Genomic DNA, 144,179 nt, shown 5'->3' with positions numbered 1-144,179 from the left:
AAAATAAATCACCCTTTTATGTTATTCAGTTATAAGGTCTTCAAATGACCATATTGAAAAATTATATGATATTGCTAATGACTTGACAAATTTTGATAACGAGAGAGTTGCTTTGCAATTGAAAATTGTTTCTTCTTTGAATAAATACAAGAATAAAAAATTTGATCTGTTTCCTTGTGCTTTGGATAGAAAGAACCAATTGAAAAATAAGGATGAATGGAGTAAAGAACTGGATGACCTTTTCTGCATAAGGATAAATAAAGTTGTTAATGAAAAGGGGCATGCCTGGTGGGCCCCCACGACAGAGGAATTTCTTAAAGTACAATTATTTTTTGATTCTTTGAGGCAAGAATTTTTTGGTTTTGAAAAGGATGCTGATTATATATTAAAGAAACAAGATGATATCTTGCGGTTTAGCTGGCCAGATGACATACAGTTTAACACATGGATAGTAGATATTCCTTCGGACTAGTAGTTGGAGGAAGGCAGTTCAAATAATGATAGGGAATAGGAAGATGACATGCAAGTCATTGACACATCAGCACCAGAATTGAAGGAAGAAGAAAGTGAAAAGGAAATAGTGCCTACTCAAGGTGAAAGTAGTGAAAATCCATAGGAACAAACTGATCTGAAGGCATCACAAGATCACCCCTCATTGGCTAGCCTGGCAGCCATGTATTCTGAGGATCGGAAACAATGAGAGACAAATTAGAAGTTGATAAGTACAGTAGTAATAGGAATGGGCCTACCTAAAAGAATATTTGATACACCTGGCATTCTGTTGTGACCTTTTTGTCTTTTTTGTAATGTTTTGTTCCTTGGACACCTCTCAATCACATTTTCCCTTTGCTTGTTGCAAATCATATCTATATAAATGAGTTTTCAAGGCATTGTGATGATCCGAGACTTGTGTAATTTTTTGTTTTCTTTCAAGAAGAGTACATATACAGTCGGTCCAATGGTATGCAAGGGTTTTGAGTTTTCTTCCATTGTACTTTTTGATAAGCGAATTGAAATGACAAAAATGGAAATCTATTCTCGGCATTCAATTGGTTTTGTATTGGTTATGTATTAGTCATATGAAAAGGATAATACAATAGGGTATTTACACTATATCTGTGTGCTAAAAGGAAGTATTATGTGTATGATCAAGAGTTGTATGCTATTGTTAAAGCCTTGAAGAAGTGGAGACATTATTTGATTCCTAAGGATTTTATGTGGTATATTGATCATAAAGCTTTATAGTATTTGGAAACTCAATAAAAGTTAAATCAAAGACATCTGAAGTGGGTTGAATACTTGCAGATTTTTACATTTGTGATCAAGCATAGGAGTGGAGTTACTAATTGAGTTGCTAATGCATTGAGCATAAGATGTTCTTTGATGATCGAGATGAAGGTTGAAGTTATTGGTTTTGATGAAATGAAGGAATTTTTTGATACTACCCCTATTTTTCTAAGGTGTGGAGAGAGTGTGGAGCACCAAATCTATCAGATCAAATAAGTAAGTATGATAAGTATTTCATTCAAGAAAGTATATTGTTCAAAGATAATTAGTTGTATATACCAAGAAGTCCTATGAGAGTTAATTTGATTAACAAAAAACATTATGGTGGTTTGGATGGACATTTTGGAATTGATAAGACATTGAGTTTTCTTTTGCTTAAGGATAAGTTATATCAAAAAAATATGTATAATGATGTTTAGAATTTTGTAAGGATTTGTGGAATTTGTCAAATTGCAAAAGAAGTTAGAATACTAGTTTTTATATACCTATTTTTCTTCTTGAGAAATCTTGGAGTGACATTAGTATGAATTTTGTTCTTATATTACCTAAGATAGCAAGAGGGTATGATTCCATAATTTTTGTTTTGGATAGATTTTCTAAGATGGAAAATTTCATACCATGTAAGAAGATATGAGATGTTGCGCATATTTCTAAGATTTTCTTCAAAGATATTGTTAGATTGCATGGATTCCCAAAAAGTGTTATTTCTAACAGAGACTATAAGTTTGTTGGTTACTTTTGGAGGACTTTGAGGAAGAAGATGGGTACTAAGTTGAGATTTAGTTCTACATTCCATCTACAGATAGATGGAAAGACAAAGGTTGTAAATAGAAGGTTGGGCAATTTTTTGAGATGTTTATTTGGAGATAAGCCAAGTGATTGGGATATTGTATTGGCACAAGATGAGTTTGCATATAATAATTTTGTGAATAGGAGTACAGAAAAAACATGTTTTGAGATTTTTATTAGAATGTAACCTAGAGGTATATCAAATTTGAGGGATGTTTCTAGTGAAGAGAAGAGAAAATAAGAAGAATTTTTTGATTTTATGAAGTCTTTTCATGAATAAGTGAAGTTGAACTTGGAAAAAAGTAATCAAAAGTATACAGTTAATGTTGATAAGTCTAAGAGACATCATGTTTTTGAATTTGGTGATGAGGTGATGATTCATTTTGTTAAGGTTGTAGCTTCTGTCAGATTGATTTGATGGTAAAACATCTTGAAGATAAATATCCTATATATTTTATATGTAATGTAATATATTTTTTATATAATATACATTATATATTATTATATAATAATATAATAACATATTACAAATATGCTTAAAGATGAGTTATACATATAGTTATTTATATTATTAATATAATGATGATTAACTATAGAGACATGTCTCCTCCTCTCATATTTATATGAGATCCAAATCTGCATTTTGAAATCATTAATAACATTGGCAATGTTATTACATTCATATAAAATGATCCATGTTACTCAAAATGGTATCAAAGCCTAACTATAAATGCAAGAAAATAAAAGAATACCTTGAATATTCTAAGCATCCTTTCTAGACTTCCCATCCAACTCAAAAGTGTGTGAACTCAAGGATGCTTAGGAGTTCTTCACTACAAACTACCTTAAAGGATGTTCAGTGCAATATTCTATATGAAGAACAAACCCATTTTTTTAAATATAGAGCTCTAGTAAATGGATGGACAATGAACCACTTTCTTGTTCCTCTAAGAAGAGGTTTCCTTTAATATATTTTTTAATGAATGATATTGGATCTCTACAATTGAGGTCCACAAAGGTCTATCTCCAACATTTACAAAGAGTATTGTGGCAGCGTTGGTGTGTTGCAACTTGACATTATGCATCATAATGTGGGTTAGAAACAAATGAATACTCATACCAAATGAATCCCAGTGGAAGATTGACACCAAATGGATTACAGTGAAAGACTCTCACCTAATGATCATGATGGAGTGTGAAATGAATAAGGGATTAACATATATATATATATATATATATATATATATATATATATATATATATATATATATATATATATATATATATATATATATATATATATATAATGGTTCTTTGCTAATCACACACACTGGTAGCAGATGTAGATTAGCAATATGTAGAGTGGAAAGCAATAAGAATCACTTTAAAAAATCTACAAATTTTCTCTATCCTATATTAACCAAGATGATGCCTCTACATAAAGATTATCATGCTCTCTGATTGAATACGATGCAGAAAATCTTTATTTCATGCACTCCTATCACTCATTTAGATGATTTACTAGTTCCTCCTATATTATGAGAGACACATAAGGATGAATCACTTTACTCTCTGGCTAGTTATAAAATAAGTGATGTGTCATCATTAATCTTTTTAGTAAAGACAAGGGGAGGCCTTCTAACTATAATAATTGATATTGATGGTGAAAATCAAGGCACATTAAGGCACTTGGATTGGATGCATTTAAGGGTTTGGTGTTATATTCACATCATGTATATCATTCAAGTTTTCATGTTTGACTAGTCGTTATCACCTAGAATATAAACATTCGGGAATATAAATTAAAAAAAGGTAGACCATTCTAAAAGTGACCTAAGTGTATATATGTTAGTAGAAAAGTACACTAGGTGTTTAACCAGATGGTGTGGCCATACATGAGAAGGAAATAAGTTAGACACATTAAAGGTAGGTAGGTATAAATGCATAATTTATTGCTAATGATCATTCCCATTCCTTATTTCTATTTAAATTTTTGCTAATGTCATGTGTGGGAGTATATATATTAACATATATATCTTGTGTTTAATATATTCTATATATTAATGAAAATGGAATATATGCGCATATATTCAAAGTATATATTCTTATTTATGTTTTTGGAAAGATCTTTATTATGCTAGAAATAGATAATACTGAGAGGGTGGGTGGTGAATCAATATTCTACAAACTTTTGCACACAACGGGATATTGTTAATTACTTTCTAACTTGCATATGGAAGTAAACCATAATTGTTGAATAGTAAATATAAACATGCACATAGAGAACTCATAACACCATTATTTGTTAACTAGGGAAACCCTGGCCAAGGGAAAACCTTGGTGGGGATGGTACCCACTAGATGATTCACTAAACAATAGGATCCTATTAAGGGTATTGACCCTATTAGGAGTCTATGAAGTACATATATTATTTCAAGTCCTTGATAGAGGACTAGGCCTTATTAGAAGCTTGAACCCTATTAGGAGTTCCTACAACCTTGTTAGGAGTTGGTCTAACTATTACACGCAAGAATATCTCACTGCCCTAACATGCAATTATACAATTCAATTCCTTCACAAAATAGGTATACATACAATACTTTCTTGGCTACTATAAGTCAAAATTGCTCTGATCTTACATCAGATTTCACATCACATAAAACTTGCAGATATTTCTCATAATAGTTTGCATGTCACATCTAATCACACAAGTTCCTCCTTCTCTACACAAGATAAGATCTTTACTTATACCTTTCACATTAACAAAACTCTGCACTAGCAACCTTCATGTCTTCACATGCTTGATGTAATATAAAATAACTTATGGAATAAAATCCACATAGTCAGCTCAACATAACTTAGTAATTATCTTGTAACCAAAATAATTCCTTAAGTCATACAACTTTGTTTATTGCTATGCTATGTTTTGCACTATTAAATATCCACACTTTTAATCTTACTATAACTTGTGTCATACTGTTCATACACCTCTATGCAATGGAACACATCATCATGATAGTTTCATGAAGCTTTCCTCAACTACACATAAGATAACTCTCAACGCATCATCCATACTCTTAAGATCTATTCTCTGAATTGCTGCAAACTATTTAATACTTAAACAATTTCTATCTTTAAATGCATAAATGAAATGTTGAATGTATGTTTCCATAAATGAAAACCATCAAGACATATAGCTGACCATATTTCCAATAATCTCCTCCTTTGGCATCAACGAAAACATTTGGGAAAAATTTTCTAAGTCCCAAAATGATATCATACATAACAAAAACAAATAAAAGTAACTATACAAAAATTGCCTTCAGAACATAACAATTTTAGCTCTCTCTCTCTCTCTCTCTCTCTCTCTCTCTCTCTCTCTCTCTCTCTCTCTCTCTCTCTCTCTCTCTCATAATACAAAACATTGGTTAGATAGTCCCGTGGCTACTTATTTGGCTTTCTCTTCCTATTCAGTTTATAAATCTAGCAATTGTATTCATCCTATGTCTATGGATAAATGTTAGAAAACCTTAGTACCTTTGGATTAAAGGTATATCCTATCATTAAATTTATTGCAAATATATAAATGATGGAGCTATGCCTCTTAATTTTGAGGATAGTTATCAATCAATGATAACTGATCCAACTATTAGTGTATTTTGTCTTTCATAGTTGGGCATGTTGAGTTCTCTTTTATTTTTCTATCCAAAGGACAAATCTGTTTACTAACAGGATGTAAGCATGAAGCTCACAGAATGATAAATGTAAGTGGATTCTATACAAAGGTGTAATCTAAGTCATGCCAAGCACTCCTAAGGTTACAAGTCTCCATATTTTCAAGGTTTCAAGTGTTTTGGACCAAAGTTTACAATGTCTTGACAATGTTGAAATTTTTTGACAAGTGTTTGAATAGTATCCAAGGTGTAAATTTGCAAGTTTTTCTTTATCTTGATTAATTTTTTACACACACACAAGGAAAAATAAGACAAGAATAGTTTTACATCACAACTTAGGATTTAAGACTGTATATTCCATTGAATTCCCACTTGAACCGAAGTTCATCCATGCTTATCTAGAGTGGACAACTTAGAATCATGGCATCATAGGCTCTCCCTTATAGTGAACTCACTTCTTGGGGCTACCAAGATTTGATTCCCAAGGGGTATTACTTCCCTAGGGACTATTGTCTCTATTAAGGATGTGAGAATATGGGATGTCTTCATGGGCATTAGTGACCCCTTGAGCTAGTGGGTAGAAAGGATTTTGGTCTCTAAAATAAGGTATTTAGTATGGTCATTTCATTTGGAAAGTGAATGATAAACTTCCTTAGAAGGTCTCCGAGCCCTAAGAACTAGGGTTTGATACACCACACAGATATTGGAGGAGAGCTATCACACAACAATACCATTGACATGACATTAATTGTATCAAGTCTATTATAGTGGTTGGAATGTTGAAACCTAGTTTTGGCCCATCACTACTTCAAGGTTGCTCCCTGGGGCTCACCAAGTGATGAGTCTTGTATCCAAGATAGGCCTCTCTATAGAAATTGCATAAATTTCTCTTGAACCCAAGATCTATGAATAATGAGGGGAGATGATATGTCCATGCAACTCCTAGGGTTCTAAACAATGCATAAACACCAAGTAGTATAGAAAGTTAATTTTGGTGAACCAAATAAAGTGTTATCTAATCTACAAAAACCATGCATAGAGTTTGAACAAGCACACAAGTCTTCAACAACATCCTATAAACAAGCATTAGTAGTTTTTCAATGAATGTGTTCTCCCAATGATTGCCATATATTGTAAATCGACCATTAGTAACAAAAAGTCATCTACTCTAGGTCATAACATGAAATTGAAACCCTAGATGTGAATTTTGATCAAAATAGGTGCTTTTTGTGAACCAAATGAGCTTTGATAGAGAAGATTACACCCTAAAAGACCAAAATGACTCAAGATGCCCCCAATTGAGCTTAGACAATGAATATTACATCCATGGTGTAGTTGGGGTCCTAAAGGGTGCAGTTGGTAGTTTTTAGGTGCAATTGGGAGAGTGGAAGTAGGCTATAGGGAAATGGTGTCAAATAAATACCTAGAAACTTAAATCTTGAAGCCTACCTAATTCATCAATTTTTGTCTCTAGTTTATGGGTTTGTTTACTTTGAGGTCATTTAAATAAGGTTTATTTGGCTGAATGCAGTCTAGATGGGTTGTATGCTAGTTTTATTGTTGCTTTTAATTCAAGCAATTATATAAATGCTTCAGTAAATCAGTAGGGTTTATGAGTTCATAAAAGTGATATTGCATAAGAATGGAGATGGGTGATTGCAGTTGATTAATTCTTATACAAGTTATTTGAATTAGATCTCCTGCCAATAGTCAATTTCTTGCCCAATGGATAAGGCACTGGTCCTATAAATCATAAGTAAACAAGGATGAATTCTGCTGCTGCATATCAAGTCACCTTATAAAATCAAAATTATTTCAATCCTATTCAAGAATTATAAATGCTGGTCTCAACTCATTTATATCTAATTCCTGAGTCTTAGGTAGCTATTATTTCAAGGAATATTTGTAAATTTTAGGAGAATTATGACCAGATCTATTGATAAGGGATGTGTATAAGTTTGAGAGCATTGAAGAATTGAAGTGAGCTATGTATGTATGTGAAGGTAACATATGAGAATAAGAATGAAACAAAGATAATTTCATACACAGTTGCATTAGAATTATCCCTAGGTATACCTGCCTTGGTTTAGTAGAGCTAGAAGAGTAGGAAACCATCATTTGGTTTTGTTGAAGTTGGGTTATAGTGATTCATTCATATAGTTGATATTGGGAATTGGCTAATCCCTACATTGTTTGAGTCATTTCACTGTGATATTAAGCATTTTGTTGCTTGATAGTTTCAGCAGTTTGAAATACCAACAAGATACACACTACTCCTAATCATTCAAAGCACAAGCATGAGGGAAAAAATGAATAATTATTTATAGCAGGACTATCTATGAGAGAATATAACACAGCTTCAAGAGTATGAGCTGCGTCTTTAGCCAGAGATGATAAAGCAAATTGCTTCTTTTCTTCTTCTTTTTTCTCCCACACAAGCATACCCATCTGCGCGTCATCTGCTAGAATCACTACATTGCATTTTCTATTTTGGAGAAACAGTTCCTTAAAATGGTACTTCTAGATTGCACCAGGAAAGCTTGTATAACTTATAACAATGCATCTCGTATAGTTTCCTCATAGTATTTACATTGCTGGGGCTCCAAACTCTACAATGAAGTTCTTTTGAAAACTTGGAAGCTAAGCTTCCTTTCTTCTTTAAATAAAGTACTAAAAAAGACTTCTGACTCAACAAGGCCATGTTGTGGATGCAAGCCATACAAAAAGATGAAAATAAACTACTGGAATGAAGAGGAAAGTAATGCAGATACAAATGTTCTACAATATATCAATCCTCCCAAAGATTGAGTTCTTGTTTAATGTCTTGCAAAGCAATCTATAGTAAAATGGCCACAAACCTGTGTGAATGGGTCTGGATCAAATTTTGTCAGAGGTAATGCTGCTAATTTGAGTGAAAAAGCAAATGGGAGCAACTATGGCATATTATATTCTTTGTTTTCGATCCATATTTTTCCAACACCAAGACATCTCGAGATTCCTTGCATGCAAAAGAAATACAAAAATGAATAGTGCATTATATCATAAATATAAATTTTCCACAACTTTATCCTTGCACTTAAATATATGCTAACCCTGAACCTAAACATCATCTATAATACAACTTTGTGACCTGAAAAAATTAACAGTGGCTCTGTTTTTTAAATTGTGATGAGTAGAAGAGAAAGATAAAATGTAAAAGCATTGAATAGCTTTGGAATCTGCCCTTCTGATAGATAACAAACTTGGAATGATATCTAATGACTAGATTCTTACCTCCTTTCTCCTCTCCTATTGACCCTGCACCAAAATCCTGTCCATTGCAATCACAGTGCACCCCAAAACAAAATTAACACTATCGTGACCTTTTTTCTTATGTTTTGAAGGTCAAAATTTAAACAATTTTACCATAGTCAAAATTTGGTTGAAATTTCGACCATATCAGGCCCATTTTTTGAAAAAAATGAATTTAACAACCCAAATAGGCATTTGGTCAAAAATTTTGGTCGAAAATGGGGGCCTAATGTACTAGTGTTGACTAAGAAGGTAGAAGAGCAAGAAGAAGACAACAAGTCTTTGAGAGAAAGATGAGAACAATTGGAACAGTTGTTGAGCGAGGTCCAAGACACTATAGATAAATTCAAGGAAAAGATGGAGCAAGAAGAAGAGGTGGCTAAAGGGAAAGACATTAAGTTGGAAGAAGAAACTCCAACACTAGACCCAATTTTACTAGAAGAGCCTTTCTTGAAGGCAATCAAAGCAATAAACAGTAAAGCCTTGGAAGGCATTCCTTTATTCAGTGGCAAGATGGATCCTGATTATTCATGGAATGGATTGAAGGAATGGAGAACCATTTTGAATTTTGATGGTGTCTCTGATGCTCAGAAGGTTAAGCTGGCAAGGTCAAGGTTGAGAGGCACTACTCTCACCTGGTGGAAATTTGTGTAAATAGAGAGGGAAAAAGAAGGAAAAGGTCCTATTACTTCATGGAAAGCAATGATGGCTAAAATTAAACAAGCCTACATTCCTGAAGACTATGAAATACAGCTACACATGAGGAGACAAAATCTGAGGCAAAAAGACATGGATGTGCATTCTTATATTGAAGAATTCCAAAAGCTATGCTTGAGGTCTAAAATGGTGGAAGATGAAAGTATTAGGTTGGAAAGGTATCTAAATGGACTCAAATGGTCTATTCAAGAAGAAATGAGCCTTGTCACTCCTAAAATAGTTCATCAATGCTATCAAATAGCCCTAAAGGTGGAAGAGAAAGGAAAAAGAAAATAGGACCGTACTTCAAAGAACAGAAGAAGAGGTAGAGATTCTAGAGGTGGTTCTAGTAGAGGTGGTGAATCAAGAAACCAAAGGGAAAGTAGACTCTTGGAACAAAGTTTTGAAATCAACACAAGGGGATCTTTTGGTAGAGGAAGAGGATCTCAAGGAAATAAAGGAAGAGGAGCAAGAAGGAGCAACTCCTACTTTGCCACCATAAAGTGTTATCAATATGGATAGCTTGGGCATCCTACCTACAAATATCTTGATAAACCATCAACCTCTAGTAATGAGAAGAGACTAGCTTATACTCAAGAATATGGTGGTAGCTTAACCACTAATGAAGTCAGCAAACTAGAATCGGAAATGGGTGAGAATTTAATGATTAGAAAGGTATTCATAAGGGAGCCCAATCAGACTGAACCTAAGCAAAGGAGGGTTATTTTTAGAGTTAGTTGCAAGATTCAAGGTAATGTGTGCAAGGTTATAGTGGATTCAGGTTGTATAGATAATATGATATCAAAGGAGGCATCAAAGAAGCTAAAACTTACAAAGGTTCCCCATGCAAATCCCTACAAGGTGACTTGGTTGAATCAAGAGCAAAGTGTACTTGTTAAAAAGTAGACATGGGTTGAGTTTTCTATTAGAGCCTATAAAGACAAAGTGCTTTGTGATGTCTTACCCATGGATGCATGCCATCTTCTTTTGGGAAGACCATGGAAATTTGATAGGAAGGTGCTCTATGATGGAGAAGAAAATGCCATTTCTTTCAAGAAAGATGGAAGGACTTTCAAAATTCAGTCCTTAATAGGGAATGAAGGGGAAGCTTCCAAGACACCTAGTGTGTTACTTAGAAGTGGTAAAGAGTTCTTGTAAGCTTTACAAGATGAGGAGACCATAGTCTATGAAATTATGGTCAAGCCAAGGAAGATACTAAGTTGCATCCAATACCTCTTGAAGTGTAGAAAATTCTTGATGATTTCAAGGATATTATTTCAAATGGCACACCAACAATACTACCACCTAAGAGAGAAATCAACCATCAAAATGATTTTGTACCTAGTGCTTCTTTTAATAATAAAGTAACCTATAAGCTTACTCTGGATTAGAATAAGGAAGTGGCAAGACATGTGCAAAAATTATTGGATCAAGGGCTAATTAAGAAGAGCATTAGTCCATGTGCTATCCTAGTGGTCTTAGCAGCAAAGAAAGGAGGAAAATGGAGGCTTTGTACAGATTCAAGGGCCATTAACTGGATCACTATCAAATATGGATTCCTTATTCATAGAATAGAATACTTGATGGATTGATTAGGAGGTGCTATGTACTTTACTAAGTTGGATTTAAAGAGTGGTTATCACCAAATTAGAATCAAGGAGGGGGATGAATGGAAGACTGCTTTTAAAACCATAGATGGGTTGTATAAATGGCTTGTAATGCCATTTGGGCTTACAAATGCCCTAAGCACTTTCATGAGATTAATGAATGAGGTCTTGAAGGACTCTAAAGGAAGATTTTTGGTAGTGTATCTAGATGATATACTCATCTATAGCAAGACAAAACAAGAGCACTTGGAACATGTAAGGTTGTTCCTGAAGAGACTGTAGGAAGAACAACTAGCCATCAATTTGGAAAAGTGTGTATTCATGCAGAAAGAATTGGTTTATTTGGGCTTTGTATTGTCCAAGGGTAATCTAAAAATGGACCCAAGAAAAGTGGAAGAAATCTTGGATTGGCCTACTCCTAGAATAGGGATTGAAGTGAGAAGTTTTCATGGCTTGGCACAATTTTATAGAAAGTTTGTGAGGAACTTCAATGAGATTTGTGCACCAATACTAGACACCATCAAAGGAGGGCTGAAAAAAAAGTTGAAATGGACTAAGGCAACAGAGAAAGCATTTCAAACATTGAAACAAGAGGTAGCTACAAAACCCATCTTAATCTTACCTACTTTTGATAAATTGTTCACTATTGAATGTGATGCAAGTAATGTAGCATTAGGAGGTGTATTGAGTCAAGAAGGAATACCTATATAATTTTTCAATGAGAAACACAATGAGACAAAGAAATATTCAGCTTATGACTTGGAGTTGTATGCATTAGTACAATTTCTCAAGAAGTGGAGACATTACCTCCTACCCAAAGAATTTGTTACCTTTATAGATAATTTGGCTTTGAGTTACATAAACACTCAAGAAGCTTAGTAATAGGCATTTGAAGTGGATGGAGTATCTAAAATATTTCACATTCATAATTAAGCATAAGAAGGGGTAGCTCAACAAGGTAGCAGATGCCTTGAGTAGGAAACTTTTGACTATCCAAGAAGTATAGCCACAAAGCATTGGAATAGAAGGTTTCAAAGATTTGTATGAAGAGGATGAAGAATTCTCCCAATCCTACAAGGTATGCCTAGAGTTTGGGAATAATTTTCATATTGAGTGTGCATATTATACCCTCCAAAATGGATTGTTATTTAAAGGTAATCAACTATGTGTACCTAAGGGATCCATGAGGGAAAATCTGATTCAAGAGAAGCATAATGGTAGCTTGAGTGGATATTTTGGCATAAACAATACATTGGAGTTAGTACAGAGATACTACTTTTGGCTTAAGTTAGCAAGGGATGTACAAATATATGTTGAGAAATATGGAATACACCAAAGAGATAAAGGAGGTTCAAGCAATGCAGGAGTCTATCAACCCTTGACAATTCCAAATAAGCCTTGGGGATGTGTAAGTATGGACTTTGTGGTTGGACTCCCTAAAACCAAATCAGGTATGGATAGCATTTATTTTGTAGTAGACAAGTTCTTTAAAATGAATCATTTCATTCCATGTAAAATAACTCATGATGCAAGTTATATAGCACATATCTTCTTTAAGGATATAGTTCATATTCATGGACTCCCTTTGAGTATTGTGTTTGATAGGGACAATAAGTTTATTGGTCATTTTTGGCAAATCTTATGGAAGAGGTTGGGAACTAATCTCTCTCTTAGTTTAGCATACCATCCTCATATTGATGATTAAACTAAGGTCACTAATAGGGTGCTTCGGAACTTGTTAAGATGCTTCATAAATGAGTATGGGAAGACTTGAGATCTTGTTATATCTTAGGCTGAATATTCTTATAATGATAGTGTTAATAGGACCATAGGAAGAAGTCCTTTTGAGATAGTATATGGTAGATGCCCTAGAGGAGTGAGTGAGTTAAGAGACATAAGTCCTATGGAGTTAAAGAGTGGACAAGCTGAAGATCTCACTCAAACTATCCAAGAAGTTCAAGAACAAGTGAAGAAAACTATATTAGAATCTACTCAAAGAATCAAGGCCAAAATGGATGAGAAGAGGAAAGAAGTACAGTTTTAGATTGGGGACTATGTCATGGTCCACCTTAACAAAGCAAGAATGTAGCAAGGTATGCCCACTAAGCTCCAAATGAGAAGAGTTGGCCCATGCAAGGTGTTAGCTAAATATAGAGAGAATTCTTACAAAGTGGACTTGCCATTTGACCTAGTCATCTCACTAGTGTTTAATGTTGTAGACTTGATGAGATTTAAGGGAGAAATTAGTCAGCAAAGTGCAACTTGACCAAGGGTACTACAAGACCTTGACACTAATGCAATGCCCAAGAAGAAGCTAGCCAAAGAAGAGAAAGTATTGGAATCCAAGGTGAAGAAAGCTACAAGGAATCAAGTTTATATGGAACATCTGATTAAATGGAAGGATCAACCTGAACCTAAAGCCATCTGGGTTGAGGAAGGACATTTCAAGAAGTTTGGCATTGATCCAACTCTTGTTGACCCCAAAGTTCCTTAGTTTGTGCTGAGGGGGGGTGTATGGTGCAGGAGCACCCTTCTAAGGTTCCCACCATATAATTTTTGGTGTGACGAATTTTTCTTAAGAAGTATGTGAATACAAAAAGAGCATATAGCTCATGCTTGTGTCTCTAAGCTAGGATAGGTTTTAAAGTTTCCTCCTTGGTCTTTGTTGTGAATGGTATTGCAACCTTGGTCTTTATTGGTGAAAGGATGAGTTAGGAGTCTTTATTTCATTAGGAGTCTTTATTTCATTTTAAGCATATGTGTGCATTAGAAAAAACTTCTAAGGTGGACTACTTGTTTAAAAGATCAAAGTACATAAACAATACAATGTTATGTAAAATCTGTCACCATAGGGAATAGATGTTGTCAAGAGTTTGGAGGTCTTAGGTGAAGTAAGGTGGTATTTCCAAGGATTTTTGGGGAATATCTAACATGGTCTTAAAAGGGTGAAATAAATAATTCTACCCGAGCAATAAAAATTGCTTAAAAGTTGCTAGCAACTTTTCAACTCTCTCCATTTTATTACAAAAAGACCTACTTTGTAAAATGGCTTAAAATAAAGCCTTAAACCTGTCCATACGCCAAAAGAGAGGCTACTTTAGGCTTGAAAAACCCTAAACCAAACGTGGTTATTGTCTTGATATTGCTACAGTACAGATACAATAGTCCGTGCATGATTTTTTAGCAATAATACTAATTTTTGCCTTGTTTGGAAACAATTTTACATTGTGTTTGTAATTTAGTTGGATGGTATAGTTTGTATATAGTGTATTCTCCATTATTCATGCATTAGATTAGATCTGTAATTAAGTTTTGTAGGTATTTTATAAATTTCTTTAAAGTTAACTTTGTGCTGTCCATTTTGGAGTTCTCTACAATGATAGGGTTGTAGCTCTTGTTTCCACTATGGAATTTCCATGGCCTTTTGGATTCCAAGAATAAATACCCTATTGTACATTATCATGCAAGCAGGGCCCAAAAAATGTGTGCGAAGAATTCTTTAACAAAGCCCTAGACGAGCTAGGTAATGCCCGACTAGGAGCAATCGACAGAGAAGTAGTTCTCAAGAGTAAAGCTTGAAGATTCAAACTCACTTCTAAGGGATTTAAGAGGGATGTGAGAAGGTTATTTATTGAAGAGGAGTCTTGATGAATTGGGGATAGCAGTCAGCCATATAAACCATCCAAAACCCTCATTTTCTCCATTATTCCTGTACAATCTTTTGGCATCTTGAGACCCTAAAAATCTTTAAGTATGGATCCCATGTAACAAAAGTTCTTAATTATATATATGTTTAATCTATAAGAAAAAAGAGTTATCATCCATATAAATCCAATTGGAGGCCTAATTAGGGGCTCTTCTATTAGCCCTTTTGTGAAGAAACCAAGAAATTGGGTAGGAACTCATTGCCACCATCCATTCAAGCATACTAAAATTTTTCCAATAACACCTTAAAAATAATCAAAACCATTGTTGGAATAGGGAGTACTATGGAAACCTAGTATACCTACATATTCCTTTTGGAAGAATTGCATTCCTAGGAGGATAAGTGAGTCATGAAGCAAGATTTGATCATTTCACCTGGTGGGAAAGTTAGGGCACATCAGGGGATGTTCTAAGGAGTAGGAAATCCCATGGACCAAGTTATGTGTTAGGAGAACACCAATATCCTAGTGTGGATTAGTGGCATAGACTAGTTAGTCTATCCTTAACTCTCCCCATCATAGCCAATTGTACTAATTTGATCTTTCCATTGTTCTTCTATTTGATACCACAAAATACTAATATGTTGAAATCGACAAAAAAATTAGTCATGAATGTAACATATCATCATAGTAACATTTCTACAATACTTCCCCATATGAATATCATTAATATTCATGCTTCCAATAGAATCTCTTTCAGGCATTCTATTAAAAGGTTCTCATGTTGTGCCTATGATTGTAGTTTTTGCATACATATTGACTAGGAGGGTCGATGGAATTACAATGCTTGACACAAATCTTATTTCTTATATACTTCAATGAATATACATACTATGTTCTAAAGGTTTGGATAAAAAATATTAGAGCAACAACATTATAAAATTCAAAGCTATAGAAGAATAAGTAACTATCACAATCCTAGTTATAATATGAGCAATAGATACATTGACAAGAACTGCAAAGCTTGGAAGAGAAAGACAATGTTTTAGATGTTCATGATAGTAAATATAATTAATTTAAAAGACATTTTTATAGTAACATCACAATAATGTATTTAATAGCGAGTTCACTACCTCAAATTATTAGAAAAGATAGTGGTTATGGAAAACTAGGAGAATCTCAAATAAATGAAATTTTGTATGAGTATCTGAGCAATAACAATGATACAAGGACAAATATTAAATTATAGCAATAAAATGAAGATGCATAAGCAATAATTGAAAATATTGTCACAAGTAACAACCATGAGAGGAAAAAATACTGGATGGACAACATCAAAATAATTATCAAGTTAATGGAAGTGAAAAATAATCATGTTATATGTTTCAAAATAACAAACAAGAGTGAACTACAATTGTGATAATTATGAAGTGCATACATAATAGTGGGATGGCTCTTAGGATATAGAACAATGATGTATACTATAAATGTTTTTAAAATGGACACCTTCAGTAAAGAAGTGTCAAGAAGAGATATACAACAATAGTAAATTCAAGGATATCTATTATGTGCTTGCTCTGAAAGAGATCACCATATTTCCAAGATAGTGACCTTGATATGCAAAGATGTCATAAATAAGGAACAATAATCTAAGATTGACCAAATAGAGATAGGGTCAATGTATAGTCATGACCCATCAATAATGAGAGAGTCAAAAAGAAACGAAGGAAATGTCATACAATGTTGGAGCCATCATCAAATAATATTTTAATTTCCATGATTTTTTACATGTCAAAATAGTGATGAAAAATGAATAGAAAAAATGATCCATAATGATTAAAATGAAAGGCATTTAGGTGCAAATGCAGTCCTAATGATATAAAATTCTATGAAGACCAGAGGAAAAAAATGTATCCAAGGTCTTTCTACTTATTTGAGACATTCTCTCTAGATGCACCTATTAATTTCATAGAAGATATATTGTCGATTAGTGTCAAAACACTTAGTCATAATGAAAAGATAGTTGTAGCTAAGTTACTTGTATGCAATGTTAACCAATCTCACAATGGATCCAAGAAAACAAGTTAACCTTGTAAAAAGTTTTAGTAACAACCAAGTTGTAGTGGCAATCGAGTTGATAGTTCACACTGAGCTCTAGTGTCAACCTAGTTGATTGTGTCTACCAAGCTCCATTGTGAACTAAGTTAGAAGAGAAGTATTGTTTCAAGGTAATAATTAAGATGGAAGAACAATGCAAGCTGAGTTAGAAGTTTCTATCGAGTGACCAATTTGAACTATGCACCTAACTCCTACCAAGTGCGCAAGAGCCAACCAAGGAGATAGTGGTGACTGAGTGTTTCTAGTATCGCTCAAGAATGACATTGACCCAAGTTATTGCACCAAGCCAACTTGGTGATTATTTTTGGAACTATTCTTATTATAGCCAACCTATATAACAACTATTTGGATGGATATAAGTATGAGATATTTTTTTTATCTAAAGTTTGGTAGTAGCATTATTCATTATATCATCAATCAAGCATTAGGGAATATGGAAGAGTAGATTGTCTAGAAGGCTACAAGCATCACAAGGAAAGGAAGAGACTCATCTATCACAATTAGGTGATCAGTTTACTTCAAAGGATCTTCATCAATAATCATAGTTACATTTTAGAGATCAATCTACTAATTCATCCTAATAGGTGCATCAATCCCAAATTCTTCAACCGGGTGAACCTAACAGTCCTTTTCAAAAACTCCTAACTGAGTACATACTTCACTGTATTGTATAAATCCTTTTAGAAGGTGGACCTAATAGTTCTTATGAATCCTAATAGGGTAAGATCATTAAAAGTGATCATTTGTAAGCCTTAACCAACCAAATTTATTACTGTAGTAGTGAAGCATTGTGGGTGTCATCCCCACCCCAATTTTACCTTCTACTTTGAGGGTTTCTGGGTTACCAAATATTGTGTTATGGTGTTGTTACTTTAATTATTTAATATTCCATGCATTTAAGTAGCTTAGAGAAATAGAAAAATTTGATACACGTGTCAATTTTAAGTGGTTCTTGATTCACCCCCCTCTTTGTCACCTAGTTTGTATTAGATTTCCAACAATTGGTATCAGAGCCTGGTTCTCTTATTAGAAAGTTTACCAGCTTCAGAAAAAATATCAAACACAATGGAGGTGTACAAGCTAGAGAAGGCCATTGAGAATGAAAATTTGGATCTACATGTGGCCATGGATAAAATTAAGAAACTAAAGGAGAAACTCTCTCAATCCCTAAGAAGAAGAAGAAATTTGACAACATAGATGAATGACAATCTCTACATAGAAGAGAAAATTGAAGATATTTGCAAAGAAATAAATTCAAATGAAGCAAATGTAGCTATAGAAGATCTATTCGGGAGGAACCTTATTCTTGAAAAAGAAGTCATGAAATTAAAAAGGGAACATGTAATGTCCCGCCCGGAGATCCTCGGAAACAAGGATGAAAAAAAACAAGCCAAAATTATTTTTTTTTGTAAACAAGTGTAAGTGCACAAGACAACAACATACACGGATAATACAGATCGCAACGAAAGACTAAATGACCATCCTGGCCCCCAATAGATCTCCAAACATCACCACTAACCAAAATGCAAACAAGAAACCATAAGAGATCAACCAAGCTAAAAGATCAAAATGGACTCCTGAAAATTGGCTAAGTTTGAATTCTAAAGCCCTGAAATTTCCTAGAATCTTTATCTTAGCCCATAGAGCTCTAAAATCCATCTCAAATAAATCGTCGCATATATTAAAATATATCTTAAGTATAAACTTATACTTAAACGATATATTTTAAACCCTGAAGGACAAAAATAGAAACCCGAAAACTAGATTTCAAGAAAAACCATCAGAAATCAAAATGCAACAACATAGGGTTGAAGAACACCCAAAAGGGTATTTGGATCAACTCTTAAAAAGTTTGAATCATGACGAAAAGTTCTCGCTATCCACCTGCATAGATTTTTACAAAAAACTATGTGATACTTTAATGCAGCATAGAAAAGTGTCGTGCGACATTTCTCAAGAAGTGCGACACTCTCAGGGACTGGGCGATACTTTTCCTTAAGGCATGCGACACTTTAACAATGTCGCATGACACAACTCTAAGAGGTGTACAATACTGGAAAGTGTCACGCAACACTTCTCAAAGAGGCATGCGACACTTTGCAGAATCGTATGATACATTTTGTGTGGGCGTGCGACACTTTTTAAATATCGCACATTATTGAACAAATGTCGCCCATAAAAAATAAAAACACTACCAGAACTCAAAAATAGGGAAAATTTAACAAAAGAACCTCCACACTGGGGAGTACCAGATCCACATTTCAAGGCTAGAACACTCAAACCAGAACTGAGTAACTGAAATACAGAAAATAGAATCTAACATATAACAAACAGAAAAGGAATAGTATAGAATGGAAACATCACCACAAGTGAAATAACATCGCAATGAACAAAACAACCACAAGTACGCAATTCCTCCCAACCATCAATGGCATCATAAGACCATTGTGGGCCCTAGCCATCCCTCGTGCATAACATCCCAAGCCACTGATTAGATGATCGGTGCTATCGTGATAGGGACATCACTACTAAACATGCTACAATATAAGTAAATGAAATCTAACATGCTAGTAGAAAGCAAAAGATAACCCTGTAATCAGATAACATCATCTACCATATGCTAAACATCAAAATAAGGAATGCGTAAAATCAACATCATGTAAACATGGAAAACAACATCCCAATGAAAGCATAAATCACTTGAAAGCATACTCCACAAGTCAAAGTACCAAGTGACACATCTAGCAATGATCACGCTAGAACAATAGACCATCTCTGTACACCAATCCCTAGCAGTGTTGAAAGTAGCTACACCTCCCAACCACGTGGCACCCGTAGGTCCACACCCGATGTGCTGATGGAGGTAATGATCCAACCACACACACAAAATAGCAACCATGGCTAACACACATGCCAAGCAGTATGATGATTGAATCCAAGACATAGATAATGCATAAACTACAAGTCCTAGTCAGACACCTCAATGGGATACTATGTAGGGATTGACGTCATGGAGAGTCACTTGGCATCAAAAGCCCAAGCTCGGATCTGTGTAGCTCAACTCCCTCAACGGAAGGCCAATACACAAAAGTACCATTTTATTTTCTTTAATGTTATTACCACCCAATGTCTATTTAATTATCACTTACTTAAAACTTCCTCTGCCAACCCTATGGGACTAAGGTCACCAGGCTGCAAGATAGAAGCCCCCTCCATATGCTACCCTACCCTACCCATGCTCATCCAACAATGAGTGCCCATAGGCATGCAAACTCCCAACCCAAACCCAATGATCACAACTTCTGGAAGTACCACAGAAGATTAGGCCCCACAGGTCACCTGACAATATACATGTGTGTGGCGCACCACCATCACAGAGATCATACACAAGGACGGGATGAGAATGCAAAAAAAAGTCAATTGATTGAAAACATAATTGGGATGATGGATACTACACACATCCCAATGCAAAAAAAGATGCAAAAAAAATTCGACTAGTATCCAAACAGTTCATCCAGGTCCACGAACCACAATGTGTTGAGAAAATCTGATAAAATAGGGTGGCATGCAAAACAAGGTAAAAATCTCAAATTTTGGAAAAATTCCAAAATTAAAACCCATTTGGCCTTTGGGTTCAAAAACCCCAAAAATCCAAAAATAATTGAAAACGAACATCGTATGCAAAAATAGCCAACATAACGGCCCAAAAACCCAAACCCCCATTTCAAAAATAGGTAAAACGTTCATACCTGACCAACCGGGCAGAACTAGCACACAGAAACGGAGGGGAACACTAGTTCATAGCCTCCTAACATAATGCTACAAGAAATAGAAGCAAAAATAGAGCAAAAACATTAAAACGGGAAGGCCCTACCTAACAGCAAAAAGGGCCAAAATTGAAACCCGTAGAATAAAATAAATACTTCGCTGAAACTGCTAAAATTGACGGTAAAGCAAGAACTCCTTGAGCTGAATCGAATGAGACCAACCTCACAAAGATCCCATGCTCACAGCTCCCACAATGAGCAAAACAATAATCCTTCAGAAGAGGATTTCAAAATTTGCTCTCCAAATTCAATTTTCCAAAAGTGAGAAGTGAATAATGAATTCACTTTTCTAATATTTATTCATTTTTGAGTGAATAGTTCATTATGGAAAATAGCTAGATGGAGTAGTTAAAATCCAAATCAACCCAAACAAAAATAGGTTATTATCTATAATGGAAATTCACCTAAGGAAAAGCTACTAGAAATTAAATTTAAAAAGATTTAAAACCCGAAAACCCAAAATTACAGAAAGTCACTTAACACTTTTGCGACAAATGCAAACTTCTAAATGCACAAACATGCTCACTGGTCTAATCACATAATGCAAATGAGTTCGGATTTACTAATCACTAAAAGGTTTTAATATAAAACAACTAAATAAGGATACGTCAACCATATAGGAGTGACATTGGCAAAATATGAACAGTTGGATCACTAACTCCATAGGCCACTACCAGGGATGTAATTCCTGCACACTAGAACACACGATCAAGTGCAATTGCATATAATAGAATAGTCGAAGCAATTAAAGCATTAATTTACTAATTAATCCATTTACATCACTCATGTTTGCATTAATCATAAAAGATGAGAATGAAGTAAATAACCAAAGCATAAGATCCATCACATCACAAAAACCACAGATGTGAACAATACATCATATAACTAGATAATCAGATATCGTAGATCTACTGTCGTCTCAAAATAGCATCAACATGCAAATATGATAAACTAAACAACATAGAAAAAAAGCATCTATGGTATGGAAATCAAAGTATAACATTCAACCATTAGGTTGTCTCAAGGTACAAATATAAAAAAAGAGTAACAAGTATCTCTCGAAACAAAAATAGACAAGGTACAGACTGCAAACACGAGAGGCACTACAGAACAAGAGATCCACTCGGTCAGGACATGTGAAGTTATGGAACAAAAGAAAAAAGTTGAAAATGATAAAAATAGTAGAAGAAGACAAAATATTACTTAGCATCAGGATAAAAGAAAAGGACAAATAAATCCACCAGCTTTCACTACATCATGAAGACTTGGTAAATTGGGTGGACAATTCAAATCAATAAGTCATCCATCTAAGGACAGAAATTTAAAGACTCATGAATGATCTTAGAGAAAAAAAAGAAACCAATGAAAGAATGATGAATTCACAAGAAAACATGAATTGGTTAGCTAAGATATCCCAAAAAAGACAAAAAGGTAAAGTAAGATTGGGCCATACTAAACAAGGATAGTCATCACAACAAGGAGCTCAAAGAAATAAAAGACTTGCATGCAATTATTGTGGAAAAATAGGACATACTTCAAAAAAGTGCTAGAGTAATGGAAAGTCAAATTTTAATGGAAAATGTTACAGTTGTAACAAGAATGTGCATAGAGAAAGTGAATACATAGAGAAGACCAAATTTGAAGGAAAATGTTTCTCATGCAAAAAATAGGGTCATAAACCTTGAGAGGGTAGAAACAAGAATTGAAATCCTACTGAACAACTTGCTAAAGCTATCTTTTGTTGAGATTACAACACTTGGTGTAGATGTTATTTATGTGGAAATTTTGGGTACATTGGACCAAACTACATGAAGACTCACTCCAAAAAAAGATATCCTACCAAAAGATGCTATGTATCCAAAGAAGTTAGTCATCTAACAAAGAATTGCATGAATAGAGAAAAAGTTGAAGATGAAAAGAAAGCAAAGGTTGGCACAATAAGAAAACAAATAAAGTTGTAATGGGTAAAGAAGTCTCTAGAGAATTCAAGTGAAATCATTGAGGTCATTGACACCCAAGATAATGGATTGGGTGACTCAATTATCTAGATAAATATGCAAGGAGATCACTAGAGTTGTGATAAAATTCATATTCTACATCAACTCCAGTTATCCAAGAAAAATAGTCCAGATCAACATATTAGATGCACTTGGACAAATGATAGACAAAGACAAAACCAAGTTGTTATTTCTAACTAATTTGTTAGACTTAACTGAGCATGGGTAAACTTGATTGAGTCATAGACTCAACTAAGTGTGGAAAGACTATACTGACCAAGCTTCAAGACCAAATCAAGTATTTGTTACCAACCCAAGTATGGAGCATTAAATGAGGTCCTAAATTTAGAAATATGATAAACGGTAAAGATCAAAGATTTATTTTCATCATGTTTTAAAAATTCTCTTCAAGCTCAGCATTTCTTAAGCACCCTAGAGAAATTTTAGTGCAAACTATTGAAGAAGATTCTTAGGCAAAGTCATCATTGTGAAATTCTTCCTTTGTCGATCAGTATGGTTGTATCTTCCAATTCCAAGGTCAAGAAAGGTTTAGAGATGTTGGTAAAGAGTTCAAATTACTCTCCTCCAAAATTTTGGCTCTATCTAGCAATTACAAAAGAAAAATATCCTAAAGGTACTCAGTCTTCTATTCCTCCAAAGATATTAATCATCCATGACATCGGATCATTTTATCATTATTCTATCCAAGATCTAGGAAATCTTAACCTAGATAAGGCTTATGCAACTTTGTCTCAAAATGATGTGCTTAAGCCAGATCAAAAACATCAGGAGGTCAAGGGGTTGACCCACATCATCCAAATTCCTAGGAAATATAGATAAATTGGATCAAGATCATACTAAGCCAAGTTCATGATATGTAAGTTTGGTTGGAACAGACCTACCCTATCACTAAGAAGATGATTCATAGGATAACAAGGTATCCTATGAAAGAGAAAGCCAAGACTACTAAAACCCTAGGTCAAGAAAAACTAACCAAGCTAACCCTACATAAATGGGACAATAGAGAAATGAAGCTAAATAGTGTGACAGACATGGAAATAAAGTTTGTCATCCATGACATTGCTCATAAAATCTATAGCTCAATCTATGCCAACAATGTGCCATGTGAGGTAGTGGACCTAACATACAAGATTTTAAAGAAGAATATATCATTGGACCTTGTCAAGCTTCAATACTCCTAGCTTAGCAAGAACATGGAGAGAATTTGGGTGTTAAATAAAAATCCATGTAAGTTCAATTCACTCTTATTATGTTTAATCTTTTATGTTCATTTTTTTTTTCCTTCCAAAGGAAATGTTGTTTGGAAGAAAGACATCCCTATTCTATATCAAACCAATGGATTCATAAGTGAAATGGGTGAGAAATTTGATGGCATCATGGATGCTTACTTTGAAAATTCCAAAGAAAGGATGCAAAGAAAGCTTAGGATCCTTGAGCATCTTTTCAAAGACTATGAACATGATATATTCTTCCTAGTTTACTGTAATAGAGTCCACATTCAAGTAATCAGAACTAGGATAACATGGATTAAACCTCTGGAATATGAAGTGGATATTCATAAAACAAAGGATATTATTGAGACTCTAATAAATGAGCTACTGGACCCCAAAGCCACTTATTTTGGAACTTATGAAGAAGCAACGACAAGAATTTCTCTTGAGATTCATATCCCTAAAATTTTGAAGAGAGGAAAGAAGAGGCTGGAAAAAATTGGGAAGAAACTTGCCAAATCAAACACATCTCTTATGATCACTAAAGGAAAGGGTAATGATGTAGAAGAGGAAGAAGAAGATGAAGAGGTAGATGAAAGTGATGAAGAAGATGAAGAAGAGGAACCTCCCAAGAAGAAAGAAAAGACCCCATCCAAGTCACACAAGAAAGAAACAAGATCAACACATATGATTACAAATACCAAGCCAAGGAAGGAAAGAAAACAAATAAAGCTTTAGGATGAGGATGATAAAGATGAAGACAATACCCAATCATATCCTTGAAGAAGGCACCCCCTACCTTTGAAAAACAACTAGAAAGTATAAGGGAAGGAAGGGGTATGGTAGGATTAAAATACTTCAAGCATGACTCTAGAAGCCAAGAGAAGAAGAAATAGATTGAAGATGCATTAGTTGTGAAAATGGAAAAATGGAAATATGACCCTTCTGAGCTTAAGGGCCATGCTCTTGAGAATATACTAAAGGTTGTTTCACACTATTGGGATAATGCAGCAAAAAAAAGAAGGATACTAGAGAGCAGACTCTAAGAAATCTCATGGCTAATCTCTTTGACAAAGAAATCAAGGAGGAAATATCTAAACATGTAGAAAAACATACTCCCAGATTCAAAGCTTTCAAAATCATATCAAATAAAATAGATGGTCTTGTGTAGTCCACAACAAAGACATGGAAGAATATCTTTGACATCAAGGATGAAGGAGATCTTCTAGAGATTTAGACAATTGTGGAGTCTGATACTAAGAAGAATGTAGGAAAAGTCATGACATCACTTCCCTCCACTCCACTTAATGAAACAATCAATTGAGTTGAATCCAGTTAAACCTATCAATGAAGTGAAATATATCACAAAGGAAACTAAGAAATAGGTCCCAACAGTCTTGACCATGAAACAAGCTCCATGAATCTTGAATGAGCAATAGGCTACACTAGTCTCAACTAAGCATTAGGCTCTCTCTATCTTGATTGAGCAACAATAGAAAGAACAACAGAAGGAGATGGTTGAAAAGTGAAAAGCTATTATTCCTTCTTTAGTAGCCAAAATCAAGGACAAAAAGAACATAGTTGGTGGTATTAATCTTGATGAGGAGATTGTAATCCTGAATTAAGACCAATCAAATCTATTAGATGAGGAAATGGACATTTTGGGAGAGCTATGGAAGAAAAGGGAAAAGCAAAGAATTCTAAGAATAGAGAGAGATAGGAGCCAAGTCTTGGAAGACATTGAAGAAATATTCATAGATTCTCTGTCTATAGAGGTAAATGAAAAAGCTCCCATCATTGATCAATTAATTGATATTGTACACAAGTTTAATAAGGATACTAATGGGCATGACAAAATTCTCATGAAAGATGAGATGAGATTGAGAATAAATTGCTAGATAATGTAGCACAAAAGATAGCAATTGATCAAGTAGAACTATCTACTTTGATATCTTCATTAGAATCTATTGTAAATAATGTTGTATCTTTATTTGTAAGGTTGAGTGATTCTACCAACTTTACCAAGGAAATAAAGGAAAAATTGGCCAAGATTGACAAGGAATTGAAGGATAGTAAAAATTAGTTAGCACTTCATCCAAGCTTCAGTTCTAATCATTTTACAAAATCTAGATTCTTGACATATCTACAGGCAGAATTGCTAAAGGAAGAGGCCAAAATAATGGCAACATTGATTGATATTCAAAGTATGATACATCCCTATATGGAAATTATGCAAAAAAGGATGGATCATGCAAGGACATCAATCAAGAACACAAATCTGTTAGTTACAAATCATATGTACAAGTTATCAGCAGAGATTTAGATTGATCTATATATTTTGAAAGTTCTACAAGATAACTAGGATAAGACTTTGTACATAATTTTGAATGTACATCATGATTTTCTTTCTCATTTTAACATAATCTTGTAAATATTTTTGCATTTATAACAAAAATAATGGGGACAAAATTTGTCCAAAGGGGGAAAGCATATAGAGAAAATATATGTACATATTTGTATACATGTAAGGAGAAAATATGTACAGCAACATGAAAGATATGTATAAATCTAGAAAAACAAAAATAGTTTTGAAAACCCAAAAACATAGTTTTTAGTTCTAATTGAGTTGTAGAATCTTTAGTGCAAAATGAGTTGCCAAATCAAGCATATTCCAAGGGGGAGTTTGACTAAAGAAGTTTTTTAGATCATGTGTATGGTAAGTGTTTTGTCACTAATGCCAAAGGGGGAGATTGTTAATATCATAAAAGATATATTGTCAGTTAATGTAAAAACACTTAGTCATAATAAAAAGATAGTTGCAATCGAGCTATTAGTATGCAATGTTAACCAAGCTCATAGAGGATCCAAGAAAACAAGTTAATCTTGTAGAAAGTTACAGTGTCAATCGAGTTGTAGTGGCAACTGAGTTAACAGTTCACACTGAGCTCTAGTGTTAACCGAGTTGACTATGTCTACTAAGCCCCAATGTGAACCAAGTTAGGAGATTAGTCTTGTTCCAAGGTAATAATCAAGATGGATGAACAATGCAAGCTGAGTCAAAAGCTATTGGAATTACTTCCAAGGTAATAATCAAGATGGATGAACAATGCAAGCTGAGTCAAAAGCTATTGGAATTACAATAGGAAAGGTAAACTTTTGAGGGGGGGTGTGAATCAGTAGTTTAAGTTTGGACCCGTGAAACTTTCACCACACATCTATCTCATGCATTCAATAAGAAAACTGAAATAACATATAAAGTATATACATCTAAATCATATGAATGTGTAAGAATTCACACACATAACACCAGATATGATTACCCAAAAACCTTCCAAGTTAGAAGGTAAAACTAGGGTGGGGATGACACCCACAAATCTTCACTACTGTAGCGATAAAGTGTATCCAATGAAAGCTACAATATTTTGATCATGAAACATGATCTACCTTGTGAAAGGTTTGCCTTATTAAAGGCTTACAAAGATTGTCAAGTCTCACCTTGTTAGAGGATTTCAACACCCTGTTATAAGTGTGCTTTGTTAGATGACTTCAAATTACAACTAAGTAAGCACCCTATTAAAGGACTTCATATAACCTATTAGGACTACTTTGTTAAGAGATTTGACTGCAATCACCTATTAAAATGTCTTAGCATAGATCCTACGCTTGGCACTTGCTTTTCTAATAATAGATCACCTCAAAAAATGTTTTCTTGATCCTTCTTGATCAGATGTCTCAATGTTGTACCCTTTTCTCTATCTTTTGTTCTACCCTAACTGATTCTGCAATTCACTCTTTCTTCATAACTTCTAAGTCACCATGAATGCTTTGTTTTCTCATGCAAAATTCTCTTCTTCAATCCTTCAATTCCTTACACACTCGCTATTAAGAGTTTAGGGTTTCATACTCCTCAAGAAGAATTTGGTGGCTTAGGGTTAGGTATGAATCTATAGCCGAGATTCATTCATTTTGCCATTTAATCCTTCCCATTTTCTGATTGGCTGCATGTAATTACATAGGGAATCAAACTAGAAATTTTTCCTTATCTCCAAAATATCAAAATACAATCTTAAGTCAGCTCAAAAATGGTTTACATATTTATTTGTGCCATTACAAACAAGTATGCCAAAATTGTCTTACTTGACATTTGAAGTCTCTAATGCTTAGGATGCACTGATCTTTATACTATGACTCGACACCTACATTGCTTGACATCCACTATTTACTTGGCTCCTAAATCACTCAACATGGTATATCTACTTAGAACTTGAGTGATTCAACACATGAGTGGCTTGACACTCACTATGACTCAGAACAGTCTAATATTTACATGTTGCACTCAACATGGATTACTAGTTCAGCATGAACTAAGTAAATGGTTTAAGTGTGTTGACACTCACTTGTCAAAACCTATCTGAGATCGATAATCTCCCCAAAAATACTTGAGTGTACATTATCATCCTTAATCTCTTGAGCATAACATATCCATGACTTGGCTTATATATAAAACTTTAAAATTTCAAATTTTTGCAATAACTTAGATACCTCAAAATTTGATAACTCCCCCTAAGTTGATATGTCTATACTGTATCCAAAATTTTGTTCTCTTAATGAGTAAATGTGTCTCTAGTAATACACTTTTACTTCAATGCTCTATTTTATTTCATGCTCTCCCTTAGCTAATATATCCCCATTTTGTTCTTTCTCTACATTTTTTCTCCCCCTTTTTGACACTTATGTCAAATGGGCTATACACTTATTGTGTGTTTGTCCAAAAAAAAATTTATGGAGATCTATTATTATCTTGAGGGTTGCATCCCAATTATCACATACAACATCCAATGACTTGATTTGAATGGTGAGCTTAGAAACAAGGTGAACTAGACCATCTAAAGTAGAAAGATTAGGGTCTTTCTTTAGTAGAGTTTCAGCATAGCCTAGCTCATTTTGCAATATTTCCATATGTGGGGTGAGGGTTGCTTGAATGCTTGTCAATTTTGCTCTTATGTTATCCTCATCTACTATTAATATAGCTAACTAACTCTATGTTTGAAGCAATGTCCTAAAATGCTTCTCACTCTAAGCTGGATTAGTTGGTAGTCTTGCACCTGATGCAGAAATTTGGCTTTCCAAGCTCAGAATGTGACTTTTGGTCTCTTGGGTGAAGAGTGTTGGATTACACAATTTTTTGTACAATGAGAAGATGTTCTCAAGTACCTTGTTTATATCCTTAGCCTTAGTTGCCAATGCAACTTGTGTTAGTGCTATCTCACCAGATATTTTCCCATTCACTTTTCTTTGGAACTTCTTTTCTGATCATTCTAATATTTTGGCATTAGTATCAAGGTCTTCATTACTAACCTTCTCCACTATATATGTTAGTTATTCCATTAATGTCTTGGTCTCTTTAGGAGTTGGAAGAATAATGCATCTAGAAAGATGTCCTTAATGTCTTAAAGTGCTTGCTTCTTCCTATGTTCTCTCCTAAGCATTTCATGATGCTTTTCCTTTCTAAGGCCTGCTACAATATGCCTATTTGTTCTAATGTCATAGTATCATAATAATATTTAGGTATAATAATTTCTTCATCAAGGCTTATATCTCCATAGTGAATTACCTTTTCAACCTTTGATGAACTTGGGCTTGGCACTGCGATTTGTAATGGAATAGCTTATGTGCTTGGCTTCTTAAGCATTTGTGTGGAACAAGTACTAGATGTTGGTAAAGCTACCAGAGCTTGGATGGAAACTTGCTTCTTCACCTTAGGTATTAGCTCACTCTCTTCAAGCTTTCCCTGTTCTATCACTATGACTTGACTTGCACCTTGTCCTTGTGATGTAGGTGCAGATAAGTCTATCTGACCTATTTCTTTATGTCCTGCAATGGTGGCTTGTTCTAATACTATTTTCTTCTCAACAATATCAATCTTGATGATTGTATCAACCTTGGTAGATGTATCTTCTAGTATTTGGACCAAAGGTTGTACATTAGTGACTGAAGGAATGATAGAAGGTGGTTCTTATGCATTCACCTTTTCCTTTATAACATCAGTCACTGTCTTTTGTAGTTCATCTACACTTACCAAAATTGGATTGCCACAAGGTTTGGCCTGCAATGTAGATTGTTCTAATATTTTATTCAAATCTTCTTCAATAAGAGTATTGATATTCTAAGCTAATAGATTAGAGACATCCTTGACAGTTCTTGTTTAAGTATTCTTGGTTGTGTCATCTGAAGGATTGATACTCAATAATTATGTGTCATGCACACTCTGTTCTTCTTGCTACGTAGGCTCAACTACTACCTTGTCATCTTCTCTCATTTCTATTTCTCCTCCAATAATTTTATCTTTTTCATCATCTTCTTCAACATTATCTTTGACCTTTGAAGGTTTAGGTTCTCCTTTCTTTACTACAGTTAACCCATAAATGAGTTTCCATATTTGTGTTGAATTCTTGACAACATCCTCAATATTATTTTGTAGAATACTAAAGGCTTTGTATTTAGGTGTGAACCTAACTATATATTTCTTTATAGCTTTAGCAATTTGTGCTTTAGTCAATTCAGCTATCACTTGGGCCAGTGTGGTTTCCCTAATTTGTCTTTCCAAGTTTAGATAGTAATGCCATTTTTGCTCAACTATTTCATATAGACTCTTAGGTACAGAGTTGGCAAATTATAGTGTTGTTGTCTTGAAATTTGACATCATGGAATATAGGGCCTCTTCCACTTGGTTTTTCTCCTCTTTACCCAATTTATCAAAATCAACATGACTAAATTTTGATAGATCTACATTGTTCTTAACATTTTGATATAAATTTTCAAGATTTGAGAGAGGATTGTGACTCATCATGTTAAATTGGTTGTCATCATGTAACTCTATTTTCTCTTCATCAGAATTTGGTTGTGCCACATATTTTATTCTTAGTCTCTTTTTCTTTTGACCTCCTTATTCTATTTGCTTTGTCTTTTCCTTAGCCTTTTTTTTTTGTAGCACATGTGTTGGCTCTCATTGTAGGTGTAGTGGGCTTTGGCTGATTTGACTTAACAATTTTCTTAGCCCTTGCCACAAGTTGTACCTTGGCCTTCCTCTTCTTTTGCTCCACAAGAGTAGGTGCTTCCTCAACTTCTTCTTCCTTGGCACCTTCAATTTCCTCCTCTTCTTTATCTTCTCTCATGCCCTGATTCAAATTTAGAGGTTCTTGTGCTTGAGTTCCTTCTTCCTCTTCATCCTCTTCTTCTTCTTCTTCCTTGACACCCTCTCCAAATTTGGCTTTCAATTTCTTTACTAGCTTGTCCTCCTTCTTGATAACTGAAGCAATTTTCAAATCCATGGTAATCTTGGACTTTACCATCTCATATTTTCCAAATTTTTTTGTAGTTTTATCTACCGCTTCTAGTAGTGCAGTTTTTATGGCTATTGAGGCTTCATCCACATTAGCCTAAGGGTCTCAACAATCTTACCCTTTGTGTGGTAGCTTGTACAAATTTATAATCAACATCCACAAGAAGACATACATCATTATAGTGTTTCTCAACCAATGATACTAGCATTCTTAGTCTTTCCAAATACTTCAAGAAATGGAGATAATTTATGGCAGCTATTGAGGCAATTACAACCACACATACACAATTCAAATTAGTGTTCTATATTAACATGCAATAAGGAAATACATGATGGAAATTTAGAAAGAGAAATAGGAAGTCAATAAGCTAATCTAAAGCTATGGTATTTATTTCAAAGAGTTATTTATTTGCATGATTCATGGAGGAAACATCAAAACTTTTTAGGTAAATCTAAAAAAATAAGTTTGAGGTTGTAAAATCACTATGGAGGCTTACAAGAAGTTCTTGAGGATTCCTTCATAAAGAGAAATAGGAAGTCAATAAGCTCATCTAAAGCTATGGTATTTATTTCAAGAGTTATTTATTTGCATGTTTCATGGAGGAGACATCAAAATCTACAGGTAAATCTAAAAAAATAAGTTGTAGGTTGTAAAATCACTATGGAAGCTTATAAGAAGTTCTTGAGGATTCCTTTTGAATTATTGACAAGAGTAAATAATAAGAAACCTTTGTATTTACTTTCAATTTGAGCTTTCTTTATTCTTAGATCACTCCTTTTATATCTTGGATAGTGTAAAGCATCAATAAAATAATAGAGTACCTTCCCTCTAAGTTTGATTCTTCATATCACATTCCAAATCTTGAAAATGTAATAACTATTCTTATAATTTTCATAAATAATGTTAGATTGGGTTTAGATCCTTGGTAGAGGAAGAGAAATATACATGACATTTCTTATTATCAAATTTATGCATTACTTTTATTAATAGAATTTATTAGGTTTGGAATTATTCTCCAAGGGAAAAAATAATGTCTTTTGGCCTCCCCCTTCTTTAGGCCTATGTATGGAATTTGATAATCCAAATTTCATTTCTAAATTATGTGAAACTGGGAGATCATTGGATGCAAAAAAACTCAACTTTTTTTTAGTTTCAATTGTCATTTTTGTACTCATTACTGCAAATGTTTTCATGTAATTTAGTACAATTCAAATCTATGGACCCAAAACTACATAGTGTTGTACTAGATTTAAAACAACCAACCCAAAAGTCACCAAAAAAATTTAAAAAATCATCAGAGTATTGCCTTATATTTTAAAAAGAAATCATCAAAGTATGGCAGATGGGATTAAAGAAGTGATTGGTCGTATTGAAAAACATGGAGCCATACTAAATAAGAACACTCAACCCAAAATTCACCAAAATGAAATACAATCAACAAGTATTGCCTTAGATTTTAAAAAGAAACAATCCAAGTAAAATCTAAATGATGGAACAAAGAATACAAATTTCCTACCATGAGCATAAATCCAAGTCATTTAATATGCATAACTATCCAGTCCTCCAAGTGTGGGATATGGGTAATGCCAAAAATATACCTATACTATCCAAAAAGGTAGTGTTATTTTTGGACAAAATCATACACACAAGAGAACTCCCAAGAATTTTTTTTCTTCCAAAAATGTAAGCTTTCCATGTATTAAAATTATATCATTATCAACGCTAATTTTTTTTATATCTAGTATTTTTAAATACAAGACAACAATAATCTTCTTACATTTAGTGCAAAGGAAGCTAGATTGATGATGCAGGAGCATCCTAGGTTGCCTTGTTATCCTACTCATTTTTTTTCATTTTGTGTGGATGTCGAGTTACTGTAGCTCTAGTGTTGACTAAGTGTTCATGTGTTGAGTTACCCAATGTATGCTGAGTGACTCTTCATGTGCTGAGCTACCTTGTGTATGCTGAGTGACCCTTCATGTGCTGAGTTTTCTTATTTATGTTGAGTGTCAGAATTTGGATGTGATTTCTAGGAGCCAACTTGTAGGATTTATTTTGATCACGACATTTATGTTAAGATCTTTTCTTGGGATATGTCCAAACTATTGTAGGGTCAACCTTCCTCTTACGTAATGTTCTAGAATGATCTATAAGCCATTTTGGCAAGTATATATAATGTTTAGGTTTAGAGCTAGAGCAATTTTTGGGAGGGATTCTAAAGCATAATGAAAAAGTTTGGAAGTTTGATGCATATGTATCTAGAGCTATGAATTTGATGTTGGATCTTTGATCTTGAATATATTTTGTATTTGGCCGTAACCTAGAAGGCCTTACAGTTGGGTATGTATGCTGATTATTTGATGGATCAAGAAGTGTTTTCTCTTCTTCCTCTTTTGGTTGCTATTTTGTGCATTGTGTTTTCGCTGTGTTAACTCTTGCAAGGTGGTTTGGAAGATGAGTGTTCCTTTGGCCCTAATTATTCATCCCTCCTTGCATTAGGTGGTATTAGAACTTGAGGTTCATCCTTGTGGTGATTAGATTGTGTAGAACCTTGAGTGATTTGGTTTGTAGGGTTGCAGATCTATGGATTTGACCTATAACTTGCAGAGGGTTACAATCTTCCAAGAACTTGATTTGTAAAGATGGTTTGAGGTAGAGGAAATGTTGATAATGCAATATTAGATACATTGAGACAAATTGTAGCCAAATTAGATGCTATGGAGATAGCCTAGAGGAGATGAGCACATCTTGATGATGTAAGTCATGATGAAGTAGTAACAAAAAACCCTAATCCAAAATCTAAAGAAGACCAAGATGAAGCAAGGTTTTTAAGAGTGTTGTCTAGGGGAAATTCAAAGCCTGCTATAGAAGTTGTCCCTTATGATGGAAAGTTGGATACCAATGTTGTGTTGGATTAGATCTTAGATATGGAGACGTTCTTTGAGTATGAAAACACTCCTAATAATAGGAAGGTGAATATTGTAGTTACTAGGCTGAAGGGTCATGCTTCACTATGGTGGGAGCATTTGCAAATTGATAGACAAAGGAGAGGAAAAAAGAAGATTAGAACTTGGTCGAAGATGGTGAACAAGGTAAAGAACAAATTCCTTCCTATTGATTACCAAGTTAGCTTGTTGAGAAAGATGAAAATTTTGAAACAAAAGGACATGACTGTGAAAGAGTATACCGAGGACTTCTATAGATTAGACATCAGATCTAGACATGTGGATGATGATGTTGAGAAAATTGCAAGGTACATAAATGGATTGAGATCTAGAATACAAGATGAAATAAGTTTTGTGAAGTTGGAAAGTGTGGAAGAAGCATACCAATATGCCTTGAAGGTTGAGGAGATCTTGACAAAGAAGTATGAACAAATAAAAAGAGGTAGAGGTGGTAGATTCTAGAGAGGCAGAGGTAGATCATATGGTGAAGATGGCAGATTTGACAATTTTGTACAGGATAAAGGCAAATCAGAGTGGAAGAATGATGACAAAGGAAAGACCAAATGGAAAAGTGGTAATTCTTATTGAGGAAGAGGCAATTATTATCCTAGAGGTGGTTTGTGTGGTAATTGTTTCAAATGTGGTAAAGAAGGACATAGATCTTTTGAATGTAGATCCTTTGAAAGTGGACAAGGTAACATAAATGTTGTAATTCAAGAAGATGATGAGGGTTCACCAAGTGGACTTGAGGCTAGAGAAAAATTGATGGTAAGAAGAATCTTATGTACTAAGGGAAGTGATGAGGAACCTATTTTAACGAGAAGTCTTTTCAAGACAAGATGTAAGATGGTTGTAAAATACTACAAAGTGATCATTGATAGTGAAAGTTCTACAAATTTTGCATCAAAAGAGCTAGTTACAAAGTTGCAGTTGCAAAGGCTAAACCATCCTAAACCCTATCATGTTTCATGGATCAAAGATGAGCATAGGATATTGGTAAGTGAGCAATGCCTTGTGAAGTTCAAGATTGGACATTACTTTAATGAAGTTTTGTGTGATATTATGCTTATGGATTGTTGTCATATTTTGTTGGGTAGACCTTGGCAATATGATAGATATGCTATGCATGATGGAAGATTGAATCAATATACTCTTTGGGTGAATGGGAAGAAACAAATATTGCTGCCTTTGATTGAAAGTCCATAGGAGGTCAGTTATACTGCAATAAAAGTTTGCATGGTTAATGGAAAGCAATTTGAAAAGGAAGTAAAAAAGAATCAAGTTTGTTTTGCTATAGTTCCTAGAGGACTGAGTGTTTGTAGTAATGACTTAGCAATAGAAGTTGATAATGACCGAGTGACAATAGCTATTGGTAGCCGAGTACCAGGAAAATTATAGAATTGATGAACAAGTATAAAGAGATTTTTGCTGAGGATATTCCTAATGGTTTACCTTTTGTAAGAAGTATAAGTCATTGTATGGATCTGATTCATCAAGCTAGTGTGTTGAACAAAGCACCATATAGATTGACACCTATAAAGAATGAAGAACTTAATAGACAAGTGCATGACTTGTTGCAAAAAGGTTTGATCAGAGAAAGTTTGAGTCCATCTATTGTACCTACTGTATTAGCACCTAAAAAGAATGGAGAATGAAGAATGTGTACTGATTCTAGGGTTGTTAACAAGATCACAGTGAAATATAGGTTTCCTATGCCAAGGATGGATGACATAATGGATTGTTTGACTAGAGAAAACTATTTTACAAAGATTGATTTGAAAAGTGGCTATCATCAGATCAAAATTGAAGAAAGTGATGAATGGAAGACTGCTTTCAAGACAAAAGATGGTTTGTATGAATGGTTGGTTATGCCTTTTGGTTTGACTAATGCACCTAGTACATTCATGAGGTTGATGAATGAAGTTCTGAAAAGATTCTTGGGTAAGTTTGTGATTGTGTATTTGGATGATATTCTAATATTTAGTAAGACTAAGGAAGAACATCTTGAGCATATCAGACAAGTATTATAGAGGTTGAAAGAGAAAAAGTTGTTGGTTAGTCTTAAAAAGTCTTCTTTTATGCAAAAGAAGATTGTGTATTCAGGATTTGTGATTTCAACTAATGGTTTGAGAATGGATCCAAAGAAGGCTAAAGCAATTTCAAAGTGGCCTACACCTGAGAATGTGGGTGAGGTAAGATCATTTCATGGTTTGGCTAGTTTCTATAGAAAGTTCATAAGAAATTTTAGTTCTATTTGTAATGCTATGACTGAGACAATGAGAGAAGATAAAAAGGAATTCAAGTGGAAACATGGAGATGATAAGAGTTTTGAGACTTTAAAACAAAAGGTTTCTGAATTAGCTATATTAGCTTTGCTTGATTTTAGCAAAGTATTTCAAGTTGAATGTGATGCAAGTGGTAATGCAATAGGAGCTGTATTAAGTCAAGAAGGTAAAGCTATTGCTTTCTTTAGTGAGAAGTTGAATGATACTAAAAGGAAGTATTCTATTTATGATCAAAAAATTTATGCTATTTTCAAGCATTGAAGAAGTGGAGACATTATTTGATTCCTAAGTATTTTGTGCTATATACTAATCATAAAGCTTTACAATACTTGGAAAGTCAACATAAATTGAATCAGAGACATATGAAGTGGGTTGAGTATTTGTAGAGTTTTACATTTGTCATTAAGCCTAAGAGTGGAGTTACTAACATAGTTACTGATGCATTGAGTAGAAGACATTCTTTTTTGACTAAAATGAATGTTGAAGTTCTTAGTTTTGATGAAATGAAAGAGTTGTATGATGCTTATCCTAATTTTTTTGAGGCGTGGAGAGAGTGTAGAGCACCAAATCTGATAGATCACATCAGTAAGTATGATGAATATTTTATTCAAGAAGGTATTTTGTTCAAAGATATTTAGTTGTGTATCCCTAAAAGTTCAATGAGACTTAATTTGATTAAGGCAAAACATAGTGGCGGCTTGGCTAGACATTTTGGAATTGATAAGATATTGAGTTTGCTGAAGGATAAGTATTATTGGCCATAAATGTATAAGGATGTTCAAAAATTTAGAAATATTTGTGGGGTTTGTCAAGTTGCAAAAAGAGTAAGTCAAAATATTGGTTTGTACACACCTATTATTGTTCCTGAGAAACCTTGGAGTGACATCAGTATGGATTTTCTTCTTGGATTACCCAAGATAGTGAAGGGGTACGATTCCATATTTGTTGTAATGGATAGATTTTCTAAGATGGATCATTTCATACCATGTAAGAAGACATCAAATGCAGAGCATGTTGCTAAACTTTTCTTTAAAGAGATTTTGAGATTGCATGGATTACCAAGAAGTATTATTTCTAACAAAAAGTAAGTTTTTTGGCTATTTTTGGAAGACTTTGTGGAAGAAGATGGGTACTAAGTTGAAGTTTAGTTCTACATTCCATCCATAGATAGATGGATGGATAGAGGTTGTGAATAGAAGTTTGGGTAATTTGTTGAGATGTTTAGTTGGAGATAAGCCAAGTAATTGGGAAGTAGTGTTGGCATAAGCTGAGTTTGCATATAACAATTTTGTGAATAGGAGTATAGGGAAAAAACCTTTTGAGATTGTTATTGGAATGCAACCTAAGGTATATCAGATTTGAGAAATGTTGCTGGTGAAGAAAAGAGAAGCATTGCAGGAGAAGAATTTTCTAATTTTATGGAGTCTTTGCATAAGGAAGTGAAGTTGAGGTTGGAAAAAAAATCATAAGTATAAGGAGATTGCTGACAAGTCTAGAAGATATCATGATTTTGAAATTGGTGATGAGGTGATGGTTCATTTAAAGAAAGAAAGATTTTCTGTCAGAACATATAGTAAGTTGAAGATGAAATTTTTTTGGACCTTGTAAGATCTTGAAGAAGTTTGACAGTGGTAATGCTTATGAAGTTGAGTTACCTGATGACATGGATATATCTCCTATATTCAATATTGCTGATTTGTATAAGCATCATGAGTCAAATGATGAAGTTGTTGTATCAAAATATTATCCTAAGAAGCAGATTGAAGAAGTTGAATAGATATTGGATCAGAGAGTTGGCAAGAAAATAAAAGGAAAATATTACTATGAATATTTGGTGAAGTGGAAGAACAAGCTTATTGAAGATGCCTCATTGATTTTTCAATCTGAGTTAAATTCAACTTAGATTGGGACATCTGATTTAAGATAATAATTTCTTTCAACCCTAATTGTTTGATGCAGGAGCATCTTGGGTTGCCTTGTTATCCTTCTCATTTTTGTTCATCCTGCATGGATGTCAAGTTACTGTAGCTTTGAGGGATGCCAAGTTACTATACCTCTAGTGGAAGCTAAGTTACTGTAGCAATCTAGTGTTGACCGAGTGTTCCTTCATGTGTTGAGTTATCTAGTGTATGTCGAGTTACCTAGTGTACGCCAAGTGACTTTTCATGTGCTAAGCTACCTTGTGTATCCTAAGCGACCCTTCATGTGCCAAGTTTTCCTATTTGTGTCGAGTGTCAGCATTTGGATGTAATTTCTGTGAGCTGACTTGCGAGATTTATTTTGATCATTACATTTATGTTAAGATCTTTTCTTGGGATGTATCTAGACCATTGTTGGGTTGGCCTTCCTATTATGTAATGTTCTAGAATGTTTTGTAAGACATTTTGGCAAGTATATATAGAGTGTTTAGGCTTAGAGTTAGAGTAGTTTTGGGAGGGATTCTTGAGTAGAACGTTAAATTTTTTTAAGTTTGTTGCATATATATCTGGAGCTACAAATTTGATGTTGGATCTTTGAGCTTAAATATATTTTGTATCTGGCCATAAGCCAGAAGGCCTTACAACTAGGCATGTATGTTGATTATTTGATGAATCAATAAGGTTTTTCTCTTCTTCCTCCTTTGGTTGATGTTTTGTGTGTTGTGTTTCCATTGTGTTAACTCTTGCAAGGTGGTTTGGATAGTTGGGTGTGCCTTTGGCCCTAATTATTCATACCTCCTTGCTTCAATTGATAGTTAGGAGTACTGTATACAAGAAAATCTTTACAGTTAAAGGTTTAGAATGGGTAGTAAAAGTAACACTAGGTTTAAGGGTGTGCTTGCAATTTATATGCTAAGTTTCATATTGCTCCCAAAAGTTGGTTGCATCTATTCATGATAAACTCACAATATTTCTTCAATTAGACATCCACCTCTTATTAAATGAGATAGTTAATGGAAGAAGAAAAGGTATTAATGAAAGAAAAAATATATAAGGGGAGATTAGCCTACATGACATATAATCAATATTCTTCTCCTATATTTGGCATTACCTACTACTATTGTGTTTGATTATCATTATAAATAAAAATTAATATTTTTATTAAACACGACTTATCTTTTCCCCTTTATCAAAACAAGAAATACTTCATGAACCCCCAATTCGTATTTCAAAGAACTAAAGATTCAAATCATCTAGATTAATCCACCAAGAAAAAGGACTAAAGAAAGGGAGCCTAAAAAATAGAAAGGCTTTAATGTAATAAATGGAGAATAAAAACAAAGAAATGTTGTGCCATGACACCATAAAATTAAACCTAGATTTTAACAATTGATTGTAGGTTGCCTCCAACAATTTTTATTAGTGGTAATCTAGATTTTAAATTTGGTTCTATTGAAAAGCTATTAGAATTGACTACAGACCCATAGTCCATTCCTTCAGACTTAGAGGAACACTAAAACGAATTAAATAACATAAAAGCTATATTTATTCAGAATTTTTTTCCCAATCATGTAAGCTTCATATTCTTATGGCACAAATATCTAATAAAACTTTCTAAATCCTTAAACTAGAATAGAAATTTTCATTATATATTTTTTCATCAACCATATTAAGTCATAATTGTACGAATTCCTAAATTTTGAAAAGCTAAGAAACAACTACAAAAGGAATAATCCTATATTTGTTCTTCCTCAAAACAATTACATTGTCAGGCTCAAACCTAAACAAAATTACACCTGCACTAAATTGAATATACATGATTCATGTATCAACTATGATGATCTAGTTAATTAATTAATAATGCATCACAAATATTTCTCCCATTAGAACTCACCCCCAAGTATAATTCATTTCAGATACATTGACATATTTGGATTAAACAAATATTATGATAAACTCTATTTGATATACTGTGATAACTACTTAATACCTTCACCATATCCCATTTTTCTAAGAATGCTATACATGAAAAACCTCAATAGGTCATACACTAGAACCTGCAAAATTGATCTTTCCCTTCAAGTGGTGTAATTTTCTAACCTTTGGTAATATCAAATCTCCTCTTTTGATGTTGCATACTTTTTTAATTCTACAAATCGCTCTTTATTAGAAACATCAAAACTATACACAACAACATTCACCTTGACATAGTAATCCCTTAAGACTCTCCTAGTAATCTGATGGTCACCTAGATCAAAATCCTTAAATTTGATTTTCCCAATACTAAGTTCTTCATATGTGGCATAATGTGTAGGTTGAACTAGCTACTTGTCTTTCAACATATGTAGCAAGCTAGTCTTCCCCACATTGTCAAGACCTAGGAATAATATCTTTGCCCCCTTCTACCACAACCAAAAGGTGGTTAGAATGTTATAGATCCAATCAAACAAAACCTCTTTGACCCCTTGTCCACAAAAACCCTAATAACATGGCCAAAAAATGAATTGAAATAGTGGCTCAAAACAAAAGATTGGTTTGAATTATAGCCTAATGGGTGTCCAAAATTATAATCAGAGCAGAAAACTAATGCACCACTAGATCATAATGAAAAATCCTATATTGTCTTACTTGATATGAAGATTTTCTAATAATAAGTGAAAAATGGTGGGAAATAGAAACAACTAGATCATAAAATTAATCTTACACATATCTTCTTCCCAAAACTATTGGCACATGCTGATTAATTCAATGGAAGTTCAAGTGAGTCAATGGGGTCCCCTTGATGTGCAAAATATTCTCAATGTAGCTTACAGAAGTTTATTCTAAAATATTTTTATTTTTCTTCCCAAAATTTTTACCATGCTTTTTTCAAGTGTAAATGAAAATGTAAGAAAATTTTGTGTTCAAATAAAATAATAGTAGTTCTATTTTTTGTTATAATAATTAAAGTAATAATTCAAATATATAAGTTAAAAAATTAATTACATCTTTAAAAAATATCTTAAAATACATCTTTATATAATATTAAATGAATGATTTTAAATTTGTTTATAATTCTAAAAATTAGAGCTCAAAATAAATCAAATATCAAATTAGATGATGGAAAAATGATATTACTTTAAATCAAATATCAAATGAGATGATTCAAAAATGATAGTATTTTCCAAACACACAATCTGGTAATAGAAATACAAATATCACTCATAGAATCAAAATAGAAAAAAAAATGAATTAAAATATTTTTCTTTGTTTCATATGAATGTTCTATAAACAAAATGCACAGTCACTCTTAACCTATTCTTGGTGTTGATTTTTGAACAGACAATTCACTCAAGCTTTGATAGATATTTTTTTGGTTGCATATTACTTCATTGCTCTATTTGGGAAGATTTTTCATAACAATAGTTAAAGTCCTTTCTTGATCAAGTTTGTGAAGAGTGAAAACCTATATAGCATGTTTTCTTAATACTATTATCAATGTTAAAAATTGAACTCTTGATGTGAGGAAGTCTTTGTACTAATTATGTAAGAAAATGCTTTAGTAGTTAATGATAGTAGATTAAATTGCATTGGTGGAAAGTTCTCTAACTATGAGATTTGACAACATTTATAGTGTTCATTGTAAATGCGTGATGTTTGAGACTAGAAGGTAACAAGGTTGATAATAAACTTAATGTATGCAACGACCTCACACAATGAAATTTCAGCATTTTCAATGGTTTGTTGAATTAATTAATGCAAGATAAGAGAAATAATTAATATATTTTGTTGTAAAAATATACTATGATGATTATCCAATATTAAATATATTTTATATATCATACTTTTTAAAGATATTGTTACTATAACATTATATAATTCTCTTAGTATTAGATTTATTGAGAGTGTTTATGTTAAATAATAGTTTGAGCGACTAATTTTTTAGTCACTTATTTGATCATTTATTTAATAATTTTTGTTTGGACGACTAATTATTAGTGACTTATTTTTTTATTAATCATTTATTTGGTCACTTGACCTTGTAGTTTTACCCGATCACTAAATTATCCACATATTTTGTCACCTATAATTGTAAATTGCAAAGAAAAAGTAGAATGTGATTAGTTTTAGTTATATGACTAAAACTTTTATTCACATAGTCACATATTTGCCAAAATGTACTAGTGGATGCCTCCTTAGGCATAAATATTAGAAAAGATGAGAACTATCCATAAGTTCCCAACACAGGAGTTTTCAAGGAGAGCATATTAGAATCACAAAAACTTTAACTCTGAGAAAAGGATATAAAATTAAGGATAGGTCTATGATAAATCACTTAAATACTTCTTTGTGGTAATAGAAAGATGAACTTTTCTAGGAATTTTATAAAATCTATATTTTTCTAGTACATAACTCTAGTATGGGCGAGACCTATAAAAGCACTACATAATTCAATATTCAAGATAAAGCTATACTTTTTAATATTAATGTCTCGCACCATAGGAATTACAAGATTAGTTGTGATCAATTCTAGCATGTTATATCATTATAGCTATTTAAAAACATTGATAAGTTAACACCAAAATTTATAAACACATTTCTTATGTTGATCTCTAAGCCATGTTTCCTATTTTTGTCCAACACTTAGTCATTTTATAGGTAGAGTTGGTCAGTCATCATTGTGACCAAGTAACCCAATGAATGATGAGTATTTATGGACTTGTTTATGTTTTAGTATAAGTTGAGAAAGTTTAAGGTTGTTGAGCACCCTAGTGTAGACCAAGTCATAGTATATGATGAGTAAAGTTAAAGATGTTGAGCAAAGACAAGATAGTATATGTCTAGTGAGTCAGTTACTATTGAGCATACAAGAGCCAAGGGACAATATGAATATTAGCTATGACTGAGTATAAGCATACTCAAGTGTCAAGTAAACTATTTTTTGCATATGTATTTTTGATGGCATAAACACTTATATAAACCTTTTTGGCCAACTTCTATGCAAGATTGTAGGATTGTGGAGACAACAAGGAGGATATTACATATTTTTTTAGATGACATCAATCCTTAGGAAGGTAGAGTAAGAAATTAGAAAATTAGAAGGACTAAGCAACAAAAGGGAGAACTTTGGATCATTGATCATGATCTATAACATTTTCTAGTTGTCTATTTAAGAAGGGTTTAATCCCTAAATCAAGAAAATGATCGTACATATGCGAAAAGGTCAAGGAAAAAGTGAATAATGGCTATGTTTGATGATCAGTAGTAGAGATTAGATAGAGAAACCTAACAATGAAAGTATATAGCATAGTATAACAAATAAGGAGATCAAATCAATCAAGGAAAGAGAAGATCTATAATCTAGCATAAAGTGCTAAATAAAGGATTAGGTACCGAGACATTTTATCAAGTGTATCAGGGTAAATCTCTTAATAGAGTGGTTTTAACAAACCTATTGAAATCTCTTAACATAGTGCTTACTTAGTTGTAAGTTTAAATCCTTTAATCAAGGTAGACTGAATAAGTCTTGTAAGCTCTTAATAGGTTATATCACTAGAAGTGGTCAAAGATTATAGCCTTAACATGCATAGGTGTAGTAGTGAAGATTTGTGGGTATTATTTACACCCCAATTTTACCTTCACTTTGGAGGGTTTATGGGTAACCAAATCTTTTGTGTTATGTGTTTACATTTATTTTCATGTTGATGAATGTGATGCATACTTAGATCCATTTCGGTATTATAGTTTAGGGTTGTATGGTATATGATCTAGATATGAGATGAGAAAATGGTGAATGTACTTGTTTTGTTTCAAGAAGTTAAAAGTTTTGTAGATCCTGATCCACCCACCTCTTAGTATCTTACTTATTAAGACTTCCAACATTCTTAAACATATTTTAGAATATAGAGTATTGTGGTATGACTCACAAGATATTATACCTTCTCAATCATGAATTATGAAACATGGATACATACTATATGGAATTAAGAAAATAAAGTAATACCACTTGATGAATAATCATCACCCATACTTACATAAAATTCAAGAGATAATGAGACTAAAAGTTTTAGAGAGTCATTTATTCACTAATATATTTGGGCTCAAATTGTGATGGTAGGCTATCACAATTGTGATGACCACCTGTCATAATTGTGATTACCACCCATTGCCCAAGTGAAAGTACTAGGAATTGGCTCCCATCGGATGGGCATCAGACTTTTTCTATTGCAAATTGTGATGAAAAGTGCTTGCATTGCAATTACGATGCCTATAGCCATTACAATTTGAAAGAAAGAAAGGGAAAGAGTCCACATTCACTCTGTGGATATTGTGATTCTCTACTATCATGAAAACAATGACTTACATTTTTAGTATGTTGTCACAAATGTGATGGCTATGGTGTAGAGCCAATGGGAACTCATCGGATAGGTCATTGCAATTGTGACATCTTGTGACAATAATGTTGTTGGACTGATGACTACCCATCGGACATGCCATCACAATTGAGACAACATGCGACGACAATGTTGTTGGAGCAACAACAAAAAAAAAAAAATTTTTTTGGTCAGGATGGAAAAGCTATGATCAATGTGATCATTTAAAGAGTGTGTGTAAATTATATGAGCCAATGCCTTACGATTCATATTTGCAAGGTGTTTGATAAGTTGAGGGAACAACTAATCATTCTTGTTAGATGGGAACAACTGATTGTTCATTTTATATGAGCCAATGCCTCATGATACAACATTTGTCAGAAAACTTGGGGGCCATAAGGAAAACCAAGATTGAATAGTACAAGTTTGGTTCAATACTTGTTTGTTTATTTTTCTATGTAGAAAACATTTCCTTCTTTTGGTAAAGTTTCATAGAAGACAAATAGATCTATTTCAGTACATATATGTGAATATTGAGAAAATTGGAGAAAATTTTGAGTCTATAATGACTAGATACTTTGAAGAGTTTAAGAAGTCAATGAAACAAAGACAAAGGATTTTGGTGTCACTAGTTGAGAAATGTTTCTATGATGTTTGATTTCTATAAATGATATTGACTTCACATATGTTTAGGTTGTAGTTCTAAGGGTGAGATGGCTAAATCCTTAGGTTATGAGATAAATGTGGATGAGGCATCTAAAGAAATTACTGGTTTGTTGGTAGAAGAAATAGATAAGAAAGCTACAACCTTTGGCAATTATGATGTAGCCAAGTCAAAGATAACTATGGACTTGAAGATTGCCTTTGTAATAAGGAAGAAAAAAAAAATTGTTAAGAAGCTCAAACATGTAGTATTAATGAACAACTATTTAGTATTAATGAACAACTATTTTCATCACATGGATGTGAAAGTTGCATTCCTAAATGGGATCATTAGTGAAGAAGTCTACATATAACAACCTGAAGGATTCACTATAAAGGATAAAAAGTTGTATGTATGTAAACTCAAGAAAGCACTCTATGGTCTTAAGCAAGCCCCTCAAGCCTGGTATGAAAGGATAGACAACTATCTACCCAAACTTGGATACTCAAAGAATGAAGCTAATTCAAACATATACTTCAACACCTCAAAAGATGAGATGTTAATACTTGTATTATATTTTGATGACTTACTAATAACTTGAGATGATCATTTGATTGAAAAATGCAAGCAAGAACTCATAGCTAAATTTGAGATGAAAGATCTAAGGTTACTACACTATTTTTTGGGATTAGAAGTTATTCAGAAAAAGGACCATATCTTCTTACATCAAGGGAAGTACACTGAAGATATTCTAACTAAGTTCATAATGATGGATGGTAAACCTTTACCCACTCCGATGGAAACAAACTTGCACAAGTTAAAAGAAGAAGCTATAAAATTTGAAGACATCAATCTTACTCACTTCAGACAAATTATTGGATCACTTATATGTCTTGTAAATACTAGACCAAACATATGTTGTGCTACCAATGTCCTAAGTTTTTTAATGTATAAATCTAAAAAGATTCACTTAATGACTACAAAACATGTCCTAAGATACTTACAAGGAAGACATCGGTCCTACTCACTTCAGACAGATTATTGGATCACTTATATATCTTGTAAATACTAGACTAGACATATGCTATGCTACTAATGTCCTAAGTCCTTTCATATATAAACCTAAAAAGATTCACTTAATGACTACAAAACATGTCTTGAGATACTTACAAGGAACTATTAGTTTTGGTTTAAAATATAAAAATGTTGAGATAAATCTTGAAGGATATACCAACTTAGATTGGGCAGGTTGCTCTACAAATCAAAAAAGTACTACAGGTTGTTGCTTCAGTCTTGGGTAAGCAACAAAGTAACATGAATCAGACTCGACAAGGGTAACTTGACTCATGACCTGGCTCAGACTTGGCAGTGACTTAGCCGTGACTCGGCAGTGACTGAACAAAGTGAAAAAACCTCAAAATTTTGAATTTTTTTAAGATTTAAAGAATATTCCATGCACCCATTATTGAATAAAGCTTAACGACACAATAAAATCATTAAATAGAAGATAATTTTATCACAATGCACATACTTAAAAGTCAAACATACATCGATTACATAAGTACAATACTATAAAGGTAAATTGCTAAGTACTAGTAACTAAACAATAACTAAAGCAAATATTATAAAAGTAAAACATAAAATCGTATATAAAATGATAAATCCATGCAACCCATCAAAATTTATATGTATTATGAAATCCAACACATCAATAGTCATCATCAAATGTTCTAAATTCTATCATATGTTAAGTTAAACAAAAAGTTAAAACAAGACTATAGCTATGACTCCTAGTCCTCATTGTCATCATCATCATCGTCATTGTCATCCTCATCCTTATCCTCATGCTCATCCTCATGCCTAGCCTCAACCTCAAGCTTAGTATAATCTATAAAATTCCTCTTACTAAGGCATCTAAGGTAGGTCCTAGATGACTAATTAGCCATAGCATCAGCCTGTGAGGTGCAATTGTAGTCTCTAGCTCTGCCAATGCCTCTAAGATGTCACTAGGAACAATTGGAGCTCTCTAGTCATCTGTTGCCATAGCCACAGCTTCAGCCTATCCCTCTCTATCTACCTCGTCAACCCACTATAGGTCCTCTCATCAAAGACAAGATCAATAACCTCAGTGATCCACTCAGATTCTAGATCAACCTCTTCTAGAGTAATCCAAGAGGTGTCACTATCCAAAATCTCCCTGGTCCTAATGTGCAGGTTGTAATGCACAAAGACTAGCCTATTCATTTTCTCCACAGACAACCTATTATGCCTCTTTTAGTGGATGTGCTTGAACATGCTTCAGTTGCGCTCACATCTAGAAGTGCTACTTGGCTAGCTCATTTTGCGGATGGCAATTTGCTAAAGGTTTTGGTTGAAGGCCCAAATATTTGCTACCATCTATTTGAATTTTGAAAAAAGTAAAAGAAAAAAATATTAGTCTCATTTCAAAATTTGAACTTTAAAGCTATAAATTTACAAACTAGATTGTATAAGGCTTAAGCTGCAATTTTTACCTGGCTGCAATTTTGTACGACTTTCTTTGCAAATTTGACTTTAAAAAATAGGCCCTGATACATTATTATAGGCATCCATCTCAAGCAATATATATGTGGCATTAGTGTCCATCTTTGATATCACAGTATATAGGCCACTAAGAACCTCCTCATCTACCTTGAAATTTTCACAGAAATGGTATGCCATATTGAGGTAATAGGCTACTACGTGGATGGGCTTAAGAAGTTGGTTTGGCCATCCCCTATCAATTATGTCCCAACTACGGTCATAGTTTTCCTTAACTCTTACATATTTGACCTTAATAGCCTCCTTGGCCCTATCCATGCCCTCATATATATAGCCCATAGAGGGCTTCTCCCATTAGCAACTCCTAGGAGGGCTACAAGGGGCTCAGTGATCTACAAAACAATTAAACAAAAACATAATTTAATGAATGATGAAACTTTGCAAAGTTGCACAATGAATTTTTTTTTTTAAAAATGTATGTGATAATTTAATTTATAAAATTTTAAGACTTAAGCTTTTAAAATTACCTCTACAATCTTCGAACATGGCTCCCAAAAACCTTCTTCATCATAAATGCATTTTGTTACATCTACCCCTGTAGGGGTGGTGGCAAAGGAGGAGGAATTCCATTCTGGACCAAAAAACATACACCTCAAAGCTAACCTTGAACTTAGCAATGATTTTAGTGTGATAAAATTAGAGGCAAATCTTGTGATATCGGGACAAGCCAACTCCTTTGCCTTTGAGTATTGCCTTATAATGTTGAGGACCAAGGCATGATTATAAATGAACTTACAAAGATTTTTGGCCTTAGCAACACATGATTTCACCCATTCAAACTTTCCAATATCCTTTAACATTAGGTTGAGGCAATGGGCCGCACATGGAGTCCAAAATATTCTTGCATGTTTCTCTATGAAAGGTTTTCTTGCAAAAATTTTAAACTAGTTAGTAAACAATGAATTTTTTTGATGTATTAAAAAACTTTTAATTTTCAAAATTTAATGAAAAACTAAAATAATTTTTTTAGAACTTAGAAAGTTAGAAACTTAGAAGTTAAAATTTTACATGTAGCAACATAATTAGCTACATTATCAGTCACCACTTGGACAACATTCTCTTCCCCCACCTCCCTTATGACCTCCTCAATAGCCTCACATAAGAATTTTTCATTTTTGACATGTGAGGAAGCATCTATAGACTTAAAAAACATGGTGGATCTTGAAAGTGAAAATTAGAAAAAATAATTATCATTCCAGAATCAATAGTCAATAAAAAAAAATTTTAGTTATTCAATAATACATTAAATTTTAGACTTCAAGAAGTAGAGGATGATGAATTACCTCTGCTAGAAACAAGAAAATTTAGGAGGGTCTTATTCCTCCTATCTATCCATCCATTCGTCATAATGGTACACCCTTTTTGGGTCCAAATCTTTCTATGGTCCTCCAACTCAAGTTTAATCTCCTCAACCATTTCTAGTAAGAGGGGGCCACTCAACTCATCTTCAATGGGGGCTTTAAACCCTGCACCACAAATGGAAACCACATCAATCATCCCCTGCCAATAAGGAGTCCTATTACATTTTAAAAATATTTTAATTAGCATATTTCAAAATTCAAATTTTAAACATCAAGTTAAAATTATAAAATTGAATTTAAATTTTAAAACTTAGAAGTTTAAAATGTAAAATATAAAATATAAATGAAGTTGAAGTACCTAGCTATTATAAATGGAATGTTGCAGAAAAACCAAAACTTGCAAATTGCTCTTATTCTAGCCCAAGCTCTCAAGTGAGGGTTGTGCACTAAGAGTGGAACATGGTACAAAAAAATTATCCAACCTAGATTTTCTAACTCTAGGATGAAAGGTAAAGCCAGTACTACTAGAAGGGGCAGTGGCTGCAACACCACTAGTAGTGCAAGGAATAGATGTACAAGAAGTACAACTAGCCAAAGCACTAGGAAGATAGGGGGGAAGGGAAGAACCTTCTCCAACACAACCTACTAAACCTAGCTTGGGTGTAAAACTAGACACAGAAACATTTCCAGATGAGCGTGGAATGGAATTAGAACCAATCTGAGCTAACTCTACTAATTGTTTTTGTTTTAATTCCTTTTCTTGTTCATATTTTTCTAAGGCAACATAACAAAAACGTTGAGCCTCAATAGTTGCAGCTCTAGAAGGCTTAGTATCATGACCATGTATGCTAGCAATATCGTATTTCAATCTATTTATCCCCCCACTATTAGCGACCTTACAAAATAGGCATTTTGTTTGAGTTCTACCTCTACCTGGAAAGTCTATGGTGTACTTCCAACACTCATCTTTTTTATTTCCTTTAGAGAACTTGGTTTTTTTAACCTCTAGGAGCCATTATGAGTAAAAAAAAATGTAAAAGTTGTTGCAATAAGACATTTTAGACCAAATATTACCATTTAAGCATTGTATTTTATGAAGATCTAAAGTTTTAAAAAAAGAAGAAAAAAAACCCCATAAACATACCAAAAAAATTCATCTAAAAAACCCATAAGCATAGAGAAAAAAATCATCAAAATCTAAAAAATCAACTCTTACCTCTTTGAAATGCTTTGGGAAGTGTTGAGAAGAGCTCCTATAAACTCCTTGATGATCTAAATGCAAGCTCCAATGTCACAAATGCAAGCTTTTCTCCTCTTCGTTTCAGCTGGTTATAAAACAATAACACTCTATTTCTCTTCTTCCTCTCCTTCTCTTTCTTCTTCTCACAATAGAGTGTTATGAAAACCATTTTAGGGTTATAAGAATAACAAAGAAGAAAAAATATTTAAAAAACATGATTTTTATCATATTTTAACCCAACTAAACATTTTCTTCCATGGCTAGGTCAAGTTACTCATGACTTGTGAGTCACGACATGACCCAAGTTAGGTGAATTAGGCAAGTCATGTCACCTGACCCGTCGAGATCGAGTCATAGGTCATTTGGACTCGATAGGTCATTAGTGACTCGCTGACTCGGGTGACTCGCCCAACTCGCGACGAGTCACATTACACTGGTCAGTAATGATATCTTGGTTCAATAGAAAATAACTAGTTGTTGCCTTAAGTTCTATTGCAGTGGAGTATGTAGCTACCTCCATGGGTGCACATAAAGTAGTTTGGCTCAGGAAACTATTATTCGGATTATTTGGAAAATCCCTAAAACCTGCAGTGATTCATTGTGATAATCAAAGTTGTATCAAACTTTTTGCAAATCCAATTTTCCACAACCAGTCAAAGCATATCTAGACCCCTTATCACTATATAAGAGATATGGTTGGTAGAGATGTTATTAAATTAAATTACATCAATACAAATGAGAAAAATGCTAATATTTTTACCAAACCTCTTACAAAGTTAAAAATTGTGTACTCCAAAGGAAAACTTGGTATGACATTGTTGTAAATGCATTTATTAACTAATATATTCATGAATATAAAGTATTTTTCTTGCAAGCTTGTGTTGTGAAAAGTGACAACTTTTCTTGTGAAAGGTGATGACAAATCTTGTGTTCTGATCCTATTTAAAGTGACAACTTTATTATAGTTGATCTATCTTCAAACATAATTTTTTGAAGTTAGGGTTATCCTTGTTCTTTGGTCTGAATTTTTTCGGACACATTGATAACCATCATGGTTCTTCGGGGTAGATTTTGCTAAACACCATGAAAACCCATTGTGTTTTTTTTGGGGGTTACACCTTGCCAAACACTATGAAAACTCCTTAATTTAGAAGATGTTTTAAGTTACTTTCAATTTTCCCTCTTGCTAAAGAGGGAGTGTTAAGTATATTAGCTTTGTGAAAATTGAATTTAAAACATCTTGTTAGTAAATCAAATTATGTAAATTTTATCATAATTTTTAATCATTTTCATATATATATATACAATAGTATATTACATTTAAGGAGCATTTAATCTTTGGCTTAATACCTTTATAAATCTTCACTTATCTCATTAATGCCATCAACATTTCATTTTAAGTCTATCGGATTTGATAGTATTGAACTTGTGTTACAACCTTAACAACCGACAGATGGTCATTGTTTTAATTAACTGATGGGACATGCCTTTTGGCATAGCCCTGTACTATCATATAAAGGTGCTTTGAGTAAGACCAAGATCAATAACCAAGACAATCATCGATGCTCTCAATAGCACTTCATTAATATTTATTTAATTTCACTTTCAAGTTTATTACCATATCATATAATATTATCTTATATTAATTAATTGAAATTTCAATTATTAATATATAGATATTATATAAAGTATTTAAAGATCCACTTCAATACTTCAGGTCATGCAAACTATTATTTTGAAATTGAGATTTATGCCAAGTAGAAGATCCATTAAACTTTACATTAATTAAGGGAATAAGTTAATTTTGTTCTCCCTCTAGGTAGGTTGGCCTACTTGAAGAGGAAAAAAGTTTGGTATAAGAGGGGCTTCCCCTCCTCTTATTTCCTCATTCCTTTTCCTCCTCCTCCTTGGATGTGCGATTTTCTTCTAAGGAGGTGAATTTTCAGCTTGGGCAATTTTTGGGACAAATTTTCCATTTCTTAGCAACATTTTTCTCCTCTTTTCTTGGGTAATTTCTGTCGTAGGGTGTTTTGAGGGGGGTTATATCCAATTTTTTGTAGAATTGGGCAATTTTTGAGGTCCAATTTCTCCATCCTTGGCAGCAATTTCTCCTTCCAGCTTTCATGATTTTTATTTGCCAAAATGCAAGGTAATTTAAGGTCTATTTTTTGGCAAGTGTGGGCAATTTCAAGGAAGTTGAAATTCTAATTTAGGGCAGATTTTTGCAAGGTTGGTGAGTTCTAATTTTTTCTAGGGCATCATATTTTGGAGGAGGAACTGAAACTTACCTGATTTAAATTTGAAAAGACCTAGTGATTGGTAAAGGCAGATTTAAGGTGAAATTCTATTCATTTTTAGAGGTGAAGATTGGTTCTAAAGGCATATTCTATTCGCTGTTCTTGCTTGGTTCATTTCCCTTATCTTCTTCTTGCACTTTTCATCCAACACTTCAACATTTCCATTGATAGGCTAAAGTTGGGAGATATAAGTGTAGATTTCATGATAGGACACTTGGAGAGGAAAAAATAAGCTAGACCACCCTAGGATTGAAGTTTGGAGATTGATAAATGTATTCCATCCCAAGGTAACGAAAAGACAGAAATAAGTGGTAGTCCCATCCCTAGGAAAAAAGTTTGGAGATTGATAAGTGTAGAGATAGGACTTGGAGAGGCATAAATAAACTAGATTCTATCGATAGAAAGAAAGTTGGAGATTGATAAGTGTTGTCTATATCAAGATTCCATCAATAGAATAGAGGGGCATAAATAAGTGTTTAGGATGGTAGATGTTAGTACGAGAAATAACCCAAAGGGAATGAATACCAAAAAAGACAAGGAAAACATGATGCCTAAGACCACCTTCTCAAAAATGAGGCGAATAAGTGATACCAATAGCGGCACAATGAACATGGTATAGTTGAAGGATAGATTGAAGGAAGGACAATCCCCCATGGCGAAGAAGATCTACAAGAGTGAAATTGTACATGTGACAACTTTCCCTCCTACATTGCCTCTAGAATTAGTAACAAAATGTGCATCCCAGTTTGATATTGTTACCATCATTTTTGATGAAGGGAAGAGAGTGTTGACTAACATTAGTGGACAAGTGGTCAAAGAAGTATTCAATATTCCCCAACATAGAGGCATGATGATGGATCAAACAACCAAGTTCTTTTAGGGTAACTAGGAGGCCTACTTCATTCATCTAAAGTAGAACTGGTTACACAAAGGCAAGAAGGGAGTTATCAAGTAATCAAATCTCACCAAGTCAAATTTTGAACCGAAGTATGGTGACCTTATTGTGCTTCTCAGCTAAATCATGGGCGTGGCTCAAGGTATGCAATTTGAGAGCTAGATGTATTATTTTATTGATGAGATTGAAAGTGGAAAGAGAAAATTTGATTGGGCTAGAATCATAAGTGAAAATCTAGAGTTGTAACTTAGGATAGTGCAAAATCAAAAGCAATTCTATATGGGATCCTATTTCTATCTAATTGCAAGACTAAATGAAAATCTTGGACTTAACGCCTTAGGAGTGATTGGCAATAGGCCAAGGCAATGTTTGGTGCATAAGTGCTATCCACAACTTCATTTTCACAACACCAAAGATTATAAGATGTTTTATGACACCTTTGCCATGAAGACAGTAAGGATATTGTAAGGGACACCTGTTAGAAGGCTTTCAACACAAGCAAAAGTAAAAGTTAAGAAGTATGAGAGTTGGTTCATCCAATTTCTGCAATTCACATATATTAGAGTAGTAGGAAGTATAGTTTGTCCCAAGAGACTTCCAAGGTACCCACCCAACAAGATAGTTTTGATGGAGTTGACTAGGCAACATAAGCATTATGACAAGATGATGAAACTTAAAGATGAGACAGGGATTACCTTCTCATTTGGAATAGGCAATGATAGTTTCCTTAATCTTGTCGCCTTTTTAGTTGTGGAGAAGGAGTTAGAGTGATATCATCTAGGATGGTATAGAGCAAGATAAGGATTCAATCCTAATGGACTTATCGAGGCATTTCATGAAAACACATTCAAACATATTCCTACTATGGAAGATTTTTGGGCCAATGCACAGGATGACTTTCACATGAGAAAGCTAGCTTTCTCAAGATTTTCAGTGGGTATGATCAGAGAAATTAGTTGGAGAGGCCTTGATATTCCTAATCAATTGGAAGATCATGAAATTTTTTAAAGAGACGATTATGATACAATAGATGGAATAGAATTGGGTCCAGTGAATTGGGATGATCATCGAGATCCTTCCTTAGAGGTAGTTACAAGGACAATTGATCTACACATTGAGTCATGGTACAATGAGTAGTTAATGCAGTTACAAAGTCAGAAGATATGCCTTACCTATGAGAAGATGAAACTAGAGGAAGAAGGTCTAGTGGAGTTAGTCAGGCAAAAAGGTGAAGGCAGTAGCCAACAACAAAGAATAGTTAAGAGCAAGAAGAAAAATTTGGAGGTCGAGAAAAGTAAAGAACATCAGGAGCCTCCAACAAAGAGACAAAATGCAGTGCCATCAAGGGAGAGCATAATTGAGATTAGGAGCTAAGGGGTTAATACAAGTAGACAAAGGGTCTCGATAGAGGTGAGCTCTGATTCAAAATCCAATGGTTACAATGACAGTACTGAGTATTCTCCTCTCTTGGAGAACCAACATGGAGATGGTGTGATAGTCACTAGTAAAGAAGAGGATAGACCAATTGATAGTGAGGAAATAAGCCAGGCACCTGAGGCTGTTGGTGATGCTTTGCTAGTCAAACAAAATTCAGATTTGGGAAGATGCATTGCACCACTATGGTTAAGGAAAATGTTTATGCCAAGGGGTGAGGTGGTGACCATAGGAGTAGTTGAAGATATTCAAGGGTTAGTGGAAAAAAAAGATAGTGAGAAACAAAGACAATTGCAGAAACGATGGCAAAGGTAATCAAGAGCAATGATGAGGGTCATCGAAAAGTTTAGATTGCTATATCAAAGGTTAGCAAGGTAGTAGATGAAGTTGTAGACCAAGAGTGGGTAAAAGCACAAACCTGTGTCACCTTTTATAAAGGAGAAGTGATATCAGAATTTAAAGTCTTCAACTTTAACAAAATAAAAGTGGCATTTGTGTTTAGAATTTGAAGATGATGTAAACTAATGAAATGTGTAAAATTTGATGAAGTTTATGTCTATAAATTTATTTTTTAAATTGAGTGAAAAAATTATTTATTTTTGAATTTTTAAAGTGTATTTTTTAATTTTTTAAAAATACTAAAAATATAGAGTTTTTTTCCCGTCAAACAAATATATGCAAATGTTCATATTTTGGTTTGATTTTGGAATATGTTACAGTTAACATGTATACCTAGTGCACCGAAAAAAATAAATTGAAATTCGGCTAATATTTTTGAAGTTATAACTGGTCAAAGTCAAAGTTGTTAGAAATTGACAGTTTTTTTCTCCCGTCAAACTTTTTCCATCAAATCTACATATTTTTTAAAACAAATTACATATTCTTGAAGAAGACTCTCTCCTCCAGTGCAACATTAAAAAATAAATAAAAAATTTAACATGATTTACTATTTTTTCTTATTTTTGAATAGACATCTTCCTGAATCTTAAGATAGCTACTTGTAATATTTTCAAATTATAACATATTATTCATAATCAAAATTTTTAAAAAATTATATGATCATAATCGTGACTCTGAGAACTACAAAAGCATATTTTAAGTTTTAAAAAAAACTTCAATTTAGTAGGTCAAATTGGTCTTCAAAGTTAGATGTTTACAAAAGTTCTGATTTTTGCTTGTTTGGCTACCACATATGATGCCACATAGATTGTTTCGGCCAAAACAGTTTCGGCCGGAATAGTTTTGGCCGAAACCCCTGTCAGTAGATTAAACCGCCAGCGGTTAATGTCACTGTTTGATATAAAATAATTTTATTTTTCTTTTTAAAAAAATTAAATATATAGGACAACGAAAATTGGAAGAGGATTTTCAAAAGACAATTAATTTTGAAGCAATTTTCAACAACTATTCTGCGGATTTAATCAATATTGCAAAGGATCGAATATTTTGAGGGTGATTTTTTTCTTGTCTACTTATTTTTATTTTTATGTATTATATATTGAACCATTAGCTGATATTTAGTGAAATCTAAATTTATTTGTTTTTGTTTCTATAGATTGAAATATTCAATGGGTAGTAAAAGGAAAAGATCAAGGAAATATGATAGAAAAAGAGATGACAAAATGAAAGGCCATACAAAACATAATCAAAACCAACCTACTGAAATTCTTGAATAGGATGAGATTCATGAAGAAAATAAAAGTAATGAAGAGGAAGAAATTGGCAGTTCTATTGATAGAGACAAATTAGAAAGCACAAAAAATTTGATGGATTTGGATGAAGAACTATTTTTTAACCAAATTCCATCTAAAGATATGATAAATGATAACACTATCAGAAAGCATTGTTAGAACATGTGGGATGAATATTTCAAGGATAAAAGTATATTTGGACAGGCACAATTATTTGTCAAGTTATTTAGGAGAAAAGATATGAGACCTGTTTTAGAGTTGTTGGGTGTTGATAACAGGATAAGCCATGCACATAATATTAATAAAACAATAGTTGAAAACTTGCAAAATGCTTATAACAAAATTGACAACACAACTCGAGGAGGTGATTTGAGTAATGCATGCAGAGCATTGATGAGTACTAAATCTAGTAGAAAATTGACACATAGAAAACAGGTACGTGCAATTTTTGATGTACTACATATATCTAGAAGAACTGTCTAGAGATACATCAAGAGGAGAAATATGTTAGATGATAACATTGAGAATAACTGGGTGAATATTTGTAGAGTTCCTCGAAAAGATAAGATTTCTGAAGAAGTAAAAAGATAAGTTATTGAATTTTGGACCACACATTCTCGTGTTTCTTCCAATAGGTGTGATACTATACAAATTAAAGATCAAGAAACAGGGGCCAAAATTGAACATCCAAAACATTTCATAGATATAACTCAAAGTGAATTATTTGAAGCATTCAAACAAGAATTTTCAAATGTCAAAATATGTCAGAGAATGTTTGAGAGTTTACGTCCTTCCTTTGTATGCATAAATAAGATGCATGAAACTTGTTGTTGTAGAAATCATGTTGAATTTGGTCTACACTTGCAATCATTTAAAAAAGTTATGGTAGTACTTGATCTTAATTTGGTCATCCCTAGCAGTACAACACAATTTGTGAGGTCCATATTATGTGATAAATTAGAAGATTCAGATGAATTCAAAGTGCAATGCATCAAAAATCAGTGTGAAGATTGTGGAAATTTACACAAATTTTTTGAAATTATGCAAGTTGAGAATATTAATGAATCCACACCAATTTCATGGATTAGATATGAATATGAGACATACCAAGATAATAGAGGAGATGAATCAAAAAAATTGTATTGAAGGAGAGTGATTTGCATTATGATGAGTTCATGACCAAGTTCCGTCCATTGATATATCCACATATCCAACATTGTCATGGTGCACAATGGCAAGCTAAACAATTTAGTGATTCCAAAAATTGTTTTCCACCTAGTTCTATACTTTCAGTTATAGATTTTTCTGAGAATTATACATTTTCACCTCATACAAAGCTCCAGGGTCAATATTATCATTCTGAACAAGTTGCAATATTTGTGCAAGTGACCTATAGACATGCACAATTTGAGGTGGATCAGATAGAAAGATTGGATGAAAATGAATGCATCATCATCAAAGAGGTTCATTTCTATATTAGTGATGATAGAGTTCATGATAGGAGTTATGTGGCTCATTGTTTTGCAATGTTCTCTGAAGATCTTAGAAATCATGGAATAAATATTTTAGAGCACTAGATTTGGTCTAATGGATGTGTAGGTTAGTATACATGAAATAGTTACACATTTATTCCACTTTATTTTAACTTATATTTATTTGGACATGTATATTTCTATTTGATATATGTACACGGATAATTGTAGATACTTATCATGTTTCATGTTCACAGGACAATTCAAATATGCAAAAGCATTTAATTGGTTAGCAATGCAACATGCTAGAACCAATGTTAGGTTTTTATGGAATTTTTTTGAAAGTGGACACGGAAAAGGGGAGCATGATGGAGCAGGAGCATGTATAAAACGTGCGCTTCAACAACATGAACTTGCAAGTAAATATATGCATTTTTTAAATGTGCATATTTAATACTCTAGTAGCATATATTTTAAATTTTATATATACATGCATATTGTATGTACATACATGTAATAGGATAAAGAGCGCAAATCAAGTTGGTGAATGGTGCAAAGTTCATTTTGCTACTTGAGATACTGAATACAATAAGCATTACTTTTGGGAGGTGAAAGGTGAACTAAGTTATATTTATTTTTAATGTATTTTTCAAATCAAGTTGAGTTTTTAATTAAATATTTATTTTGAAATATGACAATTATTTTTTGTATTTGTAGCAAATATAGATCGATCTAATCTTTACAATTGTCAAACGATTCCTGGTATTAGAAGTTTACATCAAATGATGACTATAGGAAACCATAAAACTCCAGTAATTAAAATAAGAGAGAAAACATGTTTTTGTGATGACTGCATTAAAGACAATCTAGTGAGTGCATGTGAAAATATTGGGAATGGATATGTTTCACATTGGGATTTGAAGGAGATAGTTAGAAAGCCTCCTTTTGAAGATGTTGACATTGACATTGACATTCATGATCCTGTATATTTAGCTAATTATGAGCGCATTTTTGATTTAATTATGGCAGGTTTGTGTGCATATATACATATATATAAATTAATATACATGTGTATTTGTTTTTAAATTAATTTATATTTATCTATATTTTTATATACATGCAGGAGATATTTTTGCAATTCAAGCCTTACCAGATAATGCAGAAAATGTGGACTATTATATTTTAAGATGCACAAAAGCAAAACACAAGTTGCTAGAAAGAACTATAGATGCTGATCAATAGTCATATCCAATTGGATCAGTTGTTATTGAAGGAACATATTATCAACAAACAAGGGTAATTGATAGTGGTATTGAATTTATTGAATACAAGCCTGGAGAAAAGGTTTTACACTACAATAACCATGTTATAGCAACCAAATTACAATTTGAAGCAATACAAAGAAAAGGACGTCATGAAAATCAAAAGTGGAAATTGCCTATTGAAGAACATGAAAAACTTCTAGAGATAATAAAAAGTAGAGAGGATCCTAACAATACATTGTTTGTAGAGCTCTAGTTTACCTATGTACTTATTGTGGTGCTCTAGTTGAGCTATGCCTGTATAGCTCTTATACTTTCATATTTAATATTGATAGGATATTTTTTTAATAAATTTTTGTACATTGGATCATTTATCTTGGATATGCAAAATTAGACATGTATTGTTATATTTATTTAAATTTGACATGGATATCTCATTTAAGACCAGGTCTCTTAGGACCTCCCCTTAAAACAATCTATTAGGACCTCCCCTTAAGACCACCTATTAGAACATCCCCTTAGTACCACCTTTTACCTGACCTCTCCTTAAGACAACCCCTTTAGTATTTGTATGTATTTATATGTACATTGTTTATGTTTTCTTACATATGATTGTTAATGTTGTTATGTACTTATGTACATATAATCTTTATATGTTCTTATATGATACATTCTTTATGTTTGTATATAATCGTTATGTTCTTGCATGTATTAACTTTTACTAATTAAATATTGTAACATGCATTCTTTAGGTCATACTCTTTATATGTTCTTACATGTATATGTTATATGAACTATGTTACATATTACATACATTATATTTTATTAATTAAATGTTGTTAATTATAGTTAATTAAGAATGTATGTCATTAAATATAGTTAATTATAGTTAATTAAGGCATGTCATTAAATATAGTTAATACATGAGACATTAAATATAATTAGATTAAATATAGTTAATTATACAGTTAATTAAGACATGTCATTAAATATAGTTAATTATACTTAGATTAAATATATAGAATTTAATTATACTTATATTAAGACATGTCATTAAGTATAGTTAATTAAACTTAAATTAAGGCATTAAAAACAATAACATGTATGTATAAACATGAATATTGAAAACATATACATATGTATATTAACTTTTATTAATTAAATGTTGTAGTTCATGCATTCTTTCTAGGTGATCATAGTCTTTATATGTTATTATGTACATGTAAATGTTATATTCTTATATACATGGGCCATTAAAAATATATAGTTAATTACACTTAGATTAAGGCATTAAGATGAATAACATATAGAAACATGTGCATAACACATACATAAGTTACATAAAAGATTAAGACATCAAAAGATCAATAAGATAGACATGTACATTAAAAGATCAATAACATACATGTGCATATATCTAGAGAATATAATGTACTCATATCAAATGTATAAAAATAGATCATGTATCAAATGTCTGGAAATAACATATATAAAACATCAAAATCTCCATATAAACATGTATTTGGGAATAACATATAAAAAATCATTTAGTGTCCATGATATAAACACATATCTGGAAATAACATATAAAACATCAAAGTGTCCATATAAACCATGTATGTGAAAATAACATATAAGACATCAAAGTGTCTGGATATAAAATGTATGCATATGGAAATAACATATAAAACATCAAAGTGTCCATATAAATATGTATCTAGACATAACATATGTGTAATAAAATAAAAGGCCACATATGATCTAATCAGCTACATCCCCCCTCCTGATCCTGGGTCTTGTCCCCAAAAGGGTCTATCAGCTGCATTTGAACCCTGTGTCAAATGATAACTTGAACCATTTAATTATGTGTACAAACAAATTTTATATATATATATATATATATATATATATATATATATATATATATATATATATATATATATATATATATATATATATATATTGTAACATACTTGGGACTCACGAGGTGTAGGATCTGTCGATGTCTGCAAATCAACAAAACGTAACATACTATCACTCAAACCCTATAACACATACACAAACACACACATATACATAAATTTAAACATATAAACATATTATTTACTATAAGAAAAATAAATCTAAACATATAGAGATATTTACTGTAGCATTATGTAATGCTCTGCCAATCTAACTAATATCTGAATCATGTAATGAAAAAATAGTATCAGCGTCCAAGTCAATAGTGCGGCCCTAATTTGAAAGCATGGAAGTAAATAGACCAAGCTATCTAGCATTGAGATCCTGAGGAGGGGGGGGTGTTGTAGGGTCTTGAGTAGTTGGGGCTGGTGCTGTAGCTTGGACCTGTGTAGTAGCAGGAGCAGTAGAAGGTGTAGGAATGTCCTCCTGCCTCTGTGAATCCTCTTGGACTTATGTACGTGACAAAATATGACTAATCTGAGAGCTCATGTCATGAAGTGGAATCCCTGAGAGTGTAGATACTGCTTGATATGCATCTAAAATATCAGATGCTAAATATGATGCTAAACGATGCAATGCATCCACCCCTAAGACTGCAGAAATGTCTATAGGAGAAGGTATGTCTGCAACTCCATAATCATCATCAACATGTGTGCTAGATGATGTAGTTGTGGGAGCGGTACCTCAAGACCATAGCATATATCTACCACATCGATCAGAAGAAATCTCATGTAACTGTGTGGCAATGGTGGCAATGCTCGAAAAAAATCGGTGTCCTAATTGTGTCATCAGGAACACTCTCACCTGCAGTAGTCATCTATGGACCTCTCGGCATAACCAAAAGGTTTGGACCCACCATTGCCTATTTGTTAATGGGCGCAGGAGTGTCCGCAAGTCTAAATCTGCCAGAAAGTCTCCCTTGAGCCTACCCAACATGCCCTAGATAATCTATATAGTCAACATTGTAGTGTAAATGAAATTTTGCAAACAATTGTTTGCAGAAATATAAAGGAAACTCATCCTTCTATGGCCATCTATGATGAGTGGCCAACCAACGAGGATACATCAATGGTGCAACAAGTGGATCAGTACACTTCATCATAGAGTAGCCTTTGACTCTGCAATGATCTGTATAAGATGGAAACATGGATTTCACAATGCCGGTGGAAACCTCAGTGTCAATCTGTGTGTACTTCATAGTGCCAGTGACACTGTGAGATAAAGAAGAATAAAATGTCTCAATGCTCATATCATCAAAAGGGTTGTATGATTCAACTATCTGAATCATATGAAATAACTCCTCTTGCATCGTTGTGACCTTCTCCCTATTAGGGAGGGTGGTAGAAGAGGAAAGTGAGGTATCCAAAACTTGCATAGCACGAGATAATCTCACAACTGTATCTCTAAATAACTGCTATCTATCATGAGTGGAGGAGGTCAATCTGTGTGCTGTACCAGACTCAACACTTTGACCCCCACCACGAACACTGGCATCCCTTGAGGATGCAGGAGCACGATCCCCAGAACTGGATGCCATAATGTATATATGAAAATAAATATGAGGATATGAATGTGAAGCTACAAGAGTGATAAATATCTATAGATCTGCACATGCATATATACACAAATATAAACATACAAGTGTATTTAAATTAAAATAATTAAAAGTTAAATTTAATTTGAAACACACGTACATATAAATACACAACATTAAATGTATGGTGCTAGATTCAATCATGTAACATGTATGTATTTTAAAACAAATTATCTTAAAGACCATATCTAATGTACATTGTAACGTGCTCATGCAAATGTGAAAAATAAATATTCGTACATGTACATGTGTATATGCAATAAAAATAAAATAAAATTTCTTGATTAAATGATAATTAAGTGTACACATGTATACATGCAATAAAAAAATATAATTCTTGACTAAATTCTAGATTTTGATGTAAATGCTTTGATGATTATGGGGAGTGTAGATGAGAGTTAGGACATAGGGATAGAAAAATTTGTTACTAGATAAGTAAATGAGTTTAGTTAGCAAATGTTAGTTTACAATTTAGAACTCATGACTTAATTTAGTAGCTTGAATTAGAGTTAAGAATGTTAATAAAGTAAATGGGGTATAGTTTTATTAAGGTTGATAGTAAGGTCAGTCTATTATGTGCTAGTAAACATATGAATACCTATTAGAACCTATAACAGACGTAATGACCTAGTAGGAGTCCCTAGGTCCCGTTAACATATATATGGATAAAAATACCTAGAAATGTATCATGAGGTTGTTATGTGTCATTTGGTAATGTAAGAATCATCATTACCTAATAAGACCTATTATATCCTAATAATACTTATTAAGACTTATTAGAACCTATAAAAAATAGTATGACCTATTATGACTCCTCTGTCCCCTTAAGACACAAATGCATGGATAACGTACCTAAAAACATATCATTTAAATGATCTTAATGTGTTGTTTGGTAATGTAAGACTCATTATTACCTAACAATAACTAGTAGTTAAAATGAACAACATCAATATCTTAGTGTGGTTCATTCGGTTAGTAGAGGGCCTATGTTATGGTTAGAATGTGGTATGGGTTATGATTGTAGTTAATATAGGGTTATGTTAGAAAGTGCATTTAATGTCAAAATTAATTTCACCATAAGAGATTATTGTTTCACCTCTAGATCCATCAGATTATGTTAGAAAATGAACAATGTCCCCTAAAGGTTTGCTACATTTTTTACTAATGTTTTTCTACATTTTTACCTCATGTTTTTCTATATTTTTAAACTAATTTTTTTGACATTTTTACTTAATGTTTTTCTATATTTTTACCTAATGTTTTTCTATTTTTTTACCTAATATTTTTCTACACTTTTAACTAATATTTTTCTACATGTTTATCTCATTTTTAACTACATTTTTGCTAACAAATTAATTTAAATACCATTCTTAAACAATCTAAAATAATTAAAATAATTAAAATAATTTAAACATATTAAAAAATAAACAATTTTAAATATTTCACTCACAAAATAGGTAAAAATTAACTACTTTAAGTACATTTAACATCTATTAATCAAAAAACACGTTAAAAAAATATTAAAAAGTGAGGAGGAAAAAGCCACTTACCAATTACGACCGAAACACTTGACCTGCTCTCCGGGAACCTAAGAATCGCAACAGTGAAAATGATAGCCGCAAAAGATTTACGACAATTTTATTATGTCTTGGGGCTTTGGCTAGAACTATTCCGACCAAAACAGTTTTGGCCGGAACGGTACAAGCCACATAGGCGCTCGAAATCGCCACATATGTTCGGCTGAAACTATTCCGATCGAAACTGTTCCGACCGAAAGCTTTTCGGCCAAAACGCCCAATGATATCACAAAGGGTGACACAGGTTTATGCTTCCACCCGAGTATGAGATAGTAGAGCATAACTTGGGAAGAATCATAGATGACATGAAATGTGAGGAGATCCAGGAAGGCATGGTTTCAATTAGAGGAAGATTGAGGAAGGAAAACAAGAGGATTGTATAGTTGGAGGCTAAAAACAAGTATTGGAGAGATTGCCAACCTATCTAATAGTTGCATCAGGCAGCCCTTTTGCAAGACAATAAGCACAACATAGAACAAATATCGACTCAATTGCATGAAATCAAAGATTGGATCCATAATATAATTCAAGATGGACGAAATTTATTGCCTTCCTTTATCTCAACATTCACATCATTGGTGGCTATTAGCGAAAAATTCAAAGCATTTGAAGGGGAGTGGAAGGATTTCCTTCCAGTTAAGGACTTAGCCATTCCTAGGCTATAGGCATTTATCAAGCTACTAGAGAGATATTTAGAGAGAACAAAGTTGGTAGATGAATGAGGAATGAGTATGGTAGAGTCTTGGTTTGTTGCCTTGACTATTAGACTGAGGATACTTGAAGAGATACATAATGAGATTGTGCAGCATAGCCCAAACGTTGAAACTTCCATTTCAACCATGATGAGCAATGTTGGGGTTGCACTTGATTTTGAAGATATCAAAGAGGAGAATGTCAATGAGACAAAGTTTAAATCAAGATTGGATGAGTCAGGGAAGGTTTCCATCAAGAAGAAGCATTTGGGCACCTTGCCTCTCTCAATGCCTTTATTGGATATGCAAAAGATCATGAGAAGACACTGCAAGCAACGAGCAACATGATGAATTCAACTAAGCTCAAGATGAAGCATATGCCTTGCCCTCCAATGAATGAAGTCAATGACAGGCTAGCCAAGTTCATTTACTTGGCTAAAAGATGAAAGAAAAGGGTAGAATTATATTAGAGGATCATTTGATGTAAGCCCAAGTGGCAATTTCTCCTTCTTCTTGGGCAGGATAGGTTTATAATTCTGATTGGCTACCATTTTGGTGCCTTCTTATTGGTTGCCACTTTTCCTTTTTTCATTGGTCCATTGATGAGGTGGCATCTTCTCATTGGTCGATGGGGTGGCAACCTTAATTAGGATTTTTGGAATTTAATATATGGATCGTTGATGTTGCCTCTTAATCTCTACTGTTGGTTGTAATTTTGGCCCCTATATAAGGCCATTTGCTCTCATTTGTAAAGGGTTGAAGAAAATTGTTGCTTTAGATAATACCAAATCGCTTCTTTATCATTGTTCTGTCTTGCATGGTGACTAAGAACACTTGGTGTTATTGCATGGTTTCTACTTCCAATAGTTAGAGTTAAATTCATTGAAGTTGTTAAAATATATTTTATTTGAAAAAAATTGTTAAGCAAGAGTAAGAATAGATGGATAGTTGTATGGTGATATTAGTGGATGTTTGATAGGGATCTATAAACTAGGTCACTAGCATCATAGCATCTTGTTAGGAAGTCTTGCATGGTAATCTAATCTTTTTTCCCTTGAATCATTGCATCTATGGAGGTAGAGCTACTTGTAAGATTTAATCTAATTTGGTCTCCATCCATCTAATAATCTTTCCATTCATAGGAGTAGAAGTAAAGTAGTGAGTAGTGCAGTAGTTGGAATTAATTCTTGGAACAAGTTAGAAAATTAGAGCATTGTCGGTGGACATACCCTCCATCATTGTCATCAACATTATTTGGTGCTCATATACTTTTACAAAGCCAAACATCATCACCATCACAAAGAGAGTTTGACAATCTTTGAATGAACAATGTAAAGCCACCTACATGATTAACCAACAAATCACATTAATATAACTGAGTTAGTATCCACCGGTGTAAAGAACATTGAAGTTTTTTCTCATGTCTTCATGAGTATTTATTTTTCAAGAGATGGATTGAGTGTTTGGTATTCTATATCAAATATTCAATTGCTATATGTTATTTAGTGATAAAAAACTAACATCAACATATTATTGTTTATATATTATTATTGTCTAATGATGATTAATCTTAGAGACATGTCTCCTCTCATATTTATAAGTCTTCAAATCTGCATTTGGAACACACCTATAACAATAGTAGTGTTATTACATTTGCAGTGATCCTATCCCTCAACATGAATGGGAATGGAACATTGATTATCATTCCCTCCCATAATGTAAATTCCCACTTATTAGAATTTCCAATCACTCACTCATCTTCCTTTTTACTTCTATTTGATGGTTTTCCATATGGACTCATAGATCCATCTAGTAATATATTATGTACAAAATTTCTAGTATATTCTTGATCTTTGTTTTAGACTAAGACATTACTCCACATCCCACTGTATATGCTTCATGTGCTCAGGCCTATATATTGCCAAACTCCTTAGTCAATCCAACCAACATAGTCTCCACATATTCCCCAAGTGCAATGTTATTTACAGTCTTTAATTCCCATTGCTCTCTTGGCCTGGAGAATGTGAGGAGGATCAAATAGACTAGACATTTCCACATTGCCAATATCCTCCTTTGTCATGTCCCCAATTTTCGGAGGTAGTCTGATTAATTGATTTGATTAACTTGGTTGTCCAAAATAATGAATATTTTATGAGGATGACTAATTAATCATTTTAATTAAATAAATAAGTGATATTAAGTTAATTACTTATAAAGTTATCAAATAAATAAATATTAAAAGATAACTTTATATTTAATTAATTTAATAAAGTGACTTGGATTATAAAATATTTAATAAAGTCACTTAAGAGATAAAATAAAAAAATGTTCTAGAAGTCTCTAGAGAAGGTGGAGAGAAAAGAATAAATAGGCACCTTGGGGCTCCATTCGAATGAGGCAGTTGTTTTATCTCTTTTGATTTCAGATTGTGATTTAATCACAGGTGCATTGTGGAACCTAGGGTTTCTGCAATTGTCATAGTTGGCCATTGAGAACGATAACTCTCAATTGGTACGCAATTTTGAGGGTGTGAAATATCACCTGAATTATTGCAGATTGGAGGTGACATCACAGTCATTTCATCAGGACGAAATCTGTGGCCTAAGGCCAATTTTGAGGATCGTTGATCATTGGAAGATTAGTTAGAGTGGAATTAATTGCCGTCTACACAAATCATCGCAGAACTGGAGAAATTCGAAAGAAGCTGGAAGCACATTTTTATTCATAACTTCTTACTGCGAGGGAGTCTGAATTTATGTCTGAGAGGGGTTATACATTAACCCTCGGTAGTCCAAATCATACCAAGTTCGGCACCCAATACCAAGCAGATTATTTGCTGAACAGGGCCGTACAGGTTAGAGCCGTACTAAGGTTCATGCTCACAAATTTGTTTATTTTCCACAGAACTGATTGAGAGTTTCAATTTAAGCTTTAAAGGACTATCTAATATCCCTAGGCGGTTCAGTCCATACTAGTTTGGGCGCTGTTTTTGGAAGTCTGTAAATTATATTAAAATCGCACAGGACTGTACGGGTACAGCAGTGTGGACGGGTTGAGAGGAGCAGGTCAGAATAGATCAGAGGTCTTAATCTGACCATTATACAGTTCATATTAAGACACAGGGACTTAGCATGCAGTCTGAAGTTTAAGAGGAACAGAATTGTGCGGGAGCAACCCAGCCTTCATAACTGATCCAAATTCCATGCAATTTGGGGCTTCGTCTTCCTTGACACCAAGCGGATTCAGTTCATGTCAGATTAGGCATTGTTTGAAGGTTGCGAATTATTACAGCAGTATTGGTAGGTGTGTCAAGAACATCTTGAAGATTCACTTCAGATTCATCGGCACTAATGGCAAGGATTATGATGGCTAAGTCCAAGCCTGTTCCAGCTGGGAATTAAATATTGACTAGAGTATTCATGTACAGGTCTATTTGACTTTAGAATTTCCTCAGCAATTGGGCAGCGCTGACATTCTCAGGTTCTTATGTTTGCATATCAATTTTTAAGATTAGGCCAAGGACATAATTGAGTAATCATTAATTGTAATAAACAGACATATGAAGGAGGAGTGATTTAAATAATAGATGTTTCAGTATTCAGCATTATGGCAAATTTTTAGGTTTACAGCTATATCTTTACATTTCTCACCAACTGTTTGTAAATTTGTCTTAGTTAGTATAGTACGTTTGGGGCACCATCTATTAAATAGTGTTAGTTCTGTAAACAATTTCCGATAATCAGGAAATTACTTCCAGCAGTAGTATTCAGTACATGCCCAGTTTTGACAAATTGTTTTAAGACTAAGCATTGGGTTTTAAGTGACCTTATTAGTCAGGGTCATTTCAGTGGTATCAGAGTGGTTTTCTTGCCATCCTGTGGGGTGAGAACCGAATTACATGAGTGATCAGCACTCTACTTTATCCAGAATGGACAAGTACAACACAAAGTCTCCGAGGACACAATCTTGGACAAGTGATAGACACAGTATTCAGAGTCGAAATTGTGGAAAGGAGGACTATTCAGACATTCAGGATGAGCTTAGGAAAATAAGGCATAACATGTCTGAACTGTTGGTTAAGTACCACCATATAAATGACAGGCTGTCCGACCCAGCTAAGGTGGATAAGTCGACTGGATTTCGATTTAGAAAATCTTCTCACAAAGCATTGACTGATACAGTGAGAGATGTTACTAGGAACCTTAATGAGGAGTTCGAGAAACAAGTGTGCAATCAGTCAGAGGTTTCAGTTCAGCCACAGGAAGAAGTGGTGAAGGATATTACGCTGATGGATAGTAACTGTCAACTTGGTACTCAAGTTGAGACAGCTGTATACAGGCTGCCAAAGGGTGACGTCTCAGGTACTCAGGATGGTTTGGTTCCAACAGGCGGAGCAGTGAGTTCAGATGATGATAAGGATGTGCATGGTGAGATACCAGGTAGAGATGAGCAAACACTGAGTATTCATGATTTTGCTGAGAGAGAGTACCAGGCTCAGTTAGACGCTTTGTCACATGAGGTTGAGACTGGCAGTACTTCACATAATTTGTCCAGCCAGCTGAAGGTAAGTGAAGATAGTATTGTGACTTCCTTATCTCATCATGACAAGATGTGGGACATGTTAGAGGATCACATCCAAATGATTCAGTTACAAGATAGACAAAAAAGAGTCCAGGCAAAGTTCTCTTGTGTTGACTTACAGACAATTAGAGAAGGAATGGGAACGATAAAGTTGAGTTATCTACATCTTCTATCAAATCGTGACGATCTCCTGAGACTTGTCAAAGACTATTCAAATGCCTTGAGGAGGAAGGAGGAGAAAGTTGCCAAGCTTTCTCGCAAGCTTGAGGACACTCGAGCAACTTTGGTGAATGCTCCATTGGCATTAAAGGACTGGGAGAGACATAGGAATAAGCATGGATTAGAGCTAAGCTTAGTTTCATCTAGCGCGCCTGACACTCAGTTTTTTGCAGTAGGCGGTTCATATGTGGTTGCTGATAATGATACGAGTTCATCTTGCATTCACATCCAGGATACAAGGACAATGTCAAACAAATATGAGGAGTTAGTTGGTATTGATCACATTACTCAGGTAAGTAGTTTGCTTGAGTTACCAGTTGTTCCTTGTTTACGGATATGGACTCAAGAATGTTTCAGCAGTGTTTGGGATTCAATTGACTGGAGAACACTTAATAGTAGCAGTGATTGTTTAAATACTATCATGGACTGGATTAGCAGAATACCCATTGTTGTCTTTCTTTGTGCCAGCAGCTTGACCGATGTTGGTATTAGTCTTTATACACCGTTGTTGGGTTTGGTTCATATATGCAGATGACCGTTCTTGCTGGAAGGTGTTGAAGATTTTTCATATTTGACAGTGTGTACAGATGAGTCCCAGGATCGTTTTGATGACATCCAGGAGGATGCTGTGAACAGTTTTGAAGAGTTAGCTTCCTTGACAACTTCCTTGGGTACAGAGGAGTTTGACAGTAGTACTACAGTTTTTGAAACTTTGGATGGTGATACGAGTTTTGGAGTTGATTCGCAGAATATGGATGATCATAATCCTGAGACCAGTAACCTTGAGTATACTCCTTTAGACAGAGCACTAGAAGAGGTTTGTAGGAGACAGTTTAGCCAGAGCCATCATGTGACTAACCAGTTGAAAGTTAGTAAGCGAGACATTGCTATCGCTTGTGAGCACTTTGATACTGCTCGTCAATTATTGGCCATTACTGTTTGGGGTACTTCTATGATGGATGAGTCCAGCGGTGGTTACTTTTCTTTGGCAGAGATTCATGCCTTGCGTGAAGCTGTACGGATTTTGAAGCAAGATTACTTACGATTGGTAGCTGACCATGACCACCTGGTTGAGTGGGGAAGTACAACTTATGAGGCACTCTTGGATCGTGAAGAAGAGGTGAGTGAGCTTTCCCAGGAGCTCATAGCGGCTACTGAGGTTTTAGAGGACACACAGCGAGATCTACAGAAGTCACAATTTCAGTTAAAAGAGGTGATTGTGGAGTTGGAGCAATTGCAGTCAAAACCAACCCCAGAACCAGTTCACCTGACCATTGAGGTGGATGATGGTAAGCACACTTCCGTAGTTGCTACTAAGGAGCATATTGTTGAGGCTGACACACATATTCAGGATTTGGTAGTAGCTGGTCCTAATGAGTTTGGGATACCAGTAGAGTCAAGTTTCCAGATTGATTCTTCTCCGATAGATGTCAGTGTGGTACAGTTGGGTAAGCCACCTTCACAGAAGGATCAGTTGTGGTGTGCAGGGGAGTATGTTGATGCTTCCTCGTATAATTTTTATTGCACTGAACCGTTCATGGAGTATTTGCTGAATAGTGCACGTATTCGTCTGGACTCGTATAAAGTGACAGAAGGTGTTCTCATCCAAGATACTAGTATTATTTGCAGATTGGTTGAGAAGATTATAGTGGTCCTCTCTACTATGCTACTTCACGGGGATCTCAAGGGAGGGTTTGTTGAGCAGAATGCACGGGATCCTATCCAGCCTACAGTCACTCGGAGTCGGAGATTGGAGCCATCTGTTGATTCCCAGTTCAGTGATGAGCCAGTAGCAGAGTTTGGAGGTTCTTACCGGTATTATGCGGTAAGGTACGCTCATCATTTTTCTTTTGACCTAGAAATGGAAGATTTGTTTTCACGCAGGTATAGATCAGCTTCAGTTTCTTACCATCCATTATGGGATGAATTGGCACCATTTTTTGAAATTAGAATTGGTAGTTGCAAGATACACAGCCTGCAGTATCGACACACCCGACACAGTTTATCAGAGATTGGTTTTGATGGCAGTGACTCAGGTATCTATTGTTGTCGTCATATCCATAGTGTAGTTGGGTGTAGGTGTCAATTGGACAGGGACTTGAGCATTGATAGAATCGATGTTTCAGTTGGTTTGAGTTCTACAGAAAGGTTTTTTCTATCGCCATCTACAGTTGGTTTATAGATGATTTCATCAGAATTGTCAGTTGTTTGGATGTTGAGTGTAGTTTCTCAGCTGATGGTATTGATGATTTTTCCACGGGAGTATGGTGAGGATTGGGATATTACACAGGTTGTCATTTGGGATCCGAGCGGATTGTTTGGGCTCATGGTTCAACCATTGCTTGGGGACAAGCAATTTCAGGAAGGGCGGACTGTCATATCCCCAATTTTCGGAGGCAGTCTGATTAATTGATTTGATTAACTTGGTTGTCCAAAATAATGAATATTTTATGAGGACGACTAATTAATCATTTTAATTAAATAAATAAGTGATATTAAGTTAATTACTTATAAAGTTATCAAATAAATAAATATTAAAAGATAACTTTATATTTAATTAATTTAATAAAGTGACTTGGATTATAAAATATTTAATAAAGTCACTTAAGAGATAAAATCAAAAATGTTCTAGAAGTCTCTGGAGAAGGTGGAGAGAAAAGAATAAATAGGCACCTTGGGGCTCCATTCGAATGAGGCAGTTGTTTTATCTCTTTTGATTTCAGATTGTGATTTAATCACAGGTGCATTATGGAACCTAGGGTTTCTGCAATTGTCATAGTTGGCCATTGAGAACGATAACTCTCAATTGGTACGCAATTTTGAGGGTGTGAAATATCACCTGAATTATTGCAGATTGGAGGTGACATCACAGTCATTTCATCAGGACGAAATCTGTGGCCTAAGGCCAATTTTGAGGATCGTTGATCATTGGAAGATTAGTTAGAGTGGAATTAATTGCCGTCTACACAAATCATCGCAGAACTGGAGAAATTTGAAAGAAGCTGGAAGCACATTTTTATTCATAACTTCTTACTGCGAGGGAGTCTGAATTTATGTCTGAGAGGGGTTATACATTAACCCTCAAATCATACCAAGTTCGACACCCAATACCAAGCAGATTATTTGCTGAACAGGGCCGTACAGGTTAGAGCCGTACTAAGGTTCATGCTCACAAATTTGTTTATTTTCCACAGAACTGATTGAGAGTTTCAATTTAAGCTTTAAAGGACTATCTAATATCCCTAGGCGGTTCAGTCCATACTAGTTTGGGCGCTGTTTTTGGAAGTCTGTAAATTATATTAAAATCGCACAGGACTGTACGGGTACAGCAGTGTGGACGGGTTGAGAGGAGCAGGTCAGAATAGATCAGAGGTCTTAATCTGACCATTATACAGTTCATATTAAGACACAGGGACTTAGCATGCAGTCTGAAGTTTAAGAGGAACAGAATTGTGCGGGAGCAACCCAGCCTTCATAATTGATCCAAATTCCATGCAATTTGGGGCTTCGTCTTCCTTGACACCAAGCGGATTCAGTTCATGTTAGATTAGGCATTGTTTGAAGGTTGCGAATTATTACAGCAGTATTGGTAGGTGGGTCAAGAACATCTTGAAGATTCACTTCAGATTCATCGGCACTAATGGCAAGGATTATGATGGCTAAGTCCAAGCCTGTTCCAGCTGGGAATTAAATATTGACTAGAGTATTCATGTACAGGTCTATTCGACTTTAGAATTTCCTCAGCAATTGGGCAGCGCTGACATTCTCAGGTTCTTATGTTTGCATATCAATTTTTAAGATTAGGCCAAGGACATAATTGAGTAATCATTAATTGTAATAAACAGACATATGAAGGAGGAGTGATTTAAATAATAGATGTTTCAGTATTCAGCATTATGGCAAATTTTTAGGTTTACAGCTATATCTTTACATTTCTCACCAACTGTTTGTAAATTTGTCTTAGTTAGTATAGTACGTTTGGGGCACCATCTATTAAATAGTGTTAGTTCTGTAAACAATTTTCGATAATCAGGAAATTACTTCCAGCAGTAGTATTCAGTACATGCCCAGTTTTGACAAATTGTTTTAAGACTAAGCATTGGGTTTTAAGTGACCTTATTAGTCAGGGTCATTTCATCCTTGTATGACAACTTCTTTGCATATCCCAAAGTCATGATGAATGCCTTGGCTCAGTTGCCAAACAACTTTCATATAACCGTTCTTTATGAATATCTATAATAAATCTTTTCTCCAATGTTTTCTACGATGCCAATGCTCAATAATAATCATTAACTCTTTGGTAGAGGTGATATGATATGATATGATAGATTTTAATGACATCTACGAGGCTAAAGTAGCCTACGGGACCCACACGATCACCCCCCAAGGTAGGAGCGACTATGTTTGTGCAAACAACAGTGTTGTAGGAATCACAATTTAGCAATTATTCTTGCTAACTTATAATTTCTTAATATTATAAATAGGGTGGCACAATGTATATGTGTGGTTACATTAAACAATTTCCTTGTCATAGAGAATGATCCAATTTATTATTCAAACCAAATCCATCCACCATGAACAAATCGATGCCTCCTTCTAATGGTCAAGGCACATCAATATATTTCTCTGTATAAAAGTCTTCATCTAATCTTAAATTGTAATATGAAGACACGGTAGTAATCCTTAAGGGCCCATTTGGTTGCAGGGATAGGAATTGGAGAATAGGAATACCTATTTTGGAATAGAAAATGAGGCTACATATTCCTATTCTCTGTTTGGTTCAGCCAATATTTGATGGAGAATTTGTGGACCCCAAAATTTATGTTTTCTAAAATAAATAAAAGTGGAATAGGAATTCATATTCCAATAACACCTATTTGGGTGGAATTGCAAAACTTCATTTTTGGACCAAAATTGGAATATGTATTCTTATTTTACTTTGTATTCCAATTCCGATTTGGTGCATCCAAACGAAGAATTCAAAATTTTAAGAATTTACATATGCCTATTCTGCCTAAAAATAAATATACCAACTGAATATTACGTATCTATACTTCTCCAAAACATATGCTTGTAGCTGTTCTGTGATATACACTTTGACCGTACACCTCCCTAAGATGTTAACACTGAAAACCATCGTCATGTTTTTGACAACTTTTCAGGGTCCATGGGTTACAACTCTTCAACCCTGCATACTATCGTTGGCCCACCTTTAATTTAGTTTATAGATCAACCTTGGATGTGTGCTTTAGTCATCGTGTAATGATCAAGATTGACCCATCAATAAGGATGAAAATATATTATTATTATTTAAAAAAATTTGTCGCATGATCAATGCCACTAACCTGTATTGTCATTTATTCATCTCAGACAATTGTTTTGAAGCTTATAGTCTCTCGAAGATTAATGCCGACCTTCAAATGTCATGTTTGGCTTCTTCAACTTGACTTCTATAGAGCTTAGAATAGGGGATGGAGCAAGAGCTTGAACCCGAATCGAAGCAAGAAAAAAGAGTTGGAGTAAGAGGAACATCGTCTTTTCAGAAAAGTAGTTTCCCTTGATGCCACACTTTCCTTCAATTTTGCATGTTTGGGAAGAACAAGCATTGAAGGTTCATTCAAAATTGTGTTAAGACTTGATCCCACAACTCTGCATTCACCGCAAGCTGCGAAAACTGGTGAATACATTAGTATCGACAATAACCAGCTGAGCAGTGAGATTCCTCCGAGGCTATGGGGTACTATCAACTTCAACGAATTATTTTTGAACAACGATATAGTCCAAGGCAAGCTTTCACTAGCAATTGGCTAAGTGAATAATTTGACAAGATTGACCACTAGAGAATAAGAAACAACCTGTTCGAAGGAATAATTCCTCTTGAAGTTGGATAGCTCGTAAATCTTAAAGAATTTGAAGCTAGTGATAACAACTTATTAGGTCTAATTCTACGTGAGCTTGCAAACATAAGTTTGCTCAATATTCTTTGGTGACGAGATCCCTAGAAATTTAGCAACATATTTAGTCTTGATTTGTCAAACAATTTCCTCTTAGGAGCGTTCCTCTCAAATTTGGAAGATTGAATTTGAATTCTTTCAATGTATCCAACAATCACTTGTCTGGATGTATTCCCAATGGCTTATACCATCTAGTTTACAAAGAGATCTTTGTGGGCAACTGGATGCTACACAGAGGACAAAATCTGATGCTATCTTCATGTTCCACTTCAACTAAAATGTCACCACAAAGTTTAGTGACCATTCTGGTGTTATCATTATTTATAGTGGTATTTTTCTGTGAGAAATAATCACAACCTTAATCTTAAAAACTTGCACGGCAACAACTATTACCGAGTGCCAAAAATAATTGCTCGGCACTTAAGAAATCGAGTGGCAGGAGAGTTTACCGAGTGAGCTCGGTAAATGAAAGGCAAACAACTCGGTAGCCAAAGGATACTGAGTGAGCTCGGTAAACACACAACTCGGTAACCAAAGTGATTACCGAGTGAACTTGGTAGGCAAAGTGATTACCGAGTGAACTCGGTAGAAGAAGGCACCGAGTGTACTTGGTAACCATAGGAGAATGGAGCTCGGTAGAAGAAGGCACCAAGTGTACTCGGTAGCCACTGCAGAGAATGACTTCTACCAAAGACAATACCGAGTGCAAACTTATAACGTGAATATTTTCACCATTAAAACTAGAGACCCAAAGCTTCAAACTTTCAAATAAACTTTCCAAAATGCAATGAATAGAAGAAGGACAATAATGTATTCAGGTATGCCTGCTGCTTTCTATTCAACTTTGATTCAAACTATTACAAATCTAGGAGCATTCGGCTTCAACCAGAAAATCCTAAAATAACCCTAAACTTCAAACTGAAAAACTTTAAACTTTAAACTTCAAACTTACAGCTCTAATGGCTGCATACAATAACGCCTGGAGCAATCACTGCTTCAACAGGACGAATGAAACATTACACTATGAACTATGAACTTGCAGAATGACACAAAAGGAGTACGTGCAATTGCAGGCACGAAAAACACTGCCTCCTGTCTCTGCACCAATGGATCTGCTGATCACTTTTCTTTCTTTCTTCTCTGCAACTTCTGAGCTCTTTCTTTGTCTCTGTCTACTAGTCGAATGAATGATAAAACATTCCTTTTTGTCTTCAGCAAAATTATTTTCCATCTCATTTCTGAATTTGAAAAAACTCACCCATCGCATTTATGTTTCCTGTCTGTTTTGCTGGTCGTCAGGTGGTAGGTGGGCATTTGGCTCCAGGGAGAAATGACCATCTACAATTAATATTCCAACATTTTTTGCATTGCTCCTCAAAGCCAGGTTATGCAGATACGTAATCCTGCATATAATAGAACTACTAGATCTCTTGGGTACATGTGTAACCCTATATGTTGTGGGGTAAATGAGCTCCTTATTAATAATTGTTACTCCTTTTGATGAAAACATTCTCTTTGTAGTAATTCAAAAATTGCATGAACTAATATAGCATTCTGTGTATACAGAGAATTATCGCACCTTCAGTGTTGCTTTTCATAAACTTAATGCTTGAAGATATGCCTTCACAAGTCTATAAATTAATGTCCAAAAGAATCTTAACACTTTGCAAATTCTTGAGCCAAGCATGACACAAAAGAGCTCCACCAGGGTATCCTTATTGTTGTCGCAGGCTTCCCTTATAATTGTTCTCGTTACTCCAGTAAAACAAAATTTTCCTTGGTACATTTGCAGTTGGCTTTGATATCATGTTGAGGGATAGGATCGCTATAAATGCAATAACACTATTATTATTATAGATGTGTTCCAAATGCAGATTTGAAGACTTAAAAATATGAGAGGAGGAGACATGTCTCTACGGTTAATCATCATTAGACAATAATAATATATTAAATAACCATATATATAATATATAATATAATATGAGAAAAGAGGGGTAAAAATTTATTAAGACAGAAAGGAATACAACAAGGAGCTCGATCCTGAGCAACAAGATCATCAAATTCTTGCACCTTCTCAAAGGACAGTTACCTCCTATCCCTAATATTCCAACCCGGATCATGACTAGAAGCCCATTTGGCTAAACAATTAGCAGCTCTGTTCCATTCACGAGGAATATACGTGAACCTAATATAATATAATATAATATGATACATATATATATATATATATATATATCAGAATATTTGTCTAAATGATGATTTACCATCAATAATGCATCTCATGATCAAATCAATCCGACCGAAGCTACAATCTCAACATCTCTGGCATCATGACTCATAAAGTGCAAAAAATAATAAAATAAAGGGTTAAGTGAATTGTTTGTATTTTTTATAACATCTATTTTACCTAAAAAGATCATTCTATTCTTTGCTAATGCTTGTGAAAGAGAGAAAAGAGTTAGAAAAGAGTATTGGGGTTTTGAGACAGAAATTAGCAAACTGGTTGGCTCACCCATTTTGATTTTTTATTGTTTGTGTAACTTTGTAACTTGCACTTAAGTATTGAGAGGAGCTAAAGAAAGCATTGGAGGAGGCTTCTACAAACTTACTTGCATTTCCATTGTTTGTGCAAAAATTGAATGATCTTGTCTTTGTAGTTTGTTCACTACAAACTTCACCTTCTTCATAGATAGATCTAGGGCATCGATCGTATTAGAGTTTGTTGATCCACATGTAGAGTGGAACACAAAGATTTTTTATCATGTCTTCAGTGATGAAGATGTGGAGTGGGTTGATTAGGTGGATTGGGAGACAAAGGCAGTAGTGATGATAGTCGAGGATGCTCCAATGCAAGGAGACCGAGTATAGGACCCTAAGGCTAGGAGTGATGGATCCGAGTTTGACTTTTGATTCCATGGATTTCATATATTGTAGACATTTGATAGTGACATTATGTTTAACTTTATATCATGTTATTTAGTTTTTTTTCCTTTAAAATTTGGCTTTTATAGTTATGTGATCTATGCAAAATTGTGTATGAGTGTTAAGTAGCTGCTATTTATTTCAATTATTGTGTATTTGATGTTAATTGACTTAATGATGCATGAAAAAAAAAGTTTAAATCCTTAAAAATCTTTGAATTTTATGGATTTTTTAATTTCCTGACTCCTTGTTGAGTCTTCGCTGACTCTAGTCGTTAAGTTCGAGTCTGAGCCCGATTTTGACTTTTCGAGTCAGAGGCAAGTCCGAGTCCTATAACACTGGTTCAAACTATTACCATTACATTAACAACATCAATGAATGCATATCACTATGCAAGCAATAATCAAAGAAAAGCTCATTAAATTTCCTGTTGATCATGCAAGGAAATCTTACAACCAACAAGTAACTAGTGGCATGGATTAGGTGAGTTCCAAAAAGATTGATTCACAATTACTTTCATCCAATTAAACTACTTCTATTCAATGTTTATAAAATATCAATCTAAGTGAGGAAATGTAGAAACCACTCAATACTTCAAAATAATACAATTAATCTACCATGAAGACCAACGATGAATTATGCCCAATTTTGCCAGTATCATAGCAACAATCTTAACATGTCCCTGCCTCTCTCATCTAAAACTAATGACTTACAATTGAAAAGGTCTTGCTTTTTTTTATAGTTGTTCAAATATAACAAAGGGCCAAGATTAATCCAACAAAGCTTTAATTAGGGTTTCCCCAACTACCATCTACAAGCATTAAATGCTAAGCCAATTACATCAAAGCACCACCTTGTGGGCCAATTCAAAGATTTCATTACTTTAACTTGCCAATAAGAAAATGGGTTATGTAGAAACTTATAGAAGATGACACCAATCAATGGTCCAATGAGAAAATGCCTCATGGGCTAACAACAAATCTTCCTTTAGAAGATAATTTCCTTTGACCTTTTATCCTTTTGTGAATTCAATCAATTTGTACATAACATTGTTAAGCTCTTCTATGGGGACACTTAACATGATCTGATTGGTTGAAGATGAGCAGGCATCACCTCATTGTGCTTGTCTTATAGACTAGACCAATCCCTTGGTGATGGGAAAATATCTCTTGATACTCAACATTATCAAATCCTAAATCTATTGTTGATGGCTCGTTTCCCAAATTGCTTTATCTTTATGAAGTCTTTCATCTTTTGGAACTCTTAATCTTGAAACCTTTCTTATTGTCATGACTTTGAACTTGCACTTGTACTTGAAATCTTGATGTCTTGCCCTTAATCTTGTGCTTGTAGAAGTGATGAAGGTTCTTCAAGTACTTGAATCTTGAACTTGGATTTTCAAATGAAATTCAATTTTATAATGACTTCCTCCCCTTGTAGTCTTGATTATGATGTTGCACTTGCTCTTTGAATTTCAGTTTGGTGTTTTGAATTTGATCTTGGGCTTACACCTTGATTTGTTTTGCAATAAAGAATCACCTTGCTCTCTTGATGAACAATTGGTGGCTAGATGATGCTCAAGTCCCCCAAGTTGTCCTTGGTCTTGGAATCATACTCGCACTTGAACCACAATAAAATACCATAGATTAGTACCTACGTTTTAAACCTTTACCACCAATAAAAAAAATTAGTGATAGGAAACTAAAACCTATGATGGGTATATTCTTTGAATTTGAAATGCACAACTAACTTCTTTATCTTGTAAAACTCAATTGCAATTGAACAGAATTTGTAACATTTCAATCATTTACTCAATCAAATTCAAGTTCCACAACCTAAGATGTATTATCGAATTTTCAACATTAGAAGTTTGATCATGGTCAAATGACATAAAGAGATCAGATTCAAACAGTTTCACCATTACTTGATTTTCATTCCAAATCTTCATCTAATCATGCACTTACATTCTTCAACTCAACATGAAACACCATATGGATAGATACTTGCTGCTGATAATAATATCTAAGCCTAAGACTCAGACCCAGAAAATTTCACTCTTACAAAAGTCTATTTTTTACCAAAATTTGGGTTGATATTGGCTCCTTGTCTTGATCTTTCTAGTTATTTAAGTCTAGACTTGGTCTCGAATTTGTGTGATCTTCCCAATAATATCTTGCCTAATTTGTTGCTTTTAAGGCTTGATCTGCACCTCTAAATTAGCTAGGTATGATCAAATGAGAGTTGTTGATCAAATGAGAGCTGGGTATTGAAACAACTTCAACACCCATCTTAATAGAGTGGTTAAACCAAAGGTGGTGCCTCTAATCAAGACCAACTTGGCCTTTTCCAATTTAATTATGGCCTTCCTCTAATCAATTCAAACTTCATTTTATGAACTTCACACCTCCTCACATTTAAATGCGCGCTTCCTCCATTTAAATCAAGCCTCTTGGATTGAATTCATGCCGCTGCAATTTTAAATTGTGCCTCATGCACTTGATTTAAAATTAAGTTTGAACCTTCTCTGATGCAATTCGGTGACATTCAATGCAATTTGAATGCCCCCTTAGGCTGGGCAGAAATCTCATACTAATAAGCCATTTGTCATGACATCGTGGCAGAAATAAAATGTTAATAAGGTGTTTGCATTTGCGTAGAGCAAAAATTAGACTCAAATAAGGCACAAGTAGAGACCCAAATTGGAACACACTTCAAGTTGTTGAGGAAGGGAAGAATTTAGCTAATAAGGCACCAACCATCAAACATGGCTTCACATAGGTGAAAATCTTGAGCGAATAGCAAATAAACTAAGTGCTGGCCGAAAATCACCAGCCAATAAGGAAAATGGTAAAGGCCAAGGTCAGAAATCAGATGGGCGGGATTCTAGCACAAATAGCACAGCTTGATGTCAGGTCAGAAATTGGGAATAAATAAGGAACTTTGCACTTGTACTAAAGTTTGATCTTGACGATGTGCATCGTAGGTTTGGACTTATCACCTTAAAAGTTGTTCAAATTATCATCAAATCACACAATACTAAAAACTCCACAAAATTTCTCAAGTATAAACCATGCTCACACCCCAAGTACAAGCTTCATATTTCTCTCTTGATCATCTCACATTTGAATTTCATCCATCCCATGACTGTTCAAACTCACCTTATTCAAACTTCTATTGGTCTTGATAATACTTCAATCAATATTGATCTTGATTTGGAATTTGTCGATTGAATCACCTCTATTTCATGAATTGCCCATTCTTTACTTGATCATGATCAATCTTAACTTTATTCTTTCGTCTCGCTATCGGACTTGACCAAATCACCTCTATTTCATGAATTGCCCATTCTTTACTTGATCACAATCAATCTGAACTTTGTTCTTTCTTCTCTAAGGTGTACACATCATAACTAGCCTCTAAGGTTTGAAAATTAAAACTAGCCTAAGGTTTGAACTCTCGCAATTGTTGAAGATCTGATGTAGCTGCTAGAGAGTCTTCTTTCGGCATCAAGAAATTTTGGTGTGATATGCCTCAGACAATTTATGACTTGGTATGCTTAGCTGAACAATAGAGTGGGTATGCTACGCTGAAGGTTCTGTTGATTTTTTAGTGTGCTCTGCTGAAGTCTATCAGCAGCTATGTTAGTTCATCTTCTTCATATCTCCATCAACTGTCGTCTACTACACGTGGATTTTATGTTGCCAGTTTCATGCCTCTTTTGTATCACATGTTTTCCGGCTATTTGAAATGAGCACTTCATCTTGTAACTATCGTGTTCTCCTTCCTTCTTGCTGGCATCGGCTACATCTCTCTATTCAGTGGAGCTTTTCGTTGACGGAACAATCCGTTTCTCTTCCAGCTTCGGACTTATGTTCGCATTCTTTTGGTTATGCGTTATTTTCTTTTGGAAGTGGTAGAGGATTCGTACTTTTGTCTTCTTACGGGCATATACTACTTCCGTTTTAGTTACCGAAATATGCTTGATGCTTGCAGGAGATAGACGGAAACAATTCTTATTCTCATTATCATTCACTTGTCTTCTGGCCTCTTTCTTTTCTGTGTAGTTCTTCTTGTGATACAGATAACATCTACAGATTTCTATTGTATCTTTGCATATTTGTCTATTCAACTTCTTGAGATTGATATTAAGCATTCATTCTCAGGTTGTGAGATTTTGAGAGCTATTCTGATATTTAATTCTTAGCATCTATTGTTAACTCTTTCAGAGTATGTTTAGATTCAAATCGTTGAAGCTGGTTTTGTAAAAGACTGAGAAAGTATTTGAGAAGCTCTCCTTTCAATTAATAATAGTATCAATTTTTTTGGGGCTGGGTTGTTTCCCTCATGGAGGAGGGTTTTTCCCAGGATAATTAATTCTTCTGTTTATTTTGCTTTGTTATCTCTGTTAATCTGGTTCATTTTTAACATGGTATCAGAGCCTAGTTGTTAAAGATCTGCTTTGGACCAGTTTTGATTTGTATTCAAGATGGTGAACAGACTTAAAGTTGAGGATCGATTGGAACGTTCGTCAAATTTTTCTTTATGGAAACCCAAAATTCTTGTGGTTCTTGAAGAAAATGATTTACTAGATCATGTTACCACTGGTGTCTCTGAAACTTCTGATGAGATGATCAAATTTCATTGGAGAAAAAATAAAATCTCAGCCAAAAATATCATAATAGATTTTGTGAAAGATAATTTCATTCCAGTCGTCACTAAATTAGATTCAGCTAAACAGATGTTTGATACCTTAAAAGAGGTTTATGAAATCAACAACACCAATAGGGCTCTTGCCTTGAGAAGTCAGCTGCTACATGTTAAGATGTCTAAAGGAGAATCTGTGATTTCTTACTTCATGAAAATTACAGATCTAAAAGATCAACTTGCTTCCATAGGTGAATCTTTTGGTGACAAAGATCTGATAATGATTGCTATGAATGGACTTCCTTGTTCATGGGAATCATTCATTCAAGGTATCAGTGGTAGAGGTGAACTTCCTAAGTTTGATAATTTAAGAGAAGATTGTATCCAAGAAGAATGCAGGCAGGAAGCAAGAGGCATTCTTTGGAAGTCCTTCACTAAGGATGATCATGTTCTTTCTTCTTATACATCTAAAGGAAAAAGGAAGAAAGGAAACTTTAAATGATTCAGAGAGAAAGACCTTGATTCCTCTGCTGACATCAGGAAAAAGAAAAGAAATCTTTCTCACATTCAGTGCTTCAGATGTGATAAATTTGGCCACTATGCTAGAGACTGTCATGTGAAACCAAAACCATCTCATGGAGCTGCTATTGTAGATGTGGAGAAATCTCCGGCAAAAGAGTCGTGCAAAAATTCTGAAGGTTTTCTTTTTGTTTCTGCTCTTTCCAGCAATATTCCCTCTAACAGTAATATTTGGCTGATTGACAGTGGTGCCTCTCGTCATATTACTGGTTTTAAAGAAAACCTTTCAGAGTTAAAGGTAAAATATTCACACCTAAATGTCATTATTGGTGATGATGCTAGTTACTTTGTTAAAGGTTCTGGCTCTGTTTCTTTCCATTTGGATTCTGGAATTCCTCTTCTTCTAAGTGATGTTCTTTATGTTTCGGGCATTAAGAGAAGCTTGATTTCTATTTCTGCTTTAGAAGACAAGGGCTTCAATATAGCTTTTTCTGATGGGAAAGTGTTAGCTTGGAAAAAGAATTCTGATTTTATCTCAGCTTGTGAGATTGGTGTTCGTCATGATAGTCTTTATCACTTCTCTGCTCTCTCTACTCAAGCTCTTTCTCTAATACATCTGACTCCTATGAATTATGGCACAAGAGATTTGGTCACTTGAATTTCAAAACTATTTCTTCTATGAAGGATGCAGTTATTGGTCTTCTTCAACTTAAAAGGAATCATGATGAAGTTTGCAAAGGTTGTGCTTTAGGTAAGAACATCAAAAGCCTTTTCATGATAGTGAATCTAGATCTAAAGGAATTTTAGAAATCATTCATTCAAATTTATGTGGTCCTATGTCTGTTGCTTCTCTTAGTGGATTCTGGTATTACATTTCTTTTATTGATGATTTCTTTCGTTAGCTAAGTTGCCAGTTTGAATTCTGGTACATATGCTGGTTCGAGATTTAAATTCGAAATTCATCCAAATATTTATTGGGTTGGGTTTGGAGTCATTTTGGGTTCGCCCGTACAAAAATATATCTTTAAAAAAAAAAGTGTGTTTGCATGTATATGCAACAACAAATAAGTCCATACACCACTCTACTAATAGTAAAGCAACATAGAAAAATACAACACCATATCTATGTTTCAATATAATAGGATAATAATTGCATCATTTAGCCATACATACAACATCATACACTTGCTTGGTCGCATGCATGGGACATATTTCCATATCAGGGGACAATTTGAGAATGAAAGGAATCATCAAAAATAGTGTAGTTATCTGAATTTTTCTTATATTGGTTAGAGGATTTCTAACCAAGCTAGATCAAAAGTTGAGATTCAGATTTGAAGCCCTGGATTCATAGAATATATCATAGTTTTTAAAAGAAATTCCTATATAATCATCAATTTGGACTTCACGAATTGTCAATTTAGATTTCCTCTATAAGAAACTTTTCATTTTCACTCACAAATGCATATATGACATATAAACCATATTTTTTGGCCTTTTTAGTGGTCACTTTTAGGGTTGGGAGCATCAAATAAACAAAGTTAGGCAACAAAACACTTTTAAAAAGTAAACACAAATTGTTTTTGAGACCAAATTCAGCTCAGGTTCGGCTGCTGGGCAACAAATTCTTTAAAATTCGCTCTAAATTATGCCCAGATTCCTCAGATAAAATTTGCAGTGAGTCTGTGGCTCTTTAGGAGAATTTGACAAGGCCCAAACTTTGGAGAGAACTGAACTAGACTTTGAGGGTTGCTGGAGAGAAAATGGCAACTTAGCTCGTAAGTGTTGGATTTATTTTCTGAAGTCTAAAGAATCAAATGAAGTGTTGTCTCAATTCAAAGATTTCAAAGCCTTGGTTGAAAACTTGTCCAACAAAAGTATTAAGACCTTGAGATCAGACAATGGTGGAGAGTGTGTTAGGGATCTTTCAAAATTTTCGTTCAGAAGCTGAGATTAAGAGGGAGTTTTGTGTTTTGTATAATCCTCAACAGAATGGTGTGGCTAAAAGAAAATATAGAACTGTTATTGAAGTAGCCAAAGCTATGATTCATGATCAAGACCTTCCTATCTTCTTATGGGCTAAAACTTGTGGAATAACAATACATATTCAAAAATTTTGCCCTCATCAAATTCTTGGCAATTTAACTCTAGAAAAAGCTTTCTCAGGTACTAAGCCAGATATAAGTTATTTCAGAATTTTTGGTTATCTGGTTTTTATTCATATTTATAAGGAGAAAAGATCTAAGCTTGAACCTTTAGGAAAGAGTGGTATCTTTGTTCGTTATAATGATTCATCTAAAGCTTATATGATCTACATTCTAGGTCAAAAATAGATTGAGATTAGTAGGGATGTTACATTTGATGAATTAAAAGCTTGTAAATCTTCAAATGTTTCGAGTTCTGGTAATTTTGAAGAAGACATTGATATTTCTCAAGTTCCCTTTAATTTAGATCCTTTATCTCTTGTAGAGGGGGTAACCTGTTGCAGATTTTAATTCTAATCCTTCTGATCTCATAGATATTTTAGTAGGTCCTAGCACCTCTTCATCTAGCAAGAAACGTCCTCTATGGGTTAGAAATCTTGTGGAAGAGAGTGAGCCTTGTGCTGCACCTTGTGGCACATTTAGAGAAAGTAAGAGGCCTCATAAGTTTTCTGGTTATGTTGCTCTAATAAATCATTTTATTGTTTTAAAATCTTCTAGTTTTGAAGAAGCTTCAAAATGTCAAGTATGGAAAGATGCAATGATGGAAGAATATCAGTCTATTCTAAAAAATGATGTGTGGGATTGTTCCAAGACCCAAAGGTAAGTTTGTGGTTTCTTCAAAATGGTTGTTTAAAATTAAACATTCTGCTGTTGGTAGTATAGAGAAATTTAAGGTCAGATTTGTTGCTAGAGGTTTCTCTCAAAAGGAGAGCATAGATTATGAGGAAATTTTTGCTCCTGTAGCTCGTTATACCACTATTAGATCTATCATGAGTATTGCAGTTGTGAAGGGCTAGAAACTCCATCAAATGGATGTTAAAACAACATTTCTTAATGGTGTTATTTATGAGGGAATTTTTATTGAACAGCCTGAAGGGTTCATTATTCATGAAAAAGATTCCTATGTATGCAAATTGAAAAAGGCATTATATGGCCTTAGCTTGGTATGAAAGGGTTGATAATTATCTTCTCAGTTTGGGATTTGAAAAGAATGATGCTGACTCAAATTTATATTTCCAAAAAAAAAAAACTTTTCTGATTCTTGTGCTTTATGTGGATGATTAATTTCTTACTGGTGATAATGATCTGATTAAGAAATGTAAAAAATATCTTACATCATAATTCAAAATGAAAGATCTCGTCTTCTTACATTATTTTCTTGGGCTTGAGATATGGCAATCTTCGAAAAGTATTCTTCTAAGCCAAGGTAAATATGCTTCAGACATTTTGAAAAAGTTTTGGTATGCTAGATTGTAAATCTATGGCCATTCCAATGGAGGCAAATCTTAAGAACTTCTACGAGGATGTTGTTGATTCAGATCTGATTGATCCTACCATGTATACACAACTTATTGGTTCACTCATGTACTTAGTTAACACAAGGCCTGATATTTGTTATGCTGTTAATACTTTGAGTCAATTCATGTGTGAACCAAGACAAATTCATTTAGTTGCAACCAAACATATTTTGAGATATGTTACTAGCACTTTGAGTTTTGGTTTATTTTTTATTCAAAAGTTGATTTAACTCTGATGGGTTTTTCTGATTCAGATTGGGCTGGATGTGCTTTTGACAGAAAAAGTACTTCAGGATATTGTTTTAGCCTGGGTTCAGCGATGACTTCATGGAGTAGTAAAAAGCAATCTTGTGTATCTCAAAGCACTGCTGAAGCAGAGTATGTCACAACATGTATGGTTGCAAAGGAAGCTGTGTGGCTTCATAAATTACTCTTTGACCTTTTTGGTCATATAGGCGAACCCACTATGATTATGTGTGATAATCAAAGTTGTGTAAAGATTTCAGCTCACCATGTCTTTCGTGATGGATTCAAACATAAAGAAACAAAATATTATTATTTAAGAGACATGGTTCAAAAGAAACTTATTGAACTCAAGTATGTTTCTACCGAAGAACAAGTTGCTGATATTCTAGCTAAGCCTCTTCCAAGAATGCAGTTTAACTACTTCAAAAAGAAGCTTGGTCTAATGGAGAATGATTTTCTTATTGAGAAAGAGTCTCAGCCTCAGTAACTGGTGAGTTCTTCTCTAGGAGAGAAGTCATATAATAATAATCCTTGTGTTCATCCTCTACAAGTAGGCATGATGAAAAACCCAACACCCTCTGCATGTAGGCATGGTGAACTTACCCTCTGGATAAAGGCATGGTATAAATAAAGTCTTCTCAGGGAGAAGATTGAGGTAAAATTCCTCATTCATACACCCTCTACAAGTAGGCATGGTGTAATACTTCCTCTGCAAGTAGGCATAATGGAAGCATGTTGTATTGTCTCATCTTAAAGGAGTAGCTATGATGAATTATGTTTTGATAACAATTGTTTTGATTTTGTTATAAGAAGATAACTATCATATTTTGTCAATACAATTCTTATGGTTAATACAATTTGTATATTGTTATAATGTGATAAAAATACTATAAATTTTATAGGAAATGTTGCATTAATCATTTGACTGGTTGTAGCCACTCTAACGTTGCATTAATCATTTGACTGGTTGTAGCCACTCTAACACTAGCTCATAGGGAAGATTCAAAGATTTCTCTCTTGCTAAGAGGGAGTGTTGAAGATCTGATGTAGCTGCTAGAGAGATCTTCTTTCTGCATCAAGAAATTTTGGTGTGATATGCCTCAAACAAGTTTTGACTTGGTATACTTAGCTGAACAATAGAGTGGGTATGCTACGCTGAAGGTTCAGTTGATTTTTTGGTGTGCTCTGCTGAAGTCTATCGGCAGCTATGTTAGCTCAACTTCTTCATATCTCCTTCAGCCGTCATCTACTCCACATGGATTTTTTGTTGTTGGATTCATACCTCTTTTGTATCACACATTTTCTGGCTATTTGAAATGAGTGCTTCATCTTGTAGCTGTCGTGTACTCCTTCCTTCTTGCTGGCATCGGTTACATCTCTCTATTGTGTGGAGCTTTTCATTGACGGAACAATCCTTTTCTCTTCTGGCTTCGGACTTATGTTCGCATTCTTTTGGTTATGCATTATTTTCTTTTGGAAGCGGAAGAGGCTTCGTATTTTTGTCTTCTTACGGGCATGTTGTTCAAGCAATATATACTACTTCCATTTTAGTACTGAAATATGCTTGATGCTTGCGGGAGATAGACGGAAACAGCTCTTGTTCTCATTATCATTCACTCATTTTCGGGCCTCCTTTTCTGTGTAGTTCTTCTTGTGATTGTAAGAACTCCAAATAGGCTCTACGCTGATCACTGTTTGTTTCCCTGGGTGTAATAATTGTTTTTGGTTTGTTTTTTAATGTTTTAAGCTGTTTTTGGGTTTTTGAGTTGATGAAAAGAAAATACAAATATTGAAAACTAATCTACCTCAAATTATAACTCAAATCTGATTATAATGCTAATCAAATTCATTTATTCAGATGGCTCCTAATGTTTGTACAATACTTATTGCTGGAAGCATACATTAAAAACATCATCATTAATAGTTGAAAAAAACCTGATTTTTGTCTCCGATATGCAACCCACGCTGCTGGTTGCTTCCTCCTTGGGCAGCGCCTATCAAAAACCGCAATATTAAATCTCTGATTTTTAATTCACTGTAGCGTTGTACTGTTCACAGCACTGTAGCTGCTGTTATAACCCCTTCCAACCTGTAACAGATTCATCCAATTCTTTCCTACTAAACACAATATTGACTCCAGAATGAAGTCAACTCACAGGCAAAATTCAAGTGATATTTCACATCCTCAAATTGCATCAACTCTAAAGATACTACGTCCTTCACAGTTTGAATTCTTCTCAAACTTGTAGAAACCCTTGTTGCCACAACTTCAAGAAATTTCACAAGGCAAAGTTTTTAAGCACTTCTCATAACCTGCTCTTGAAGGAAGACAAGGTTTGTTTATAAGAACTCCTCGACTCCAGAATGAGTCTCCACGCTCAATGTGGGATAAAAGATATAATAATAACATAAAAAATGTTATTACATTAAAACTTAGAAAATCCCTTTTAATTTTTCCATAAGCTTGGACCCACAATTAATTGAAACAATGACCCCTTTTATGATATCATGACCCTCACTTAAGTTATATATTATAACTTAACAATATAGGCTCAAAACCAATAATGTTTATTTTAACTAAATAAACATTAATATCTCCATTATTACTCAACATTTTTTGAATGTCATTTGGACTGGGAGCTAACATGATAGAACTGCATATGACCATACCCCTTTCTAAAAATAGCAGGGGTCTATCTTTATAACTCCAAAACTGCTAAAAATAGCCTGACCAAGCCAAACTCAAAAGAAAACTCATCATAAACAAACTCTGGCAACCCAGAAGAGTACTCTGCTTTGGTCTTTGGAGGATCTCCACACCAAGGTGACCCTCTATCCAATCTTATTAGCCTACGAGGGTCTCTGATAGGCTAATCACCAGCTAAAGTGATGTCTCTAGCTAGAAGGGGACATCACAGTGATACAGATAACATCTACAAATTTCTATTGTATCTCTGCATATTTGTCTATGCAACTTCTTGAGATTGATATTAAGCATTCGTTCTCAAGTTGTGAGATTTTGAAAACTATTCTGATATTTAATTCTTAGCATCTATTGTTAACTCTTTCAGAGTATGTTTAGATTCAAATTGTTGAAGCTGATTTTGTAAAAGACTGAGAAAGTATTTGATAAGTTCTCCTTTTAATTAATAAAGGTATCAACTTTTTGGGGTTGGGTTGTTTCCCTCGTGGAGGAGGGTTTTTCCCAGGATAATTGAGTCTTCTATTTATTTTGCTTTGTTATCTCTGTTAATCTGGTTCATTTTTAACAGAAATGTTGCCAATTTATTGCTACACTAACACCTAATGACAAGTAAGGCAAACAAAAGAGGTCCTCATTTGCAATGGAGTGATGTTGTGAAAAGGTCACAACAGTACCTAGATCATCCAGCCTTGAACAATCACTCTCATAATCAGAGGGTCATTTCCAGAGCCATTTGGTTTCAACACCTTCTACATTTGTTTGGGACGATCCTTGACCATAGGATCTGATAACAACTCAGATTCCAGGATGGCCTTGGGACGGTTAAACCTACAGCTTTCAACCCCTTTATTAAGCATTGGGTTTTTGATGCCAATTGTGTGAGAAAGAGTATCTACTCTTCATGCGCCAACCCAGAGCATTTCTCCTTTTCCTTAGGTATGCCACTGAGCTTCATTCTTGAGAAACACTTTATTTGGGAGGTCGCTATCACCTGAAGATCCATTCTATTAGAGATTTGATCTCTTTTATTGACAGGTGCCTCAGTCTATGGCAATAGTTTCTACACCCACTTTTAGAACCTAGGGCAGGGACATCCTAACTTGGGTGGGATCTTCTTCGACATGACAAGCAGTTTTATTTTTAATTCCTGTATTTCTATATACAAGTCATTCATCTGCTGAAGTCAGAGCTCAGATCTTCAATGGAATCTCGTACATTGTGATAACTTTGATTCACACATACAAACCCAGTTTAGAGGGTAATTTCGTAATAAATTAAGTAGTTATTAGGAAAGTTTTGTATCAAACGTTGTGTAGGTTGGTATTAGTAACCAATCCAAGTGCTATATGTAGCACTCCATGGAATAGAAGTGGTATGGTAATATTGATAGTACTGGCATGTAACTCAATTGGTACAATTAATAAAGATATATTTTTCCATTTGTGTCTTGTTCAAATTATTAGAATGAATACGAAGATATTACTGTAACTTATATATTTGTATATTGTTGGCAACATTCTTTACGATATTGGCATCAACACTGAACTCTTTATCACCCATATCTACCTTGAGGGCAAGACCAAGCTCATCATAAATTAGTTTCAAACAATCCTCTAACCACTAATCAAGAGGTAAATTAACTCTGATCAAAATAGGGCTTTCCAAGGGAACCATGTTTCTTATATTGAAATTTGGGCTCCTTTTCTGGTTAAAAATGAAGTTGCCTTTCATATTATATGGGCCTCCTCCAGAATCACAGCTTCGTCTTCTTCCTTGTCAAATCACCATGGAAAAATGTTTTGACAAGAAACTAACAACAACCTCTTCTTTCCAAGTCTCAAAAGTTCAACTACGAATCTCAGCCCTAGCCCATTTCACTCCTAAAATTCTCCATATAATTGCAGTGTGTTGAAGGTATACCACATCGCTTTCATCTTTACTGGCAACATCAATGTTTATCACCTTGTTATTTGCCTTGCCTTCCTTGGATCTATTGCAGAATCTCTTCCACACAACTGGAAATTCAAATGTGTTTTTTGAAAATTATCTGCTACTCGCAAGTGCCCTGTTTTTCTCTTTTGCACCATTGCATTCATAATTTTTAAAACAAATGAAAAAGAGATCTTTCTGCAAGATTTGAGAAAATGTTACAAAAAGACCCATTTTTTGAGCCAAAGAGAATATAAGCAATCATCAGAGAATTTCTGTGAAGGTAAAAGCATCACAAGTTAAGTAGAGAAAAATATGCCAAATAATTTAAGCTAGAGCTACCTTTTTCCAAAACACCAACCATTTCTCATCAAGAACAAGGGACAAAATAGCCATATGCCCACATTTATTGCCATCATTTTTGCTGTGTTTGAGAAGGTTTCTCAGTCTACTCCAAAAGATATGCACCTCCATTGACCTAAGCAAGAAGAACTTTGCTAAATGTTTGACCATCATTAGCGTTTTGATATTCCATGTAGCACAGAATCTGGAAGGTGCCAAACCAAATCTGACACCCTCGTATCACATGGAAGAGGTTAGTTGATTAAAGAGGATTTAAGAATTATTCGAGATAAAACCATTTCAATATCTGTATGGCCATTCTGGCCACACAAATCCTGGGAGATAAATCTGCCATATGGTAAACTGTATCACAAACAAGCAACTTAGTACAATAATTAACAAATCATCATGCATTTGATTGTATGTGGTCCTCACTACCCTTCACATTGCCTTGTCCCCTTGTAGATGATAGCTACATTCTTCTGTAGAGAATTAAGTACAAGAAGCTGTGCCATCTCTGCTTAATTTTCCCCTCACGAGTGTGTTGAATTTAAACTTCTTTTGTCATGTATCTTACTCTTTCCCCCCCCCCCAGGTTTTTGTATATTAAATGAGTCCATTATGAGTACATTGCACCACTTTCTGACACCGATGCCATTTGAAGCCAATTTAAAGTATTAGAAGCATAGAGGATGAAGGAGAGGAATCTGTGCATTTGCATCTCTAGTTAGTCTTGTCAGTATTTTGAAGTTATTATTCTTTGTGCAACGGACTTGTTCTGTTTTTTCCAGGTTTTGATATTAAATAAGTCCATTCTAAGCGCATTCTACAACTCAATTATTAGAAGCATGGATAAATAAAATTTGTGTCATTTGTCGAAAATAGCACCGTAGTGGTTTGTAAATTTGTAGTAGGTTTCTGGCATTCTGCCATATGAAATATTTCAGTTTTGTAGGTTAGAAAAGTTTCTGTACCTAATTGACAAAAGTGTCTATATTGAGTGTTGTTGAAACTCGTGGTTGTACATAACAATTTTTAAATTTCTTGAAAGAAAGAAAGAGGAACTCCAAGTTTGTTGGCATTTTTGGGGACGCGGGGGATGTCAGAGGGGACGGCTGTATAAAAATTAAAGAAAATTTAAAAATTAAAATACATAGAAAAATTCCAAATATTCATACGATAACATTTTAAAATCATTCATCATATACATTGTACATAGCAACTGAGTTGAATTGAGAGTTCAAATAAGAGTTCAAATCCATAAATTCATATACATCACAGTCAACGTTAATGGGACATCAGATGTAAATTACAGACCTGTCAGAAGTCGTCATAATATCTTAGTAAGGACTACTTTTCGGCACAGCACTGGTGAAGGCGGCAATGGCTAAAGGGTAAATTATTTTGTTTACCCTGCCTGTGCCACACTGCGTACGGGGCCGGACTGTCAGAGGCTGCCGTCCAATTCATTCTGACATCGTCGGTACTGTCACTGTCCGCCACCAAAATACTGAACACAAAAACAATTATGGAGGAGGATAATATCAATTATGTGAAATAACAAAAACCAATTAATAAAAATCAATTAATTGGATGTATGTTTTGCAACTAACTAATTTATTATTTATCTTCTTTTAATTTTTCATTTTAATTTTATTGAATGAGATAAAAATTAAAATAAATCACATATAACATTTAAACTAGTAAATCAAGATCTTTTATCTACACATTTCTAACAAATCTAGATTGACATATAATTTGTAATCATAAAACTAGAAATAGACATAAAAAATAATTTAAAATATATATAATATTATAAACATTATTAACTTTTGATGGCTCAATGATGTTCTATATCTTAACAAAAAAATCCTATATATCTTAGATTTTTCTCCTCATCTGACAAATTTTGAACAAAATATGAAATGTTAGAATTTGAACAAATTATTTAAATTTTATTTTTAAAACAAATAAATGAACATAATAATTTATAGAATGAGAAAACTAAATAAATTAACGTGAAAAAAACAATGACAATTTGTAAGGTGTTTGCAACTAAAGCCCATTTACCTCGTTTCAATTTGTGTAATTTTTTTTTAACTTTTCCCATGTTTAATGCATTGAATAATAATGCCGCATTAAATATTTGTTAAGTCTGCTTAAGTTTTATTATAATTCATAAATAAATTCTTATGACAATAACTTACAAGAAATGAAAAGTTGATATTATCCTCTCTATAATTGTTTTTGTGTTCAGTATTTTGGGAGCCGTAAGAACTGTGACAGTACGGACGATGTCAGAATGAATTAGATGGCAGCATCTGACAGTCCGGCCCCGTAGGCAGTGTGACATAGGCAGGGTAAACAAAATAGTTTACCCTTTAGCCATTGCCGCCATTACACCATACAGATTGTTGTGGACTGTCATATATTCAATGCTGATTCATGTAAGTGCAAATTACATAAACATATTGCAGAGTGTTTGGATTTGTAAATCAATTTTTGCTTTGATCTAATACAATTCGGATATATTCAAAGGGTTGTTTGAGAGGATATTGAGGGCTTGGAGTTCTTTGTTTCCAAAAACTCATATTTCCAGATATATATATATATATATATTTGAATGAGTTTATTTTTCAAATTGCTTTAGAAAACTGGGGACAGCTGGCAGCCCCCTTTCTCCTACCATCCTGTCCGCCCTACATGTTTTCTCAGGGTTTGGGGGGCGACAAGGGGACCTCCTCTACCTTTTGGCTTCCGGGATTACCCAGGAAATGTGTCACCAGGTAAGCCTGCACTGAATGAATCCATGTCCAATTCTGAGAAAACAGGCCATAGGTATGTGCCATAAAATGCTAATGAAGATGGCTTATTATGGTCTGCTGCGAGAGGCAACAAAAAGGAATCCTATACCATATAAAATGTACTTGGTGTTGCAGTGAAGTAGTAGTAGTATAGGATTAAGGGATTTTAATAAACATGACATGGCCCTTGCTAGTAATGGGATTTATAAAGCCTTGGTCAATAACTTTGGGAAGTGCTTATTTGGAACAACATACAAAATGCTGTCTCTGAATAAGCCAAGAGTTGGAAACATCTCCCATCGTACTACATTCTTTTGGTGGGCTCTAAATAATTCCAGCAGTGTCTAATGTGTTTGAATGTATTTGGACAGCATTGGAAACCACAAGAATGCATGTAAAAGTGGGTGATTTTAGATCGTCATTCAGGTTCCTTTAAGCCCTAAAAGGTCCGTTCAGTGGAACCTTACCAGCAAAGGAAACCCCTTGCACTTCTTTAGTGTTGCTCTGCAAAAGCCTGCAACATAAAAGGCATCACAGGCTTCAATGGCATTATTAATAATGATCATCTTAAAGCTTGGCATGGAGCAAGCAATGACTTTAATATACTTCCAACTCCTTGGAGGATCTTCTCTCTTTCTTAGAGAAGCTCGTAGTATTATCCCTTTTACAGCGTGCTTCCTGAATAACAATGATTTTCTTAATAATAAATATCTCCTAGTCAAAGGAACTAAAATTGTTTTCTTAATTTTATCTCCTGGTTGAAAACTTGAAGGAACTAAAATTGGTAAAGTATCTCCTAGGCTAATTTACAGATCAGTGTATACCTCCTATTAGCTTGCTAAATAAATTCATGTTGGAGCTTTACCTTTTCTGATAAAATCTGGTATAAAATATGGAGTAATATTGTGAAAAGTTAAAAGTTTATATCAATTATTCCTTTTCTATTGAGTGCCAAATTCTCTAAGATCTAACTTTCTGTTGTCCTCTTAAGCCATTAAGAGTAATGAACAATAGATCAGAGATGCTAGACCTTAGTACTTGTGGTGGTCCTTTGCAGTTCTACCTGTAGGTTTAAAGGAACTCGACAAAGATGACGACAATGAATTAGAGTTTGGATGGTGACTTGTACAATGTGCTCTAACTGTGCAGCACCGGCGTAAACATGTGTGGAATGTGCTGAAATCGGATTGATGATCATAAGACACGAGTTGGCATTACCGTAAGTTCTTATTGGAGATCATAGAACATGAGTTGGCATTATACCAGGTTCTACATAAATCATGTAGAGATGTTCACGGTGGAGACAGATCCAAAGATGATGTTTCTGTTATAAAGCCACCAATGAATATTCACTCCTCCTGTGATAGAAGAAGTTTCTAATATGTTACTAGGAACTGGTTAATCTTTGTTGTATATGATCTAAACAGTACTATCGCTGTTTTGCTGGTATTCAAAACAGTGTAAAGTAATGGAATTCCGAGCTTATTATGTTTGAGGTTAGACCTCAATATGCAACCTTGATAATGGTGAGAGTAAAATAGAAGTTTAGAAAATGCTCTGGTGCAGCCTAATAAGCAAGAATAGAATCAGCCCAAAAAAAGAACATGTTTCCAAGAAGATCTAGTCATCATGAGAGACTTGAACATGGATCTCAAGCTCCAGGGCACCTTGAATCTAAATGATTATCATTCAGTATACAATCCTAAAACAAATGACCAAGTGTGTTGTCAACTATGACTGTAAAATTGTAAATTCTTTGTCCACGTTGATCTAAGTTTTTATAATTCATAAATCCGTTGCTAGATTGATATCATCCACTTGGGTGAGATCTCAGGGCATTGCATGAATTGGGATACATTCAAATTAATTTGCCGTCTGAAACTCCAATCCTTGTGATTTCCATATTTTCTGGACAACGAAATATAAATTATTATTAAAGAACGCTAGCATATTGAGAATTTAAGAACGCTAGCATGTTGAGAATTTCGGGAATTGAACACAGGACCTCGGTAAACCAGAATGTCTTTTGCTGATGTCGAAATAAAGTAAATTTATATTTATTTTTTAAAAGTCTAAAATGCAAACAATGTTATGGAGCCTTCCACTAAGAAACTACTGAAAATGCAGCTTCAAACAAGTTCATCGTACAAATAATAAAATTATCATTTTGGATTGCCTATTAAGATTGTCATAGCATATTGTTGATCTTGTTTAAGAGATTTAATAGTAGCTTGTAATGAACTACGACTTTGTAGTTTGGACCTTGACAGTTTTTTCTTCTGCTTATCAAAGATCACTGTCCGTCAAGTTACTATAGAAAATGGATACTTGTGGCAGTTTCATAGAAATTGTCAGTTGCACATATGGATGCTGTGACTGTCACTCCAGGACATTGATTGACACCATCTAATGGTTAAAGAGATTGTAAATGATATATCACAGATTCACTGTCAATATGATGATAGAGGATTTAACAAATATGATGATAGAGGATTTAACAAAGAAATGAAATAAATATTAAAAGGACTCAAGAATACAGTTCATGCAAGATTGCCAAGTAAGTCTGTTATAATATTGATATATATGGGATGTTCAAGCAACATGCGTGGAAAAAAAGTTGATGGCATTTTGCATTTTTTATTATGCTTTAAAAAAATCTTGTATGAATATCCCTTAATTGGGGCATTTAAACAAACAATCTTTGTTCAAGATGTTAGCTGCTATTTTTTGCAGGCAAGACAAGTTATATCCGATCTACTTACGTAGGTTGAAGCATTAGAGCTTGAAAACATAATCTGCAGTCTAGGTTTGCAGAAAAAACGATCTACAATGATACAAAGATTTTCATGTGAGAAATATTAAATATTTCAATCACAAAAACAACCCTAAACCTAAAAATTTGTTCAACAACAACTATTATTGAGTACCAAAATTTGCTCGGTAACATAAGAAATCAAGTGGTAGGAGAGTTACCAAGTGAGCTCGGTAAATGAAGGGCAAACACCTCGGTAGCCAAAGGATACCGAGTGAGCTCGGTAAAGACACAACTCGGTAACCAAAGGATACCAAGTGAGCTCGGTAGTGTGATTACCGAGTGAATTTTGTAACCACAGGAAGGTGGAGCTCGGTAGAAGAAAGCACCGAGTGAGGTCGGTAGCCACTGCTGGGAGGAGCTCGGTAGAAGACGTTACCGAGTGAGATCGGTTTGAACTGCAAATGACTTCTACCAAAGACAATACCGAGTGTAGACTTATGATGTGAATATGTTCACCATTAAAACCAGAGACCCAAAGCTTGAAATATTCAACAATAAACTTCACAAATACAATGAACAAGAAGCAATGGAATCACATGTGCCTGCTTGCTTACTATTCAACTTAGATTCAAACTATTACAAAATCTGGGAGCATTTGGCTTCAACCAGAAAACCCTAAACTAGTAAAACTTGAACAACTTCAATACTTAGAAACTTTAAACTTACAGCTCTAATGGCTGCATACAATAATGCCTGGAGCAATCACTGCTTCAACAGGACGAATGAAACAATACACTATGAACTATGAACTTATAGAATGACAGGAAGAAGCATGTGCAACTGCAAGCACGACAACGATCCCTTCTGTCTCTGCAACAACTAATCTGCTAATCACCTTCTTTGCTCTTTGCAACTTCTGAGCTCTTCAACTTCCTTTGTCTCTCTGTCTTCCTTTGACTACTCGAATGAATGTGAACAATCCTTTTTTGTCTTCTGCCAAAAAAGTTTTCCCCCTCATTTGCAAATTTGAAAAACTCACCTATCTGTAATAAATTTTCTAGCTGTTGTGCAATCCGTCAGGGGTGGTAGGTGGGCATTTGGCTCCAGGGAGAAATGACCATTTGCATTTAATATTCCAACACTCCCCCTCTATCCCGAGCCAAACAAACAAGGATCACAGCTGATCCAAATCAACTACACCAAGGCACTCTCTTAGGTGTACAAAAGTTCCAATGCCTAATGGCTTGGTAAAAATGTCTGCTAGTTGCTACTCAGACTTGCAAAATTCCATCTTGATATCCCCATTCTCCACCAACTCTCTGATGAAGTGATATCTGATCTCTATGTGTTTACTTCTCCCATGGAAGACTGGATTCTTGGACAATGCAATAGATGAGATGTTGTCACAATAAATTGTGGTTCCATCCTCTTGTCTTTCATTCAAATCTGTCAAGATCCTCCTTAACCAAATAGCCTGACATGTTGCTACATTTGTTGCTATGTATCAGCCTCTGCTGTAGATTGAGCAACAATAGGTTGCTTCTTGGATGCCCATGAAATTGCACCCGATCCCATATGAAACATATATCCGGAAGTGCTCTTCCTATCATCTAAACTTCCAACCCAATCACTATCTGTATACCCCACCAACTTGAAATTATTTACTGCAGTATACAAAATTCCAAACCCCTTGGTACCTTTCACATACCTTAGGATCCTCTTTCCCGCTTTCCAATGGGAATCCTTTGGTGTTTCCATAAATCTGGAAATCAAACTTACTGCATGCATTAGGTCTGGCTGAGTTGCAGTCAAATACATCAAACTTCCAACCATACTCTTGTATAGTGTTGGATCCACTCTTTTTCTGTTGTCTTCTATGCTCAACTTCAGACCTATTGTTGTTGGTGTGGGGGTTGCCTTACTATTCTGCATTTTGGATCTCTCCAATGTAATGCCCCGCTCGGAGATCCTTGGAAACAAGGATGAAAAACAAGTCAGAATAATTTTTTTTTTTTTAACAAGTGTAAGTGTACATGATACAACCTACACAAACCAAAAGATCGCAACGGAAGACTAAAAGACAACCAAGCACCAACGGATCTCCAAACGCCACTACCAACTAGAACACAATCATGAAAACCACAAAAGGCTAGCAAGCTTAAGGACATAAGCTGACTCTTGGAAACTGGCTAAGTCTGAAATCCTGAAGCCCTGAAATTTGGCTAAGTCTGAATTTCTGAAGCCCTGATTTTTCCTAGAATCTACACCTTAGCTCGTAGAGGTCTAAAACCCATCTCAAATGAATCGTCGCATATATTAAAATATATCTTAAGTATACTTAAACGCTATATTTTAAACCCCAAAGGACTACAACAGAAACCCAAAAATTGAATTTCAAAAGAAACCTCCTACATTCAAAATGCAACAACATAGGCTTGAAGAACGCCCAAAAGGGTATCCAGATCAACTCTCAAAAAGATCAGAACACTACAAAAAGTGCCCGCTGTTGGCACGCGCAAGTTTTTGCCAAAAGGCGTGCGACACTTTTCACTAAGGGAGGGCGACACTTCTCCCTTACTGCGTGCGACACTTCTCAAGAAGGCGTGCGATACTGGAAAAGTATCGCGCGACATTTCTCATGAAGCCGTGCGACACTCTTCCAGTGTCGTACGACACTTCTTTAGTAATGTGTGCGACACTTTTTATTTTTGTGCGACATTATTTCTATGGGCATGCGATACTTTATCAGTGTCGCACAATGCTGAACAAATGTCGCCCATAGAAAATAAAAACACTTACAGAAACCCAAAAACGGGAATAAAACAACAAAAGAACCTCCACACTGGGGAGTACCGGATCCACATCTCGAGGCCAAAACACTCGAACCAAAATTGAGTAACGGAAAATGAGATCTAACCATCTATCAAACAAAGAAGGGAAAGTACAGAAAGGAAACATTACGACAATTGAAATAACATTGCAATGAACATGAAAATAACCTCTTACATTTAAGCATAAATATAAAAGCAATAAACCAATTAACCAAACTAGGTACGCAATTCCTCCCAACTGTCAATAGCGTCATAGGACCATCGTGGGCCCTAGCCATCCCCCGCGCATAACATCCCAAGCCACCGATTAGACCATCGGTGCTGCCGTGATAGGGACATCACTACTAACATGCTACAATATAAGTAATGAAATCTAACATGCTAATAGTAACATAAGATAACCATGTAATCAGATAACATCATCTACTATATGCTAAACATCATAACAAGGAATGCGTAAAACCAACATCATGTAAACATGGAACACAACATCCCAATGAAAGCATAAATCACTAGAAAGCATACTCTGCAAATCGAAGTACCAAGTGACACATCAGCAACAATCATGCTAGAACAATAGATCGTCTCTGTACACCGGTCCCTAGCAGTGGTGAAGGTAGCTACGCCTCCCAACCACGTGGCACCCGTAAGTCCACACCTGTCATGCTGATGGAGATAATGATCCAACCACAAACACACAAAACACAACAACCATGGCTAACACTCGCGCCAAGTAGTATGATGACTGAAACCAAGACATAGACAATGCATAAACTACAGGTCCTGTTCAGACACCTCAATGGTCTTACTATGTAGGGACTAACATCATGGAGAGTCGCTTGGCATCGAAAAGCCCAAGCTAGGACTTGCGCAGATTCAACATCCCTCAACGGAAAGGCTCTTGCACCCCAAATATTTTATTATCTTAAGATTATTACCACCCAATATTTATTTAATTTTCACTTAATTAAAGCTTCCTTCGCCAACCCTCTAGGCACAATGATCACCAGGTTGCGAGGTAGAAGCCCCCTCCATATGCTACCCTGCCCTACCCATGCTCATCCAACGATGAGTGCCCGTAGGCATGCAAACTCCCAACCCAACCCCAATGATCACAACTTTCGAAAGTACCACGGAAGATTGAGCCCCGCAGGTTACCCGACAATGTACATGTGTGTGGCGCACCACCATCACAAAGATCATACACAAGGACAGGATGAGAATGCAAACAGAAGTCAATCGACCGAAAAACATAATCGAGATGACGGATGCTACACTCATCCCAAAGCAACGAAAGATGCAAAAGTGTTTCGACTGGTATCCAAACGGATCATCCAGGTCCACGAATCACAATATGCCAAGGAAACTCGAGAAGATAGGGCGGCACACAAAACGAGGTAAAAACCCCAAAATTTGGAAAAATTTCAAAATTAAAACCCATTTGGCCTTTGGGTCCAAAAACCCCAAAAATCCAAAAATAATTGAAATCGGGCACCGTATGCAAAAACGGCCAGCATAACGACCCAAAAACCCAAACCCCCATTTCAAAAATAGGGAAAACGTTCATACCCGACCAACCGGGCAGAACCAACAAATAGAAACTGAGGGGAACACTAGTTCTCATCCTCCTAACATACAGCTACAAGAAACGGAAGCAAAAACGAAGTAAAAACAATAAAACGGGAAGGCCCTACCTGATGGAAAAAGGGGCAGAAACCGAAACCCGCACAATAAAATAACCAGTCCGCCAAAATTGCTGAAACTGATGGCAAGGCAAGAACTCCTCGAGCTGAATCCAACGAAACCAACCTCGCAAAGATCCCACGCTCACAGCTCCCAAAACGAACAAAACAAGAATCCTACAGAAGAGGATTTCCAAATTGCTCTCCAAATTTCCATTTTCAAATTGTGAGAAGTGATTTATGAAATCACTTTTCCAATACTTATTCACTTTTTGGGTGAATAGTCGATTCTGGAAAAATAGCTAGCTGGAGTAGTTAAACTCCGAATTGACCCAAACAAAAACAGGTTATTATCCACAACGAGATTTCACCTAAGGCAAAGCTGCCAGAAATTAAATCTGAAAAGATTAAAACCTGAAAACCCCAAAAAACATAGAAAAACACTTAACACTCGCGCGACAAATGCGAACTTCTAGATGCACAAACATATTCACTGGTCTAATCACATAATGCAAATGAGTTCGGATTTACTAATCACCAAAAGGTTTTGATCTAAACAATAACAATAAGGGTACGTCGACCATATAGGAATGACATGGGTAAATATGAATAGCTGAATCACTAACTCCATGTGCCACTGCTAGGGATATAATTCCTGCACACTAAAACACTCGAAAGTGCAATGGCAAATAATATCATAGCCGAAGCAACATGTATTAAAATACCTATTTAATCCATTTACATCACTCACATTCGCAGAAAGCGTAAAGATACAAGAATGAAGTAAATAACCATAGCATAGAATCCATCTCATAACATAGTCAACAAATAGGTCGAATACATCATATAATCAGATAATCAGTTATCATAGATCTACTGTCATCTCAAAATAACATCAACATGCAAATATGATAAACTGAACAGCATAGCAACAAAGCATCTATGGTACGAAAATCAAAGTATAGCATTCGACCCTCAGGTCGTCTCAAGGTACAAATATCAAAAGAGTAACAAGTATCTCTCGAAACAAAAAAATAGACAAGGTACAGACTGCAAACACAAGAGGCACTACATCCAATATCTGCCTTGCATATTTTTCTTGAGAGATGAAGATGCCATCATGCATTTGTTTTACTTCTATGCCTAAAAAGTATTTCAAGAGACCTAGATCTGTCATTTCAAACTCATTTTTCATGGCCTCTTTAAATTCACCAATTAGATCCTTGTCATTACCAGTAAAAATCAAATCATCTACATACAAGACAACAATCAACACATTTCCATTTGATGCCTTGATGTAGAGAGTAGGCTCACCATTGCTTTTGCTAAAGCCATTGCTCATCAAATATGAGTCAATCCTACTATACCATGCCCGTGGAGCTTGCTTGAGCTCATAGAGAGCTCTCTTCAATCTATATACTTTTTTCTCTTCACCTGCAACTTCATAACCAGGTGGCTGCTCCACATATACTTCTTCTTTCAATACACCATTTAGGAAGGCGGACTTCACATCCATTTGAAATACCTTCCATTTGTGCTGAGCTGCAATTGCTATGATAGCACGCACGGTTTCCATTCTTGCAACAGGGGCATAAGTCTCATCATAATCTCTACCATACTGCTGTTTGTAGCCCTTGACTACCAGCCTTGCCTTATGCCTATCAATTTTGCCTTCAACATTACATTTGGTCTTATAGACCCATTTCACTCCAATCACTTGCTTCTTGGAAGGCAAATCAGTTAGCTCCCATGTCTCATTTCTTTCTATAGCATCTATTTCCTCATCCATGACCTTACACCATTTCTTCTCCTTAATAGCTTCTTCAAAATATATTGGATCACTATGAGAAAATAATGCAAAATTAACACTCTCATCATAATCTTCATACCTTTCATCTTGGTATATCTCCCTAAGACTCTTGGTCTTTCTTGGTAGCAAGGAGGAGAGTGTGGGATTAGAATCTTTGCTGCTACTGCTTGGTACTGACACTTGGTCATGCCTAGAGGAGCTTGGTAATGACTGAGGCTGCTTGCCTTTTCTTCTATCTACTCCTTCTTCTTGTTGTTCATCAGCATCCTCTTCACTTATAATTGGCACTTTACTAGAAGTGCTTGGTGACTCATCAATTGAACCATACCAAGACTGATTTTCAAGAAATTTCACATCTCTTGAAAGCATCATCTTGTTGTTCAATGGGTCATACAATCTGTATGCCTTTGATTCTGGGATGTACCCTGTGAAAATGCATTTCACACCTTTGTCATCAAATTTTTTCCTTTGCTCTTTAGGCACATGTGCATATGCAACACATCCAAACACTCTTAGGTGTTCAACTGTCCATCTTCTTAGTGACCATGCTTCCATTGGAATTCTATCACAGACTACCTTTGTAGGACACCTATTAATTAGGTAAACTGTTGTTGCCACAACCTCTCCCCAAAATTCAGTTGGGAGACCTTTCTCTTTCATCATGCTCCTTGCCATTTCAACAATGGTCCCGTTCTTTCTTTCAGCCACTCCATTTTGCTATGGTGTATAGCTGGCTGTGAGCTCTTTCTTTATACCATGTTTCTTGCAAAAATTTACAAAAGAATTGGAGGTATACTCCCCTCCTCTATCTGATCTTAGGACCTTGATATAGTGTCCACATTCTCTTTCAGCCTGGGCTTTAAATTCTACAAATTTATCAAATGCTTCAAATTTGTTTTTTAAGAAATACACCCATGTCCTACAACTGAAATCATCTATGAATGTCATGAAATAAGTACTCCCCCCAATGGAAGTAACTTGCATAGGACTGACTAGGTCAGTATGCACTAACTCTAATGGATATCTAGCCCTCCTAGAATTTTTAGAATTAAAGGGAAGCCTATGTTGCTTACCCAAAATACAAGTCTCACACTTGTCACATGAATTTTCTATACGTGGCAAACCTTCTACCATTCTTTTATTTGATAAAAAATTTAAACCAGCATAGCCAAGATGACCATACCTAAGGTGCCATAGTCGTGAGGGGTCTTCAATCACACTCTTTAGAGCTGATTGTGTGGGAGATGCAGCACCAACTTGAGATGAGAAACATGTCTCTATCCTCAAGGGAAACATTCTGTTCTTGGTCATTTGAACTGCTGCAAGTAGGTTCTTGCTTCCATCCTTTTTTTGAATGATACACCTGTCATTCTCCATCAACACTTTGTATCCATTTTGAATGAGCTGACCAATGCTCATCAAATTGTGCTTTATACCAGGGGCGAAATATACATTTTGTATTTCCTTCTTTTCACCTTTCTTGGTGCGGACCATAATAGATCCTTTGCCCACAACTGGTAGGGTTCCATTATTACCCATCTTAATTTCTGATTTGAAACTCTTGGCAATGAATGAAAACAAGGTTTCATTACCACTCATGTGGTTGCTACATCCACTGTCAAGGTACCAAACCTCAAGGCTTCCTTCTTCACCAACATTACATAGCAACATTGGGTCCACTTCCCATATTCACATCAGCCACATTTGCTTGTCTTGACTGATCATTCTGCTTCTTCCAGCATTCACTTGCATAATGCCCATATTTATGACAGTAGTAGCATTCTACATTACTCTTATTTGAGTTGTAGTTTTTCTTACCTCCTCTTGAAGTATTTTGTGAGCTACTTGCTCCATCTACTCTTCCTAAGCTTTCTACTGCAGCATTCCTTTGTCCTCCATTACCTCGGCCTCTGCCTTTGGAGTTTCTGCCTAAGCTATTTCTTCCTCTCCCCCTTCCTCTTGGATTTGACTGAGCCTTGAATGCTTACTCTTGGGAAGATGAAGAAGTAGATCTGCTGATCCTATGCTCATGGGTTTGAAGAGAACCCATCAACTCATCCATTGTCAAAATAGTGAGGTCTTTTGCCTCTTCTATGGTCATGACCAAATTGTCATATTTATGAGGTAAACTCCTCAATATCTTTTCCACTATCCTCTGCTCTTGATAGTCTTCTCCATTTGCCTTCAGTTGGTTAATCACATTGGAGATTCTTGAACTGAAGTCTGCAACTAATTCATTTTCTTTCATCTGAAGGTTCTCAAACTCCCTCCTTATGTTTTGTAGCTTTACTGTACGGACTTTATCAGTCCCCTTGAAGTTCATCTCAAGGATATCCCATGCCTCCTTTGCATAATTTGTTGCTACAATCTTTGAAAAAATTGTCTCTGTCATTGCTACTTCAATAAGACTTAATGCCTTAGCATCCTTCCTTCTTGACTCTTTCAAGTGAGTCTTCTGTGCATTTGTGAGGGCAGCATATTGAGTTGGATCTGTTACATCATTGAAACCATTTGTCACAAACTCCCACAAATCATTTGCAACCATAATGGTCTTCATTTTCTTTGCCCATGTATCATAATTTTGTCCATTGAATGGTGGTGGCTACTGCCATCTCTTTCCTGCATCTCCTGCCATGATAAATATCCCAGAAAAAAAATGCCCTAACTCACTGTGGATGTGGGGCCTCAAAGCTCTGATACCATGTGAGAAATATTAAATATTTCAATCACAAAAACAACCCTAAACCTAAAAATTTGTTCAGCAACAACAATTATTGAGTACCAAAATTTGCTCGGTAACATAAAAAATTGAGTGGTAGGAGAGTTTACCGAGTGAGCTCAGTAAATGAAGGGCAAACAACTTGGTAGCCAAAGGATACCGAGTGAGCTCGGTAAAGACACAACTCGGTAACCAAAGGATACCAAGTGAGCTCGGTAGTGTGATTACCGAGTGAATTCGGTAACCACAGGAAGGTGGAGCTCGGTAGAAGAAAGCATCGAGTGAGGTCAGTAGCCACTGCTGGGAGGAGCTCGGTAGAAGACGTTACCGAGTGAGATTGGTTTGAACTGTAAATGACTTCTACCAAAGACAATATCGAGTGCAGACTTATGATGTGAATATGTTCACCATTAAAACCAGAGACCCAAAGCTTGAAATATTCAACAATAAACTTCACAAATACAATGAACAAGAAGCAATGGAATCATGTGTGCCTGCTTTCTTACTATTCAACTTAGATTCAAACTATTACAAAATCTAGGAGCATTCGGCTTCAACCAGAAAACCCTAAACTGGTAAAACTTGAACAACTTCAATACTTAGAAACTTTAAACTTACAGCTCTAATGGTTGCATACAATAACATTTGGAGCAATCACTGCTTCAACAGGAAAAATGAAACAATACACTATGAGTTATGAACTTACAGAATGACAGGAAGAAACACGTGCAACTGCAAGCACGACACCGATCCCTTCTGTCTCTGCAACAACTGATCTGCTGATCACCTTCTTTGCTCTCTGCAACTTCTAAGCTCTTCAACTTCCTCTATCTCTCTGTCTTCCTCTGACTGCTCGAATGAATGTGAACAATCCTTTTTTGTCTTCTGCCAAAAAAGTTTTCCCCCTCATTTGCAAATTTGAAAAACTCACCTACCTGTAATATATTTTTTGGCTGTTGTGCAATCCGTCAGGGGTGGTAGGTGGGTGTTTGGCTCTAGGGAGAAATGACCATCTGCATTTAATATTCCAACATTTCAAAGGAGTATCTTAGAGATGACTAGACACACATCTCTGAATTGCATGGGATTGGCAAGTAAGAGAGCTCATTTTATATGCTTTTTGTTTCTTCCTATTCTAGGAAGCTGTGGGTGGAAGTTTAATCACTCTGCAAAATGGTTGGCTATCTTATCTAGGTATGATGTTGATGCCTATGCAATTTTTTGCACTGGGTTTTGGATGGATGTGCATCCATATGACCATAAATTGGTGCCATACTGGGAAGATCTTTGGAAGTCTGAAATCATTGGAAATTGAACTTGAAAAATATGTCTTTTTTGGGGCTATGTGCAGCCAGATGACCACAAATTGGTACAATATTGGGAAGATCTTTGTTACTCTAAAGTGAACGGAAATTAAATGTGAAAAGTTGTGTTTGCAATGATATAAGATTTTCACAATCCATGATTTAAACAATGGCTCGGGATGAAAAGCCTAAAACATAACTAAATCCTGAAAAAATATCAAATTTAAATTTGTTGCACTTAGTTTTGCTACAAGCAGTTGCTGTATAGAATGTGCATACTCATGTTCCATATGGAGTAATATCTAGTTTCTTTAGTTGCTAACAATTGTTATGTACAAACAACATTGACTTGCAATAAGACTTCCATTTGTATAATCTCTAACAATGATTGTAATTTGTACGACTTTTGGAAAGTATATATAAAATTAGTTGCAACATGTCAAGGTGAGGAGTGTGAGCTGCATATTGCATTTTAAATTGAAGGTACTTTCTGGTAAACGATAAATCCATTTTCTTTAAAGTGATATTTTCCTACCAAATTCTCTTGGCACCATGTCATATGTCTAATAAAAATATCTTTGAATTCTTTTTTTTTTATAGGTGATGGGTCTAAGCCTAGATTCGTTATTATTTGTTGAGATTAAGTATTATTATATGTTAATTTCAAGTAGAGTCGAACCCAAGACCTTTTAGCATTGTGTTGTAGACTTTTGGCTAAAATATCTATGAATTCTTGCCAAGTAGTAACAATTTATCTTTTTACCAAGAATATATTTATATTTTTCATTGACATGGTAGCAATTTATGCACAGATTTGTAGTTAGGTAATTAGACAAGGATTACTATTTCCTTCATCAATTATTGGTGTGGGTCAAATAATTTTAATATGACAGTTACATTTAGCTTTCTTATTAAAATTGGATTTGGATCATAGCTATATTGTTTCGTTTGAAGATGCACATATATGCAAGGAGATGATAGTTCAGGAATTAAAATAGACTTTAAAAAAAAGGTCCAAGAACATTGTCTTTGATTAGTGTGGAAAATAGGTATCTTCTAATTGGTCTAGTGATAAACCATCATGCTAATTCATGTCATGTAATTTGACTAGGTATAATTACATTGGTAATGTAACACTTGCATTTAGACATTTTATGAAGTTTTTAAAATTTGGGTCTAATCCTTTACCACGCTGAAATTCAACGCAAACTAGATTGTTTATCATTAAGCAACTTTCCATATTATGAAAGTCTATCTTGTAGTTTTTATATTGATTAACTATGTAAAAAAATGCCGTTTAATGATTATAATATAATTTTAAAAAAAATGTACCATAATGTGTTACGTTAAATGTAGTCCAAACATGTATAATAATGTGACAAAGTAATGGAGAAAAGATTAATTAGATATAATTCCCTCCACCTTATTTCTCGAGCAATTGTTATTTCTCCATTAAAGGTATAACTTTAATCATATTATTTGCATCAAACCCTAAATTGAATGCAAAAAGATACACAAGTTACCCATTAGGAGGTTTGAAGACACCTCTACCCTTAGTCTTATTAAACTTTTTGCACACATTGTTAAGAGAGAATTTGACTTGAATAGGTTTAAGGCAATGTTACACAAATCTAAGTGAAACCAATGGAGCTACCTATGTCATGCATGTTGGAAATTTGGTTAGGTTAAGTATTGTAAACTTGTCATTTATGACAATATATAATCAAGATTGAGTGAGCAAATCTTGAAGATAAAGTTCTGGGTTAAAGACCTAGAAAATTTTGTAAGTATCACAGAGTTTATCTATCATCACAGGAACCATTTTGATTGGCACAATTCACAAAGGCACTTTTGGCACATGAGTCTTAAGTACAAGAAGTATAGTATGTAATGATGTCACAAGCATGTGCACGAGGTTGTACGGTAAGTACAAATGAAGATATTACTATTTTATAGTGACAAAATTAGTTATCCAACTATTAAAAAATTTATCAACCTTATTAATCCTTAACCATGTGAACAATATAATCATCAACCATAAGAAGATACACAATGACACCATATATGTTTTCTAGGGAAACCCTTGATAAGAGGGAAAACCTTGGTGGGGATGGTACTCACAAAATGATGTACTAATATAAAAGTTCCTTGTAAGAGGATATGGGCTCTGTTAGGAGCCAGTGAAATACATGATTCAATAAATATCAGTCCTTCTTAGGATACTTTTAATCTCTGTTAGGAGATTCCAACCCTGTTAGGAGTTGTGCCAACCCTATTATGAGTTATAGTAGACAAACATACTCACTATCCAAACAGCTTCAGGTGCAAGACAACCAAACTCACTATCCAACTGGTCTTCATAATATTCCTTGCAAAATATTAGAAATGAATAGTCTCAAACTTCTCTTTCCTCTTGACCAGACCAATCCTCTTTTGATCTCAATACTAGATCACCAACTTCGCATCCAAATAATCTCTGCGTTTACCAAATACTTTACATATCACACTTGAATGCATACACTTGCTTACTTGTAACACTTCACCACAAGGAAAATAACCTTCCTTTATACCATATCCTCAAAATAATTCCTTGAGTTGGTCTTTGAGGCTTTCCCAATTAATTATAATAGGACCTCATAAAGATATTACAAAACATTACATCTTTTCGTAATCACAAGTCATTGTCAGCTCACAGTCTCTACAACTTCTCACAGTCATGACTACTGAGCTTGCACACTTACTGATGTCATTATTAGCATTTCTACTATCATTATCTAACTGTGTGCATCATGATTCTATCTCAGTTAAGAGGTACAAATCAATTATCAGAAACTACTTATCAGGTACTTTGTCTTCTTACTCTCTTATGTAATTCATGAATATCATCCACATGTCTTCAACTCTCTATACACACACATGTCCACTTCATTAGGACACAATGTAGAATACATCCTCAACTACACTTGATATGATCATCAATACATAGTCCGTACGACCTCATTCTCTGTTTTCTACTTTGCTAGTCTTCATGGAAATAATACGATGTTGACATCAATGACAAACACAATCATGAATGCAACATGTCAATCATGTACACAATCTCTCTAATGGTTAGGATACTCCCATTGAAGTTGATGACTGTTATAGAAAGAGAGAAGAAAAAGTTATGGAGGTTGGCATTCCCAGATCCACAGATAAGACATTCTTGATGAGAAAAAAGAGAGATTGTTATTATCAAAAGTGAATTAATATTACAAAGAGAGATCATCCTTATAAAGGAGATTGAAACCCTAACAAGAATCTAACCTAGGTTGCATTATAATAATTAATAAAAGAATTAACTATTATATGCCTAAAGTTTAGCTAAAGTGAAATAGAGTTAGTAAGTGACTTAATAATTAAATCAATATGATTTAATTAATAAGAAAAAAAAAGTATTACTCTAACACGCCCCCTTGAGATAAACTTAGAGAGTAGCTAAAAGCCTAGAAATTGCTACTAAAAGTAAATTTGGGTCCTAGCAACAAAGCCTGATGAGGAACCCAAGCACAACCAAATCTCTAAAAAGAGGACAAATAGAGAAAACCACATGGGAAAAACCCTATTCCAAAAGAGATGGAAAAAATGTTGAAAAGAAATAGTGAAGGACTAAAGAAGCCTCCAAACTAGGGAATGTCCTAGAAGATAGGAACAAAAGATGATCATGAAGAACACCACTAAAGCATGTAGAAGCCACAAAGCTCTATCAAAAGCAATTGTTGATCTGAAGAACCTCCACTAAAATAGAACTTGACTAGGTATAGAAGATTATATTATACATCGAATTAGGAGGCACACAAAGGAAAACAACTAACCTCAAAGATACATATGGCATAAAACACCAAAGCCTGAAGAGCTAATCAATCAAACAAGGAAGCCTGCAACCAAAGTAGGAATGAAAATAAGAGTGCCTATGTGGTAAATGATCCATCTCACCGAAATGCATAGTTACCCAGCCACTACATCCACATAGTACATAGGAACAAATACTGAATACATATCTCACTCCATTGAAGCAAGGAAGTATGAGAAACAACAGAAGAACCCCCCCTAGATGCAACCAAGGGTGAGGTGATAGGCAACTGGAAAAGTAGGCCAAAAGAACTACATATCAAGGAACAATGATCAATATGCATAAAATAGCACATATGTGTATACTGAGGTGATCACTTTCAGAAACATCATGACACTAATGTCATGGATGTAATACTCACTGTAATGCCCCACCCAAAGATCCTCGGAACACAAGGATAAAACATGCACTGAATAATTTCTTTCTTAAGATAAGTTACTTAACAATGAAAAAAGTAACCAAGTGCAATAATGAAACACTAGGACAAGGTGATAAGAATAGGGAACATGAGAAGACTCACATGTTCACCTACACCAGTGAAAGTCTTACATCTACTTCCAAAGATCTCCAAACTCAAAACCGCAACTCACAAACCAAGGCCACATGAATCATGAGAATATACCAAGGGGATGTTATCGTTCAATCCCAAGGTGAAAGCTCCTAATGTGCTTAGACATACAAGTCCATATCCACTAATCATATCATAATCACGATTCACAAGTAGAGACCAACAATAGTCATCTACTAAACACCATGCTGAAAGATAAATTTTGATTCTTGAAATTTGACTAAGTTTGAAATTCTGAAGCCCTAAAAATTGGCTAAGTTAAAATTTGTGAAGCCCTGAAATTTCTTAGAATCTTTATCTTATCTTGGAGAGGTCTAAAACCTATCTCAAATGAATCATTGCATATATTAAAATATATCTTAGGTATCAACTTATACTTAAATGATAATTTTTAAAACCCATAGAAACATTTGCTAAAGGGTATACAAAACACCAATCAACTCTCAACCAAAAAGTCCAGAGGTACCTGTTATTTGCCCGAGCAGGTTTTTGCAAGAAAACTAGGAGACACTTTATTGCAACTAGGCGACACCTTTTTTCCAAGATGATACTTTTCACTATAGCCAAGCAATACTTCTTAGTATGGATAGGGGATACTTCTCATTATGGCAATGCAATACTTCACTAGTATCGTATGATATTTCACACTATTATGGTGCAATACTTTCCAGTATCATATGAGATTTTTGCTTAAGGCATGTGATATTCTTCCAGTATAACCCAATGCTAAACCATTGTCACCTAGGATTGAAAAGAAACAATCTGACGAATAATTAGAATGGAAAAAGAGTTAGAACTTCCACACCATAGAGTTCCAAATCCACTATAATTGAAGCTTGGACACTTGAATGCATGAAATACAAACACCATGCAACAAGGAGTAGAATACATTTATCCATCTAATCCATAACAACATATGAAGGAACATGTGGGGAACAACATCACAATGTACATACATGGTTCATGAACCAAACATCATATGAAGGAAAATATAACTATAAAGCACCAACACAACTAAAACTCATGTGGGATTCCTCCCAACCATAATAGCATCATGAGACCTTGGAGGCCCTAGCCATCCCCCACATGTAACATCCCAAACCAACAACTAGATAGTCAGAGCTTTTTTATGAGGGCATTACTACTAAAATGTAATAACATAATAAGAACAAGGAAATCTAACATGCTAATCCAATAAAGCAATGGATACTCCAACCAAGTAAATCACATCATCCAATCATATGCTAAATATCATAATATATGAATGTATCAAATTAACTAACATCATCTAAACATGATATCCAAGCATTCAAATGAAAACATAAATCACAAGGAAGCATACTCCAGAATTTTGAATATACCAAGTGAAACATCAAGCATCAGTCTCAACTAGAAATAGACCATCTCTATACATCGATTCCTAGTAGTGGTATAGGTAGCTATGCCTCCCAACCACGTGGAACCCATAGGTCCACTCCCACTATGTTGATGGAGATAATGGTCCAATCACAAACACACAAAAGCAAACATCCATGGCTAACACACATGCTAGATAGTAAAGATGATTGAAACCAAGATTATGAGACAATGCAAGTACTATAGGTCTTGGTCAAACACTCATTGGATAACTATGTAGGGGCTGACAACATGGAGAGTCGCTTGGCATCGGATAGCCCAAGCTAGTATTAGTAGCTCACACTTCCCAATTGAAGGATCAAAATCCAATTTTTTTTATTATCTTAGTTTTGTTACCCAGTATTTTATTTAGTTATCACTTATTTAAAAGTTCCTCTGCCAACCCTTGGGGCACAATGATCACCAGGCTATGAGATAGAAGCTCCCTCCATGGTGCTACCCTACCCTACCCATACTCATCTAATGATGAGTGTCTGTACACATGTATATTCCCAACCAACCTCAAATGATCATAACTCCACTGAACTACAAATGGGAGTTTGGGCCTCATAATTCACCTGACAAATGCATGTGCACATGCTCGTGTGTGACACACCACCATTACGAAGATCAACACAATGATTAGATGAGAACACAAGCAAAATAACACTAAACCAAAAATAGACTCAGGAGGATGGATTCTACATGAATCCCAAGAAAAAATAAAACCATACATCATGAACTCACTCAACCGACCTCAATCCAGGAGTATGGATTCTACATGAATACCAATGATGCAACAAGACCAAACATCATGAACTCACTCAACCAGCCTCAATCAGGGAGTATGGATTCTACATGAATCCTAGTGTCCACGAAATAATTACAAGGGTCCAAAAGAAACAATAACACCAGGTATAAAATCACTCAACCAAACACAATGTCGAGAGTACGAATGCGACATGAATTCCAATGCAAATATAAAGATGCAACAAGGTTAGATTGACATCCTATAGATAATCTAAATTCATGACCAACACCATGCCAAGAAAACTTAAGGAATTGGGCAACATACAAACTAAGGTCAAAAACCTCAAAACTCAAAAACTTCAAAATTAAAACTCACTTGGTCTTAGGGCACAAAAATAAAAAATATCCAATAAAATTTGGGTTTGAACAACGTATTCAAAAACAACTAGCATAATGGTGTGAAAACCCAAACCCTAATTCCAAAAATTAGGGAAATGCTCATACTCGCCCAACCAGGTAGAGCTAGCATATAGAAATAGAGGGGAACACTAGTTCTCAACCTCCTAACAAATGACTACCAAAAAAAAAAGTAGAAACAGAGCTAAAACATTAAAACGGGAGAGCCCTACCTCACATCCAAAAGGGCAAAATGGGAATTTGAACCATAAAATAAAAATCTCACAGAAGTAGCCAAAAATTGCAGCAATCCAAGGTCTCCCCAAGTTGGATCCAATGAGACCGATCTCATGATGATCCTACACCCAGAGCTCCTACAACAAAAAAAATAGTAATTCCTCATGAAGAGGATTTTGGGTTTTACTCTCAAACTTTCTAATTAAAAAGTGAGAAGTTTGGAATAAAATTCCTTTTTGGATACTTATTCACTTTTCGAGTGAATAATGGATTAGGGTAACTAACCAGGTACTTAGTTAAGCCTCCAATCTGTTAGAGTAAATAATTAATAATTAATTATTTATTCTATTTACTTAAGCTTACTTAGGTAAATGCATTTCATTTATTAGTTGTAGTCTAGGAGTTAGCTATAAGTTGTTGACAATACAGAAGTTTGTTCTCTCCTAAGTCATACTTATCCTCTCACCTTGTTTGAGGACTTTCCACCTCATGTGGATGTATGCTTAGTTGTCACACTTATCTCCTAGCATCTTCTAGCTTGTTCTAGGAGATTCCTTGAGGCCTTTATAAGTGGTCTCTCCCTCATTGTAACTCATCATTGCATTCTCATTGTAAATACAATTTCATTATTTTGCATATTTTCTCTCTCATGTCCATTTAGGGTTTTTCCCTAGCTCCATGCTCTTCTCTCCTTGGCTTCTCTTTGACAGGTTATTGCATGCAGGTGATCTTGGGCATCTTCAGAGTTGGAAATCATCAACTCCAACATGGTATCAGAGCCTTCCTGCTATTGCTTCGTTGAAGGATTTTTGAAGCTATGATTTGAAGTCACAAACCCTAGTTTGTTTGTGCATTTTTCTTCAAATTGAGGGAACAACAAATTTTTGGAGCACATTGGGCCCAAACAGAGGCTACCATTAGATTTGGAAGGTCGTTTGCAGTCAGGATTCATATAAAACTTTTTGATTTTGGAGGCAAGGCTCCGGGAGGCAAAAAAAAATGTGCTTGCATGACTTCCGTACGGTCGTATGAATGATTTAGGGTTTTAAAAAAAAAAAGGCAATGCTAGGCCGTGCCATTGCAAGATTGCCAAGTGGCCACCATGGGGCCACCTGTGCTCTACATGCACCTCGCCACATACTGGCCGCGCAACCCACCAAGCGCTTAGCCCTGCCACGGCCTCCCCGCCACCTGTCACCAACAGTGCCACCTTCTCCCTCCGCTTCACCAATGTTCTCTGCTCGTCTGCCATTCTGATAGCAGTCTATTGCTCCAGTCCAGTCAATAGTTTCTACCGGCATGGCAGTTTATTTTGAGCACAGTTGGCAACTCGTAGGGGTGACATGTGGCTTGGGTGCCACGTGGCACCTTGCCACGTGGACCCACCATGTCACCCCTGCCACATTAGTGATTTGCCATGTGGACTTGCCATGTCTCTTTTTTGCTACAATGGCCATTAAGCCATCAATTTTAAGCCCATGTTTTGCTGATGTCAGCATGACATCATCCTTGCATCAGCCCTTTCACCTCTCCTAGGTCCTTTTTGACCTACTTGTAGTTTTTTGGCCATAACTTGAGCATACGGAGGTATTTTTTCGATCTAAAAGAAGCATCAAAAAGATGGTTTCAAGACGGAGACATTGGTATAAGTATTTTTAGGTTTTGATATAGTTTTATTGCCCATTTTTTTATTTGAAGTCTGAAGTTGTGTTTTTGACTCTGGCTTGCATATCTTTTGTGTCCCATGTCAATATTTTGAAAATGTTATATTTTTGGAAAGATGGTTCTATCATCTTTTCAAAAATGTAGTCTTTTTCCTTAGATTTTGGCCCATGCTCTTTCTATCATTTTTTTGGCATTTTTTCTCTATGGTGGATATCTTGGGTGTTTTAGGTCCGAGGATCATTTTCTTGGCATGGTTTCCTTTGTTTTAGGCTGTACTTTCTTTTGTGTCATCTTTTTTCCTATTCTGATCATTGTAGACATTACTTGTAAGCTCTTTTGTATATGCATTGAGATAAAGTGTCACTTTTGCATTTCAGGTTCATGAACGTTGTTCTTCAGTTAGTTGTACTTGCACTATTTTTATAAAGCACCATGGTGGGGATAGTTGTCTTTTGTTTTAGGCCTTCTCCCTTTATCAAGTGAGTGTCCCTTCCATGACATTAGCCCCATGCAATGTCAGTGTGACTATGTCTTTATAGGTGTTTGTACCTCTTCCTCTCTCATCGTTCCTGGTTCGTCTGCAGGAGACTTTGGCCCACCTTCTCAGTTGCTTGTCATCTCACCCCATCTGCATTAAGGGGGGGTTATGTTATTCTAATGCATCCATGGTTCAATGGTTCGATAGTGTGAACTATGTATTCAGTGGTTGATCCTATATCCAAGGTGATTGCAGTGGCTAGCTACCTATGCATTTTGGTGAGATGGATCATCTACCATATAGACACGCTCGGTTTGTGCCTTCTTCTTCCATGGAGGTTCTTTAGATCAGCATTTTCTTCTTGATGGCAGAGTTTTTGTGGCTTCTTCATGCTTCAGTGATGCTCTTCATGATCACTCCTTGTTCCTATTTTAGGAGACATTTCCCTAGTTGGAGGCTTCTTTAGTTCTTCACTAGGTTTTTACCTCTTTTTGGGAGAGGGTTTTTCCCACACAATTTTCTCTCTTTCCCCATTTACAGAGGTTGCATCTTTTGCATTTGTACATGGGTACCTAACATGGCCTTATTGCTAGGACCAATTTCTGCATTTTTTAGTTTTGTGAGCTTAAGGCATTTCCCTAAGTTGCACTTAAGGGGGGGTGTTAGAGTAAATAATTAATTATTTATTATTTATTCTATTTACTTAAGCTTACTTAGGTAAATGCATTTCATTTATTAGTTGTAGTCTAGGAGTTAGTTATAATTTGTTGACAATACAGTAGTTTGTTCTCTCCTAAGTCATACTTATCCTCTCACCTTGTTCGAGGACTTTCCACCTCATGTGGATGTATGCTTAGTTGTCACACTTATCTCCTAGCGTCTTCTAGCTTGTTCTAGGAGATTCTTTGAGGCCTTTATAAGTAGTCTCTCCCTCATTGTAACTCATCATTGCATTCTCATTGTAAATACAATTTCATTATTTTACATATTTTCTCTCTCATGTCCGTTTAAGGTTTTTCCCAAGCTCCACACTCTTCTCTCCTTGGCTTCCCTTTGACAGGTTATTGCATGCAGGTGATCTTGGGTGTCTTTGGAGTTGGATTTCATCAACTCCAACAGAATCAACCCAAATAAAAATAGGCTATCCCAAGTAATTGGAATTCATCTATGAAAAAGTTTCCAAAAATTAAAATTAATTAAAATAAAGCTCGAAAACCCAAAAACCAAAAATCATAGAATCCTTAACAATTTCATGACAATGCGAACCTCTAAATGCAAAAATACATCCATAGGTCTAATCACATAATGCAAATGAGTCTGGATTTATTAAATCACCAGAAGGTTTAATTTAAACAATTAAATAAGATACATCGACCATACAGGGATGACATTGGTAAAATATAAATAACTAAATTGCTAACTCCTTGTGCCATTGCCAAGGACATAAATCATGCACACTAAACAACACGATCAAGTGCAATTGCATATAATTACATAGTTGAAGAAATAAATGCATTAAATAACCTAATTTAACCATTTATTTAATCACACTGAGATAATCCATTTACATCTTTCACTTTCACATAAAACATCACAAAGCAAGGATGAGTAAATAACCACAATGTTAAATCCAACATATAAACGTAATCAGAGGATATGTCCAAATACTGGATAACCAGATATCATCATAAAGCATATCGTCATCTCAAAAGACATCATCATGCAGATATGATCAACTGAACAACATAGTACTCTAACATGGACAATTCATTTCTAATATTTAGGAATTTAATAATGGTTTTCTAACAACATGAAAAGACACTCAAAACACATAAGCGAATGCAGTCATAAACATTACTAACCACTACTACAGGAACCTAGTCCAGTGTAGTAGGGTAATAATACATAGTACAATCGATGCACACATTCAAGGTAATAACAAAACAATCATCCTGATACCACATTGATCCTGGTAACCACTGGCGCAAACCTCATCGAACCATCTAACACATCATAATCTTGTAAATCAACCATAAGCATAATCAAAGAAACTAAAATAGTAAGATAAATCAAATCACCTCAAGGGTGTAGACCACTCATGGTCCCAATCGTGATCCCTTCTCAAGGAGAGATCAACAAGGTTGCATCCATTGGGATGACTTACAGAAATCAAATGCGAGAGGCACTACACTCACTAACAAAGGAAGATGAAAAACAAAGACAAAACATCACTACAACATTTGGGGTCAAATTGCAATGATAGGGTAATTTTTGGGTGATTTTTATGTTATTTTTTGTAATTTCCCCTGACGGTATCGCAATACCGACGCAATACCAACTTTGGTGTTGTAATTGTGACACCCACTTGAGTAAATATATAAAAAAGAAAACATGACGTAAATCATTCCCCATTTATTTTGATCGATTGTGGGGAGTTGTGTGCAAAAGAGGGTGGAGAGCTCTAAATGAGGGTGGAGAGCTTTGAACGTTGGTGGAGATTTCATTTCCATGCTCTTGTGATTGCTATATTTTTTTTTTGCACCCTTATGATCTTTTCATTTCATTTTTGTGCCCTTGGTGGAGATCAGTGGAGATCTAGGGCTTCGTTGTCGTGCCCTTGTGATCGTCGTATTTTATTGCAGTACCCTTGCTTGTGATCTTTGCATTTTTTTATCATGCCCTTGTGAACTCCATGCCCTTTCTCTACAATTTTTTTCAAGGGTAGAAGAGGTACCTATGTAAATGTTCTTTTTTCCCCCCTTCTAAACATGTATCTCTTTATATCCCCCCTAGCAGGTTAATAGATAAGGTTCTCTTTATGTATATGTATGTGTATACACACACACACACATGTGTGTGTGTGTGTGTCTATGTATGTATGTATGTATATATAGAGAAGCTTCTCTTTATGTATATGTATGTGTATATATACATACATACACACACATATGTGTGTGTCTATGTGTGTATGTATATATACAGAGAGATCTTTTTTAAGGTGCTTATTACAACTTAACACAACAAAAAAATTGATCCAGTTGCATACATATTCTAGAATCTAAATAATGAAACAATAAAAATCACTCAACCCATGCTAAATTATTTACCTCAAAATCCTACTCACAAATAATGCAGACCAAGAAAAATGGGTAGAGTTCGCAAGAAATTTTACGAAAATATATCATTGCAGATATTTTTAGAAAGAAACAAGCCATAACCTAGTTAAATGGGTCTAGTTTCTGATTAGCTGGGTTGATTACAAATTCCCATAGAACTATCATCACATTAGGTACAATAAAATGAACAATCATCTATTCCTAGCTAGTAGGATCAAATATAGTTTTCCAAGGTGATAAAACTGCATATGTAGATGCATCACTTGAATGCTAGACATGAAGCACATTCCCCAACTTATAATGAATGGTTGGAAATAAAGGCTCCATACTGATGTAAAGGTAAGGATGCCCGAATTCAAAACCAAGTTAATCCCACCTAAACCTATAAGGGAACTACAAGGTTCCCCAAACCCTCTACAAAGCAAAAAGTACACAAACAACTCCAACACCTTCCCAATGATTAGGATGGGTGTCTTAGGCCAAGTGAAGGTGGATTCAAAAGGTTTCAACTGATTTTTGGTCCTCAAGTAACATCCAACACCCAAATCCCTCAAACTATCCTAAAGGCCTAATTGATTTTTGAGTAGCCATGCAACAAAATGTTGATCTTTCCTCTCAAACTTTCCAAAACAACACCCCCCCACCCCCCCCCAAAAAAAAAAATTAAAAATTAAAAATTAAAAATTTAAAAAAATCGTGGATTCAGATACCTATTAATTTGTACTACAACATATCAAAAGGGTTCCATGTGTTTCTTTGGACCATATACTTTTGTTACCATACTGTGGCTCAAAAATGCATGAAAAGTGGGCAATTTAGCTAAGCAACTACAAGTTTCTTGTATTCCCAAGACCCCAAGATCTGGGTAGTATCTCCTTATGTTGTAAATGTTCCAAATCCAAAAGGAATTAGTTCCATAACTTTTGTAACCCCAAAAGCCCCAAATCATTCTCCTACAAACCCTCAAAGATAAGGTTTTCTAAATCTCTACCTTACAAGAACCTTCAGACTCAATTGAAGGTTTTTCTCCCCTTGTCTCCAAAATACAAAAGCACTTCCAATCATTAAACACCAACATCTAATGGATAGAACTCCGGCTGCTACTCCATAGCCATGAATTTAGTGCCCTTTACTTCATAAACTCTAATGGTGATCACCAATCCTTAGAACTTCCTGCCAAAACATTGTTAGATATGATTTGTACATACTGTTACAAGATCATTCCATGAGAATTAGACTCATAAATTAGTGGAATGATCAACATTTCAAGTAGAAACTCAAACTTGTTAATGAAAACAATGAAACCCTTAAAGCAACGACAACAAACTTGAAAGGAATGAACTTCACAAATCTCAGTGCATTAGGAATTGATTAAACAATATGAAAAAAGGCTTATGAGATCATAAGACTACAAGAAATTAATGATAGTCAAGCCACCATGTACCAAATTCTTGAAAAATGAAGTTTTTATTGGCTCTCTTTACACAATCCATACAATTGACCAATCACAATATTTCTCTCTCCGTACAATGCTTCAAACTTGACTTAATAACATCTCTTACAACTATCCCAATTGGTTTGGATCAATTTCAATGCATAGTTATGCCCAAAACTCATTAAATCTAATTTCCCTCAAAAATGAAACTAACTGTTGGTATCGATTCAAATAATTGAATTTTCCAGCTTACAATTTATTGAATAAAACAACTAATCAACCCACTAAACTTGCATATTAGGTACACAAGACCAATTTAACTAATCCTAAACCTTTATAAGACTCCTAAGGACCCAATTAACTCCAATATGCCATTATGCGCATATTTCACTATCCAAGATCCTAAGGTCCTTAACAGGCCCTTTAGGATTCATTACATTTTTAACATCTTTAAAGTGTTCTAAGGACTTGATTGGCTTCAACACATGCCAATTGATTGCTCTAAACTCTTCCTTACCTCTGATCCATCTTTTGTCTTCTTTAGGGATCCTTGCATGTCTTGATGCTCTTGTATCACATATATTGGCCCAACAATGGAAGCTGAGGATGTAACCATGCATGTATTGGCATAGTCTCCATGTGAGGATCCCAAGTATCTACTGCTACTATTAATTTGGGTGTCACTATATTATCCAAAATGTTATGAAGTACTGAAGCTGATAGTAAATTCTCCCATGTCTCTAGAAAATATAGCATAGGTTTGGGGTCCCTTGGCTACTAGGAATTTGTAGCAGCTATTCTCACTGCTAGAAGAATAACTTCAATGAAGAGCTGAGTGTAATGAGTTAAAGAAGAAAGTTCTACTTCTATGTAAATGTCATAATCATGAGGCTCATGCCCTTGTAGAAGTGTCTAACACAACGGAATTACCTCTAAACCATGAAAAGGATGTTGAAGTGATTCCCAACCTTGAAACACTCTTATAAGAAATGGAAAATAAAATGTAGATGCAATACATATATTACTATTATTTATGTATATGTATGCATGTATGTATGTATATATGTATGAATATATATGTGTGTGTGTGTGTGTGTGTGTGTGTGTGTGTACATATGTCTATGTATATATGTATATATATACATACACACACATGTGTGTGTGTGTATGTATATATATAGAGAGATCTTGGCACAACATAAAAATTGATCCAACTGCATACATATTCTTGAATCCAAATAATAATATAAAAAAACTCACTCAACCTGTGCTAAGTGACTTACCTCAAGATCTTGCACAAAAATAATATAGACTAGGGAAAATGGGCAAAGTTCACAAGAAATTTTACAAAAACATATCATAATAGATATTTTTAGAAAGAAACAAGCCATAAAATAGTTAAATTGGTCTAGTTGTTGATTAGTTGGGTTGATTACAAATTCCTATAGAACTATCATCAGATTAGGTACAATAATATGAACAATCAACTATTCCTAGCTAGCAGGATCAAATAAAATTTTCCAAGGTGATAAAATTGCATATTCAGATGCATCACTTGCATGCCAGGCATGAAACACATTCCCCAACTTATAACGAATGGTTGGATATAAAGGTTCCATATGCTAGCCCAACAATGGAAGCTAGGGATGTAGCCATCCATGTATTGGCATAGTCTCCCTACAAGGATCCCAAGTATCTACTGCTGCTATTAATTTGGACATCACTATATGATCCAAAATTTTATGAAGTACTGAAGTTGGTAGTAGCTTCTCCCATAACTCTAGAAAATTTAGCATAGGTTTAGGGTCTCTTGGCTCCCAAGAACTTGTAGCAACTATTCTCACTACTGGAAGAATAACTTCAGTGAAGAGTTGAGTATAAGGAGCTAAAGAAGCAAGTTCTACTTCTATGTAAATGTCATAATCATGAGGCTCATTCCCTTGTAGAAACCTCTATCATGATAACATTACCTCTAAACCATGCAAAGGATGTTGAAGTGGTTCCCAACCTTGAAACATCTTATAAGCAATGGCAAAGAAAATGCAAAGGCAATACATATATGTATATGTATATGTATATGTATATGTATATGTATATGTGTATATATATATATATATATATATATATATATATATATATATATATATATGTATATATATATATATGTATATATATATATATATACATATATATATATATATATGTATACATATATATATATGTATATGTATATATATATATGTATATATATATATGTATATGTATATATATATATATGTATATATATATATATATGTATATGTATATGTATATATATGTGTATATATATATATATGTATATATATATATATATGTATATATATATATATGTATATATATATATATATGTATATATATATATATATATATTTATACAGAGATATCTTAACACAACAAAAAAATTGTTCCAGTTGCATACATATTCCAGAATCCAAATAATAAAATAATAAAACTCATTCAACCCATGCTAAGTGACTTACCTCAAGATCCTACACAAAAATAATGCAAACTAGGAAAAATAGGCAGAGTTTGCAAGAAGTTTTACAAAAACATATCATAACACTTTTTTAAAGAAAGAAACAAGTCATAACCCAGTTAAATTGGTCTAGTTGCCAATTAGTTGGGTTGATTAGAAATTCTTGTAGAACTGACATCAGATTAGGTACAATAAAACAAACAATCAGTTGTTCTCAGCTAGCAGGATCACATATAGATTTCCAAGGTGATGTATGTATGTATGTATGTATTATATGTATGTATGTATGTATTATATGTATGTGTATATGTATGTGTATATATATATATATATATATGTATGTATGTATATGTGTGTGTATATATGTATGTATCTATATGTATATATATGTGTATATATACATAGACACACATATGTGTGTGTCTATGTATGTATATATATAGAGAGATCTTGTGGATTATGGATTATAAACAAAAAATAAGAAAACATGACATTAATCATTCCCCATTTGTTTTGATTGATTGTGGAGAGCTGCACACGAAAGAGGGTGGAGAGCTCCGAACGAGCATGGAGAGATCTAAACATTGGTGAAGATCAATGGAGATCTAGGATTTTGTTTTTGTGCCCTTGTGATCACTGCATTTCATTGTCATTCCCTTGTGATCTCTTCATTTCATTGTTGTACCCTATTATCTCTGTATATGTATGTATATATACATGTATACATATGTGTGTGTGTGTGTGTGTGTGTGTGTGTGTGTGTGTGTGTGTACATACATAGACATATATGTGTGTGTCTATGTATGTATGTATGTATATAAATAGAGAGATCTTGACATAATAGAAAAATAATAAAACTCACTCAACACATAGCATGACCACAAATGTGATGGAAACACCTATTGGTAAGTAGATTCCTCTTTTTCTCTCTCATTTTTCATGTGTTTATTTCACTTGAACTATTATTTCTTAGGGGGGATTTTTTAATATTGGATTCATTTTATGTAGTATGTGATGAGGACATTCTTGGATATACTCATGTTAGATGTACGGGAACATTACAAAATTGTGATGAATTTCTTGTGAGCTATGAAGATGGACTTCCTTCGAGAGTAGCCCAACTTCCAAGTACTTTAGAAATTGATCCTTCTTAAAGATTTTAGATGTTATTGAGAAATTTAGATTTTGGGGGTGTGGGGCCAAATGAGCTTCCATCTTCACATGGTTAGCCCTAATTAGTAGAGATATTAAAATATTTTCAAAACCAAGTGAAGATCAACATTAACCTATGATTGCATGACAACTAACTATGTGAATCTCTTAGTTTCAGGCAATGTAGAAGAAGGCCATAGTTCAATTTACAATCTCAATTCATATGCATATGATATCAAGTGGAGCTAAAAAATGCAAAAGGTTTGAATTTTTGTTAGAGGTCTTTAATTAGGTATTTTAAGTTATAGACCATCATGAATATTGTAACATTGACTCTTATATGAAACGGTAATAGCCTCAGCATGCATCCAAATCAAGACTTTATATGTGTTGGCTTGCTGATGACATTCTCTCGGCTATAGCAACTAGAGTTCTAATGTTCATGATAGTCTATAATTTTAAAAACTTAATAGACATATTAAATAAATGTAATCATGATGTATTTTTTCAGCTTTGCCTATTGTCTATGCATATATAACACAACTACATGTACATTCTTGATTTAGAGTGGCAGAATCTTACTTTAGATGTGACTGAAAAACAACATGCACCAAAAGATGGGAAAATGATATCACTTTTGTAGGTCTAGAACCTTTTTATGTTATATTTTGCCACATGTATCCACATGAATATGAATATTTTGTCACACATATTGTTTAAGAACATTTTTTTTTCATATTCCAAGTTGAAATAGGTGAACATTATTTTCTTTTTTATTTTAATAAGAATTAAATAAATTTAATCAGGTGAGCAATGAAGATGGACTTTCCTTGAGAGAGCCCAACTTCTAGGCACTTTAAAGATTTATCCTTTTTTAAAGATTTTATATATTAATAGGGAATTTAGATGTTGTTGTGGGGGGGGGGGGGGGGGGGGGGGGGGGGGTAGGGGCATACTAAATGAGCTTCCACCTTCACATAGTTGGCCATGATTAGTATAGAATATTAAACTATTCTCGAAACCAAGTGAATCTCAACATTAACCTATGATTACATGACAATTAGTTGTGTGAATCTCTTGGTTTCAAGCAATGTAGAAGGAGACCATATCTCAATATGCAATCTCAATTCATATGCCATAGTTTTTGGTCAATGTGACATTTTTGCAATTTTAAATACTACAAACATAATAGTTAAGAATGAGCTTTGGACATTGAAAGGAACATTAATGTATGTTTGCTACACTTGACCAAGAGGATAAGTTTGTACCTAGACAAAGTAGACAAAGTAACCTTTCAACAATTTCATCATCCCAAGATCACTAATTAGACTTCCACGTGAGTATCTTTGTTTGTCTTTGAAGATTTGATAATGTTATGGGTTCCTATTTTGAAATGGATACATGTGATCAAGAATTGTTTTAACTCTTTGTTGGTCGATGTTGCACTTGTAGCCGAACATAACAATTGGAGAGGAAGTAGTAGTTTGTTGCATGATCACTTTTATGTATGTTCAATGTATTGACACGTATATATGTGATGATAGTTCCCTATCAATGCTGGATTGTATGAAAGTCAAGAAGATGTTCATAGAGAATAAGTACTTGGTAGATTGGATCAGGTAAGTTTGATTTTTTAATATAATTCGTGGGTTATTTTAGAAGTCGTACTTGCATTTTGATCTCTTATTATGATTTTTTAGGTTGTTAATAAATGGGCAAATAGGATATGCAAGGTGAAAGGCTTTAATGAGAAACTTGTCCATGAAGCTAATGCAAAAATATTTACATTTGGGTCCTACCAGATTGGTGTAAGTTAAATTCCTTCTCTATGCTTGTTAGTCATTAATTTCTTTTCATACGAAGATAACCCTCTCTTCTATTTTCTTTTGGGTGTTGATTTCAAAATTTTCTTCTTGGAAGAATATTCTAAGATTTGATTATGTATATCATTCCAGCATTAGTAGGCATAAGCTTTACAAATATATGAACATTTGTAGGAGTTCATAATTTTTAAATATGATGGTTTACTACAATTTAGCTTATAGTTAAATATAATAATAATTTAGTCATTAAACATCCTCGTGTATACTATTTTTTTTTATCACACCTTGTTGTATACGATAGCATCTTTCTATATTTTTAAAAATAATTACAAAGAGGAGCATTTCCTAAGATAATGTCTAAGCTCATACTGATGAGATTGAAGGTGAGGGTTTTTGTTGCTATGCTTTTAATATTGAAAGTTAAAACAATTTAATCAAACTGCTTAATGTTGATGACCTTTAGTAGTTTCTTATTTTATGAGATCTATGCTCAACCCTACAAATTCATTTCTTAATAATAAATGATGATAAAATAGATTTGGTAAATTTTGTTTGTATTGTATCCATCATTCATTGCAATCAAGATCTAGGATCACCATCAAATGTAAGGATTTTAAGTTCCAAATTGCACAGTGAAATTTGTATTATGGAGTCACATTTAGTCCAATGTAGTAGATTTTTCTTTGCACTATTTATATCATAGCATGAAACATTTTTAGATAATATTTTTTATTGTCCATGCGTTACAAATTTAAGTCCCACAAATAATGTTTAAATTGATTTGAAACCTTGTGTTGGGCCTTGTCATGCAACCTGAGAGGTTAGCCACAAAGTTAATTGTTTAGAGTTAATCTGTTTAGCTATGCTTTGTGATTCATAAGTTAAAACCTTCCTACCCTATAATGGAAATGTAGGAGGATTTATAAACAAGGAATTTCTAAATAATGAGCCTAACTAGCTTAGGAAATCCTCCACACTCACCAAAGTCCACTGGTAACGATGTACATCTTGAATCGTTAAACAACATCAATGATTCTAAGTTAGTTATGTTTTGAGAGATAGAAAGCCACTACATTCAACCAATAAAAGTAGTTTGATTCTCCAGAAGAAAAAATTCAAACTTGTGTTCTCTACTTATATCATTAGCCAACTCAAAAAACAAGTCATGAATGTTGTAAAAAGAAAAGACTCTATTGACTTCCAACAGACAGAGATTTTGAAGCTGTTGCAAGTAACTCAACCCAATATCAATCTGTTCTTCACCATTTATTTGTGGAACAAACACTTTGGATATCAACAAATATATCAAATACTCCTAGTATATAAATGTGTCAAATTTCTTTTTAGAAAAGGATATATGTGTGTCTTCTAGGAAGAAGGAAAAATAAGAAAAACAAGCTTTAAGATAGGGAGGAAGAGAATTGTAACTTAAATTGAGGATTTTCATAGTGGAGTCCTCCACATCCATTAATTGCCTCAATTTTGACTCCCAGCCTAAACAACTGGCCATGGATACTACAATGTACTTAATGGCAAGTGGAAACCCCCCATAGTTTTCTAAAATTAGACGAGCCAAGCTCTCCAAGTGCTTAGGTGACATACTTCCTTCACAGTGGGGAAAGAAAAATAGGAAAAAGAGTTTCCAACTGTTCTCTTCAAAGAGATGTTGCATCTCATACTCATAGGAATTCATGTTTGCAACGACATCTCTGCTTCTAGTGGTTACAAAATTTTTGCACTAGATACTTCTATTAGTGGGAAGACCCAATCTTGATATCAAATCACCATCAATACTACTCTTCCATGCATCATCAAGAATGATCAAGCATGCTTTGCCATGTAACTACCTTCTATCAGTTCGGCTGCTATGAAATCAATTATGTTGTAGGGCATTTCTAAACCAATGTTGGAGGCCAAGTCAGACTATAAATTTCTAAGAGAATAAGTCAGGGAAACAAAAATATAGGCAGAATGTTGGTACCTACCTTTAACTCTTTCGTAGACATTATTAAGAAGGAACGTCTTCCCCAGGCTACCCATACCCACCATGGAAACAACAACAATAGAAGGATCCTCTAAAACAAATTTTTTTTAAAAAATAATTCGACTATTCATCACAATTATAATGAACATTCCGATGGTTAGCCATCACTTGCACAATACAACAATTGTAAAAGCATCACAATTACGATGACTAGTCTCGACGGACGAATGATGCTTCTACAAGAAAGCTATTGCATTCATGTTGAAATTGCAACAATTGACTGGAAGCTTAAATTATAGTATTAGCCATCGCTATTACAATGGATTACCTCCCCGTTGTGATTTGCAACAAAAAAAAGTCCAATGCCCATCCGATGGGAGCCAATTCATGGTTCACTTGCTAGGATGACGATTAGACATCACAATTATGATGACCTACCATCATAATTTAGGTTCGAATGTAGTAGTGCATCAAACCCCCATGGAACTTTAATTAGAGCAGTGCATGTACAATAAGATACAAGATATTGACATATGCACCGAGTTGTGGTGCCAAAAAGATGACAATTTTTTTTTTTCTAATTTTCAATAGCGCTTACGTGCTATTCTGATGCCAAAAAAGGTATATGATGGGCTGCAAACCTGCAGCCCATCATTTTCATCTAATTTTTTTGGCTCTCCAACAGCGCGTACGCAGGTTTGACATCAAAATTTTACCACCATTTGCCAAAATGCCTTCTCACCGAAGAAATTCAAGACAATGAGCACACCCACGATGATGAGGTAAGTGATATAAACTTAACTTTGCATTGTTTAATATGTTTTCCATATTGTTTTATTGGTTTTTGATATTGTTTTGTAGGGTTTTAACAAATTTTATTTAGATTTGTTTATTTATTTAGATTTCAATTGATTTTTTATCAGGAAATGTCCATAATCAACTGAAAAATCCACAAAACCCTCAAGAACCTCAAAATCAAAACCCTCCTCAAGAAGAACAACAAATTCCACAACTCGAACTAATTGCAAGACCTCCGCTAGGCACACAAGAAAATATAATAAATGAAATAGAGAGAGGCAAAACTGAATTAGAAAGACTCATTGCTCGGTTGAAAGAATCTGGACAAACCAATCCAATGAGGGCTAATTGGCATCATCCCTCAAATCCATTAACACTTAGATAGCCTCAGTTAGTGGTCAGTTAGATATTTGGAAGGCTAAGAGGGATGAAAAAAAAAGATTTTATGGAAATAAATTTTCATATGATGTTAAAAAAAAAGAAATACCAAAAGGTAGTATATGTGCATCATTTAGAAAACTCAATGAGCAAAATATTGTTAGAGAGGGTACTAAACAATTCCCCATCCATTGGTGCATACACGATGCTATTAGAAATAATTTTTTGGATAGATGGTGGATGGTTTTTGATGCCCCTCCTTGCAACAATCACGAGGTCCCCATGTATTCTTTAAAGAAATTATATTGTGAGTTTGTCCTTGGGGAGATCCCCAATTATTTTGATATGTTAGACTCCTAGGGTAGAGGTGGGGGGTCATCATTTGAGAGGCCAGGAGCACGTCGTGACCCTAATGTAGTTAGGGCACCTGTGGTCCATCCACAACATGAGCATGTGATTATTCCTTCAGTTGTGAAGGAACATGTAGAGGCCAGCACTCTAGGGACCATTAATGCTTTAACGCAAACCCTCATCCATTCCACGAGCCCATTAGTTGAGGGGGAGCCTTCTATGCATCGTGGTCACATGTGCACTTCATGCGAATCCCTATGCACATTTGGCACTCATGCCAGAGATGGTGTGGATGATGGGCTTGTCACCAATCAGTTCTTGAATGAGATATTTGGCATTGACACACAGGTAAATTACTAATTTGATCACATTTCATATGTATAGTGAATGATTAATTAATTAGCATTTATTGACATTGTTCAAAATTTAGGGTCAAAGTGTTGCTGGGCATAGCAGCGATACTCCAGGCCCATTTTTTATCCCTTCAACGAGTCTTGAGGTATGTATCAATTTAATCATTTTAATTAATACATATATTTATTAGGTAATCATATTAAGGATTGACAAAAAAAATTATGCATGTGCATCAGTTCTCCACAGGACCCTCAACCTTTACCACAGACGCAGAGCAGACACATCATACGAGCTTCACATAGGTACAATTATTTTATGTTAATTTAATTCATTTGATTATATTTATTCCATGTTTCATGTTAGATATAACGTGTATTGTATGACATGCAGCTCATGATGTTGGACACACCTCCTCATCTGCGACAGTCTGTTGATAGTGGAGTGGTCGCAGCTGTGGCTAGCTCACAGCCACTGATAGAGGTATGAAAGAATTTTCTTCATTTTAGTTGTTGTTTATAATAGTTAATCTCAAAATTTCTAATGTTATTTATAAGTGATTATATTTATTGAATTTTTGTAGGGTCTTGTCACACCTGATCGTCCACAAGCATTTGAGGTGGACTTACAGAGTGACTATTTATTGGCAGTAAGAAAATAATTGATTTTGTGTGTACATATATTTGATTTCAATGTATAATAAATATTGATTCATATCTACTTTCTTTGTATCAGTTGGACCTAGAGAAGAGCCTCAACAAGAGGTCAAGTGAGCATGTCAGGAGGGCCCCGTCATCTCCACTGTCTCCCTCCACACGACGGCAGAAGACATCGAGAGACTTGTTTCCTTCCCCTCGTGGGAAGGAAAAGATGTAGTTGAGATATTCGATACATACATACATACATATATATATATATATATATATATATATATATATATATATATATATATATATATATATATATATATATATATATATATATATATATATATATATATATATATATATATATATATATATATATATATATAGACTTGTTTCCTTCCCCATGTATATATATAGGCATCAGAGACACATATTCGATACATATTTGATGTATGACATTATTGGTTATCATTTTATATTATATGTTTTTTCATGCATGACGTTAAATTAGATATGTTCGTGTATGACATTAAATTAGATATGTGCATGTATGAAATTAAATTCAATTGCTAGAGTGTTTCCATTATGTCTACCAACTAGTAGATGTTCTTTTTTGCTTTATTAGTATTTCTCAAAAACTACAAAGAAGTTGTTTCTGGTGAATAGTTGTAAAAAAATTTGATCATCAACTTCATGTACTCATGGCTTTGGCTGTGAACACTCGTAACTTTGGCTATAAGCATCCATGGCTTTGGCTATGTGCACTAGTGGCTTTGGCTATGAGCATTTATGGCTTTGGTTGTACGCACAATATAGCCTTGGTTGTAGGTTGTCTTTCTTGTTGCATGTCGAAGTTACCTTCAAGAATATCATTAGTCTAAGATCATTACAATTAAAATACTATTGACATAATACCTTGGAAATAATAGTCTTTAACCCATTACTTTATTTGTTAAAACATCATGTAGTACCTAACGTAGTGCTTCTACTCAAATATGTTTTCAAAAATACTTAGTATGGCAAAGAAATGTCTATGGAAAGCTTGTCAAACACGGACATCTTTCTCAAGCAAGCCATATGACATTAGCTTAATTTATAAATTTCCTTTGTAAATAACTAGAATATGCTATGAATCTTAATACAGAGTTAATCACGAACTCATTATTCCATCCAAGAAGCATATATCACCCTAAGCCAATTAACCGACAGGATAAAAATTAATTCAATTTCAACAAAATTTTGAGTATAACAAGCATCTTAGGGATTCTTACAAGAATTAACACGATGTTCACAAGAGCATTACAAGTTCTTGTAATGCTATTTCATATATTGTAATCATATTTAGTTTTGAATGGCCATTTGTGTCACAAGCATAAATGTTCTTTAAGATCTTTTAATTCTAGACATGAATTTTATTCTGAAGCTTTTTTATGACAACCCACTCAATACATATATTGTTGTTCCACATTATGCTGATTTGACTTTCATTGGTTGATTTGGGTCTAGACATGACGTTATTCACTACCTTTTTTATATATTATTTTTTTTTAGTGAGGTTCTAGCCTGAATGAATGTATTAATCATCAAAGTTGTGAACCTTGGTCGAGATCCTTACAAATATATTTTCAAATTGGACCTCAAATAGTTTTCTCAGTCACCCCCTATACACAGATACTGAAATTGTAGTTAATTACAAAATTAATACTAAATTAACACAAGTTTAATTGAGAAGTATTATGTACCTCAATAAGCTAGATTATTATTGACCAGGAAGTTTTATCTTAGAGCAATTGGTTTCCTAAATCTTTAGCGCAATGACACTCTTATGGAATGTGGAATTAGGTCTACTAGCTAAGGAACGTTCTTTAAAAGGTAGAGGAAACTCAAGACTCACATGTTTCCAATCAATATAAATGTTTAAATCGCTTCTCTAATTTTTTCTATTTATGATCTTCTTAAAACTTAACTTTCTAAATGCATTGATGGGGAAATAAAGATCTTCTAGGAACTAAAGGCTAATCATGTTTAATACTTACAATTCTCTGTTTTTATCTAATAATTTAAAAAAGATTGTACAAGTGTTTTCAAAGAGCAACACTTGTCACTAACATAATAAGAAGGAATATCCAAGGAGACTTACCACTGATCCCCCACCACCAAATTCAAGAGAAAACAAAAATCCACTACTAAAGAGATAGTAACAATGATCATCCCTAGTCTCTCCGTTATCACAAAATGATTACCATCAAAATTTGCATTTCCAATTGTGTCATGTGCATTGAAGCGATAGTAACATTTTCACTCTCTTACCTAATGTCTCCCATTTTTGAAACTCCTAGGGAAGGGCAACGCCATCTTCTCAGTACTTCAAAATACAATGAGTTCCATATTTTCCCATATTGATAATTGTTGACTTAAAGTATAGTCAAAGTATTGATAGCCCATAGGAACTCAACCTTTGAACATCCCATCTGTAAATGACCTCATAAAGAAAGTTCAATAAACCCGCATGAAACAGTGAAACAAAAGTTGCATACTTGTGAAGATGATCAAACTGCAGGTGATCAATATGTCTCAAATCTATATTCAATTCTTTTACTATGCATATAAATGGTTTGTTATATAAAAGACTTATATCCACCAGATAAATAATCATTTTCTTACTATGCTATCCTTATCCTTGGCTGATCTTTGCTAGACCATTTTTTAACCATCCTCCTTTGATCTATAGGTCACTGTATTAATCTGGTTCATCTTGTCTCTACTCGAATTAATAAGAATTGGCAATCTCAGGGATTTCCAAAAGAGGAATGGGTCCAAGTGGAAGATAGCATTTAGAAGTGAGTTTAATTAAAACATAATAAATAGTGTATTACAAAAAGGAGAATGGTATGCTCTTTGCAATCTACTCCCTTATACATTCTATCAATGTTCCACATTGAACCTGATAGAGAACATCACAACACATAACTAGCAACATAGAACATACCTCCTAGCCACCTCAAGAACATAAAATTTCAAAAACCAAAGTTCACAAGTTTAAATTCAAAGCCTCAAAGGTCAAGAGCACAACAAATAAAAATAAATAAATAAATATGAACAAAACCCACATTTGATGGAATCACAGAAAATCTGGTGGCTAGATAGTTACAAGCTGATTCAAGCTAATCCTTCATCACCATTAAGGTTGAAAATAACGTACCCAATTGAAAACCAATTTACATATACAAAGTGACTAACATTACTCACAAAGAGGGAGTAGAAGCTACACACTACCTTGCGTCCAAGGTGCACTAAAGAACATAACCAAACTCTTGGAGATCATATAATCCTAAGTTTACACAATCTGGTAGTAACACATTACATTAACTTATGAAACATTTACCAAATTCCATGATTTGTCTTTCCAAAAATGACATGCTAGATACGCTTTCTAACAATATAATTAAGATCCTTCCATCACACACTGCAAGTTTCAACATCACCCGAGATGGCATTGTAGAATGAAAACAAAATGTGATCTCCAAAAAGTGAGAGAGGTTATTATAGGTTGCTGCAACACAGTCCTATAGGAATTTGAATCTCATCCATATCTTGCACGAGCTCCGAGATATGCCCCGTCAAAGATTGCAATCCTGTGGCATTTAGTGACCCTTAGGGACATTCTGGTTCAGCATGCCTGAGAACGTTCGAGCACTGAAGGGGACAAGATGAGGTTGGGGATAGGGTTTACCCAGCCACTCGGAGCTAATGGAGCAGATAGTTTGATCCCACAACGAAAGATGAGAGAGATTTGGTAGTTGGCAACTTTGTACTGGCCAACACTACAAGTTTCAGCATCACCCGAGATGGTGTCGTAAAATGAAAATAGTGTGTGATCTCAAAAAAGTGAGAGAGGTTATTGTAGATCTTCGCAACATGGTTCTATAGGAGCTAGAATCGCATCCATACTTTGCACGAGATCCAAGATACACCTCGTCAAAGATTGCAGCCCTATGGCATTTAGTGACCCTTAGGGACATTCCAATTCAGCATGCCTAAGAACGTTCGAGCACTAAAGAGGACAAGACAAGGTTGGGGATAGGGTTTACCTAGCCACCCGAAGCTAATGGAGCAGACAATTTGATCCCACGACGAAAGATGAGAGAGATTTGGCAGTTGGCAACTTTGTACTGGCCAACACTGCAAGTTTCAGCATCACCTGAGATGGCATTGTAGAATGAAAACAACATGTGATCTCCAAAAAGTGAGAGAGGTTATTGTAGGTCTCTACAACATGGTCCTGTATGAATTGGAATCTCATCCATATCATGCATGAGCTCCGAGATATGCCCCGTCAAAGATTGCAGCCTTATGGCTTTTAGTGACCCTTAGGGACATTCTGGTTAAGCATGCTTGAGAATGTTCGAGCACTGAAGGGGACAAGACAAGGTTAGGGATAGGGTTTACCCAGCCACCTAAAGCTAATGGAGTAGATAGTTTGATCCTAGGATGAAAGATGAGAGAGATTTGGCAATTGACAACTTTGTATTGGCCAACAATGCAAGTTTCAGTATCACCCAAGATGGTGTCGTAAAATGAAAAATTTGTGTGATCTCCAAAAAGTGAGAGAGGTTATTGTAGGTATTTTCAACATGGTTCTATAGGATCTAGAATTGCATCCATACTTTGCACGAGCTCCAAGATACGCCCCGTCAAAGATTGCAGCCCTATGGCATTTAGTGACCCTTAGGGACATTCTGGTTCAGCATGTCGGATAACATTCGAGCATTGAAGGGGATAGGACAAGGTTGGGGATAGGGTTTATCTGACCACTCAGAGCTAATGGAGTAGATAGTTTGATCCCACGACGAAAGATGAGAGAGATTTGGCAATTGGCAACTTTGTACTGGCCAACACTAAGTTTCAGCATCACCCGAGATGGCATTGTAGAATGAAAATGGAATGTGATCTCCAAAAAGTGAGAGAGATTATTGTAGGTCTCTACAACACAATCTTGTAGGAATTGGAATCTCATCCATATCTTGCACGAGCTCCGAGATATGCCCCGTCAAAGATTGCAACCCTGTGGCATTTAGTGACCCTTAGGGACATTCTAGTTCAACGTGCTTGAGAATGTTCGAGCACTAAAGGGGAAAAGACAAGGTTGGGGATAGGGTTTACCTGGCCACTCGGAGCTAATGGAGTAGACAATTTGATCCCATGATGAAAGATGAGAGAGATTTGGCAGTTGGCAACTTTGTATTGGCCAATACTGCAAGTTTCAGCATCACTCGAGATGGTTTCGTAAAATGAAAATAGTGTGTGATCTCCAAAAAGTGAGAGAGGTTATTGTAGGTCTCTACAACACAGTTTTGTAGGAGTTGGAATTGCATCCATACTTTGCACGAGCTCCAAGATGCACCCCATCAAAGATTGTAGCCCTATGGCATTTAGTGACCCTTAGGGACATTTCGGTTCAGCATGCCTAAGAATGTTTGAGTATTGAAGGGGATAAAACAAGGTTGGGGATAGGGTTTACCTGGCCATCTGGAGCTAATGGAGTAGATAGTTTGATCCCACGAAGAAAGATGAGAGAGATTTGGCAGTTGACAACTTTGTACTGGCCAACACTGAAAGTTTCAACATCACCCGAGATGGCATTGTAGAATGACAATGGAATGTGATCTCCAAAAAGTGAGAGAGGTTATTGTAGGTCTCTGCAACACAATCCTATAGGAATTGGAATCTCATCCATATCTTGCACGAGCTCCGAGATATGCCCCATCAAAGATTGTAGACCTATGGCATTTAGTGACCCTTAGGGACATTCTGGTTCAGCGTGCCTGAGAATGTTCAAACATTGAAGGGGAAAAGAAAAGGTTAGGGAGAGGGTTTACTTGACCAGTTGGAGCTAATGGAGCAGACAGTTTGATCCCACGACAAATGATGAGAGAGATTTGGCAATTGGCAACTTTGTACTGGCCAACACTGCAAGTTTCAGCATCACCCGAGATGGTGTTGTAAAATGAAAATAGTGTGTGATATCCAAAAAGTGAGAGAGGTTATTGTAGGTCTCTACAACACGGTTTTGTAGGAGCTAGAATCGCATCTATACTTTGCATGAGCTCCAAGATGCGCCCCGTCAAAGATTGCAGCCCTATGGCATTTAGTGACCCTTAGGGACATTTCGGTTCAGCGTGCCTAAGAACGTTCGAGCACTGAAGGGGACAAGATGAGGTTGGGGATAGGGTTTACCCAGCCACTCGGAGCTAATGGAGTAGACAGTTTGATCCCACAACAAAAGATGAGAGAGATTTGGCAGTTGGCAACTTTGTACTGGCCAACACTGCAAGTTTCAGCATCACCCGAGATGGTATTGTAGAATGAAAATAGAATGTGATCTCCAAAAAGTGAGAGAGGTTATTGTAGGTCTCCGCAACATGGTCTTGTAGGAATTGGAATCTCATCCATATCTAGCATGAGCTTCGAGATATGCCCTATCAAAGATTGCAACTCTATGGCATTTAGTGACCCTTAGGGACATTCTGGTTTAGCATGCCTAAGAATGTTGGAGCACTAAAGGGGATAAGATGAGGTTGGTGATAGGGTTTAATTGGCCACCTAGAGCTAATGGAGTAGATAGCTTGATCCAATGACGAAAGATGAGAGAGATTTGGCAGTTGGCAACTTTGTACTGGCCAACACTGCAAGTTTCAGCATCACCTGAGATGGTGTCGTAAAACTAAAAATAGTGTGTGATCTCCAAAAAGTGAGAGAGGTTATTGTAGGTCTCCGCAACATGGTTCTATAGAAGCTAGAATCACATCCATACTTTGCACGAGCTCCAAGATATGCCCCATCAAAGATTGCAGCCCTATGGCATTTAGTGACCCTTAGGGACGTTTCAGTTTGGCATGTTGGATAACGTTCAAGCATTGAAGGGGATAGGGTTTACCTGGCCACTCAGAGCTAATGGAGTAGACAGTTTGATCCCACGATGAAAGATAAGAGAGATTTGGCAGTTGGCAACTTTGTACTAGCCAACACTGCAAGTTTTAGCATCACCCGAAATGGCATTGTAGAATGAAAATGGAATGTGATCTCCAAAAAGTGAGAGAGGTTATTGTAGGTCTCTACAACATGGTCTTGTAGGAATTGGAATCTCATTTATATCTTGCACGAGCTCCGAGATATGCCCTGTCAAAGATTGCAGCCCTGTGGCATTTAGTGACCTTAAGGGACATTCTGGTTCAGCGTGCCTAAAAATGTTCAAGCACTGAAGGGGATAGGACAAGGTTGGGGATAGGGTTTACCCGATCACCCAGAGCTAATGGAGCAGATAGTTTGATCCCATGATGAAAGATGAAAGAAATTTGGCAGTTGGCAACTTTGTACTAGCCAACACTGCAAGTTTCAACATCACTCGAGATGGCGTTGTAGAATAAAATGGAATGTGATCTCCAAAAAGTGAGTGAGGTTATTGTAGGTCTCTGCAACACGGTCCTGTAGGAATTGGAACCTCATCCATATCTTGTACGAGCTCTGAGATATGCCCCGTCAAAGATATTTGAATTCATAGTGTTTAATGAGAATATAGTTGAGGCTTGCTTTACTTTTCTATGTTAAGTTTGGCTTTCAATTTTGGAGGAATGAATCAACCTTGATGATAGAGGTAAATGCTGAATAATATTTATTTAATCACATTGTTTGAAAAAACTTTAATGACATTTAAATACAATTGAAAGAAATGGAATTGATCTCCCTTACTCATGTAGATGAATAAAATTGGAATTTAAAAAAGAGAGGGACATCCACCATAAAACCATGCAATCATGCACTTCTTGATGGGAGTATCATAATTTCATTGTTAGATGGATATGCCAAATGTGGAAGAATTAAAAGGAAAATATGTTGATTGATTGAATATAAAACCAAACATGTGGAATATTTAAAAATATATCATGGGGCTATTAATAAAATCAAACTAATAGAATAAAACTCTACAAACATGGGTATTCAAACTATGAACAAAAAAAACATCATTATTGAGGTTTTAGCATGTTGGGCAAGATAGGGTCTTATTGAAGCTAACAAGAAGCATCATTGTATATAGTGTTTTATAGGCATAAAATTAAAGTGGCATAAAACCATTCACATGGAAAAACATCTAGAACATGTGATAAAATCATACATTCAAACCATTCATGTAGCCATAGTCACAAATTTCAACAAAGAATTCAACCAACACAAAGGTGCTAAACTTTGTAAGCTATGGATAACTATTGATCTTTAAATATAAAAACATTTGTATGGGTCTAAGGTAATATGCATTATGAAATTTCTTGATTTTCCAAAATATTATATCTTAAAATTCACAATCATCAAATCTTAGCATCCAATCAACTAATCTAGTAATAAAATCATCAAACCAATGTGATAACAAAAAATCAAAGTTGATTCCATAAGGTCTAACAATATCATATAATTCATTTATCAATAATTTGAAACATCATAAGCATATGTCTAATAATGTCATACATGAAATATATGTAAAAAATGACATACATAGAAAAAATTATACAAAACATATGCCCAATAATGCCATATAGGTGTAAAATGTACATCATTAGATATATACTCTTTCCAACTAGGGGAACAAAATAAATCCCTAATTGACTTTAATTGCCAACAAGTGGGAGATGGTGTATATAACGAGGTCTTCCTAACATGCTCACTAGTCCATTAGTCTAGAATCTTCTGTAACTTGACATGTTACAATCAAAATTATATGTGAATAAATAACTATTTTATATAAATATATATATATATTTACACATAAAACTTAATATTTTCTTATAGCTAGCTGATAATTCCTCTGTATATACACCTCAGGGATACACTGAACGTCAGGAGTAATAAGACCCTACAAAAACCATCAAAGTTATCACTCGATTGTGCCTATTAATTTTATATTGAATTTCAGTACTAATGAAATTTTAATGTAAACTCTTTCATACCTTAGTCATTGGCTTAGAACTAGTGAGTGCAATAAGGACTCGTTGATCAATACAATGATGAAGATGTAAAGTAATCTCTGATGTCAATAACTGAAAATGATAATACATGAGACTCAAATGCAGCTATGAAGAATACACATTTTCTTTTGTCACCATATCAAATAAAATATGTTGGTACCTCTGTGAATGTAGTATGACATCCTTCATTTTATAGTGTTGATCTCAAAGCTACAACACTTATTATTTATTACACATGTATGTAAATCTATTAAGCATCAAATTCAATACCTTTGTGTGCAAAATAATGTACTATATGTTAGAGTAATAAACTCATTTTCTTATTAATTAAATTATATTGATATAATTACTAAGTTACTTATTATATTGATATAGTTTACTTATAATTCCTTTGGATTTATAACTAATTGAAATGATTTCCCCAATTTTCCATCTAGTCACTAGGAAATTGGATTTGTTGTCTCTTTCTCTTAAAGAACCGGATCTAGTAGTTCCTTTGGTCTAGAAGCCTTCCATTGAGATTGGGGTTTTGAAAGGTTCAAGGTTTGAGGAATTTTTTATAGAATATCTTGAAGAAGGAGAGGTCATGTATAATGGTTTTGAGGAAGGCTAGAGTCCCATCCAGATGGTGTTGCCAAATGGCCAAGTGGAGGAGGAGGTAGAAGAATAAATAGAATAAATGCATGAGAAGGAGGGTCATGAGGGCAATGGAAAATTTGGGGAGGGAAGCAATTAGGAGAATGGGTCAAATATGCTTCTCAACTAGAAGGAGAGTATTGCATTGGACACTGATACTAGTCCGCCTCGTAGCAAGATCACCAATGTTGGTGATGACCTTGTTAAGGAGATCACTACCATTCAAAATTTTACCTATAAGCCTACAAGACTTCATCCCTTGGTAGTGGTAATGGTGGTAATTATGGTTGAATGTGTTTGAAATAGAAAAAGAAATGAAGGGTGTTTTGCATGAAACTATTCACTCATCATAGGTTGTATGGATTCAAACCCACAACCAAGCTTTCATACCATTATACAAATTACAAATTATAAAACTATGCCTTTCATGATAGTCGCATTTTCATATTGGCAAATGAAGAATAACTTTTGGAACAAACATAATAAATACTTCCAAATAAAAGTGAAGCCAGTGTATTGTATTATAAGCTTGAATGCTAAAGACCAAGCCCAAACATTTATTAAGGTGTAGCATTTATAATTGTCAGGTTCATGTGAAGAAGTCATCGTTCATATTCTCATTGTTGTGTAATTTGATGATAAGAAGAATACAATGATATAGAGGTTGATAGTGACTTAAAACTTTAGAAAATGCAATTAATGAGAATTTTACATTGAGGGGGGAGTAATAATCAATGTTTCATTCTCATTGTTTGACAAACTCTTGTATAAAGAGGGAGTAGACAGATGATATGGTTTAGTCTTCTTCCAAGAATCTTAGTCATATTGGTTCAGAAGGATTCATGATACAACTACTATACTTAGCATGACCAATTGATGCTTAAAACCTTAGTATTTATGCTACAAACCTTAGTATTGACATAATTTAACCTATACAATTCCAGGCATAAGATGATTAGCATACAATGGTACTTGAACAAAGAACACTAATAACTATTGAGGATGTGAATTGATAATACCATTTCGTAGATGATTTTGGCATCTCACCCTTTATCACTTTTGTGTCAACTTTATTAGCCCTCTTCTTTGGTGACCTACAAATGAAGAATTGGCACAGTAAAAAATCTAAGATAAGATTAAAAAAATGGGTCCTATTAAAGAATCTAATATAAATTCAAATAATGTATCTAGATTCTAAACAAATCAAAACTAAATCTCATCACTTACAGATCATAACAATACAGTCCGCCTTAGTCATGTGATAGTCTTGGGGAAGAGGTTGTAACATTGTATTTGGATCCAATTGATCACTTTTTCTCTCTCTCCCAATTCAATCTAATGAGCCAACTAGATCTGCTCGACATTTTAATGTCTCAAGTATTGCCTCATGGTCTGACTCGCAAACTTTCTAAAGAATCTTATTATGTGGTTTTCCACCATATTTTATCAAGTGGACATTTGATGCAACAACAAGGTTTGAA

At 34.7% G+C, this 144,179-nt stretch overlaps 2 long non-coding RNA genes and 1 pseudogene across 2 annotated transcripts; 1 reads left to right on the top strand and 2 right to left on the bottom strand.

Moving 5' to 3' along the window:
* Nucleotides 1-40,612: 40,612 nt before the first annotated feature.
* Nucleotides 40,613-48,488, bottom strand: LOC149573294 (small COPII coat GTPase SAR1A pseudogene; annotated as a pseudogene).
* Nucleotides 48,489-61,358: 12,870 nt separating this feature from the next.
* LOC149573292 (uncharacterized) lies at nt 61,359-94,714 on the bottom strand. Its single transcript, XR_016359654.1, has 2 exons — nt 94,527-94,714; nt 61,359-61,654 (listed from the first exon to the last, which is right to left on the bottom strand). It is a non-coding gene; the product is annotated as an uncharacterized LOC149573292 (long non-coding RNA).
* Nucleotides 88,391-89,023, top strand: LOC149573293 (uncharacterized). The gene is made up of 2 exons (XR_016359653.1): nt 88,391-88,724; nt 88,823-89,023. It is a non-coding gene; the product is annotated as an uncharacterized LOC149573293 (long non-coding RNA).
* Nucleotides 94,715-144,179: the final 49,465 nt, after the last annotated feature.

This window comes from Cupressus sempervirens, chromosome 2, assembly GCF_028749045.1.
Source record: "Cupressus sempervirens isolate cs-2001-9-10 chromosome 2, ASM2874904v1, whole genome shotgun sequence".
Classification (NCBI taxonomy): Eukaryota; Viridiplantae; Streptophyta; class Pinopsida; order Cupressales; family Cupressaceae; genus Cupressus; species Cupressus sempervirens.
The sequence above is the reverse complement of the archived record's forward strand: the minus strand, read 5'-3'. Positions and strand labels throughout refer to the sequence as shown.